The following is a 134,033-nucleotide window of genomic DNA, read 5'->3' as shown; positions in this document are numbered from 1 at the left end:
CCTGGTGTGGAGGAGGAGGGCAAGTCCAAGGATCTCTTTGTTGGTCTGCTCCTGGGCCTGGCCAAACTGGCCATAAACAGGTCCAGGCAGCGGGCTATGGAAGGGGTCGTCATAGCCGATTGCCTGCCCCTTCTCCGCGGTTATGTCAGAGCCTGGGTGTCACCAGAGAAGGGGCACACAGTGTACACTAACAACTCGAGGTTTTCAGGGAGAGGTAGGCAATACAGGGTGTGGAGTGATTTATTTTCCCTTCCGATTCTATTTTGATTTAGTCCCAGCCTTCCCCCTCACTCTTTTGATCACTCAACATTGCCCTTTGTTGAGAAGGACACTGCTTGTAACTGGCCAATTGGGTGTTTCCTTTCTTCCCGGTGGTGGGATAGAACTAAAGATTTCTAAGTACATTTCAACCTGTCTCTGGAATTGTATCAGGACTCCAATTCTGAGCATTCTGAACTCCTTTCACCTCATCATTGACATCCTTATATTTTACCAACCCAGATCCTGAGTTCTGCCTTTCCCTCCATAATACCCTCCTGTTTAGAAATGTATTGTTTTGACAAAGTGTTGAGTTTCTTTGGCTTGGTGTCAATTTTTGCCTCTTTAAAATGCTGGGACATTTAACTATGCTTAATCTTGCTATATAAATGCAGATTGTCCTAACAGTAGCTATTGCTTGTGGAATCAGTACAGGAAAACAGTTCAGACAAAGTTCACTGCATTGCCTTGGGCAGGTTGGGCCTGTATTTGCTAGAGTTTAGATAAATGAAAGCTGAATGTTTTGAAACATTTAAGATTATAAGGGGTCTTGACAGGATAGATACCTAGAAGTCTCCCACTGGATACGTAGGAAGAATTTCTCCTATCAAAGGGTCATTAGACTTTGGAATTCTGCAATGGAAGTTCGGCCGTTGAATATATTCAAGGCCGAATTGGAGAAAGTCAATTGGGGAAGGATGTGTGGGGAAACAGAACATGTGGTTAAAGCCAGAATCAGATCAACCATGATTTTATGAATGTTTACGATAATCTTGATCTCCAATGAAGCAGAGGTGCTGACCTTTTTAAAATAACTGCATTTCTGAAAAGGAGAACATATTCCCTAAGCTTTTTATATTGCATTCATCAGGGCAAAACACAGGAAGTCCAACTTGTGGCACAGCGGTAATGTACTTACCTCAGAGCCAAGTTCAAGTTCTAGTTCCACATGCTCCATAAAATATCAAAATAGCTTTGTTAAAATACCTACATATGTCAGTCTTGGTTATATTGCAATGAGTGACCACTGTTGATTATATTCTTCAGAAATTGATCAATTTGTTCAGTTGCAGAGTGGAAACACTCTTTTTAATGTTCCTTATACCTTAATTTCCAAGGTATGTTTCATTGACAGCTTTATATTTATCTGTCAAAATTCTTAAACTAAAATATTGTCTAATGGAGCTTTTAACTCTTTATCCAAACCATAACATTAGAGTTCATCATCACATTGTGGGCGGCACGGTGGCACAGTGGTTAGCACTGCTGCCTCACAGCACCAGAGACCCGGGTTCAATTCCCAATTCAGGCGACTGACTGTGTGGAGTTTGCACGTTCTCCCCGTGTCTGCGTGGGTTTCCTCCGGGTGCTCCGGTTTCCTCCCACACTCCAAAGATATGCAGGTCAGGTGAATTGGCCATGCTAAATTGCCCATAGTGTTAGGTAAGGGGTAGATGTAGGGGTATGGGTGGGTTGCGCTTCAGCGAGGCGGTGTGGACTTGTTGGGCCGAAGGGCCTGTTTCCACACTGTAAGTAATCTAATCTAATCTAACATTGTATTTAACTGTTCTCATTATCCTACACCCATTTCAGAATCTAGATTTCGGATCTTTATCCGCATGCACAACAAGATAGTTGAGAAGTAGCCCCTCAAATTACTGACTGATTACTGGTTATTGCACTGTGAATTAACGGCAGGGCTATCTGATAGAGCAGAGAAAAAAAGATGTAATTTCTTCCAGAGTTAATTTGTCCCCATCTTAAAAGAAGGAAAGCTCTGACATTATTAATTAGGCGATGTTTTGGTGTGAGCGTTACCATGAGTGGATTTGGAGATGCCGGTGTTGGACTGGGGTAGACAAAGTTAAAAATCACACAACACCAGGTTATAGTCCAACAGGTTTAATTGGAAGCACTGGCTTTTAAGGTGCTGCCTCTTTTTCAGGTAGTTGTGGAACATGACCATACGACACCGAATTTATAGCTAAAGGGTTAGTGTCATGGAGTTGTAATGATATATTAATCAACTTTAGTTAAAAATCACACAACATCAAGTTATAGTTCTTACACAAATTTAGATAAAATCTTTCATCTTTTAGAATGGGATATTGTGGTTTAGGTTCTTTAATATATAAATCCTAGAATTACATTCTCAAGGTGGAATCAGCTTATCTAATAATAGGTGTCATCTCAGCTCAGACAATGCATTAAATGTGAAGGTAAAGTCTGGACCAACGTTCAGTCAATTCTATTTCTAAAATGGGGCTAACAGAATCTTAATTGAATTTATGCAGTTCATTTATGAGCAAAGTAAAATGTAATTCTGCAAATATAGATTCACCCCATAAACTTATTTGTATGCTCGTGCAGGAGAGACAAAGTGGGTGCGTGCACGTGAATGTGTGTGTGTGGGTGTGAGTGCGTGTGAAAGAATGTGTGTTTGTGTGTGTATAAGCTTGGTCAAGTATGTGTGTGAGTGTGATTGGGTATAAGCCTGTGACAGGATTCGTGCGTAGGGATGCGAGTGGGGTGGGGGGTGTGGGGGGATCTGTGCATTTGTGTACGTATGAGAAGGAGCTTGTGTATGAGAGAGAGTCTGCACGAGTGCGTGAGTTTGTAGGAGTGTCTGTGTGCACATGCATGTGTGTGTGTCTGAGGGAGTGAATAGTGCAGCAGGGTCACCTGTAGTGTGACATGAGAAGACAATGAGGTCTGCAGATGCTGGAGATCAGAGTTGAGAGTGTGTTGCTGGAAACGCACAGCAGGTCTGGCAGCATCTGAGGAGCAGGAAAACCGATGTTTTGGCCCAGAGCCCTTCATCAGGAAATCCCTGTTCAGGTCCGAACTGGGTTGGTCTGAATGTGATCTGGAGTCCATGTGGAATCAGACAGTTCCATAAGCAGGTACTGAGGAAGGAGATGTGGCTGTGGTAGTGAGTCTGCTTGAGGACATGGCTGAAGAGCTTCAGGGCAGAGGAGATGACCTGGGGGTTACAGTGAGAGAAGGACTCACTGAAATCATTGTGGAGAGAGGAGGAGAATTTCTTCAAGGTAGGTATCCTTGGAAGAGGTTACACAGTAAGGTTGAAATCAACTAGGGGACAGTGAGGTCTGCAGATGCTGGAGATCAGAGTTGAGAGTGTGTTGCTGAAAAGCACAGCAGGTCAGGCAGCATCAGAGGAGCAGGAAAATTGACGTTTTGGGCTGGAGCCCTTCATCAGGAAATGGCCTGATGAAGGGCTCCGGCCTGAAACATCAATTTTCCTGCTCCTCGGATGCTGCCTGACCTGCTGTGCTTTTCCAGCAAGACACTCTCAATTGTAGTTTGACATGAACCCAAGGTCCTAGCTGAGGCTATCCCCATGGGTACCAAACTTGGCAATCAGCCTCTGCTCAGCCACTTTATGTTGTTTCTTGTCCTGAAATCTGCCTTGGAGGATGGTCACCTGAAGATCCGAGGCCGAATGTCCCAGACCGCTGAAGCGTTCCCCGATTGGGAGGGAACACTCCTGTCTGGTGATTGTTGCACGGTGTCCATTCATCCATTGTCATAGCATCTGTTCAGTCTCACCAATGTGCCAAGCCTCGGGTCATCCCTGCCTGCAGTGTATGAGATAGACAACATTGACTGAGTCACATGAGTACCTGCCGCGTATATGGTGGGAGGTATCCTCATAATGTCATGTCGACACTCTGACATGTCTTGCAGTGGTTGCCATGACAGCATTGTATGATGTTGCGGTCGATATTGCCTTGAAGGCTGGGCAGTTTGCTGAGAACAATGGTCTGTTTAAGGTTTGGCAATTGTTTAAAGGCGAAAAGTGGAGGCATAGGGAAAGGTGTTGGCCAGATGCTCGTTCTCATAAATAATGCATTACAGGCCACGAAGAACATGGCATAGTGTTTCAGCTCCTGGGAAATACTGGGCAATGAAGGACAATGAGGAAATGTGATTCCAGGATTTACATATTAACAAACCTAAACCGCCATATTCCATTCTAAAAGATGAAAGACTTAATCTAAATTTGTAAAAGAACTATAACCTGTTGTTGTGTGATTTTTGACTAAAGTTGTTTAATATATCATTACAACTCCATGACACTGTAACCCCTTTGTTGTAAGTTCTGTGCCATGTGGTCATGTTCCACAACCACCTGATGAAGAAGCAGCACCTCGAAAGCTAGTGCTTCCTAATAAACCTGTTGGACGATAACCAGGTGTTGTGTGATTTTTAATCATTAGGTGAGGCAATGAGTGTGATCACAATATCATGGGCAGCTGATGTGACCCGGCCCTGTTTGCACATTTGATCAGGAACTTTTGCATCTAGATGAAGGGGTGGATAAGGAGGAGCAGACAGAGGGTGTGGCTGACATCAAGGGGAAGTGAGTAATAGGCATGAGATGGCAGGGAGAGGGAGAGGGTGAGTGGGCAGAATCAGCACGTGCACCGCAGGCATGGCATCCCAACTCCAAGAAGGACAATCCAGGTTAATGCAATGGCTGGAGACGGGCAGGAGGTAAGGGAGCACGAGGCACGCTCTACTCACAGATCGGACTGTGGGAGGAGGGGTGAAGCTCAGCTTTATCAATCCGAGGCTCCACCTCCCTGGTCACTGCGCCCCTCTCCCCCCACTGCCCCGTACCTGGCTGGGTCACCTCAGCACCACATATAGATACCTCCTGCAGCCTGATAGCTAATCACTCAACATCCATTAATGTCATTTGTGCCAATTACCGTGGCTTTCAAAACACTCTGTGCACCAGTTAAGTTATATGTTTCACAAATTTCTCCATTTCAAAATAAGATCCCATGAATGTTCATTGGATATTGTGGCATTTTGAGGGCGGCATGTTGACTCAATGGTTAGCACTGCTACCTCACAGCACCAGGGACCCAGGTTCGATTCCAGCGACTGTCTGTGTTGAATTTGCACATGAGTTTCCTTTGGGTGCTCCAGTTTCCTCCCACAGTCCAAAGATGTGCAGGTTAGGTGGATCAGTCATGCGAAATTGCCTCATTGTGTGCAGGGTGGATGGATTAGCCATGCCAAAATACAGGGATAGGGTTGGGTGTGAGTCTGGGTGGGATGGTCTTCAGAGGACCGGTGTGGACTTAATGGGCCAAATGGCCTGTTTCCACACTGTCGGGATTCTATGGTTCTACTCCAGCAGTGTGGCAGCTTTGCATGATCCTTGGCTTAGTACAATTCCTTCTCATTGCTAACATAGAAATAGAAACTACTGTAGGCCATGCAGCTGTCTGACTTGCTCTGCCATTCATACTGATCATGCCTGATCATCCAACTCCATAATATGTGCTCGCTTTTCCCCTGAATCCTTTGACCTTCAGCCTCAAGTGCTATATCCAACTCCTTCTTGAAATCCTACAATGTTTTGGTCTCAACTATTTTCCTGAGGCAATGAATTCCATCGGTTTGTCACTCTCCGGGTGAAGAAAAGTCTTTTCATCTAAGTCCTCAATGGTTTACCCCATATCCTAAGAACATAATTCCTGGTGCTGGATTCCCATGCCATCAGGAACATCCTTACTGCATCTAACCCCTGATCTTCTCTGATAGAAAACATATTCTCTGCTGTTCTTTCAATTACCAATTTTTGCAATTGTACATTTTCCAAATATTAAGTTGCTGCTTTAATAGAATCCACAGGACCAATCAAGATAGCAAACTGCAGCCCAGTAAAACCGACCCTACCATAGCTTTTTTTTTCAAATTAATCCATGGTGTATGAGCATTGCTGTTCAGTCTGGTATTTCATACCCATCACTAGTTGGCTGAGATGGTTGGGAGGAGCTACCTGTGTGGTGAAGGGGCTCCCACAATCCTGTTAGGCAGGGAGTTTCTGGATTTTCCAGTGTCGATGGAAAAATGGTCAATGGCTTCAGGAGGCGGTGGGTCTTGGTACTGTCAATGTTCCCATGAACCTGCAAACATATGAATTTGGAGCAGGGGTAGGCCTTTTAACCCCCTTGAGCCTCTTGCATCACTGGCTCAGTGGTTAGCACTGCTGCCTCACAGCACCAGGATCCAAGGTTCAATTTCAGCCACGGGCGACTGTCTGTGTGGAGTTTGCACATTCTCCCCGCGTCTGCGTGGGTTTCCTCCAGGTGCTCCAGTTTCCTCCCACACTCCAAAGATGTGCAGGTCAGGCGAATTGGCCATGCTAAATTGTCTGCAGTGTTAGTTGCATCAGTCAGAGGGAAATGGGTCTGGGTGGGTTACTCTTCAGAGGGTTGGTGTGGACTGGTTGGGCTGGAGGACCTGTTTCCACACTGTAGGAAATCTAATCTAATCATTATGACTGAACTGACTGTAGCCTCAACATCACATTCCTGCCAACCTCTTGCCCTGCTGCCCCTGTCCTACGTGTTGTACATCACAGTTTTGGGAGGCACTGTCAAATGGGCAGGATCATGCATCATGTCAACACCTCCAGGTGTGTAGTGAGATTAACAGCAATAACTTTAAGACAGTCAAATATTTAACTGCAAAGTTAATGGAAGCAGATGAATATGCTCAGAATGGAGCAGTGATATGCTGGCCTGATGTCCTTGAATGCTAATGAAATGGAGACAGCACAGTGACTCAGTGGTTAGCACTGCTGCGTCACAGCATGAGGGACCTGCGTTCAATTCCACTCTTGGGTAACTGTCTGTGTTGAGTTTGCACATTCCCAACCAAACCCCCCCCCACCCCCGTCTGCATGGGTTTCCTTCCATTGTCTAAAGATGTGCAGGTTAGGTGGATTGGCCGTGGGACATGCAGGGTTAGAGGGATGAATCTGGATGGGATACTCTTTCGAGAGTCTGTGTGGACTCAGTGAGCTGAATGGCCTTTTCCCACATTGTAGGGCTTCAATCATTATTATAGGCCATGCAATCATGTCGTCTTATAGCCATCGTGACATTAAAGGAGGCCATTCAAACCATTGTACCCAATCTATCTCACTATAGAGAATCCAATCAATCAATTCCATGCTTCACCTATGCTAGCCTACAAGTTTATTTTCCTCTTTTTGCCATCAGTTAAATCAGCAATGCAAAACAAAAACTGCTTGTTCAAAGTTTGACTTTGAAGGCTGAAGTAACTTTTTCATTTATTATTTACTTGACTGTTTTTCAACTCTTTTATTGAAAAATGTGGTTTATAAACGTCATTGATGGGCACAGAACAAATATGAACCAGAAAAAGGATATCTGGTCAAACAGTCACAGTCTGCAAACCTCAGTGTTTACCTCCAAGGGCTTTTAACCTTTGTTCAAATATGCTTTTAACCAGTCTCACTTAGTTTTACAAAGCAAAAATTTAAAGCACTTAAATGAGTGGAGAAGTTTCAGTTTGATGGAAGGTCATGGTGAGAATGGAGGCCGTTCAGACATTGCAGAAGGTTTTAAAATTGATAAGGAGGAAGAATGGCATTAGCTGTCTTTACTTAAAGATGACAAGACATCTTTATGACTGGTTGAGATACATCCCAGAATACCGAAGAAGGTTGAACAAAACGTTACAGTGCTGGCCAGATATTTTGCAGGGTAGAATAGTTTATTTGCATAAGAATATTAGAACTCGGAGCAGGAGTGAGAAATTTAACCCATCGAGTCTTCTCCGCCATCTAATACGATCATGGCTGATCTCACATCAGCCTCAACTTCACTTGCCTGCCTATTCCCCATAAGTTTTTATCTATTTACTACTTAAACATCTGTTGATCTCTTCCTTGAGCTTATTCAGAATGTCAGTATCCACTGCACTCTGTGGTAGTGAATTCAACAAATTCACGACTCTTTGAGAAAAGTCATTCTTCCTCTCCCCTGTTTTAAATCTGCCCCTCCTTAGCCTAAAACTATGACCTCTCATTCTGGATTGCTCCATTAGAGGAAGCATCTGTTTTACGTCTACTTTGTCAATCCCTTTTCACATCTCATATACCTCAATTATATCTCCTGTCTTCCTTCTAAAGTCTTCTAGAAGAAAGTGAGGACTGCAGATGCTGGAGATCAGAGCTGAAAATGTGTTGCTGGAAAAGCACAGCAGGCCAGGCAGCATCCAAGGAGCAGGAGAACCAACGCCTCGGGCATGAGCCTGAAGAAGGGCTCATGCCCGAGGCGTCGGTTCTCCTGCTCCTTGGATGCTGCCTGGCCTGCTGTGCTTTAGCAACACATTTTCAGCATCCTTCTAAAGTCTGGTAAGTTCCTCCTCAACTGCTTATTGTCACTTCATAAAAACAAGCCTTTCATCTCTGGGATTAATCGAGTGAAGTTTCTCTGAAATGCCTCAGAAGCAGTTTCTAATTTGCTCTGAATTTTTATGTTCATCTATCCTTTTCTCATGGAGAATATTTGTCTGTGTATAAATATATTTCAGCTGCAGAAAATGAAAATGAGACTAAATATTTGAATAACAAATTAAATTAACTGTGAAACGCTGCCAACAGACAATGGTGGCATAGATGGTAATGAAAGTATTCTGCCGTTAGTCCAAAACATGCCCTGTCTGCCACAGAATTAAGCAATGTCTGTGTGATGCCAGCTATGTTGGCCATTCAGCCCTATATCACTGGCTGATTCAAATCAAGCAACATGTTCCTAAAACTATCTGTAACTGGAAAAGTAGTCTCTGCCAGTCCCCAATTACAGAACCCAAAACAAATTGCCCACCGTTGGATGCAATTCTGTAATTGTACAACACTTGCTGAATAACACCAATTGTGCCAAATGGGGTTGTTTCCAACAATCAACATTGGATTCATGGTCATCATTTAGACTCTTAAGTCCAGATTTATTCTTATAGAATTCAATTTCAACCATCTGCCATGGCAGGATTTGAACCCAGGTCCCCAGAACATGTCCAATGATAATACCACAAGGCTGTTACCTCCACTATAATTAAGCTGATGTAGTGCCAGTCAAGCAGGTTGCTTTGTGCTGTATAGTGTCAAACCTCTTGAGTGTTGTTGGAGCTGCACCCATTCAGACAAGTGGGGTATATTCCATCACTGAGCCGGGTAAACAGGCTTTGGAGAGTCTGGGGGTGAGTTACTCATTGTGATATTCCTAGCCTCTGACGTACCCTTGTCACTACAATATTTATATGGTGAGTCCAATTCACTTTCTGGTTTATGGTAGCCCCCAGAATGTTGATAGTGGGGATTCAGTGAGGGCAATGTCATTGAATGTCAAAGGATGGTGGTTAAATTGTCTCTAATTGCCTGGCACTTGTGTCGTGTGAATGTTACATTTCACCTCAGGCTGAGAGATTGTCCAGATCGTGTTGAACATGGACTGCATCAGTGTCTGAAGAATTGTAAATTGTGCTGAACATTACGCAATCATCAGTGAACATCCTCATTTAGAGTCATTGAGTCATTGTCATACAGCACGGAAACGGACTCTTCAGTCCAACTCGTCTGCTCCAACCAGACATCCTCATCTGACCTAGTCATATTTGCCAGCACTTGGCCCATATCTGGCTAAACTCTTCCTATTCAGGTGCCCATCCAGATGCCTTTTAAATATTATAATTTAACCGCCTCCACCACCTTATCTGGCAGCTTATTCCATACACACACAACCTTCTGTGTGAAAAGGTTACCCCTCAGGTCCCTTTTAAATCTTTCCCCCTCACCTATGCACTCTAGGGTTGGACTCCCCTAACCTGGGGAAAAGACCTGATCCACCCTCTCAATGCACTTCAGGTTATATAAATCTCTATAAGGTCATCCCTCAGCCTCTGATGCTCCAAGAAAAGCATGGTTTTGTGAAGGGCAGGTCGTGCCTCACAAACCTTATTGAATTCTTTGAGAAGGTGACTAAGGAGGTAGATGAGGGGAAAGCGGTAGATGTGGTATATATGGATTTTAGTAAGGCGTTTGATAAGGTCCCCCATGGTAGGCTACTGCAGAAAATACAGAGATATGGCATTGAGGGTGAGTTGGAGGTTTGGATTAGGAATTGGCTGGCTGGAAGAAGACAGAGGGTAGTAGTTGATGGCAAAGGTTCATCTTGGAGTGCCGTCACTAGCGGTGTTCCGCAAGGATCTGTTTTGGGACCATTGCTGTTTGTCATTTTTATAAATGACCTGGAGGAAGGGTTAGAAGGTTGGGTGAGCAAGTTTGCGGATGATACGAAAGTCGGAGGAGTTGTAGACAGTGAGGAAGAATGTGGCAGGTTACAGCGGGATATAGAGAAGCTGCAGAGCTGGGCAGAAAGGTGGCAAATGGAGTTCAATGTAGCTAAGTGTGAGGTGATTCACTTTGGTAAGAGTAACAAAAAGATGGGGTACTGGGCTAATGGTCAGATACTTGGTAGTGTGGAAGAGCAGAGGGATCTTGGTGTCCATGTACACAGATCTCTGAAAGTTGCCACCCAGGTAAATAGTGCAGTGAAGAAGGATATGGCGTACTGGCTTTTATTGGTAGAGGAATTGAGTTCCGGAGTCCTGAGGTCATGCTGCAGTTGTATAAGACTCTGGTGCGGCCGCATCTGGAATATTGTGTGCAGTTTTGGTCGCCATACTATAGGAAGGATGTGGAGGCACTGGAACGGGTGCAGAGGAAGTTTACCAGGATGTTGCCTGGTATGGTAGGAAGATCCTATGAGGAAAGGCTGAGGCACTTGGGGTTGTTTTCATTGGAGAAAAGAAGGTTTAGGGGTGACTTGATAGAGGTGTACAAGATGATTAGGGGGTTAGATAGGGTTGACAGTGAGAACCTTTTTCCACGTATGGAGTCAGCTATTACAAGGGGGCATAGCTTTAAATTAAGGGGTGGTAGATATAGGACTGATGTTAGGGGTAGGTTCTTCACTCAGCGAGTCGTAAGTTCATGGAATGCCCTGCCAGTAGCAGTGGTGGACTCTCCCTCTTTATGGGTATTTAAGCGGGCATTGGATAGGTATATGGAGGATAGTGGGTTAGTGTAGGTTAGGTGGGCTTGGATCGGCACAACATCGAGGGCCGAAGGGCCTGTACTGCGCTGTATTCTTCTATGTTCTATGTTCTAAAAGACCTACTCCATTCTTTGACAAATACATTGATAAGGAAGATTTAGAAGGCTATGGGCCTAGTAAAGGGAAATGGGGTTGGTGTGGATGGACATTTTGGTCAGCATGGACCAGTTTAGGCTGAAGGGCCTCTCTCCATGCTGTGGAATTGTACAACGCTTTTCAGCTTCTCCATATGACTCAAACCCTTCAGTTCCAGCAACATTTTTGTAAATCTTTTCTGCACTCTCTCAAATTTAACAATATCCTATGGGTGGAAAGTTAAAATCCCCTACTATTACAACCCTATTATTCTTACAGTCATATAGTCATAGAGATGTACAGCACGGAAACAGACCCTTCAGTCCAACTTGTCCATGCTGATCAGATATCCTAACCAAATCTAGTTCCACTTTCCAACACCCAGCCCATATCCCTCTAAACCCATCCTTTTCATATATCCATCCAGATGCCTTTTAAATGCTGCAATTGTACCAGCCTCCATCACTTCCCCTGGAGGCTCATTCCATACACGCACCACCCCCTGTGTGAAAAAGTTGCCCCTTAGCACTCTTTTACATATTTCCCCCTTACCCTAAACCTCTGCCCTCAAGTTCTGGACTTCCCCAATCCATGCCCGCTCATGATTTAAAATCCTCTATAAGGTCACCTCTCAGCCTCCAACGCTCCAGGGAAAACAGCCCCAGCCTGTTCAGCCTCTTCCTATATCTCAAATCCTCAAAACCTGGCAACATCCTTGGAGATCTTTTTTGAACTCTTTCATGTTTCACAACATCCTTCTGATAGGAAGGAGACCAGAATTGCACACAATATTCCAAAAGTGGCCTAACCAATGTCCTACACAGCTGCAAAATGACCTCCCAACTCCTGTACTCAATACTCTGACCAATAAAGGAGAGCATATCAAACGTCTTCTTCACTATTTTATCTACCTGCGTCTCTACTTTCAATGAACGATGAACTTGCACTCCAAGATCGCTTTGTTTAGCAACACTCCCTTGGACCTTACCATTAAGTGTATAAGTCCTGTTAAAATTTGCTTTCCCAAAATGCAGCACCTCGCATTTATCTAAATTCAACTCCATCTGCCATCTCTCAGCCCACTGGCCCATCCGGTCAAGATCTTATTGTACTCTGAGCTAACCTTCTTTTCTGTCCACTGCACCTCCAATTTTAGTGTCATCTGCAAACTTACTAACTATACCTTCTATGGTCACATCCAAGTCATTTATATAAATGACAAAATGTAGTGGACCCGCACCTATCCTTGTGGCACTCCACTGGTTACAGACATCCAGTCTGAAAAATAACCCTCCACCACCACCTTTAAACTAGCTCTGTATCCAAATGGCTAGTTCTCTGTGTATTCCATGAAATCTAACCTTGTTAACCAGCCTCCCAAGAGGAAACATGTCGAATGCCTTACTGAAGTCCATATAGATCACATCTACCATTCTGTCCTCATCAATCCTCTTTGTTACTTCTTCAAAAAACTCAATCAAATTCATGAGACATAATTTCCTACTCACAACAGTGCACCAACATGTTTGGGAGTGGGGATGGGACAGGGAGGAAGTGTTCAAAGGGAATCAGTCTCTATGCTTTTCAGCAGGGTCCATCTTTGCAGTGGCCACATCCTGTTTGTTCAAGGGAGGCAGGTGAACCATCATGGGACAGGTCATAAGTCCAGGACAGGTTCTCAAATAGGGCAGATGAAGATGTCTGATAGAAGGTCAGGGATTTTGCTGGGAGGTGTCAGGATGAAGGCAGGATTTTTATGGCTGGGAGTGGCCACATGGAGGGGGTGTGGGTTGAAGGTTAAAGGTAAAAGGTTGAAGATCATTAGCTCTGGGTCAAAGATTAATTGGCGGACGTTTCAAGATACTTGAGGCAAGTGATGGTGCATGCCAAGAGAGATAGGAGGTAACTTGACAGTGACAGGGGGAAGGTGAATATGGATGGATTCCAGACAAGAGCCAAGATTAATCAATAACATGGATCACATGGCCATTAACTGGCAGCAGGAAGAGGGTAATGAGGAAGGCCAGCTGGACAGATATCATGGGTGAAGACCATTTACACGAGAATGCATGTTCCAGCTGCTCAGCTGTCTCAGAGCCAATGTCAGATGAGGCTGGGGCTGAGGCTTTGCTGAAAGACTGTCACTGACATGTATTTGCTCCCCCAACAAAACTTACGGAATACAGAGGGGACCTCATGCCAGGTATCCTCAAGGTGACTGTGGCCATACATTTCTTTGGCAGCAGCTTATTCCAGGGCTCCAGAGCAAATTTGTGTGCCACCTCCCAGGCTACAGCTCATTGGCCTGTACAGAATGGCTAACTTGTTCATTGAATTCATGACAGAAAATATTAGTCAAGCTGCAAGAGCTCCTGTGATCATCAGAGCACAGGCCATCATTGACATCACTGACATGACCATAGTAGCTCCATGTGAGCAGCTGGTTGTATCAAAAATGGTTTTATAGTGTATTGAAAATTGCACTGAGCATTTTACCCATTTGTGGTTAACACTCACACATATACCAGCAGAGAGACATTGTGCGCTGCAGGAAAGTCACATTGGAGTCAACACGTTATTTCCCCCCACAGAGGCTGCCAAACTTTCTGACCTTCTCCAGCATTATTTTGTTTTTTATTATCAGCAGAGGGACTCTGTGTACAAGAGATAATAAAGGATCCATATTGAGCAGATCATGCAGTTCGAACTCTTACTTTCTCCAGCTGAACATTGTTATGACACAGGGTAAACCCCTCTGCTAATTTAAACCAGCAACACAGAAAAGATTCACCCTGTGCTGTAATCTGTTACAATACAAGACGCAAAGAGCTATCCTTCTTTTAAAGTAAAAATTAACAACTTCATTCTTTAAGTCCAACAGAGAATATTAAAACCAACAACTATTTACAACTAGTTTCTCTTAAACCTATCTTTTACCTCCCACTCTACAATTCTAATCCAATAAAAAAAATCCCAAATAAGATTTAGGAAAATAAATTCCACTTTCAAAACCAGTCAGGTGTCAAATCTTCTCTTTGTATCTTCCTCTGCAGATTTTCCTCTGTCACCTTTTCAATGTTCTGCTGTGCAAACTTCTTACAAGCAGGTACCTTTCAGAGAGCTGTTCTGCTGGCAGTCTGTACTTGTTGGTGGCTTGGCAGGTCTCTCCCTAACTGTTGAAAATGTCTGGTTTTATACCCTAAAACATCGGATTGTTTCATTGGGTTTAATATTATCAAAATACTAAATTTATATTTGATTGGATTTTGGTATCTTGGGGCATAATTTAACTGATTGGCTGAATTTGAATTTGTTTTTGTATCATGGCAACCCAATTGCTGCTATTTGTTTTGACCAAGTATTACATCGTTACCTTGTTCTGGACACTGTGTGATTTGTCCTTGCTCGGTTTTCAACTCTCTAAAAGGTACAGTACCGCTACACCTTCATAACAATACGTATCTGTTTCTGTCCTCATTCAGATAGTCTGTGATCTCAAGAAAAGAATCATGTAGATCTCTGCCCATTTTCTGGGAAACACTTGTGACTCCTGAATTTCCACAGCACCCAGCTATTATTGCTCTTTGGGGTTCCATCACAGAGTGACCCATGAATCACTTCTGACATTAGGTGCACCATCAGCCCTGGAAACAAGTATTACAATATAATGCTCAGAGATGAAGGAGAAGAAAATGACAGTCCATCCTTTGGGTGTTGTAGGTCTTCAATAGAAACTGAGGGTCTGTTTGCATTATTAGTGTTGGCCTTCCTGCGTTATGGTAATGACCTGAAGTGGATAACAACACGAAAGATATTAGAGGAAACTGAATCCAAGAATGTGCCCATATCTCAGAATCACAGACTTGTAAAGGTACGGTAGGAGGCTGTTCACAGATTCTATTACCTAGTACCAATCTCCTGTCTTTTTCCCTTTTCTCTGCATAGTAATTCCCCATTACCCTGCACAGAGGGTTTCTGTTTGTACCACCCATAGAGGCACTGAGCTCCAGATTCCCACCAGCCTCTGGGTCAAAGTATTTTTCCTCACGTCCTGTTCGAATTTCTTTCCCTTTTCCTTAAATGTATTCCCCCTGATCCTTGATCCCTCCACCAAGGGGAGATGTTTCTTCCTGTCTACACTATCTATGGCCCCATAACTGTACATATCTCAACATGTCCCTCCACAGTCTCCTCTGCTCCAAGGAAAATGATTTCAACATGTTCAGTCTCCCTTCATAACTGAAACGCTCCAATCCAGGCGATGTCCTGGTAAAATGCACTAAATGAATAATTTGTATCCGCATTTTTGAAAGAAAGAGATGCTGCCTGGACCATTGAGATAAAGAAGGAAACTCTGCTACAAGAAGGGTGAAAAATTGATAAAGAAGAAGTGTTGGATAAACGTTATGTTGGCACATAAAGGTGACAAGTCTCTGGGACTGGATGAGACCCATCCAAAAATGTTGATGGAAATGAGAATGGAGAACGTAGGGTCACTGGCCATAACCTTAGACTTGGGAAGATACAGAAGACGAGAGAATTCCAAATGTCATACCCCTGTGCAAGCAAAGGTAGTAAAGTTAAGCCCTGCAAGTTCAGACCTTTTGTGCTGGGAAACCTTCTAGAAACAATTATTTGGATAGAATTAACAGCTATATGGAAAAAGACAGGCTTGTTAGGAAAGAAAAACCAACATGGAGTTCTAAAGATGAAATTGTATTTAACTAACCTGCTAGAGTGTTTTGAAGAGTTTTCAGAAAGTATCAATGAGGGTAACACTGTTGATATGGTATTCGTGAACTTCCAGAAGATGTGTGATAGTGCGACACAACAGACAAATTAGACAGGTTACAGTTGATAGAGTACAAGGGCAATACAAAAACAATATGGATTTTTAGAAAACTGAGTTATAGGGAACAGAGAGTAATAGTCAATGGATGTTTTATAGTCTGAAGGAAGATTTGTAATGGACCTTCCAGAGAGAAAGTGAGGACTGCAGATGTTGGAGATCAGAGTCGAGAGTGTGGCGCTGGAAAAGCATAGCAGGACAGGCAGTATCTGAGGAGCAGGACAGTCGACGTTTCGGGTATAAGCCCTTCATCAGGAATGAGGCTTGTGGGCTGAGGGCCTGAGAGATAAATGGGAGGGGGGATGGGGCTGGGGATGAGGTAGCTGGGAATGCAATAGGCAGATGAAGTTTGGGGAGAAGGTGGTAGGTCAGAAAGGAGGGTGGAGCAGATAGACAGGAAAGACGATGGACAGGTCAAGAGGGCGGTGCCAAGTTGAAGGCTTGGGACTGGCATAATGTGGAGGAAGGGGAAATGAGGAAACTGGCGAAATCCACATTAATCCCATGTGGTTGCAGGGTCCCAAGGCAGAAGATGAGGCGTTCTTCCTTCAGGCGTTGGGTGGTTAGGGTTTGGCGATGGAGGAGGCCCAGGACCTGCATGTTCTTGGTGAAGTGGGAGGGAGATTGAAGTATTTAGCCACAACGCCATGGGGCTGTTTGCAGCGGGTGTCCCAGAGATGTTCTCTGAAATGATCCGCAAGTTGGCATCCTGTCTCCTCAATGTAGAGGAGACCAAATCAGGTTCAATGGATACAGTGGATGACACTTGTCAAGGTTCAGGTAAATTTTTGTCGGAGGTGGAAGAACACTTGCTGGAGTGGGCAGAAAGGTAACAAATGAAGTTCAAAGGAGAGAAGCATGAAATGATGCATTTTGGAAGGAGAAGAATAGTTAGACAATAGAAAACAGAGGTACTGTCCTAAAGGGGGTGCAACAGCAGAGAAATCTGGCTGTATATGTGCACAGATCATTTAAAGTGACAGGATAAGTCGAGTGGCCAGTGAGCAAAGCAAACAGTCTTCTGGACTGCATTAACAGAGGCAAAGAGTACAACAGCAAAGAGATAATGTTGAACTTGTATAGGACACAAGTCAGATCTCAGTGTAGAGTTTTGGGCAATGCATCATAGGCAGGACATGGACACGCACTGAAGAAAGTGAAGAGGAGATTTACAAGAAAGGGTCCAGGGATGAGAAACTTCAATTTTGAAGATAGTTTGGAGAGTTCAGACTGTTCTCCTTGGAGAGAAGAAGGCTAAGTGGAGAACTGATAGAAGTTTTCAAAACCTTTAGGGAGCTTGAAAGCATAGATAAGTAGAAACCGTTCCCACTAACAAAAGGATCAAGGGTGAAAGGATTGGGATATAAATTGATCTGCAAAAAAAGCAAGGGTGATATGAGAGAAGACTTCTGTGCTCGGTGAGCAGTTGGAGTATGGAATGCGCTGCCTAGAGGTGTGGTGGAGACACGTCAATTAATGCATTCAGGATGGCATTGGAAGTTTGTTTGAACATGGAGTTATTGGGAAAAGGCTGGAGAATGGCACTGAGTCACGATGCTTATTTGGAGATCTGGTGCAGACACAATGGGCCGAATGACCTCCTCTTATGCCATGATGCTTCTGCAATTCTGTGATTTCTGTCAGCAAGACAGACTTTGTGTTAATATTGTAACGCTCCATTGGAATGATCAAAGGTGCAGTGGATTCGGATGGAACTCTGCAGGCGAAGATGAACAATTGGTGATCTCCTCTGGAAGTCCATAAATAAATGGCTCAGGAGATCGATAGAACTGCAACAGAGAATGTTTCCATGAAATCAGACTGAAGTGTTGTTATTCGGATAGAGCTGGTCAAATGATTAATATTGTAAACATTTTCCATGCAAAAATATTGACTTTGGCCCATTGGCTGAACAAACCCTTGTGGTGTTCAAGGACACATCACATCTGTTTTCACTGTGAAACTTACCACATAGCTTTCAGCTTTTGCATAGAACTTTCACTTGCAAGGTTAATATATTTTTATATAAAGAGTTAACCCATCATGGCTATTTTTGTGCAGTAAACGTTAAGAGGAGCAAACTGAAGTCTAAAACAATCATCCCAACAGTGGTGGTCTGGTTTCAGGTTTTGGTTCAGAATCTGGTATAGGGTAGCATGGTGACTCAGTGGTTAGCACTGTTGCCTCACAGCACCAGGACCCGGTTTGATACCAGCCTTCGGTGACTAGCTGTATGGTGTTTGCACGTTCTCCCGCTGTCTGTGTGGGTTTCGTCTGGGTGCTCCTGTTTCTTCCCGTAGTCCAAAGATGGTTAGGTGAATAGCCATGGCGAATGCGGGATTATGAGATTAGGGTGGGTCTGTGAAATGCTCTTCAGAATGTCAGTCCAGACCCGATGGGCCAAATTACTTTTATCTACAGGAACTGCTTTGTTTGGTGTGGTGGAGGATAACCATTGGCTAGTCTAACAAAAAGAGACTCCTGCCTTAAACATGATGCAACTCATTGCATGTCAGCAACTAAGTATGAGAGAGAACAACAGCAACTAGAAAGTAAGCCTTTCAACCCTGCTCCACCATTCAATACCATCATGGCTGATCCTCAACACCATATTTCCACTTTTTCCTTATACTCCTTGCTGCCTTTAAAATCTAAACATGCATTGATCTCTGTCTTGAAGATACTCCGTTATTTGACCTCCACGATCTCCTGTGGCAGTGAATTCCACAATGTTGACCGTCCTCTGAGTGAAGAAATGTTTCCTCATCTCATTCCAAAATGGCTTATCTCATACTCTAGACACAACAACCAAGGACAATGTTCTCCCTGCATCTAGTGTTTCCAGCATTCTGAGAACTCTCTATGTTTCAGCCAGGGCTACATTGATATGACAGACAGTGTGCAGAAGCTTCCAGGCCTGCCCAGCAATTTTAGAAGAACAGGTGGGTGGGTGACCATAACTGGAGAGGAGGCAAAAATTTAGTTTCAAATGTAAGATTCGGGACTAACATTTTGCTACAAGCTTCTCACAACCTTTCAATTTGTCCAGGTCTCCCTGAATGTCAGATTTTGTGAATTCATTGGCTGGCCATGAAAACACATTCCAGAACCCTGGAATTACATTCACAGGCCCAACTTTGTTAGCCAAAAATGGGAAAGAGATGTTCGAAGATCCCACAAACATTTCAGATAAAGTGTGTAACCGGTGGGGTAGACTACTTCCTCCAAACTCTGCTGACTACAAAATTCCTCCAATACCGTTTCTTTGTGAAAATGTTGATAGCGTGAAGGGTGAAGCTGCTCCATTCAGCCAGGTTTTGAGAACTTGCAGTCTTGCTTGCAATTTTTAAATATTTACAGTGTAATGGGTGAAGGGAGACTGAGGTGAAAAGGGGTTTCTACGGAAAGAGGCCCTGAGCAGAAGAGTTCACAGGTCAGTGGATTGAGTGGTAAAGATTGCTAGGGTTGTTGTTGGGGGATCTCTCACGATCCTGTGCTACTACAGACCACAGCGGTATTGAATTTCTTTACCCTAACTCCACCCTCCCCAATCAGGGACATGCCTGGCATCTTCTGACATGCCAAGTGCACATGTGTTCACCAGTGCTCCTTACAGAAAAGTAATACAGTTTGTCAAGTTCACTATGGACCCAGATAGTCATGTTTCCTTAGATGCTAGATCCCTTGCCATTAGATTAGATTAGATTAGATTAGATTACTTACAGTGTGGGAACAGGCCCTTCGGCCCAACAAGTCCACACCGCCCCGCCGAAGCGCAACCCACCCATACCCCTACATCTACCCCTTACCTAACACTACGGGCAATTTAGCATGGCCAATTCACCTGACCTGCACACCTTTGGACTGTGGGAGGAAACCGGAGCACCCGGAGGAAACCCACGCAGACACGGGGAGAATGTGCAAACTCCACACAGTCAGTCGCCTGAGGTGGGAATTGAACCCGGGTCTCTGGTGCTGTGAGGCAGCAATGCTAACCACTGTGCCACTGTGCCACCGTGCCGCCCACACACCACCCACAGAGCATCCTGGCATCGTCCAGGCTAATTCCTGAACAGGAAAGGATTTCACTCCCTCAAAGCCCAGCTCCTTTGTGACCACAGACAATACTTCCTGCACATGGGCAACCACTATCCAGGAGCACACTGACACTCTCAGGACAGAATCTCCAATTAGTGACTGCTTGCTGTGCCCTGCATATCAACATCAAAGATGAGGCCAGACCATTTCTTCCAGTGAGTGAAAGGGTGTGATCATTGAGGTGGGACGTGGTCACTGAGGAAGGGGGTGTGGTCAGTGAGAGGGGTATGGTTTGTGAGGGAGGGGTGTGGTCTCTGAAAAAGGGGTGTGGTCTGTGAGGTAGGGTGTGGTCAGTGGCCAAGGGGGCACGGTTAGTGGGAGAGGGGTGTGTATGTGCAGGAGGGTGTGGTCAGTGAGAGAGGCGGTGTGGTCTGTCAGGAAGGGGTGTGGTCTGTGTGGTAGGGGTGTGGTCTGTGGGTGAGGTGTGTGGTCAATAAGCAAGAAGGTGTGGTCTGTGAGGGAGGGGTGTGGTCTGTGAGGGAGGCATGTGTTCTGTGATAGAGGAGTGTGGTCAGAGTGGGGGGGTGTGGTCTATGTTGGAGGGAATGTATGGTTTAGAGGTAATGGTGTTGGACTGGGGTGTACAAAGTTAAAAATCAGACAACATCAGATTATAGTCCAACAGGTTTATTTGGAAGGACTAGCTTTCGGAGCACTGCTCCTTCATCAGGTGACTGTGAAGAATAAGATCATGGTCACAAAAGTTATAGTCAAAAGAGTCCAGTGTCATTGAGATGTGATACATTAATCAATTTTAGATCAAATCTTTCATCTTTTAGAATGGGATATGCTGGTTTCAGTTCTTTGATACGTAAATCCCAAAACTTCTTTTAAATTACACTCTCAAGATAACTCAGCTTTTGTAACAATAGGTGTGAAGTCTGTCTGTGTCCCAATGTTGAGTCAGACTGACAAGCCCACTGCATAGTTTTACAGAGTTTTACATAGATTTATGCAGTTTTGAGCAAAATAAAATGTAATTCTGCAAAAACTAATACGTGTGCATGTATAAGAGCGACAGAGTGAGTATGTGCATGTGGTGTGAGTGCACGTGAAATAGTGTGTATGCATATGTATGTGTGCAGGTTTGGTTATGTGTTTGAGAGAGTGTTATTGGGTGTCTCTGAGAGGGTGTACATGGGGTGTGAGTTCAGGGAGTGTAAATGTGTGCATATGAGAGAGAGCTTATGTATGAGAGCGGGTCTGCGTGGGTGTGTGAGTATGTAGGAGTGTGTGTGTATGTATGTGAGAGAGTGTATCGTGCAGTGGGGTCACCTGTAGTGTGACGTGAACCCAAGATCCTGGTTGAGGCCATTCCCATGGGTCCCGTACTTTGCTATCAGCCTCTGCTCACCCACACTGCGTAGATCCCTGTCCCGATGTTCGCCTTGGAGGATGGTTACCCGAAGCTCCAAGGATGAATGTCCTGGACTGCTGAAGTGTTCACCGAATGGGTGGGAACACTCCTGCCTCGTGATTGTTGCATGGTGTCCCTTCATCTGTTGCCACAGCGTCTGTTTGGTCTCGCCAATGTACCATGCCTCAGGGCATCCTTGCCCGCAGTGTATGAAATAGACAACATTGGCCAAGTCACGAGTACTCACCGCTGACATGGTGGGAGGTGTCCCCATGTGTAATGGTGTTATCTGTATTGATACTCTGACATGTCTTGCAGCAGCTGCCATGACAGGGTTGGTATTGTGTTGCTGTGAACAATGATCTGTTAAAGGTTTGGTGTTTTTTTAAAAGGCAAAAAGTGGAGGTGCAGGAAAAGTCTCGGCAAGGCGCTCATCCTCACTGATAATGTGTTGTAGGCTGCAAAACAACATGGCGTAGTCATCAGCTTGCGGGAAGAACTGCACAACGCTGGGTACCTTGTTGGTTGCAGCTTATGTCTATCTCCCGAGTAGGCCATTAGAGTTTCTTGCTGTGGCATGTCAGAACTGGCGATTGATCATCGTACCCTGTTCTTGTGAGGGTATCTTTGAACACTTGCAGATGGTGGGAGTGTGAGTATATAGGAGTGTGTGTGTGTGTGTGTGTGTATGTATGTGAGAGAGTGTATCGTGCAGTGGGGTCACCTGTAGTGTGACATGAACCCAAGATCCTGGTTGAGGCCATTCCCATGGGTCCCGAACTTTGCTATCAGCCTCTGCTCACCCACACTGTGTTGTTCCCTGTCCTGATGTTTGCCTTGGAGGATGGTTACCCGAAGCTCCAAGGATAAATGTCCTGGACTGCTGAAGTGTTCACCGAATGGGTAGGAACACTCCTGCCTCGTGATTGTTGCATGGTGTCCCATCATCTGTTGCCACAGCGTCTGTTCGGTTTTCCCAATGTACCATGCCTCAGGGCATCCTTGCCTGCAGTGTATGAGATAGACAACATTTGCCAAGTCACAAGTACTCACCGCTTACATGGTAGGAGGTGTCCCCACATGTAATGGTCAGTGAGGGTGGGGTGTGGTCAGTGAGGGTGGGGTCTGATCAGTGAGGGTGAGCTGTGGTTAGTGAGGGTGGGGTCTGATCAGTGAAGGTGGGGTGTGGTCAGTGAGGGTGGGATCTGATCAGTGAGGGTGGGGTCTGATCAGTGAGGGAGGGGTGTGGTCAGTGTGGGAGGGTGTGGTCAGTGAGGGTGGGGTCTGATCATTGAGGATGAGGTGTGGTCAGTGAGGGTGGGGTCTGATCAGTGAGGGTAGGGTCTGATCAGTGGGGGAGGGGTGTGGTCAGTGTGGGAGGGTGTGGTCAGTGAGGGGGTGGGTGTGGTTTATGGGGAGGGGTGTGTGGTTTGTGAGGCAGGGGTGTGGTTTGTGAGGGAGGGGTGTTGTTTGTGATGGAGGAGTGTGGTTTGTGAGGGGGGTGTGGTTTGTGGGTGGGTGTGGTTTGTATGGGAGGGATGTGGTCAGTGGGGAAGGGGTGTGGTTTGTGAGGGTGGGGTGTTGTTTGTGTGTGTGGTTTGTGAGGGTGGGGTGTGGTTTGTGTGGGACGGATGTGGTCAGTGGGGAAGGGGTGTGGTTTGTGAGGGAGGGATATGGTTTGTGAGGGAGGGGTGTGGTTTGTGATGGAGTGGTGTGGTCTGTGAGGGAGGGATGTGGTTGGTAAGGGAGGGGTGCAGTTTGTGAGGGTGGGGTGTGGTCTGTGTGTGTGGGTGCAGTTTGTGAGGGAGTGGTGTGGTTTGTGTGTGGGTGGGTGTGGTCAGTGAGGATGGGGTGCTATTTGTGAGGGAGGGGTATGGTTTGTGAAGGAGGAGTGTGGTCAGTGGGGGAAGGGTGTGGATTGTGAGGAAGGGGTGTGGTTTGTGAGTGGGTGGGTGTGGTCAGTGAGGGGGTGCATGTGGTCAGTGAGGGGGTGGATGTGGTCAATGTGGGTGGTCAGTGAGAGGGTGGGTGTGGTCAGTGAAGGGGGTAGGTGTGGTCAGTGATTGGGTGGCAGTGGTCATTGAGGGGTGGGTGTGGGCAGTGAGTGGGTGGGGTGATCAGTGAGGGGGTGGGGTGGTCAGTGAGGGGATGGATGTGGTCAATGTGGGTGGTCAGTGAGAGGGTGGGTGTGGTCAGTGAAGGGGGTGGGTGAGTGTGGTCAGTGAGGGGGGGTGGGTGTGGTCTGTGTGGGGGTGGGGTGGTCAGTGAGGGGGTGGGGGTTGGTCAGTGAGGGGGTGGGGGTTGGTCAGTGCGGGAGGGTGTGCTTGTACCGGCGCCTCTGATTGGCTGAGAAAGTTATGGGGGGGGGAGTTCCGGAGAAGCTTTTATTTTGTCCCGCGGCTGGAAGTATTCCTTTTTGTTGTCGCTGAGCCTTGTTTCCGTGGGTGTGAAGCGTGTCCGAGCTCGGGGATATGGTGGACATCGTGTACCGGACCCGGTCACTCGGGGTGGCCGCGGTGGGCTTGCCAGACCAGTACGCGGACGGCAGAGCGGCCAAGGTCTGGCAGCTGTACATTGGCGATACGAGGAGCCGCACGGACGAGTACCGCAGCGCCGTAGTGCAACTGCTCCGACAGCATCAGTGTCAACGGGTCCTGGACGTGGCGTGTGGTACCGGGTAGGGGAACACTCAGCTTCATCCAGTCTGGCAAAATAAATTGCATTCATATTTAAAAAACACCCCCCGCTGGTTTTCCCCACAGAATCGACACGGGAACCTAAATCCTGCGCTTTATTTCAGCTCCCCTTTAAAGCAGCGTGTGTGTTAACACACAGAAGAGGTTGCTGGTACAACCAGAGCCAATTTCAAATCCTCAACCCAAAAAAAGTGAAGCTTGTCCAACTGGGCAAAGCTTCCACTGATTTGCGAGATCATCCACTCCAGTCCATGCCGTATTGGCTTTAATGGTTGGTTCACCATATGGAACCTGGTTTGGCCAAACCCCTCTGAGCAATGGGAAACAGCCTGCACACTTAGCGGGATGGATCTAACTGGTTTATTTTAAAGGAGTTGTATTGTGTTCAAACAGATACAGATGGATGCGTGACGGTTACCCCCTTTTTAATCTGTGTGTCCGTTCCTCCCTGTCCAAACACTGGCAGCCTGGAACAGATGCCTTGGTTGGTGGTGATAACCAACTGGGACCTGCACTCAACTAGCCCGTGATAAAGTTGCTGTTTAAGATTTTTATCCTGTAGGTATTTATTGCCAGATTTCCTTCGAATTTAGTCTGTATTGCATCTGAGCACATTCCAGGGAAATAAGGAGACATACAAAAAAATGATTTCATGGGTATGTGGACAACACTGGCTCATCCAGCATTGCCCATCTCGAATTGCTCAGAGGTCACCTGCTTTGCTGTGGGTTTGGAGTCACATATAGGCCAGACCGTGTAAGGATGCCAGATTTCCTTTCCTGATGGACATGAATGAACCAGATGTCTTTTTACAACAATTAGCAGTGGTTATGTGGTCAGCATCACAATAACTGTGTGTGTGTGCAGGTGTGTGTGTTGGAAGAAGAGCACTTTGTTGAGGAACTGTTCTGAGCTTTTCAAAGTGCTGTCACTGGCATGATGAGTCAAAGTGTCTCCTCCTGTGCCTTACATTTGCCGAGTGATCTTAAAACAGTGTCATCACTGAGTGAGAAGCTAGTAATTTTATAATGCTCTTTGAGATAGTTGGTCCAAACTACCAATAGCAGGAAACTGTTCAAAGAAGTGATTGTCTCCAGGAAAGTTCACAGATAATGAAAGTCAGTTCAGTTTCATAGACTTGGAATGTTCAGATCCATTCATGTGTGCTTTGTAGAATGCAATGGTTTTTTATATACAAGTAACTCTGAATCATTGAGAACTGGGCCAGTTCAAATGCAGAATCATTAAGCAGCTCTAACGCAGACTCGGTGTGCATTCAAGTGCAGAACATTAGATTAAGGTGCGTATGGACAGATGCATGACTAGGTGGGGAGCAGAGGGATACAAATGCTTGGGAACAGGTTTAGACAGTGGATTTGGATCGGCTCAGGCTTGGAGGGCTGAAGGGCCTGTTCCTGGGCTGTAAATTTTCTTTGTTCTTTCTTTGTTCTAGATTCGGAAACATCTGTGGAGGGAGAATGCAGAGTTAATGTCTGAATCCACTGCAACTTCTTCCAAACTGAAAGATATTCGAAAATGGTCTATAAAATTCTTCAGGCAAAATTCTTCAAATGGTGTGCAGGGTGTTCTAGCTAGGTGGATAAAGAACTGGTTGAACAACAGGAGACAGAGAGTAGTAGTTGAAGAGAATTTCTCAAAATGGAGAAAGGTGACCAGTGGTGTTCCACAGGGGTCAGTATTGGGGCCACTGTTGTTTGTAATATACATAAATGATCTGGAAGAGAGCACTGTTGGTATGATCAGCAAGTTTGCAGATGACACGAAGATTGGTGGAGTAGCAGAAAGCATAAGTGACTGTCAGAGAATATAGACAGCGTGGATAGAGAAAAGCTCTTTCCCATGAAGGATTCAATAATGTGATGTCACATTTTCAAGGTGAGAGGTGGAAAGTTTAAGGGGGATACATGCGGCAAGTACTTTACACAGAGGGTGGTGGGCATTTGGAACGCGTTGCCATCAGAAGTGGCAGAGGCAGGCACGGTAGATTCATTTAAGATGCAACTGGACAAATGCATGAGCAGGTGGGGAGCAGAGGGATACAGATGCTTAGGAATTGGGCGATAGGTTTAGACAGTCGATTTGGATCGGCTCAGGCTTGGAGGACCGAAGGGCCTGTTCCTGGGCTGTAAATTTTCTTTGTTTGTTTATTACATTTTAGTGTGTTTAAAAAGATAGAAACTGCAAAAGGTAAATGTCCCTGGCAGATAGATTAATAAAGTCAAAAGTGACCATTGAAATAATGTCAAGTGCTTATGACTAAGGGGTAAGTTAAGCTAGAAAAGGGACAGAAAAATTTACAATGATGTTGCTGGAACTGGAGGGTTTGCGTTATAAGGAGAGGCTGGTTAGGCTGGGACTTTTTCACCGGAGCGTCGGAGGCTGATGGGTGACCTTATAGAGGTTTATAAAATCATGAGGAGCATGAATCGGGTGAATAGCCAAGGTCTTCTTCTGAGGGTAGAGGAATCCAAAACTAGAGGGCATAGGTTTAAGGTGAGAAGGGAAGATTTAAAAGGGACCTGAGGGACAGCTTCTTCACACAGAGGATGGTGCATGTATGGAATGAGCTGCCAGAGGATGTGGTAGAGCTGGGTATAATTAGAACATTTAAAAGATGTTTGGACAGGTACATGAATAGGAAGGATTTAGAGGGATATAGGCAAAACAAAGGCAAATGGGACTAGTTCAGTTTAGGATACCTGATTGGTGTGGACAAGTTGGACCGAAGGGTCTGTTTCTATGCTGTGTGATTTTACGATCCTTCCCCTATGGAAGCAGTTTTGGCCTATCTTCTCTACAAAGACTCCTTAACATTCTGAATGCCTCTATTAAATCTCTGCTTAGCTTCCTCTGCTCATAAGTGAACAATTCCAGCATCTCTGGTGCCTCCAGATGTCCTAAGTTGCTCATCGTGGCTATTTTTCTATTGTGTTGCTACCATGCCCCCTCCGGGGTTTTGCACATGTTTAACAAGAATAAAAAAAACAAAATTAAACCAGGAGTATGATGGCTAGACTTGGCAATAATAATCCAGCTAAGGTCAACTAGTTATAGTATTACCATAACCCTGCTCTTGCACATGATCTGAAACCAGAGTTTAAAAATTGCACACAACCTACTGTTTCCTGCTTTGACAACTACCCCCATCACCACCCACCAAATAATTTAGTTCCCTCATAAGCTCTATCTTGAATTTGATCGCATTACCAAACTTTATTGGGTCCTTGGACGTTCTATGGGTTCCTGTGTACTCTGTGCAGTTAAATCTAAAGATTACCACTCCTCAGCTTGAGTTGTATCATCTTGCAGACCTTATTGCATCAAACAGCTTGGAAGAGTTCACCTATCTCCAAAGTGGACACTCTAGCCTCCAGGACTATGGTGGGACCCCCTTTCCCTGGCAATCTGACCACTCCCAGTTGACTTCATTCCTCTAATTCAGGCCTCCTGAGCAACCCCGATTTTAATCTCTCCACCACTCATGACTGCAATTTTAGTTGCTCAGGCTTAAAGCTCTGAAGCACCATTCAGGACTCGCTGTTCTTTAGAAATACAGAAAATAGAAGCAGGAGGAGGACATTTGGCCCTTCGAGCCTGCTCCACCATTCAGTATGATCATGGCTGATCATCCAACTCCATTCCCTGTTCCTGTTTCTCTCTGTTTGATCCCTTTGGCAATAAGAACTATACCTAACTCTGTATTGAAATTATTCAGTGTTTTGTCCTCAACCTCCTTCTGCGGCAGAGAATTCCACAGACTCAGCAGTCTCTGGTTGAGGAAATTCCTCCACATCTCAGCCCTAAATAGCCTAAACTGTCCTTAAGACTTTGACATGCACTTTCCTCTTTTGTGGCACTTCCTTACAACCTCCCATTTTTACAACCTCTCCTTCTGAGGTTCCGTGTGATATTTTGTTTGGCGATACTCCTGTGACGCACCTCGAGATGCTTTATTGCCTTATCGGTGCTACATAAATGTATAAATTCTCATTGTTGTGGTTCTAACTGTTTCTGCTGAAGATTGATTGTCAGAACATTGGATCAGAGGAGGCCATTTGAGCTCTTGAGCCTGTTCCATCCATTCGATGATATCTTGACTAAATTACAACATGACTCCATGTCCCACGTATAATCTCTGATGAAACTTATGCTTGAAATAAGTGCTAGGCGTCAAAATCATGAACCATCACAAGGAGTTGCTGAATGTAAACCCAAGGCTTGTCTGCACCAAGAGGGCTTATAGATCCCAGAATCCCTCCAAATGAACTGTGGGTCCACATGGAAAAACATCCCACTCAAACCGACCCTATCCCTGTTACCTTGTCATTTCCCAAGGCTAATCCACCTAGCCTGCACATCCCTAGACACTGTGGGCAATTTAGTATGGCCAATCCACCTAACCTGCAGATCTTTGGACCAAGCCTCAATACCGACCTGCAAGAAAACAACAGCATGCCAGGTTCTCTAGACAAGGAATATGGGCTGTTTATAATCCAAGTGGCACTCTTGGATTATAAACAGCCTATTCCCTCTTCTGAATCAAAAGGATAGACTTTCAAATTCCACTTCAGTATCTTAAGCAAAGAGCCTTAAGCTGTTGCTCCATTGTGGTACTGAGGGAGTGCCGCACTGTTGGAGGTAGCTGTCAGTTAGGTAAAGAATAGTCCCAGCAGTATTCTGAGAAGAAGCTAGTGTCTTGAGCAGTATTTTTCATTTAACTGATGTTACTGAAACAGATTATTGAATCTTTTATCCCATGACTATTTGTTGCAGCTTGCTGTGCACAAATTTACTGGCTTATTTCTAGTTTTGAAACAGTGAATACCTTTGGGATGTCCTGAGGTAGTAAAAGGTGCCGTAAAAAATGCAGAGTAGAGTAATTAAGAATAACCCTTATTTAAAATGTAATTTTTTTTTAGCCCAAAGTCGCTCAGCAGATTGTCACATTAAGGTGAATTTTACAAAGCCATCATGCTGCAGAAAATTGGGAACATCACATTCAGGCTGGCTCTCATTGTTTCAGTAGAACATGCTTGTCTGAAAGGTTCACTGATGGAAATGTGAATGATGGACTTGTTCACATGATAAATTCAACAGAAGTATCTGAAAGGGAATTGTGTATGACTTGGAAAGATAATTCAGGAGTGGAACTAATTGGAACCTTTTTACAAAAGCAATCCATACTGGCCCAATGAACCAAATGGCCACCATCCTTGGTTCCCTGGGATTTTTTTTAGCTGTTTTCATTTTCTGCAGCTGGAAGTTTCCAAAGCATTTCATGCTTTCTAGTATCTGCACAAATATAATATGACTTAGCTATCTCATTGACTGTCTGCATACACACAGGCATAAGTTCAGGGTTGCTGATGGTGTGGTGGGGGTGGGGTGCGAGCGGCGTAACAAAAACTCAGTCTGTCCAGCTCATGTGACCTAGCTTTTGTGTTTGAAGCTTTTGATTTGTGAATAAAACAAACTGGGACCCATGAAGGCTCATCCGAATGGCTGCACATAGGAGACATTTGTAGACAATTTGGGCATCCCCATTTGTTCACAGCTTAACAGAAAGCCAGATCTGAGGAAATGGATTGCTGGTGACTTCTAAAAGGCAAAAGGGATCAATAGCAATGTGGAAGGCAATCCCTAAAATCATCTCGTTGCAATGGAATTGGTTTCGCTCAGTCCACATTATCCAGTGATTGTGCCAAACGGCCGTTCATTTGGGTGTTACAATCAAGTCCATTGCTTTTCGGTTCTGATCAGCCAAAATCAAAGAGATGAATGGCCTCCTCCAGCTCCTATTTTCAATGTTGTTAGAAAGAAATACAGAATCATAAAACGCCTCAATCTCAAAATCAAAAGATACTTTTTTTTAACCCAAGAATTTCCAAAAAGTGCAGAATTGTCTGTGGAATGGAATTTTAACCACCTGCTGAAGTAGTGGGACCGTTTGGAGCCCGGTTTGATTCACTGGCTGGTTTTATGGTGCTCTTTTCCCAGCATTATCGTTCCAGTGGACCAATTTGGACTTGATTCCATTTTGGTGCTTTCACTTCCACAGAATGTGGGCACTGTCCCAGACACTTTCAGGGAGTTCCCCCTCTTGCCTTCCAGTGTGTCATGTTAAATCCAGAAAGAAGGGAAAATAAAAGCAGAATAATAGTCCAGATGCTGGTGGGGTTCTAGAATGAAAACTGAAAATGCTGGAGAAGCTTAGGAGATTTGGCAGTAGCTGTGGAGAAAGAAACAGAGTTAATGTTCTTGATACAAAGGTGCTGGATTCTCCACTCACTGTCACTGTTTGTAATTATAACCACTGCCCAGTCACACATCTCGCCTTGACAGATTAAATGTGCCACTTGCCAATGAAACACCATTGACTCTGGTTAAAAGGGTGACACAGTGGCTCAGTGGTTAGCATTGCTGCCTCACAGCACCAGGGACCTCAGTTTAATTCCAGCCTTGGGTGAAGTTTGCACATTCTCCCTGTGTCTGCATAGGTTTTCTCACACAGTCCAAAGATGTGCGGGTTAGGTGGATTGGCCATGCTAAATTGCCCATAGTGTTCTAAGATATGTAAGTTAGGTGGATTAGCCATGGGAAATGCGGGGTGACAGTGACAGGAATAGGGTAGTATGGGGAGCCTGCGTGGGATTCTCTTCAGAGGATCAGCATGGATTTGATGGGCTAAATGGCCTGTTTCCAAACTGTAGGGATTCTGTGAATCATTTAAGAACTATTGTCTTTGGATTATCAACTTGAAAAGATACTATTTTAAACCAAGGGACTGTGGAAGGAATAGTTCCATTTTAAAAATAAATGTTACTAGAACTCATTGTGTGTTGAATTTCAGTAATGTCATAATCAAGCAGTGTAGAGGATGCTATATACCTCTGCTCCTGTGGAGAGTGGGCGGTGTGTGTATGTGTTTGTATGTGTTCAGTGCAGCTTTGCCAATGACAGCCTTTGGATTGGTTTTTTGAGCAGGACCAGTTGTGTTTTCAGAAGTACTCAGCAATGTAACAGCATCTTGATTGGTTCTTGGGTGAGTGACCACAGCTTTGCGTTTGGACATTGCAGTTGAAACATTCAGCCTGTGAAGAAGAAAAGTTATCCTTCCCTCTCTGTTTTGTGTGCACTAAATCCCGAATAGCTAGCTGCACTCTCTCTCGGGTAAAACCACGTTCAGTGACATTGAATGGTCAAATTCTCAAGCAGTGAATGAAAGGTTGAAAATCACAGTGTCTACAACCTCATTTACTCCTCGAGGAGTTGATTGGAACTGAAGGAAAATAACTTAGTGTTTCCTGTAATCCAGACTGGTGCCAGAACTGTACTGGATGACTTTATCTTTGTTCTTTCTTCACCAGTAATATTTGTGTCTAGTCTGCATTTGTCTGCGTGTTTGCACGTGTACAGGGTTTTAATTAAAAAAGAGTAGAGTTTAAGTTGTAGGGAGCTATTACTTATCACTTATGTATATTTTTGCCATTGGTTAAAGCAATCTGTTCACGATCATTAGCTGTTTTCTTGTTAAGTACAGAAATTGTAAAACCATAAGATCTTAAGATAAGGAGCAAAATTAGACCATTTATCCATTGAGCCTGCTCCACCATTCAATCACTGCTTATTGATTTCTAAACCCCATTGTCCTGCCTTTTCCTGTAACCCTCGATCCCCTTGCCAATCAAGAATCTATCGTTGTTTTAAGTACACTCAGTGACTTGGCCTCCACAGTCATCTGCAGAGATGAGTTCCACAGTTTCATCACCCTCTGGTTGAAGACATTCCTCCACAGCTCAGTTCCAAAGGGTGGTCCCTTCATTTTAAAGCTGTATCCTCAGGTCCTAGTCTTTTCTACTGATGGAAATATCTTCTCTATGTCTCTAGGCCTCTGAGTGTTCTATAAGTTTCTGTCAGAATTTCCCTCATCCTTCTAAACACTGTTGAGTACAGACCCAGAGTCCTCAATCACTCCTCACATGAAAAGCCCTTTATTCCCCAGGTCATTCTTGTAAAACTCCTCTGGACACTCTCCTATACCAGCCTTAGATACGGGGGCTAAAATTACTCACAGTAATTCTAATGCAGTGTCTGCTCTTGTATTCTGGCCCACTTGAAATGAGTGCTGACATTGCCTTTGCCTTCCTAACTGCATGTTAATCCTAAGACAATCCTGATTCCCTTTGTGCTTCAGATTTCCAAAGCCTTTCCCCGCTTGGAAAATAGTCTACGCCTCTATTCATCCTACCAAAATGTATAACTTGCGCTTCCCAACACTGTATTCCACTTGCCACTTCTTTGAGCATACTCCTAGCCTGTCCTAGCCTTCCAGCAGCCTCCCTGTTTCCTCCACACGACCTGACCCTCTACCTATCTTTGTGACATCTTCAAACTTAGGATCAATATCTCCATGATGAGTGTTTACTTTTAACCAGGGTTCATTAGTCATTTAAATTTGGATGCAACCTTTTCATGTCAGAGCCCGCTGTGGTAATAGTGGAGCTGCATTTCCAGTACGTTATGGCAAAAATTCTTGGTAATCGATGCAGAGAAGATGGTCTTCTTATTAAAGGGTTCTAAAAATTTCTGGCATTCCTCATGGAATCTCCATGGTGTGCAAATCTGAATGGACAATGAGAACATTGTTCTGTGAAATTGAGACAACGTAGCAAGCTTACATTACTTCCCAATATTTTGCACTCGGCTATGTGTTCTACAGAATATTTCTCTCCTATAGACACCCCATCAAGGGCAACTTCTAATAAGATATAGTAAGTTGCAAAGGTTCTTCAACCACACCTACTAAACCTATGACCACGCCATCTCAAAGGACAAGGGCAAGGGAACATTATTAGCAGGAAATGCCCCACCAAGTCACACATTGTCCTTGCTTGGAACTTTAGTATTGTTTTTTCCACTGCCATCGGGTCAGAATCCTAGGGTTCCCTAGTTAGCAGCACTCTGTGTGTACCTATGTCCCAGGGACCACAACAGGTCTGCAGCTAACTGACCACCAGTTTGTTGAGGACAGCTCAGGATGGACTATAACCACTTGCTTTGACAGTGATGCCCAAATCCCATGGATAAGATTTTGAAAGTTCACGAAGGGTTTCAATAGAGGCTTGAATTTCTCAGAATATTGAGTAGATTGGTCAGAGTATTGAGTACAGGAATTGGGAGGTCATGTTGTGGCTGTTCAGGACATTGGTTAGGCCACTGTTGGAATATTATGTGGAATTCTGGACTCCTTCCTATCGGAAAGATGTTGTGAAACTTGAAAGGGTTCAGAAAAGATTTACAAGGATGTTGCTAGGGTTGGGGGATTTTAGCTATAGGGAGAGGATGAACAGGCTGGGGCTGTTTTCCCTGGAGCATCGGAGGCTGAGTGTTGACCTTATAGAGGTTTATAACATCATGAGGGACATGGATAGGATAAACAGACAAAGTTTTTTCCTTCGGGTGGAGGAGTCTAGAACTTGAGGGCATAGGTTTAGGGTGAGGGGGAAATATATAAAAGGGTGCTAAGGGGCAACCTTTTAACACAGAGGATGGTACATGTATGGAATGAGCTGCCTGAGGAAGTGGTGGAGGCTGGTACAATTGCAACATTTAAAAGGCATCTGAAAGAGTATATGAATAGGAAGAGTTTGGAGGGGTATGGGCCAGGTGCTGGCAGGTGAGACTCAATTGGGTTGGGATATCTGGACGGCATGGATGAGGTGGATGGATGGGTCTATTTCCGTGCTGTACATCTCTATGACTCAATGACTCTATAATATTTGCTAAATGGAGGTATATTGATATTGGGTCTTGATGAGAATTGCTTTTTGCAGAGTGAATGTATTGTGCTTCAGTCAATAGGTTGGAAAGGTGTCAAAACTAATTGCAATTGCTTCTCTTTTGAATGCACTAACGGTGCTGTCAGAGCCAGCACTTGGTACACATTATAAACATCAGGGACAGCCAGTACCAAGGTTACATTTGAATCCCTCTGCTGGCACAAGTGACTGTGGCAAAATATTACTTATATTTAAGAGCAGTTCTATGGTTACAGTTATGAATTGGAAATGCCGGTGTTGGACTGGGGTGTATAAAGTTAAAATGAAAAGTTAAAAGATTTTTAACATGGGTCACAGTTAGTTAGACACGAAGACGGATAAAGGCAGAGCTGAGATCTGTGCTGAAGAAAGCTGTTTGGCAACTAGATGTAGTTGGACGCTTCTGTGTTATTAAACTCAGGAGAAAGTTCTTGGAGTTAGTAGGCAGATATGTTGACTCTTTAGAGGTGTATGGGATACACCCAAGCTTGTCTGTTTCGTGTTTTTTTTATTTCCACCCATATGACCTCATTTAATGATCCTTCCTGGATATCATCTCTCCTCACTGCTATTATTGATTCCATGATCAGTACTGTTGCCCTTCCCTCCTCTTCTATCCTTTTCTCTGGGTCATTTGATTAATCTATAACCATGAATCTATAACCTGCCAATCGTGCCCATCTTTCAGCTGGTCGTAGCTATGATATTATACTCCCAAATGCCAGTCTGTGTTCCCAAACTCCTTGCATGTTCCGTTCAGCCCTGCTAACCTCACTTTGTCATCCAACCTAGGTTTCTTCTGCCTGGAATTGTTTTGGGAGGACAATTTTTAAATTTAGGGTAAAATCTGGGGATCATGTAACCTCTGCTGAAGTGTACCTGTCAAGCATCTTGGTGATGAAGGAAGGCCTAGATGCTTTTTGGCTGGTAAGGAGGTTCAAGGTGTTTATACTTGAAGGCAATTGCAGTAAGCCGTGTACTAACATGAACAGAATTAAGTGTCTGAAAAGCTTTCAGGATGTTGGGCTGTAAACAGTTGTGCTTTAAATTGTCTGTAACTTTGGTAATAGGTCTCTCGATGTGAGCTGACCACCATCTCTGTGGATACATGGGCCATGTGATGCATGTTACCATAGAAGTGTGCTTTGAGAGGTTAAGGATTGGAAGATGTCACTAAAAACTCTGATTCAGTCAGGATGCCAATGTGCAGTAGAAGTAAAGTCAAGGGTGTGGTGCTGGAAAAGCACAGCAGGTCAGGCAGCATTTGAGGAGCATGAGAATCAACATTTCGGGCATAAGCACTAACATTGATTCTCTTGCTCCTCGGACGCTGCCTGACCTGCTGTACTTTTCCAGCACCACACTCTTGATTCTAATCTCCAGCATCTGCAGTCCTCACTTTCTCCTAGTAGATGGGCGGCACGGTGGCACAGTGGTTAGCACTGCTGCCTCACAGCGCCAGAGACCCGGACTCTCTGTGTGGAGTTTGCACATTCTCCTCGTGTCTGCGTGGGTTTCCTCCCACAATCCAAAAATGTGCAGGTCAGGTGAATTGGCCATGCTAAATTGCCCATAGTGTTAGGTGAAGAAGTAAATGTAGGGGAATGGGTCTGGGTGGGTTGCGCTTCGGCGGGTCGGTGTGGACTTGTTGGGCCGAAGGGCCTGTTTCCACACTGTAAGTAATCTAATCTAATCTAATCACATGTAGAAAAGCTGTATGAAACAAGATACTTAGCCTCATCATATTGGACTGTTGGTGGGAGTTTGTGCATTCATTGGTAAGACTTAATGTGTGAAGAGATAAAATTAATCTGGAAGATTCATCCAGCAAACTCTTGGAAGCTAAGAGTCATATTGGACTGGTATCTGAAAACTGAATGATTACTTAAAGGACTGTGTGACCCAGAGTTTTAAAGTATTTTACATTGATTGTGCTATAAATAAAATGGGGCATTCCATTCTGTGAGTTAAAGTATAAGTTGCATATGTCATTGAGTTTTTACATTTGTGACAGTAAATGTCTTAAACGTTTTGTCATACTTTCACCTATTAAGTAGAAACTTGAGTTTCTTTTCCAATAGTATCCGAGGATACTGAAGCTGTCCATGTCAAATGCAACAAGTTCTGGACAATATCCAGGCTGATAAGTGACAAGTAACATTTATGCCACACAAATGTCAGGCTATGATCATCACCAATAAGAGACAATCCAACTACTGCCCCTTGACATTCAATGGTGTTACCATCACCGAATTCCCCACTATCAGCCTGGGAGTTATCATTGACCAAAATCTCAACTCGACTCACCACATAAACACAGTGGCTGCAAGAGTGGGTCAGAGGCAAGGAATACTGCAGTGAGTAACTCACCTTCTGACTCCCCAAGCCTGTCCACCATCTTGAAGGCACAAGTCAGGATGAAATACTGCCCACTTGCCTGGATGAGTACAGCTCCAACAACACTCGAGACGTTTGACACCATCCAGGACAAAGCATCTCGCTTAATTGGCACTACATCCACAAGCATCCACTGACGCTCAGTAGCAGCAGTGTGTACTACCTATACGTTACACTGCAGCAATTCACCAAAGATCCTTAGAGAGCACCTTCCAAACCCATGACCACTTCAATCTAGAAAGACAAGGACAGCAGATACATGGGAACACAATCACCTTCAGGTTCCCCTCCAAGCCACTCATCATCTTGACTGGGAAATGTGTCTCTGTTCCTTCACTGTTGCTGGGTCAAAAGCCTGGAACGCCCTCCCTAATGGCATTGTGGGTCAACCTACAGCAGATGAACTGCAGCAGTTCAAGAGGGTAGCTCACCATCACCTTCTTAAGGGCAACTAGGGCTGGGCAATAAATGCTGGCCCAGCCACTGATGCCCACATCCCACAAATTAATAAGTAATAAAAACATTATCAGCCCCTGCAGGGGTCATAACTGGTGGCAGAGCTATGATGGGCCAAATGGCCTAATTGTCTGCTGTATTCTGTTAATTTAGGCACTCCATACTATTAAGAATGCTTTCTGCAGTTGGTGGTGTAGTGACAGAGTCAGTGTTCGAGTAAACCAGAATCCCAAGTTAATGATCTGAGGACAGGCGTTTGAATCCCACCATGGCAGATAGTGAAATTTTGTTTCATGGTCTTTTACGCGTGTGTGACAGTGGATGGGTATCACTGGGTAGCTTGTGTTAGTTTGGTTTAGTTTCCCTGCGGAGTGGAAACAGGCCCTTCGGCCCAACCGACCCTCTGAAGAGCAACCCACCCAGATCCATTTCCCTCTGACTAATGCACCTAACACTATGGACAATTTAGCATGACCAATTCATCTGACCTGCACATTTTTGGACTGTGGGAGGAAACCCACGCAGACATGGGGAGAATGTGAAAACTCCACACAAACAGTCTCCCGAGGCTGGAATTGAACCTGGGACCCTGGTGCTGTGAGGCAGCAGTGCTAACCACTGAGCCACCATGTTACAAGCCAACATCCATCAGGAACAGCATTCAAATTGCCCTGAATTAACTACACGTAATCTTTTACATTTTGGAACTGGGATGATCACGTAGGCAGATGCCAAAGTTAACTATGTACTGGTGAGGACTGACTGTGACTCAACACAACTGGAGCTGGTACAGTGTGTAATAACAGTCATTAATTTACAACTGCTTTTGTCGTCTTGACATCTTGGCGTGGGGGCATGAAAGATGATGCAATCAGGGAAGATTCCTTTCAGTGCTGCCTCCTGCTGAAAATCCTCTTTCAAAGGAACTTAGTGTGCCACTCCCCTTTAGGAGAAAGTGAGGACTGCAGATCAGAGCTGAAAAACGTGTTGCTGGAAAAGCGCAGCAAGTCACACAGCATCCAAGGAGCAGGAGAATCGACGTTTTGGGCATAAGCCCTTCTTCAGGAATGAGGAAGGTGTGCCAAGCAGGCTAAGGTAAAAGGTAGGGAGGAGAAACTTGGGGGAGGGGCGTTGGGAATGCAGTAGGTGGAAGGAGGTTAAGGTGAGGGTGATAGGGGATTGGGGGGCGGAGAGGTGGGGAAGAAGATTGCAGATCAAGAAGGCGGTACTGAGTCCGAGGGTTGGGACTGAGATAAGGTGGGGGGAGGGGAAATGAGGAAGCTGGAGAAATCTGCATTCATCCATTGTGGTTGGAGGGTTCCTAGGCGGAAGATGAGGCGCTCTTCCTCCAGGCGTCATGTTGCCATGGTCTGGCGATGGAGGAGGCCAAGGACCTGCATGTCCTTGGCAGAGTGGGAGGGGGAGTTAAAGTGTTCAGCCACGGGGCAGTTGGGTTGGTTGGTGCGGGTGTCCCAGAGGTGTTCTCTGAATGTTCCGCAAGTAGGCGGCCTGTCTCCCCAATGTTGAGGAGGCCACATCGGGTGCAGTGGATGCAGTAAATGATGTGTGTGGAGGTGCAGGTGAATTTGTGATGGGTATAGAAGGATCCCTTGGGGCCTTGGAGGGAAGTGAGGGGGGAGGTTTGGGCGCAAGTTTTGCATTTCTTGCGGTTGCAGGGGAAGGTGTCGGGAATGAAGGTTGAGTTGGTGGGGGGTGTGGATCTGACGAAGGAGTCGCGGAGGGAGTGGTCTTTCCTTAACGCTGATAGGGGAGGGGAGGGGAGTATATCCTTGGTGGTGGGGTCTGTTTGGAGGTGGCGGAAATGACGACGGATGATATGTATCTGGAGGCTCGTGGTGATTGGAGGGGTGGGGTTCAAGGGCGGAGGAGTGGGAAGTGGAGGAGATGCGGTGGAGAGCATCGCCAACCATGTCTGAGGGGAAATTGCGGTCTTTGAAGAAGGAAGCCATCCAATACCGAACAACCCAGATGGCTGTCCAACCTCCAGATACATCGTATCATTCTTCATCATTTCCGCCACCTCCAAACAGACCCCACCACCAAGGATATGTTTCCCTCCCCTCCCCTATCAGTGTTCCAGAAAGACTACTCCCTCTGCGACTCCCTCGTCAGGTCCACACCCCCCACCAACCCAACCTCCACTCCCGGCACCTTCCCCTGCAACCGCAAGAAATACAAAACTTATGTCCACACCTCCCCTCTCGCTTCCCTCCAAGGCCCCAAGGGATCCTTCCATATCCGTCACAAATTCACCTGCACCTCCACACACATCATTTATTGCATCCGCTGCACCCGATGTGGCCTCCTCTACATTGGGGAGACAGGCTGCCTACTTGCGGAATGTTTCAGAGAACACCTCTGGGACACCCGCACTAACCAACCCAACCGCCCCGTGGCTGAACACTTTAGCTCCCCCTCCCACTCTGCCAAGGACATGCAGGTCCTTGTCTCCTCCATCGCCAGACCATGGCAACACGACGCCTGGAGGAAGAGCGCCTCATCTTCCACCTAGGAACCCTCCAACCACAAGGGATGAACCACAAGGCAGATTTCTCCAGCTTCCTCATTTCCCCTCCCCCCACCTTATCTCAGTCCCAACCCTCCGACTCAGCACCGCCTTCTTGACCTGCAATCTTCTTCCCCACCTCTCCGCCCCCACCCTCATCACCCTCACCTTAACCTCCTTCCACCTATTGCATTCCCAACGCCCCTCCCCCAAGTTCCTCCTCCCTACCTTTTATCTTAGCATGCTGGGCACACCTTCCTCATTCCTGAAGAAGGGCTTTTGCACGAAACGTCGATTCTCCTGCTCCTTGGATGCTGCCTGACCTGCTGCACTCCCCTTTAGGTCATTTGGTGATTTTATCAGAATATCGAGCTGCAGAGAGGGTGGATTAATGTTTCACCCTTTCATTTATCAGGCTAAGTCTCACCTTTCAAAAACAAAACCAAAGAACTGCGGGTGCTGGAAATCAGGAACAATAACTGAAATTGCTGGAAAAACTCAGCAGGTCTCAGCATCTGTGGAGAGAAAGCAGAGTTAATGTTCTGGGTCGTACTTGAGGATTGCAGCTAGGAAAAGGTTAGTGTACATATGCTGAAGAGGGGGGAGGAGTAGACTGTTATTGGAGGTAGAGCCCAAAGAGAGAAGAAACCACAATTGGATAGACAAAGGAGTGGGCGAAGGTCAGCCTGGGAGAATCAATAGCTGCTAATGGTGGCTGACAATGGGATGGGTGTGGCAGCAGCAAGCTAATGACAACGTTTGGTGTGTGTGCTGTTTAAGGTAGGGACATGGGAGAAGGTGCTCCAAACCTAAAATTATTGAACTTATGTTGAGTCCTGAAGGCGGCATGGTCCCCAAACAGAAAATATGAGGCCATTCTACCAGCTTGTGCTGACCTTCGTTGGAGCACTGTATTGAGCCTGAGACAGAGCTGTTGTCCAGGGTACACGGTGGGATGTTGAAATGGTAAACAACAGGAGGCACGAGGTCACTTTTTGTGGTCAGAACGTAGGTGTTCTGTGAAGCTGTCACCCTGTCTACGCTTTGTTTTCCCAATGTATTGGGGGGGGCAGGGCAAGGGAAAATGGCACAGGGAGTGAGGTGGGGGAGGTATTGGTGATGATGTGAGAACGCTGGGGGTGATGCCACTGAGATCAGACTTCTAAGGGCTTCAAGAGGTATGGAGGAACATCGGCGAGGGACACTGGGGAGTTGATGAGGAGAAACAGGAAAGGCGAGATGCATGACCTGAGGATGCCCCTATTCTAGGCCTAGGAGAACATTTTGGGAGCTTACCCTTCTCCCTCACCCCTGCATCCTCACCCCCACACCCTCACCCCCACCTCAAACTACCTTGTACAAACCCATGTTATGAAAGCTGCTGAGCTGAGTGCTTGGCCTGAGTGTCTCTCTCTACAATGTCAATCCCAACAGCGGTCAGACTCAGACTCTTAAGGCCACTTAATGGCTTGAATTGATCACAGGCTGGGTAGATGGCTACCCAATGGCTCATTTCCCACACACGCGCTCACACCCAGACATACGGATGCATGCGCTCGCGCACACACAGACACATGTGCACACATCCACAGATGCACACATGCATGCACACACACACGTGTGCACATACACATATGCACACATACAGACACACAAGCATACACACATCTGCATATACATACACACACATGCATAAGCGCACGCGCACACTGTTTGTGTCATATTACGGATGTCAGAATCCTCCTCTGGTGAGATTCATAAAATCCAGATCCAGGGATTTGTCCTAGGGTCGTCTCTGCACTGCTCCCAATATTTGAGCATCTCCCCATCTTCTTAATCACAGAAATGTATCACAGAAACAATGGAGCGTCCATCCTCTTCCAAGGTACAATCAGTTCTGGGCAGTCCTAACATGCAGGATCCAATCTATAATCCAGCCAGCTGGCTCAGGATTTTGTTTGAGCTATATTGTATGCAGGTGTTGTTTGCACTCTGAAACCTATCAGTACAAAAAACCAACCTCACATGGACGCAGAAGTTGTGAACAGAAGTCAGCCATTCGACCCCTCTAGGTCTTCTCACCCATTCAATATGTTCACGATTGATGTGTTGCGGTCTCACCTCCAAACCTGACCCTGATACCCTGTGCCTCGACATGAACATATAAATCAGGAGCAAGAACTTGTAGATATTTTCTGATCAACCTGTGATTCTGGGTAATTCAAGATGGAGGATGGGAAATATTCATGGCTGTAACAAGCTGAGGTATTTTGGGTGTTGGAGGTGATTTCCTCGAATTCCAGGAGCAGCAATTACTGTTTTATATGCTATTGCATTGTTTTGGAATTTTGGAGAAAAAGAAGTCAAAACAGTGGCACTTTTAAGAGGGAGAGGGACAGACAACAGGCAGCACATGGTGAGGTCACTGCAGGGGAGAGAGAGAGAGAGAGAGAGAGACACCCACCCACACTGCTGACACAGCAGTGAACCTGCACAGTTACTGCTTTTGCTGTTTAAATGCATATATCTCTGGACATTGAAGTGCATCCGGGAGAATTAACAAACAGTGAAATTCACAACTGACCTTGGAGGAACCTGTTTGGGAGAGGTCATAGCTCAGAAACAGTTAAGTAAATAGTTTTATGTATAGCCTTGTTGTAAATTCACAATACTGAGTAGAGTGGGTTCATTCTTGATTAAATGTTTTATTGAGATATGTCTCTTGATTAAACTTATAAATATAAATAAGCATTAAGCTAGCCTGGAGCAGTGTTTTGTAGAGGAACAAAATGGTGCTATTTTCTGGGTCTGTAGACTGGAAGGAGAAAAATGGCCTTTAGTAGAGTGAAATGCTCTTTGTGCCGGATGTGGGAGTTTAGGGAGAGTTGATGTGTTACTGAGGATTATATCTGCAATAAATGCTGTTGGTTGTGAATTCTAACAGATTAAATGGATTGGTTGGAGCGACAGTTAGAGGCAATGAGGAATCTACAAGAGCAAGTGGGTGTGATGTTTGGCAGTTATAGAAAGGGAGAAAAGTCACAGATACAGTCAAATAGATGGGTTAACTCCAGGAAAAGTAAGAGAGGTAGGCAGGTAGTGCAGGAGTCTTCTGTTTCAAACAAGTATGTTGTTTTGGAAATGTAGGGAGTGATGGACTCATAGGGGAATGTAACATGAACAGCCAAGTTTCTGGTATCGAGAAAGGCTCTAATGCAATGAGGGATACATTGGGTTCCAAGAGATCAATTGTGTTAGGGGACTCTCTAGTCTGAGGCACAGACAGACGTTTCTGTGGCCAGCAGCGAAAAGACAGAATGGTGTGTTGCCTCCCTGGTGCCAGGATCAAAGACGTGTCAGAGAGGGTGCAGAAATGTTCTGAAAGGAGAGAGGGCCCAGGGTCATTGTACACATAGGAAGGGAAAAAGAATGAGATTCTGAAGGGAGATTACAGAGAGTTAGGCAGGAATTTAAAAAGGAGGTCCTCGAGGGTAGTAATGTCTGGATTACTCCCGGTGCTACGATCTAGTGAGGGTAGGAATAGAAGGATAAAGCAGGTGATAGGAGCAGTTGGCTGAGGAGCTGGTGTATGAGAGAAGGATTCACATTTTTGGATCATTGGAATCTCTTCTGGGGTAGAAGTGACCTGTACAAGAAGGACGGAAATCACCTGAATTGAAAGGGGACTAATATATTAGCGGGAAGATTTGCTACAGGTGATTGGGAAGATTTAGAACATAGAATATTACAGCGCAGTACAGTCCCTTCGGCCCTCGACGTTGCGCCGACCTGTCATACCAATCTGAAGCCCATCTAACCTACACTATTCCATGTACATCCATATGCTTGTCCAATGATGACTTAAATGTACTTAAAGTTGGCGAATCTACTACCGTTGCAGGCAAAGCATTCCATACCCTTACTACTCTGAGTAAAGAAACTACCTCTGATATCTGTCCATTATGTATCACCCCTCAATTTAAAGCTATGCCCCCTCGTGCTCACCGTCACCATACTTGGAAAAAGACTCTCCCTGTCCACCCAATCTAACCCTCTGATTATCTTATATGTCTCTATTAAGTCACCTCTCAACCTCCTTCTCTCCAACAAAAACAGCCTCAAGTCCCTCAGCCTTTCCTCGTAAGACCTTCCCTCCATACCAGGCAACATCCAAGTAAATCTCCTCTGCACCCTTTCCAAAGCTTCCACATCCTCCTTATAATCTGGTGACCAGAACTGTACACAATACTCCAAGTGCGGCCGCACCAGAGTTTTGTACAGCTGTAGCATAACCTCATGGTTCCGGAACTCGATCCCTCTATTAATAAAAGCTAAACACTGTATGCCTTCTTAACAACCTGTCAACTTGGGTGGCAACTTTCAAGGATCTGTGTACCTGGACACCGAGATCTCTCTGCTCATCTACACTACCAAGAATCTTACCATTAGCCCAGTACTTTGCATTCAGGTTACTCCAACCAAAGTGAATCACCTCATACTTGTCCACATTAAACTCCATTTGCCAACTCTCAGCCTAGCTCTGCAGCTTATCTATGTCTCTCTGTAACCTACAATATCCTTTGTCACTATCCACAACTCCACTGACCTTAGTGTCATCTGCAAATTTACTAACCCATCCTTCTATGCCCTCATCCAGGTCATTTAGTGGACCCAACACCGACCCTTGTGGTATACCACTGGTAACTGGACTCCAGGATGAACATTTCCCATCAACCACCACCCTCTGTCTTCTTTCAGCAAGCCAATTACTGATCAAAACTGCTATATCTCCCACAATCCCATTCCTCCGCATTTTGTACAATAGCCTACTGTGGGGAACCTTATCGAATGCCTTGCTGAAATCCATATACATCACATCAACCAGTTTACTCTCATCTACCTTCTCAAAGAACTCAATAAGGTTTCTGAGGCACGACCTACCCTTCACAAAACCGTGCTGACTTTCCCTAATCAAATTATTATTTTTTAGATGATAATAAATCCTATCTCCATAACCTTTTCCATCACTTTACCAACAACTGGTCTATAATTACCAAGGTTGTGTCTACTCTCCTTCTTGAACAGGGGAACTACATTTGCTATCCTCCAGTCTTCTGGCACTATTCCTGTAGACAATGACGATTTAAAGATCAATACCAAAGGCTCGGCAACCTCCTCCCTGGCCTCCCAGAGGATCCTAGGATAAATCCCATCCGGCCCAGGGGACTTATCTATTTTCACACTCTGCAGGATTTCTAACACCTCTTCCTTGTGAACCTCAATCCCACCTAGTCTAGTAGCCTGTATCTCAGTATTCTCCTTGATAACATTGTCGTTTTCTAGAGTGAATACTGTCGAAAAATATTCATTTAATACTTCCCCTATCTCCTCTGACTCCACACACAACTTCCCACTACTATCCTTGATTGGCCCTAATCTTAATCTTACTCTTGATTTAAACTAGTGGGTTGGGACCCAGGGAGATAGTGAGGAAAGAGATGAATTTGAGACTGGTACAGTTGAGAAAAGAAGCAAGTCAAACAGTCAGGGTAGGCAGGAACAAAACAGAGAACAAGGTAGGACTGATAAATTAAACTGCATTTATTTCAATGCAAGAGGCCTAATAGGGAAGGCAGATGAACTCAGGGCATGGTTAGGAACATGGGACTGGGATATCATAGCAATTACAGAAACATGGCTCAGGGATGGACAGGACTGGCAGCTTAATGTTCCAGAATACAAATACTATAGGAAGAATAGAAAAGGAGGCAAGAGAGAAGGGAGAGTGAGTTTTTGATAAGGGATAGTATTAGAGCTGTACTTAGGGAGGATATTCCTGGAAATACATCCAGGGAAGTTATTTGGGTGGAACTGAGAAATAAGAGAGGGAAATCACCTTATTGGGATTGTATTATTGAACCCATAATAGTCAGTGGGAAATTGAGAAACAAATTTGTAAGAAGATTTCAGTTATCTGTAAGAATAATAAGGTGGTTATGGTTGGGGATTTTTACTTTCCAAATAGACTGGGACTGCCATAGTTAAATGTGCACAAGAAAATTGTTCTCTACCTTGTTCTCTGATTCAGTATGTGGATGTACCTACTAGAGAAGGTGCAAAACTTGACCTACTCTTGGGAAATAAGGTAGGGCAGGTGACTGAGGTGTCAGTGGTGGAGCACTTTGGGGCCAGCAACTATAATTCTATTAGTTTTAAAATAGTGATGGAAAAGGATAGACCAGATCTAACAGTTGAAGTTCTAATTAAGAGGAAGGCTAATTTTGATGGTATTAAGCAAGAACTTGCAAAATTTCCAGATTACAGAGGAGGATGTGCTGGATGTCTTGAAATGGTTAAAAGTGGATAAATCCCCAGGACCTGATCAGGTGTACCCAAGAACTCTATGGGAAGCTAGAGAAGTGATTGCTGGGCGTCTTGCTGAGATATTTGTATCATCGATAGTCACAGGTGAGGTGCCGGAAGACTGGAGGTTGGCAAACATAGTGCCACTGTTTAAGAAGGGCAGTAAAGACAAGCCAGGGAACTATAGACCAGTGAGCCTACCTTGGTGGTGGGCAAGTTGTTGGAATCCTGAGGGACAGGATGCACATGTATTTGGAAAGGCAAGGACTGATTCGGGATAGTCAACATGGCTTTGTGAGTGGGAAATCATGTCTCACAAACTTGATTGAGTTTTTTGAAGAAGTAACAAAGAAGATTGATGAGGGCAGAGCAGTAGATGTGATCTATATGGACTTCAGTAAGGCATTTGACAAGGTTCCCCATGGGAGACTGATTAGCAAGGTTAGATCTCATGGAATACAGGGAGAACTAGCCATTTGGATACAGAACTGGCTCAAAGGTAGAAGACAGAGGGTGGTGGTGGAGGGTTGTTTTTCAGACTGGAGGCCTGTGACCAGTGGAGTGCCACAAGGATCGGTGCTGGGCCCTCTATTTTTTGTCATTTACATAAATGATTTGCATGCGAGCGTAAGAGGTACAGTTGGTAAGTTCGCAGATGACACCAAAATTGGAGGTGTAGTGGACAGTGAAGAGGGTTGCCTCAGATTACAACAGGATCTGGACCAGATGGGCCAATGGGCTGAGAAGTGGCAGACGGAGTTTAATTCAGATAAATGCGAGCCGCTGCATTTTGGGAAAGCAAATCTTGCACGACTTATACACTTAATGGTAAGGGCTTTTGCCCGAAACATCAATTTCGAAGCTACTTGGATGCTGCCTGAACTGCTGTGCTCTTCCAGCACCGCTAATCCAGACACTTAATGGTAAGGTCCTAGGGAGTGTTGCTGAACAAAGAGACCTTGGAGTGCATGTTCATAGCTCCTTGAAAGTGGAGTCGCAGGTAGATAGGATAGTGAAGAAGGCGTTTGGTATGCTTTCCTTTATTGGTCAGAGTATTGAGTGCAGGAGTTGGGAGGTCATGTTGCGGCTGTACAGGACATTGGTTAGGCCACTTTTGGAATATTGCATGGAATTCTGGACTCCTTCCTATTGGAAAGATGTTGTGAAACTTGAAAGGGTTCAGAAAAGATTTACGTGGATGTTGCCAGGGTTGGAGGATCTGAGCTACAGGGAGAGGATGAACAGGTTGGGGCTGTTTTCCCTAGAGTGTCAGAGGCTGATGGGTGACCTTATAGAGATTTACAAAATCATGAGGGGCATGAATAGGATAAATAGACAAAGTCTTTTCCCTGGGGTGGGGGAGTCCAGAACTAGAGGGCATAGGTTTAGGGTGAGAGGGGAAAGGTATAAAAGAGACCTAAGGGGCAACTTTTTCACGCAGAGTGTGGTACATGTATGGAATGAGCTGCCAGAGGATATTGTGGAGGCTGGTACAATTGCAACATTTAAGAGGCATTTGGATGGGTATATGAATAGGAAGGGTTTGGAGGGATATGGGCCGGGTGCTGGCAGATGGGACTAGATTGGGTTGGGATAGCTGGTCGGCATGGACGGGTTGGACCGAAGGGTCTGTTTCCATGCTGTACATCTCTATGACTCTATAACTGTAACTTTCAAAAGCTGATTAGAGGCAGATGTTCACAGGTAAAGGGACGGCTGGAAAGTGGGAAGCCTTCAAAATTGAGTTAATGAGAGTCCAGAGACAGTATTTTCCTGTTCGGGTGAAAGGAAAGGTGGATAGTTGTGGGGAATGCTGGATGACTGGAGAAATTGAGGTTTTGATTAAGAAAGAGAAGGAAGCATATGTCAGATATAGACAGGATAGATGGAGTGAATCCTTAGAAGAGTATAAAGGCAATAGGAGTATACTTTAGAGGGAAATCAGAAGGGCAAAAAAGGGACATGAAATAGCTTTCGCAAATAGGGTTAAGGTGAATCCAAAGGGTTTTTACAAATACATTAAGGACAAAAGAGTAACCAGGCACAGAATTGGACCCCTCAAAGATCAGCAAGGTGGCCTTTGTGTGGAGCCACAGAAAATGGGCGAGTATTTTGTATTGGTGTTTACTGTGGAGAAGGACATGGAAGATATAGAATATAGGGAAATAGATGGCGACATCTTGAAAAATGTCCGTATTAGAGGGGACGAAATGCTGGATGTCTTGAAATGCATACAAGTGGATAATTTCCCAGGACCTGATCAGGTGTACCCTTGAACTCTGTAGGAAGCTAGAGAAGTGATTGCTGGGGCCTTTGCTGAAATATTTATATAATTGATCGTCATAGGTGAGATGCAGGAAGACTGGAGGTTGGCTAATGTTGTGCCACTATTTAAGAAGGGTGGTAAGGACAAGCCAGGGAACTATGGACTGGTGAGCCTGACGTCGGTGGTGGGCAAGTTAGAACATAGAACATAGAACATAGAAAAGTACAGCACAGAACAGCCCCTTTGGCCAACGATGTTGTGCCGAAGTTTAATTCTAATGTAAAATATAGTAACCTAACCTACACAACCCTCAACTCATTGCTATCCATGTGCATGTCCAGCAGTCACTTAAATATCCCCAATGACTCTGCTTCCACCACCACCGCTGGCAATACATTCCAGGCATTCACAACTCTCTGCGTAAAGAAAAGTTGTTGGAGGGAATTCTGAGTGACAGGATGTACATGTGATTGGAAAGGTAAGGGCTGATTAGGGGTAATCAACATGGCTTTGTGAGTGGGAAATCATGTCTCACAAACTTGATTGAGTTTTTTGAAGAAGTAACAAATAGGATTATTGTGGGCAGAGCGGTAGACGTGATCTGTATGGACTTCACAAAGGTGTTCGACAAGGTTCCCATGGGAGGCTGGTTAGCAAGGTTTGGTCTCATGGACTACAGGGAGAACTCGCCATATGGATCCAGAACTGGCTCAAAGCTACAAGACAGAGGGTGGTGGTGGAGGGTTGTTTTTCAGACTGGAGGCCTGTGACCAGTGGAGTGCCACATATATTGGTGCTGGATCCCCTACTTTTTGTCATTTATATAAATGATTTAGATGTAAGCATAAGAGGTACAGTTATTAAGTTTGAAGATGACACCAAAATTGGAGGTGTGGTGGACAGCGAAGAAGGTTACCTCCGTTTATAATTGGATCTTGACCAGATGGGCCAATGGGTTGAGAAATGACACATGGAGTTTAATTTAGATAAATGCGAGGTGCTGCATTTTGGGAAAGCAAATGTTAGTAGGACTTATACATTTAATGTCCAGGTCCTAGGGAGTGTTGCTGAACAAAGAGACCTTGGAGTGCAGGTTCATAGTTCATTGAAAGTGGAGTCGCAGGTCGATAGGATAGTGAAGAAGGCATTTGGTATGCTTTCCTTTATTGGTCAGAATATTGAGTATAGGAGTTAGGAGGTCATTTTGCAGCCATACGGGTCATTGGTTAGACCAGTTTTGGAATATTGCATGCAATTCCGGTTTCCTTCCTATCAGAAGGATGTTGTAAAACTTGTACTGGTTCAGAAAAGATTTACAAGGATGTTACCAGGATTGAAGGATTTGAGCTCTCGGGAGCTGTTGAATAGACTGGGGCTGTTTTCCCAGGAGCATCAGAGGCTGAGGGATGACCTTATGGAGGTTTATAAAATCATGAGGGATATGGATATAATAAATTGGCAAGGTCTTTTTCCTGTGGTCAGGGAGCCCATAACTGGAGGGCATAGGTTTAGAGTGAGAGGGGAAAGATATAAAAGAGACCTAAGAAGCAACTTGTTCATGCAGAGGGTGGTACATGTCTGGAATGAGCTGCCAGAGGAAGTGATGGAGGCTGGTACAATTGTAACATTTAAATGTCATCTGGATGGGAATATGAAAAGATAGGGTTTAGAGGGATATGGGCCAGGTGCTGGCAGGTGGGACCAGATTAGGTTGGAATATCTTGTTGGCATGGACGAGATGGACCGAAGGGTCTGTTTCCATGCTGTACATCTCTATGACTCTGACTGTGGAGCAGTAAGGTCTTGAACTTGAACCTCCTGGCTCCGAGCTACCATTGAGTTATAAGAACCCTGAGCTTAAACATGTATCCTGAATTTCTGCAGCTCCTACCATCACCTTACCTTTAGCTCTTTCTGACTTAGTAATGCAGGATTGTTGCTTGGAATTGGCTTCACCCAGCTTCCACCTGTTCCCCCCCCTCCCCTCCCTCCCCCCCCCCCCCCTCCCCTCCCTCCCCCCCCCCCCCCTCCCTCCCCTCCCTCCCCCCCCCCCCCCCCTCCCCTCCCCTCCCTCCCCCCCCCCCCTCCCCTCCCCTCCCTCCCCTCCCCCCCCCCCCTCCCCCCCCCCTCCCCTCCCTCCCCCCCCCCCCCTCCCCTCCCTCCCCCCCCCCCTCCCCTCCCTCCCCCCCCCCCCTCCCCTCCCTCCCCCCCCCCCCCCTCCCCTCCTCCCCCCCCCCCCCTCCCTCCCTCCCCCCCCTCCGCTCCCTCCCCCCCCTCCCCTCCCTCCCCCCCCCCCCCTCCCCTCCCTCCCTCCCCCCCCCTCCCCCCCCCCCCCTCCCCTCCCCTCCCCTCCCTCCCCTCCCCCTCCCCTCCCTCCCCTCCCCCCTCCCTCCCTCCCCTCCCCCCCCCTCCCTCCCTCCCCTCCCCCCCCCCCTCCCTCCCTCCTCCCCTTCCCCTCCCCCCCTCCCCCTCCCCTCCCCCCCCCCCTCCCCCTCCCCTCCCCTCCCCCCCCCCCTCCCCCTCCCCCTCCCCTCCCCCCCTCCCCTCCCCTCCCCCCCCCCCTCCCCCTCCCCTCCCCCCCCCCCCCCCCTCCCCTCCCCCCCCCCTCCCCCTCCCCCCCTCCCCCCCTCCCCCCCCCCCCCCTCCCTCCCTCCCCCCCCCCCCCTCCCCTCCCCTCCCCCTCCCCCCCCCCCCTCCCCTCCCCTCCCCCTCCCCCCCCCCCCCCCTTCCCCTCCCTCCCCCCCCCCCCCTCCCCTCCCCCCCCCTCCCCCCCCCTCCCCCCCCCCCCCCCCCTCCCCTCCCCTCCCCTCCCCTCCCCTCCCCTCCCCTCCCCTCCCCCCCCCCCCCCCCCCCCCCCCCCCCCCCTCCCCTCCCCTCCCCTCCCCTCCCCTCCCCTCCCCTCCCCCCCCCCCCCCCCCATGTGTGGGATGTCAAATGCAGCCTGATTCCTCTTTTTATATCCTGAAGTGCTCTTACACACAAATGAAATTGGTTTGCTCCCTCTTGCCAAATCGCCTGTAAATGTATTTTTAAATCGATTCACCATCAGCAATCAACCTGTTCCCATGTCCTGCATGCAGTGCTGTGCCCCACCCATAATCAGTCCAACCTGTTGCTATTCAGCCTAATTACATAAATTGCCCAATTCGTTGAGTAACTTACCTTGAGCCCACAGTTACTTAATCAACACTGCAGAATTTGCCAGTGAAGCAAGCATTGCACAACTATTAAACAATTCAAATTCCCTTGGTTTGTTTGGAACTGATGAAATGTTTGAGGAGCTGTGTTGTACTCCGTAATCCCCATTCACCTTTTTGACAGGAGAATAGAGGTGGGAATGCTGCCAGTGCACTTTGTAAGTGGTAGGCAGGGTTGGTTAGGCTGGTCCGAGACATAAATAGGCCGAGTTCTAGAGCAGTAAACAAATCACAATGAGTGGGATTTTCCTCTCTTAAGAATAAGCGTGAAGGTGGCCATCAAAGCAGGGTGGATTTCTGATCAGAGGCAGATCGGATTTTCAAATTTGTTCTTGGAATATGAGCACTGTCAGCAAGACCTGTATTTATTGCCCGTTTCTAATTGCCTGGGTGATCTTCCGCCTTCAACCACTGTAGTCCATTTAGTAAGCCATACCCACAGTGCGAGTGGGTTGGACATTCCAAGATCCTGAGCCAGTGAGATTGAGAAATGGCCATATGTTTCCAAGTCAGGATGGAATGTGTCTTGGAAGGGGTGTCCCCATGCATCTGCTGCCCTTGTTCCAGGTGGTAGAATTGGCAGGTTTGGAAGATGGCCAGCTGAAGGAGCCTTGGTGAGCTACTGTAGTGTATCTTGTAGATGTGTTGCCAGTGAAGGATGTCAAGGATCGGGCATGAGACTAAGTGATTGTGCACCTCGCAGCTCATTACATTTGCACGGGTAAAAGAGCAGGGGTTTATGGTAGGAAGTCCTGCCCTATCCCAGCTAGGACCTTCAGGCTCCAGCTGGGTGCCTGTTGAAAAGGCTCCCAGACAACTGCAGCCAGGGGCATTAACCTCTGTCCACCATCCCCCCAACCTCCCCTGGAGATGTCAGAGACTAGGCAAAATGAGGCATTACATATTGGCAGTCCTTCCCATGTCATTCTACTGAGAGAGGGAAGGGCAGATTTCTTCCCTATGGGGACAAAGGCATCCTGGTGACTGCAGTATTCAGAAAGCGTTTGAACAATTTGCTATGTTCCTTCAGTGTATGAGCCAATATCTCCTTAATGCTTCATGTCCCTGTGAGTGTGTGTTGGCAGTGCAGAGACCATGACAACATAAGAACTCTGAGCAGGAGTAGGCCATCTGGCCCTTCGAGCCTGCTCCACCATGCAGTAAGATCATGGCTGATCTATTCGTGACCCCAACTCCACTTACTCGCCCCCTCATCATAGCACTTAATACCTTTACTGTTCAAAAAATTACCTATCTTAGCTTTAAAACCATTTAATATGGAAGCCTCAATTACTTCACTGGGCAGGGAATTCCACAGACTCTCAATCCTCTGGTGACGAGGTTCAGTCTGAAATCTACTCCCCCTTATTTTTGAGGCTATGCCCTCTTCTCCTAGTTTCACCCACCAATGGAAACATCCTCTTTGGTTCTATCTTGTCTATTCCCTTCATAATTTTATATGTTTCTTTCAGATCCCACCTCATTCTTCCAAATTCCAATGACTATAATTCCAGTCTACTCATTCTCTCCTCAAAGGCCAACTCCCTCAAGTCCAGAATCAACCTAGTGACCCTCCTCTGCACCCCCTCCACTGCCAGTACATCCTTTCTCAGATAAGGAGACCAAAACTGCATGCAGTACTCCAGGTGTGGTCTCACCAGCACCCTGTGCAGCTGCAGCATGACCTCCCTGCTTTTAAAGTCAATTCCTCTCACAATGAAGGACAAATTCCTTCAGAGGACTGCCACACAGGAGGTTGCGTGATTGGTATCACCATCAGAGGCTTCATGTTCATTTTGTATTTGTCACTTCATCGTAGCTACTGACGTATCTCCAAACAGATCTTCCTTTCACTTCTGACATGGTTCAGCAGGATATCAAACTTGGGACTTCCTGTGCCCACATGATCAAAGGATGGGGAAGCGAAATGGGTCAGAGGTAGGTTAGTGATTTGTTCGGTAGGTATTAATCAAAGAACTGCAGATGCTGAAGATCTGAAACGAAAGCAGAAAATGCTAAGAGAAACCTGACAGGTCTGGCAACATCTGTGGAGAGGGATCAGCATTAATGTTTCGAGTCCAGAGTTCACTCTTCAACACCACATCCCATGGGGGAAAAAAAAAATCAGGTCACTGACACTCTGCGAGAACATGGAAATCTGAGAGCTTTTCACCGCAGGCTTGTGTGTGCGGCAAGGGCACAACCACAAAAGGTAGTCTGTTGAGTTCAGTCCCAGTTGTCTGACCCGATCAGAGTTGCTGCTGTCAGCTGGTGTAACTACCATGCTTGGTTAGGCTTAGAGGCCTAGTTGGCTTTAACCCTAATGCTGCTAAAGCATTTAACTCCAACCACTCAGACCGCATACGACTGAGACTGGAGACGCTTCACCACTTACACTGTAAGTGTTCGTGCAAAGAAATGCATTGGTTTTGAGCAGCCAAGTAACTAAAGAAATTTGTACTCTCTGAAGTTTGAGCGATGAAGCTTACCTGGCTGGGAACACACCTTATATATCGTCAAGTTTGTGAACGCATGTTTTTGGCTAACAAGATTGCGCCAGTGAATGGAATCGCGGTGGGCTGGGGGGAATGAGTATTCAAGACAAAGGCACAGTAAGTTCTCAATTGTAGAGGTAAAAACAATGACTGCAGATGCTGGAAACTAGCTTCTGGATTAGTGGTGCTGGAAGAGCACAGCAGTTCAGGCAGCATCAGGAATGAGGGCTTTTGCCCGAAACGTCGATTTCGAAGCTACTTGGATGCTGCCTGAACTGCTGTGCTCTTCCAGCACCACTAATCCAGTTCTCAATTGTAGCTGATCCACCTGAAAAGTTCGGAGAACTTAATAACAAAATGTTAACTTACCCAACCACCCCCCACCACCAACAACTTTCCATTAAACTTCACCCATCCGTATGGGCACTGCTGCCATCTCTCTGTCACTTACTATTACTGCATGCAACTTGTTTCCTCTCAATTGTTTTCAGTCCACTTTAAGTCTCTGAATCCCGATGTCCAATTGAGTATGCTGTTTGATTTCTTTCCCCCCTTAGAATAGTGAACGTTTCAAAAGCGCCATACAGCACTTTGGAGCATCCTGCAGCAATTCATAAACACATGCTTTTTTTCTTTATTATGGCTGATATCAGTTTCAGTCAAAGACCTATTTGCCCAGTTGATCAGTTTGACTTCTGTCGTTTAGGCTGGGTGGAGGATTCGAACAGGTTAGGTCTGGTTTTGTCGTCATGAGCTGTCTTGGGTAAGCAGTGTTATTCAGGGAGTTGCTGGAAGCGGGCCCAAGTGCTCAGCTGTACGTAAACATGTTTGTCTAGTGTTCACATGAACACGTGTACAGGGGCAGAATGAGATTGGGGGTCAGCTCCAACAGAATGTCAAACAGTCAGAGCCCCGGGGGCCATTGCATGGTCACCGTAACTGCAAACCCAGCATGTAAACCAGGCAAGCACTACACAAACCAATCTCTGTGACAACAACGCTGCAGACTGCTGCTTCAGTGAAGAGGTCTGGATCGAGGAAAGTTTGCATTTTTACAGAACACCTTTTCACATAAAGAAACATTCTAAGGTGTTTCCCAGAAGTCTTATAATCAAAATATAACACTGGGGCATAAAATAAAATATCAAATGCAAAATACTACAGATGAATGCTGGAGAAACTCAGCACGTCTAGCAGCATCTGTGGAGAGAGAGAGAGAAACAGAGTTCATGCTTAGAGTCCAGTGACCCTACTCCAGGAGGGACGATGTAGTGGCTCAGTGGTTAGCACCACTGTCTCATAGCACCAGGCTCCCGGGGTCGATTCCACCCTTGAGCAACTGTCTGTGTGGAGTTTGCATGTCCTTCCCATGTCTGCTCCAGTTTTCTCCCACAGTCCAAAGGTGTGCAGATTGAGTGGATGGCCATGTTAAATTGCCCGAAGTGTTCAGGAATATGCAGGATAGGTGGATCAGCCATGGGAAACTGCAAGGTTACAGTAATGCTCTTCAGAGGGCCAGTGTAGACTTGATGGGCCAAATGGTCTGTTTTCACACTGCGGGGATTCTATGACCTGAGTTCCAAGTAGAACTCAATTCTGAAGAACAGTCATACCAGTCATAACAGTCTGCTTCTCAATGCACAGCTGCTACTGTGCTATTTTTCAGCGTTCTCTGTATTGGTTAAGTAATTACATCAAATGATTAAAACTTTGTCAAAGAGGTAGGTTGTAATGAGTGTGTGAAAGGGGGTAATGAGATAAAAAGGTGTAGGGAGGGAAGACCAGAGCATAAGGCCGCCTGAGGTAGAACAATTAAAACCAGCAATTACTGGGGTGGTAGAATTGTTGAGCTGGAGTAGACTGTAGCTATTAGCAGGAATGCAGCTATGGAGAGATTTCCAAACAAGGAGGTGGATCTCGAGCATCCAAGTCTAAGCTGCTCAAAGGCAATGTGAGCATTTGACTTGGATTTTAAAAACAAGTCACGAACAAAAAAACCGATCGAGATGCTATGGGATTGTCACAAAATCCCGGCTGTTCCTTGCCCTGTCCCACGATAATCCAACTGAGTATAACTCGCCTGTGAAGATGACTGTAGTCATTCAGTTTTGCCAGGAATGGGCAATCAATGTCAGGTTTGTCAATAATGCACCAACTGTGAGAATGAATGGACAGGTTTGCTGATGGACGCAATTTTAACAGCATGCCTGATTAGCAAAGTTCTGAAAAAGGATCACTGCACTGAAAACTTTAATTCTGTTTCACTCTCCATAGATGCTGAATTCCTCCAACAACTTCTGTTTTTCTTTTTGTTTTCCAGCATCCATAGTCTTTGTTTTACTTCAGCAAGTTTCACTCGCGCTCACAGTCATTTATTTCTGTCAAATAACGCTCAGTAGCAGCAGTATGCACCATCCACAAGATGCATGCAGGAATTCACCAAAGATCTTCAGACAACACCTTCCAAACCCACAACCACTTTTATCTAGACTGACAAGGGCAGCAGATACAAGGGAACAGCACCACCTGCAAGTTGCCTTCCAAGCCACTCGCAATCTAACTTGGAAATGTATCGCCATTCCTTCATTGTTGCTGGGTCAAACTCCTGGAACTCCTTACCCAATAGCATTCTGGGTCAGACTACAGCACATGGACTGCAGCGGTTCAAGAAGGCAGTTCACCATAACCTGCTCAAGGGTAACTAGGGACGGGCAATAAATGCTGACCAGTCAGCAAAATGCATCCTCCAAGACAGAATAAAATATACAGTGAAGATAAATTCCTTCTTGTTGTATTTGTTCTGCAGACACCAGGATTCATGATGCACCTTGGTGGAGCTCACCTCCTGGAGAAAGTCACGATGTGTGGGACAGGGCAGACAAGCCTTGGGCATGATCTTGTACATTATATGAAACCTGAAATTCCCTTGCCCTTCGTCCTCCCTCAAAAAGTGTCTGCTGACTTTACTCATCACACAATTACAACAGAATTCAAGATCAATTTCAGTGAGATAAATAATGGATTGTTTATGTCCCTGAAGTAACTCGATACAACTGGATATCTTTAATATACACAGCCAGTGCTTGATGCATTGCTCAGTAGGGTTGTCACGAGCATCAGGCTAGATAAATGTACAATGTTGTTACTGCTCTACAGCAAAATGCCAAAGGAAAATGCCAAGGTAGATTCATTTAAGATGTGTCTGAACAGATGCATGAGTAGGTGGGGAGAAGAGGGATACGGATGCTTAGGAATGGGCGATAGGCTTAGACAGTGGATTTGGATCGGCTCAGGCTTGGAGGGCCAAATGGCCTGTTCCTGGGCTGTAAATTTTCTTTGTTCTTTGAAACATTGCAGTGTTTAAATTCAGACTGTGTATGCATACAGGCTGAACCACAATGGAGGATCATGAAACCAAAATTCATAGCTGTCACCCCCATTTCCCAGTGTTAACCATCGCTATGTGATTTGAAACAGGAGCCGAGAGCATTCATTTTACTTTTCAAGTTTCGATGTGACAAAGTTGTCAGAAATGTTAAAGCTGTTAGAAGAAATTTTTAGTAATTAATAAAAGTAAAGGAAAATATTAAGTTCTTTAAACATTAAAATATTTAAAACTATATAAGAGGATAATGTTCGAGGATAGAAAATGTTAGTGTAAAAGCAAAGTTGAAAAAATCAAAAATTAATTAGAAGGCTAAATAGTATACAATGACAAACACATGTGGGTCCATGAAAATGAGTAGGGGCATAGTATACAAAGCAGGGAGTTTATGCTGAACTTACATAAGAGACTGATAGACCTCAGCTAGTGTACCATACCTGATGGAGGATTTAATCTGAACAGAGAGGACAGTTGAGGGTTTCAAGAATGAGACAGAAATTGAACAGTGACAGGAACATTGGGAGGGAGATTGATCAGTGACAGGAACATTGGGAGGGAGATTGATCAGTGACAGGAACAGGGGACAGAGGAGATTGATCAGGGACAGGAACAGGGGGCAGGGGAGATTGATCAGTGACAGGAACAGGGGATGGGGGAGACTGAGCAGTGATAGGAACAGGGGACAGGGGAGATTGATCAGCGATAGGAACATGGGCTGGGGGAGATGCAGCAGCGATAGGAACACGGGCTGGGGGAGACTGAACAGCGATAAGAACACGGGCTGGGTTAGACTGAGCAGCGATAGGAACAGGATAGGAACAGGAGTTGGGGGAGACTGAGCAACGATAGGAACACTGGCTGGGGGAGACTGAGCAGCGATAGGAACAGGAGTTGGGGGAGACTGAGCAGCGATAGGAACAGGAGTTGGGGGAGACTGAGCAACGATAGGAACAGGAGTTGGGGGAGACTGAGCAACGATAGGAACACGGGCTGGGGGAGACTGAGCAGCGATAGGAACACGGACTGGGGGAGACTGAGCAGCGATAGGAACACTGGCTGGGGGAGACTGAGCAGTGATAGGAACACGGGCTGGGGGAGACTGAGCAACGATAGGAACACTGGCTGGGGGAGACTGAGCAGCGATAGGAACACGGACTGGGGGAGACTGAGCAGTGATAGGAACACGGACTGAGGGAGACTGAGCAGCGAATGGAACACGGGCTGGGGGAGACTGAGTAGCGATAGGAACATGGGCTGGGGGAGACTGAGCAACGATAGGAACACGGGCTGCAGGAGACTGAGCAGCGAATGGAACACGGGCTGGGGGAGACTGAGCAGCGATAGGAACAGGGGTTGGGGGAGACTGAGCAGCGATAGGAACACGGGCTGGGGGATACTGAGCAGCGATAGGAACATGGGCTGGGGGAGATTGAACAGTGACAGGAACAGAGAAAGTTTGGTTGAATCTGAAAGTCTCATTGCACTTAAGTAGTAATGAACTATTAACTTGCATTGCCATAGCCTCTAGGGCTATGATCGAAAAGCTTGGAAAAGGGGTTAGTGTCACTGGATTGTTGTGGGCACAAAAGGCTGAATGGCCTCCTATTGTGCTGTAGGTATTTGAGTAAAATTTATGCATTTCATTTTATCTTATGATAATATTAAGATTACCTTCTCTGTGTCATTTCTGGCTTGGTTTCTCACCTCTTTATTAAAATACACTTAGGCAATGATGCCCACATAATTTGCTGGAAAAATATAGCAGCATTATTTCTTTGAAATAAGTGAGTACGATCCTGCTTTGAGCTGCCTTTTTCTTAATTTACAACACACGACTTTGTTGCTGCATTATTTCAAGGTAGCTTGAACTTTAATATGACAATATGAAGCCAACACATTCTTACGCTAATCTGTGATGAGGAATGAGCTTGCACTGCAAAGCGCTTTTCTCTTGTGCTGCCACTGTATAAACATTACGCTGTGTCCTTGTCAGGGATGATGTTGTCATTGGTGAAGACCTTTTGTTGCAGCTCAGCCAGCCTCCTCTAATAACACTGTCTGCTTTCCTCAACAGAGTGGATTCCATAATGTTAGTGGAAGAAGGCTTCACCATGGTGAGTGCAGATGCCAGTGACAAAATGCTGAAATATGCGTTAAAAGAGAGATGGAACCGAAGGAAAGAAGAGGCGTTTGATAAATGGGGTAAATATTGGGCCTTGAGAGAGAGCATAAAAAGGAATTCTTTATCAAACAGAACCAGACATTGCTGGAGAAACTCAGCAGGTCTGGCCGCATCTGTGGAGAGAGAAACAGAGCTAACTTTTCAAGTCCTGTGACCCTTCTTCAGAGGTTCCTTATGGGAGACTGTTTAGCAAGGTTAGATCTCATGGAATACAGGGAGAACTAGCCATTTGGATACAGAACTGGCTCAAAGGTAGAAGACAGAGGGTGGTGGTGGAGGGTTATTTTTCAGACTGGAGGCCTGTGACCAGTGGAGTGCCACAAGGATCGGTGCTGGGTCCACAACTTTTCATCATTTATATAAATGATTTGAATGTGAATAAAGGAGGAATGGTTAGTAAGTTTGCAGCTGACACCAAAATTGGTGGTACTGTGGACAGCGAAGAAAGTTACCACAGAGTTCAATGGGACTTTGATCAGATTGGCCAATGGATTGAGGAGGGGCAGATGGAGTTTCATTTAGATAAATGTGAGTTGCTGCATTTTGGAATGGCAAATCAGGGCAAGACTTATACACCTTAATGGTAAGGTCCTAGGGAGTGTTTCTGAACAAAGAGACCTTGGAATGCAGGTTCATTTTCCTTCGTCGTGGATTAGGAGTGGAGTCCCATTTCTTACATTACCATTAATGGTCTGTCTAGGCGTTAAGCTCAGAGATTTCCCCATAATCTACCTTTCATTTTTGCTTCAAGCTGCTCTTTAAAGGCTACCTCTATGGCCAAACTTTGGGTCATCTGACCTCCCATTGCCTTATGTGGTTTAGTGTCAATGTTGGCTTTGTCATGCTTCTGTGAGCACCTTTGGATGTTTTGTTATGCTAAAGGCACTATCAAAATGCACAATGTTGATATTTGAAGAGTTATTTCTCATTCAACATTGGAACGGACTCTTGGGGAGGTTCTGTTTACTTCTGCAGTTTGCTGAGTCCTTGTCCCAGCCAATGGGTAGCTCTATGATATGGTCTCTTCATCAATATTTGTCCCTCAGCTAACAGCATTAGATAAAAGTATTTGCTCCCGCTGTAGTACTGTACATTTCTTAGCTGCTGCTTTTCCTATTCTGTAAGAGTAACTGCATTTACATTGGCTGTCAAGCTATATTATAAATCTGGATGGTGTGAAACAGCTATGCAGAAGAGAAGGAGTGTGTTTGATTCATGATGCCAGCATTGGCTCTTTTAAGGAGCTATCCAATTATTCCCACTATTTTTCTCTATGAGCGGCACATTGGCTCAGCCGTTAGTACGGCTACCTCACAGTGCTAGAGACCCAGGGTCGATTCCAGTCTCTGCTGACTGACTGTGTGAACTCCACACACACACACATTCTCCCTGTATCTGCTTGAGGTTTCTTTGATTCCTCTGGTTTCCTCCCACACTCCAAAGATGTGTAGGTTAGGTGGATTGGCTGTGCTAAATTGACCATAGTATCCAGGGACGTGTAGATGGAGTAGCCATGGGGGTATTGTGGATTGGGTCTGATTGGGATACCTTTTGAAGGGACAGTGTGGACTCGATGGGCTGAATGGCCTGCTTCCTGCACTGTGAGGATTTTATGATTTTTCTGATAGTTCCCAAAGTTTCCCTTTTCAAGTGTAATCCCATTTTCTATTGAGAGTTACGATTGGATCAGCTTTAGCAACATTTCAGATTGTAAAAGTTTTCTGTAGTTTAATGCTCCCTACCTCTTCTTTGGTTCTTCTGGCAATTCTCTTAAGAATGTGTTCTCTAAATACCAACCCTCCTGAAGTGAAATGGAGTTGCCTCATTTATTCTGTCAAAATCTTTTCAAACAATTAAATTTCCATACATCCTTCTCTTCCTTAAGCAGAGCAGTCCCAGTTTATTTCATCTACATAGACCCACACAAGGATCGACTTGTTAATGTGAATGGATTTTGAATAGTTTGCAACCTTTGTCTACAGAGTTTGCAGCACAGAAACTCTTGACCTTCTCCTCATTCACTTTATAACAAACTGTTCATTGAACTCCAAATATGATTAAGTACACATTCCGTATGAGTTTGTAAAGGTGTGTAGCATCCTATGCTTTATTAATAGGGGGACACAGTACAAAAACAAAATGGTAGGATGATGGTGACTTTACCTGATGACAATAAGGCTGTTCTCTTTGTAGATCTACATTGTCACAAAAGCAGTTTGGTTCAATACAGTTGCATATCAAGTAAATAAAGAAAACGTTGGACTTTGACTGTATCCAAAAAAACCTCTTGGTGTTCCCCAGGACTGTTTCCCACCCAATCCAATGGAGACTCAAAGGGGGGGATTTACAGTTCTCCAACCTGTGTAATCCCTTTTGAGCTCCTTAATGTTTTCTGGAGTCAACCATTTAATGTTCAGCTTCCACGTTCCCTTGCTGGCCTGTTGCTCCTCCTGTCGGTGACAGTCAGCCAGCAGGAGGCAGTGGTCAGAGAAGAATGCCGGTTCGACATTGGTGGATCTGACTGAGAACATGCGGGATGCAAACGGGAAGTCTATCCTTCAGCGTATAGACCCATCTGGCCATGACCAGAGGCATCTGTCTGCAGGGTTGCTTAGCAAACTGAACCATTTCCATTGGGAATCTGAACGTGGTGTCCAGTTTGCTGTCAGCCCCTCTGGATTGTTGATCTGCATCAACAATGTGATTGAAGTCTCTGGCAAGAATGACTGGTAGTGGGAGCTGCTTCAGGTCAGCCAGCCACTCACTATGTACCCCCGGGACATACATGGTAATTAATCTCAAGGGAGCCTTTCTGTATGTAACACCTGCTACGAGAAGGCACCCACCCACCACTTCCTTAACCTCAGAGATGGTGAAATCTCCTCCTTGCACCATAATACCCAGGCTGGGGGAATGACTATCGCTTCCCCCCCGACCAAGTTGAAGGCTCGACCCTCTCCTGTGGCTGCTGGGGTGCAGTATTCCACACTTCTGCAGAAACACGAGGTCTCCCGCAATGGCATTGACCAGATAAGTCAATGTGGAGACACCTCGCGTAGTAGATTTAATGCTGCATGCACATTAATACTGACAATTTTAACATCCATTTGTGGGAACAAACCAACAGGGTCCATCTCAGAGTCTGACAGAGGGACTGTCAGAGCGTCACTACTCCTGGTTGCCTGCGACTGTCGTGCAGAGGGTACCTGTGGGTCCGAATGGCTGGATGTTAGTCTTCACCGGGCCCCACCCGGGGAGTCCAGCATTTCTGGGTTAGAGGGTGCTTCTCTCCTTCGCCCCTGCTCTGCCCCTTTTTTATGTGGATGGCCATCCCTCTGCACATCTTCAACCTCACAGAAGTTGTTGGTGTGTCCATTATGCCTCTTTCTGTTTTGTTGTGAGGCTTTGGGGACCTGACTGTTCCAGTTGTTTCTCACTGCAATCCATTCCCCCACCTCCTTGGTTTCCTCCTCCTTCTTCTCCATTGACTCCATCTGTTCATGTGGGAGTTGGGTCAGTTATTATGTCTCTGCACTGACTACGTCTTCCTCCTCTCCGGCCTGTCCCTCCCTCTGAGTGTCCCTCGTCTCAGTTTTCTGCTGGGAGGTGGCATTTTCCTGACCTTTGGGAGCCATCTGAGGGTAAGTGGAACCCCCCCACCCCCACAAGTTTGGACAACCCGAATTGGCGGTAGGCTGAAGCCAACATTAAGGTCCGCCAGCGTCCAATTACTATCTCGATCTAGCAATGATCTCGATAGTTTTGATGTCTTGTAACCCATCACTGGTGCAGTCCCTGTGATCAATGTGTCCCCCCTGCCAGGGCCTTTATACAGTAGCTTTATTGAACATTGATTCAGCCCCAGTTGGAGCATTGTGTCCCATTCTGGGTTCTGCACTTTTGGAAAGATGTGCAGGCTCTTGAGATAATGCAGAAAGGATTAATGTGAATGGTTCCAGGAATTCGGATAAGACCATAAGACATAGGAGCAGAAGTTAGGCCATTCAGCCCCTTGAGTCTGCTCTGCCATTCATTCATGGCTGATAGGTTTCTCAACCCTATTCTCCTCATTTCTTCCTGTAACTCTTGATCCCTTTGATATTAAAGAACTTATCTATCTCCATTTTAAGTATACTCACTGACCTAGCCCTCACAGTCTTCTATGGCAGTGAATTCCATAGACTCATCACTCTGTGGCTGAAGAAGTTTATCCTTATCTCCGTTCTGAAAGGTCTTCCCTTTATTCTAAGACTGTGACCTCGTGTCCTGTCTTTCCCACCAATGGAAACATCTTCCCAACGTCCTCTTTGTCCAGACCATTCACTGCCCTGTAAGTTTCAATTAGATCCTCCCTCATTCCTCTAAACTCCATCGAGTATACATCCAGAGACCTCAAACGTTATGAATTTAGATTGGAAAAGTTGGGACTGTTTTCGCTGGAGAAGGCAAGGTTGAGAGGAGATTTGATGGGTTATGTAAAAACATGAGAGGTCTGGGCAGAGAGGATTGGGAAAATCTGCTCCCATTGGTGGAAGAATTGAAAACAGAAGTACCAAGATTTCAAATAATTTGCAAAGAGAGCAATAACGATATGAGCACAAGAGCAAGTGGTTTGTGTCTGGAATGCACTACCTGAGTGTGTGTAGGAAGTAGGTTTAATCAAGGTACTCAAGGAGGAATTGATTTACAATCTGAATTGTGCAGGATTTGAAGAGAATATTAAGTACAAGGTGCATCATTTCCATAGGGGGCCTGCACAGAGATGGTGGGATGAATGGCTTCCTGAGCTTTAATAATTCCATGATTCTGAGAAACTTAACATAACCCTCTGCTTTTAATTTCTCCCCTGCTAGAAGTGAACCTCATTGCTTTTCTGTGTTGTTGCTTGTCATGTTTTGTGTTGCTGTCTCTCTGCTCCAAGTATCCATGCTGTTTTTCAAGAAATGTGCAGCCTCTTTATTCTTTCCACCAAATAAACCGTATGTCTATCGCCAATTATGTGCCTGTTCTGCAATCCCATATATCGGCCCAGAGTTTGCAAGACACTGGCCATGAAACTATTGGCAATTGCCATCATTATTCTCCTGAGACCGGTGGCCACTTTCGGTGTCCACACCTACCCAGGAATGAGTGGCTTAAAGAGAAACTAAGGTTGCCAAAGCTGGGATTAGAGAAAAGAAAATGGAGAGGAGGTTTGAGCGCTGTGTACAAGATTATGACAGATGTAAATAAGGTGGACAGAGAAAAGTTCATTGGTCATGCAATAGTGAGGGAACATAGTTTTAAGGCATTGGGCAAGAGATGCATGGAGAACCAGAGAAGGCATACTATTTATGCAACAATGGCAAGGATCTGGACCTGGGCTTTATGGTTAGCACTGCTGCCTCACAGCACCAGGGACCTGGATCCGATTCCAGCCTCGGGTGACTGTCTGTGTGCAGTTTGCACATTCTCCCCCTGTCTGTGTGGGTTTCCCCCTGTTTCGTCCCACAGTCCAAAGATGTCCAGGTCTGCTGGATTGGCAATGCTAAACTTTGAGGGAAGCACAGGCAAGGTGGATTAGTCATGGCAAATGCAGGGTTACAGGGATAGGATGAGGATGGCTGTGTCTGGGTGGGATGCTCTTTGGAGGATCAGTGCAGACTAGATGGGGTGAATGGCCTCTTTCCACACTGTAGCAATGCTGTGACCTCAAACCTGCAGTCTAAGAGGGTGTGATTGCAATGAGGTCAGCCAGGTGGACTTCCTAGAATATGTGTTTTCTGTTTGTTAATCTGATCTAATCAGGGAGCCATGGCTGACAGATAAGAACAGGAGTGTCAGACATCCTGTTCACTCTGAGAGCTGGCTCTGAGGGAGCTGGGTCAGTGTCAAGGCCTCTCCACATGTAAGTAAAGGGTGACTTGGTGGACGGGATACTATCCTCTGTGGAGTTATTTCAGTGGTAACGAGAATGGGATTAATGACGTAACCACGCAAAAGTGCTGACTAGCTGAAGTCGAACTGGACTTCAGACCGTCACTACAACTGGCTTTGTCACCGGAAAATGCAGCAAGTATAGCATATGATTTACTGGGTATGCTGAAGGATGTGGACACCCTCGCTAGTCTGACTAAGCTTTGGGAACACCACTTGAGTGAAAGTAATGGCATAGACCCACTCAGGACATTTCCTGAACAGAGGGACTCTCAGTCGACGTACAGCAAAACCCCAAAACAAAGCCAACCCTCGGCCAAACAGTCACCATTTTCTTCATGATCTGGACTGACAGGCCATTGCAGTGGCTGCCAGTATGTAGACTCAAGGCAGCAAAAGAGTCCCACTAGACCTAGAGTGAGTAAGTTAACTCACAGACCGGTATCCAGGAGAGTGCACACCCTGGAAAGCCCACCTACATCTGGCTTGAGGCAGATAAATTGCTAAGCAATGTCCAAATCAGAGCCATTCAAAATAAATGTCTGGTTAGATGTTTACCTGGTTCTGTTGGAGCTTGATACTAGCGCAGCTGTATCAGTGATTGCAGAATCAGTCTTCAATGACATTCTCTCTGGACTCCAATCCTTAAGTTTGTGAAAGACCTTGGCGAGACTGAGACCCTTCACTGGGGAATCTTTAGAGATTAAGGGAACAACTTTGGTTCCAATCTGATGAAAAACAGCTGGCTCAGTTCCCTTTGATTGGGGTCAAAAGCTCAGGCCCAAGCCAGATGGGGCAAAATTGGTTGAGGAAGCTCAACCTTTTTCGATTAGAGAATGGCTGCCTGAGTGACATCCTAATTAAGTACCTGGATGTTTTTCTAGAGACTATCAAAGGAGCTAAGATTACCTTACATGTTGAGTGGGAAGCAGTTCCGTGATTCTGTGAGGGTCACCCAGTGCCATCTGCCTTACGGGCAAAACTGGAGGCAGAAATCAGGAGGCTGTCAAGTGAAGGGATCATCAAACCAGTCCAGCTTGTGAATGGGCAGCCTCGGGACAGTACAAGCCTGCCTTTTGGGGTGTCATCAGCCTGTGCCATTTTTCAGCAGACCATGGCGAGCATTTTACAAGGTCTACTCCCAGGTCAGCATTTATCTGGATGATGTGCTAACAACAAGGAAGATCAATGAAGCATACTGAGAACTTGGACATAGTGCTTCAATGTTTCTCCTTAGAGGGCCTTAGAAGAGAAAGTGTTTGTTTAAGGCACTGCAAGTGACCTACCTGAGTTACAGAATTGACAAGACCAGGTTACACTCGATGGAAGATAAAGTAAGGGCAATCAAAGGTGCCCCAGCTTCTAGGTCTATACTGGAGCTTTGGTGTTTCCTTGGATTGGAAAATGATTACAGTAAGTTCAAACCTAACCTGGCCTCCATCCTGACACTGTTACATCTGCTATTAAGAAAGGGTCATCCTCTGAAATGGTCTAGTACCCAAGCTGTAGTCTTTAGTGAAATGAAGAAGCAGCTATCATCATGCAAGGTGACTCTGAGTTCAGGCAAGATCTGGTGCTGACAGGCGATGCCTCCCCATATAGTATCAGGGTAGTGTTAGCTCACAGATTGCCCAATGGAGAGGAACACCCGATAGTCTAAGTTTCCAGGACTCTGGCTGATGCAGAGTGCAAATACTCCCAGATAGAGAAGGAAGGTTTAGGGGTCATGTTTGGTGTGAGAAAGCTCCACCAATACCTTTTACAGACATAAATTTGTAATAATAACAAATCACATATCCTTGGTAGGGTTACAAAAAGCGCAGAAGACCGTGCCACCCACAGTTTCAGTCGAATTCAGCAGTGGGCTCTCATTCTAAGTGTGTACAATTACAATTTAAAACACTGTCTGGGAGGCCGAGTGGCAAATATGGATACCTTGAGCCACCTCCCATTGGCAGATACACCACTGGTGGTGCCACGCCTGGAAGAGTCCGTTCTGGTTTTAAACTTTTAGGACAGCCCGTCAGTCACCACTGACAATATGGACACAAAAATGATCAAGTCTTAGCCAAACTAAAACAGTTGGGGGAAACAAAAGGGCCTTTTCTCGCAACCAGAATCGAGAACATTCTGAACCCGGTGAGACCAATCAAGAGTGATTGTCCTGAGCAAAGGTCACTGCCAGAGACTGGCTGAACTCCACCCAGGTCATCCAGGAGTCTCCAACACGCAGATGCTGGCGAGACGTTATGTCTGGTGGCCAGGATTGGATGCTGACAAAGCAGCGTTGGTGGGTCAGTGCCAACAGGACAAAAGTTACAGTCAGCAGCTCCCCCACATTCATGGGAATGGCCGGGTAAACCTTGGACTCGGTTACATGTCAACAGTGCTGGCTGGCCTCATGAGCTGAATGTTCTTAGTCATTGTGGATGCCCACTCAAAGTGGTTGAATGTGCACAGAGTTCATTCATCAAACACAGGGACAATGATACAAAAGCTACTGGCATCTGCTGCAAAACATGGACTCCCAGAAGTTTTGGTCACAGACAACAGGCCATCGTTTGCCAGCAGGGAATTTGAATTTTTCCGAAAGTCAAATGGCATTCGTCATGTTCGGACAGCTCCATACCATCCATCATCCAATGGCCTGACAAAAAGTATAGTCCAAATTTGAAGGTAGACTTATAGAAACAGCCTACAGCCTACCTCATTATCAAACTGTCTCAGTTTCTATTTGATTATGGGACCACCCCTCATGCAACTAATTTGTAAAGTTGGATCAGATGTGATTCAGGGTGAGCTTGCCAATTGAATGTCAAATTAGTTTAGTTTAATGGCAGGAGATAGAGACTGATGGTGGAGGGTTGTTCTTCAGACTGGAGGGCTGAAACCAGCAGTGTTCCATGAAGATCAGTGCTGGGTCCACTTTTGTTGGTCATTTACATAAGTGATTTAGATGAGAATATAGAAAAAGCACGATTCGTAAGTTTGTGGATGGCACCAAGATTGATGGTGAAGTGGATAGTGAAGAAGGTTATGTAAGATTACAAAGAGATCTTGATCGATTGGGTCAGTGGGCTGAGGAGAGGCAGATGGAGTTTAATTGGGATAAATGTAAGTTATTACGTTTTTGTGAAACAAACAAATGCAGGGTTTATACAATTAAAAATAGAGCCTTGGGTATTGTTGTAGAACAGACAGACCTTGGAGTTCAGGTACATAACTCTTTGAAATTTGCATTACAGCTAGACAGGGTGGTTATTGAAGGCATTTAGTATGAGAGTTGGAATGTTCTGTTGAAAATGTACAAGACGTTGGTGAGGCCTCTTCTGGAATACTGTGTGTAGTTCTGGTCATCCTGTTATAGGAAGGTTATTATTAAGCTGGAGAGGGTTCAGAAGAGATTTACCAAGATGTTCCTGGGTATGGAGGGTTTAAGTTATAAGGGGAGGCTGGATAGGCTGGGACTTTCTTCACTGGAGCATAGGAGGCTGAGAGGTGACATTTATAGAGGTTCCCTCAAGGAGGTGATTTCAAGACTAGGGGGCAGATTTTTAAGATGAGACGAGCAAGATTTTCAAAAAAGATATGAGGAACAACTTTTTTTATACAGAGAATTGATAGATGTCGACGCAGTTGCAATGTTCAAAAGACATTTGGATAAGTGCAAGAATAGGAAAGGTTTGGAGGAAAAAGGGGCAGGAGCAGGCAGGTGGGGCTAGTTTAATTTGGGATTATGGTCAGCATGGACAGATTGGACTGAAGTGTCTGTTTCCATGCTGTCTGATGATAACTACAGGGGTAGCTCCAGCAAAGTTGCTAATGCTAATGCCAGGCACAAGTCTCCACTAAACAAGAGAGCCAGTTTACTTCACGGGATGAAGTTTGATCCAAAACCAGGAAAATGGCCCTGCATGGATAACGGGCATGGTCACATCCTGTGACGTGCAAAGTTCAGGTAGGTGGGGCCTGCACGTGGACCAAATGAAACCTACAAACTCACAACTGGGGCGGGAGCAAAACATACCCAGCTCCTCAGAACAGCTGCTCAGGCTGTCAGAACCTGTGGGTTTGTCCCCTCCCCCTGGCGTGGATGAAAGCTCGGAGTCTGCGACAGACACAGCAGACGTTGCAGCCTCAGTGCCTTTACCACCTGAAGAAGACAATGAATTTCTTCCTAGACTCTCTGGGACCCAAGAGGCAGGCTACAGTCCGATACACGCTGCACGTATCTGAGGCTGAGTTGGAGGAAGAAGAGGTTGAATAAGCTGGGGCTGTTGTCCTTGGGGGTGACCTGTGTAGAAGTTTATAAAATCATGAGGAGCATGGATAGGGTAAATAGACAAGGTCTTTTCCCTGGCGTGGAGGAGTCCAGAACTGGAGGGCATATGTTTAGGGTGAGAGGGGAAAGATATAAAAGGGACCTAAAGGGCAACAATTTCACACAGAGGGTAGTGCATGTATGGAATGAGCTGCCAGAGACATTGATAGATGCAGATGCAGTTACAATGTTTAAAAGACATTTGGATAAGTCCAAGAATAGGAAAGGTTTGGAAGAAAAAGGTTTGGTGGAGGCTAGTACAATTATAGCATTTAAAAGGTATCTAGATGGGTATATGAATAGGAAGGGTTTAGAGGAATATGGGCCAAGTGCTGGAAATGGGATGAGATTAGTTTAGGATATCTGGTTGGCATCAACAAGTTGGACTAAAGGGTCTGTTCCCGTGCTGTATATCTCTATGACTCTATGAACTGGATCCAGTGCAAAAGTGCCCCAGGAGAGGCTACAAGAGAAAGAATAGGCCGATGTTTCCAGACTTAGAGGGGGAGGGATATAGTGACTGTAACGAGGTCAGTCAGGTTGACTTCATAGAATATGATTTCCCTGATTGGCGCTGTTAAATTTGGTCCCATCAGGGAGCGTTGGCTGACAGCTATAAACTGGAGTGTCAGAGATTCTGTTCAATCTGAGAGCTGGCTCTGTGGGAGCTGGACCAGCATCAAGTACTGTGCATGTGTAAATAAAGGGTGACTTGGTAACAGAATGACCGTCTTTGTGGAGTTATTTCACAGATGATGAATGGTTTAAAAATAATTTGTATTGGAATTTAAGTGAAATAAGCTTGCGCAGAGGAGATTGTGTGAATGTGTGAATAGATCTTGATTGATCTATGGAAGCTAGCATGGGCATGATGGACAAATGGCCTCATTTTTGTGGCATGACCCCATTCTGGCTCTGTTTTTAATGCTAGGTCGAGTTGCATCAGAAGGAGTTTTTAAGTGTGAGTCTTTAACAGGAGCTGTAAACTTGCTCACTTTCCTTCACAGTGATCGAGGAAGCTAATTGGTTGACCTTACCCAACGACATCCAGAAGCCCGGTGATGGATTCGATGCTGTAATTTGTTTAGGAAATTCATTTGCGCACTTACCAGACTTCAAAGGTAAAAGAAAAAAGAGCTTACTTCCTGTTTTTCACTGGCAAAACCTAGAGAGAGTTCCTGGTTTGACATCAGCGGGGCATTTGATACCCGTGATGTAGAAGATGCTGTTTTGGTCAATCGATCAGGAGCTGTTTGTGCCAAGGCTTTATTTGCAGGGGTGGGGAGGTAGGGATTTGCTATCAGAGGGGTTGATGGAGGGTCAGGGCGGGCCTTTCAGTACTGATGGGTTGACCAGAGATATCGATGGAGGGTGTGGTTTCAAGGTTAGCTTGTTGGCCTTAGGGAAAATACTCCTGGTCCTCTTGCCGCACTTGTAGTGCTGCAAAAACACTGAACCTACCAATCTGCATTCCTTCCCGATTCCCATAGAGTACGAACGCTGTGCGTAAAAATAGGTACACTTAAAATGGAGGCCGCTGCTTCGTGGATCATAAGACCAGAAAGGACATGGGAGTGAACATGGATAGGCCATGGAGCCCATTAAGTCTGTGCCAGCATTCAAGAGATGATCTTATAATTCTCAACTCCGCTTTCCTGCCTTTTCCCTATAACCCTTAATCCGTTTACTGATTAAAAATCTGTCCACCTCAGCCATGAATATATTTAACACCCATCCTTGACACCCCTCTGCTGTCTACAGAGTCACTAACCTCGGAGAGAAGAAATTCCTCCTCACCTCTGTCTTAAATGCGTGACCCCCTCTTTCTGAGATTATGCCCTCTGGTTCTCGACTCTTCCCACAAGCAGCATCTACCCTGTCAAGTTCCCAAAGAATTCTGTATGTGAAAGATTTGATCCTAATTCATGGGACTGGATTGGTGGCACTCTACCCCTCTGTTAAAACTGGGAAACATGTGGGATTCTTGTCTCAGATTTTTTTTCCTGGACTAAGTTCGCACCTGGGTGAAATCAGCTCCTTCCTAATCAGTGAACGGCCAGTTGGAATTGTTTTAAATTTTGTTTCTCTAGGTGACCAGAGTGACCAGAAGCTAGCCCTGAGAAATATTGCCAGCATGGTAAAACCAGGTGGGATTTTAATCATTGACCACAGGAACTATGATGCCATCTTAGATACTGGCGAAGCACCGAAAGGCAAAAATATTTATTACAAGGTAATTCGTGCCGATAGGCATGGAGCTGTCTGAGAGTGTTCTGCATTTTGGGTGCCTTGGTGGCTCAGTGTTAGTACTGCTATCTCATAGCGGCAGAGATCCAGGTTCAATTCCAGCCTTGGTGACTGTGTGGAATTTGCACATTCTCCCTGTGTCTGTGTGGATTTCCTCCCATAGTCCAAAGATGTGCAGGTTAAGTGCATTAGTCAGGGGGAAATGGAGAGAAATAGGGTAAAGGAAAGGGTCTGGGTGGGATACTCTTCACAGGGTCTGTACGGTCTTGTTGGGCCAAATGTCCTGTTTCCACACTGCAGGGATTCTGTGATTTGTTTTAAGGCACCAAAATGTCGCTACATTTATCATCTTTAATATATCTATGCTCCCCTGTTCTAGATTCAGACCAATCCCCAGAGATATTCTGTTTTGATTTAACTAACCAATCGCTTCCTAATTTTGAGCTCTATTAAATTAACCCTGAATCTCCTCAGTGTTGGAAACTGTAGCCACAATTTTCAATCCTCTCTTTTTATATTCACATACCAAGCATAATCTTGTTATCATATGTTTCATTGCCTCGCCATCCTACCTATATGATAGCCATTTCATTCTCAATTTGAAGATACATGTTTTAGTCCTTAATTCTTTATGTCTACCCTTCTAACCATCTTTTGATCCAAACTTCTGCTCTTCCTCTGAAAACCATACCCACTATTTTTCTCCAGTAGTCTCCTTTATTGTACCTATCTAAAGTATTCTTGAAAATGAATGTAAGTTTGCTCGCTGAGCTGGAAGGTTCATTTTCAGACGTTTTATCACCATACTAGGTAATATCATCAGTGACCCTTTGGTGAAGCACTGGTGTTATGACCTGCTTTCTATTTATTTGCTTATTGGGTGGCTTTCCTTGGGCAGGTGATATCATTTCTGATGGTGATGTCACTTCCTGTGTTGGTGATGTCATTTCCTGTTATTTTTCTTAGACGCTGATAGATGGGATCCGAATCGATATGTTAGTTGATTGAGTTCTGATCGGAATGCCATAATTCTATGAATTCTCGTGCATGTCTCTGTGCGGCTTGTCCTAGGATGAATGTTACATGCACAAGGACATGTATCCATCCTAGGACAAGCCAAACAGAAACACACATGAGAATTCCTAGAAACATGGCATTCCAACTGGAACTCTATCAACAAACACATCGATTTGGATGCCATCTATCACCCTCTGAGAAAAAGAACAGGGAATGGCATCACTGACACAGGAAATGACATCACTAGCTCAAGGAAACCTAAACACATAAATAGAAAGCAGGCCATAACACCAGTCCTTCACCGGAGGCTCACTGATGATGTTACCTAGTATGGTGACGAGACATCTGAAAATGAGCTTTCCAGTTCAGCGAGCAAACTTGCGTTCAGAACCTCAACCTGAGCTACAAATCTTCTCCACACTCACTATTCTTGAAAATCCATGCACATGACACGTATATTTTATTCATTCACCATGTTTGTCTCTCCCATCTCAAATCTGTATTGGATTAGGTGACGATTACTCATCTTTCCTTCATCTGGATAGTAACTTTACCTTTGGTTAAAAATTCAGAATGATGCTTTAGCACAGACATTAGATGTATTTACCTGAGTTCACTTTGAGCAAATTACACTCTTGGGACTTCTCCTCCAGTCCTCCACAACACAATCGCTCTCAATAGGGCCCTGAAATATAATTGACCAAAGAACTAAAAGTATAACATGGAAACAGTATTTTTTTTCCACACAGCAGGTTGTTCTGATCTGTAATGTATTTTCTAAATCATTTTTGAATTAGAATCAATCACAGAAATTGGAATATACTTGAAAAGGAAGATGTGCAGGGCTCTGAGATGGATACAGGAATTGGGTCTAATTTCAAATAGATGACACAAACATTTTGGGTCAAATGGATTTCTTCAATACTATGTCATTCTATGATACCTCATGTGGTCTCAGCACATTGCCTTCCTTTAGTTGAAAATTGTTATTGTCATTTGCAAGTACGCACTGCTAAAGCCATGCACCTCCAGGTCAGATACAGAGATGCAAAATCAAACTCCGATAAACGCAAAATACTGCAGATCTGGAAATCTGAAGCAAGCACAGAGAATGCTGGGAAAACTTAGCAGGCATGTCAGCATCATAGAGTCTAGAATGGTGCAGCACAGGAATAGGATCTTAAGTTCACCATGTCTGAACCAACCATGATACTATTCCAAACTACTTTCGAATCATGTATGAGTCTTCTTCAGAACCGAAGATGTACTTGAAATGTTAACTCTATTTCTCTTTCTCCATAGATGTTGCATTGCTGTAGCATTGTCTGTTTGTTGTAAGGCAAAACTCCCTGAGCCGTACAATAACAGTTTCTTACTGCATCAGCACAAACCATGTAGCTCCTGTGACAGACAGTAGCAATTCAGAGTCTTGTCTACTCAGTAATATGTGCTTAGCTTTAACCAAGCTGCTAGAGGGGAGAGGTCAATTATTTCCCTCACAGTTCAGCACATTTGTTACACTCTTTTGACGTTGTGTTAAGTGAGAGACATACACCCAGTGTGTTTGTTGGAGAATGGCTTACATGATTTTTATTTCAGTTACTTATTAAAATAATATTTGTAAGTCATCATATCATCAGAGAGGAGTAACGTATTTGCAATTTTTGCCTTCCAGAGTGACCTCACCAAGGATATAAATACTTCTGTGCTGTATGTAAACAACAGACCTCACATGGTGACACTGGATTATACTATTCAGGTTCCAAACATGGACAGCAATGAACAACCAGATGTGAGGTAGGATTGTGCCCAAGAACAGAAAACTAATTCAGAAAATGCTGAATATGTACAGCCCAATGAGAGCAAACAGTGCTAAGGGGAGAGCCCACCATTCGTGGTTAACTATAACAAAAGAAAAAAACATGCAATTTTACAAAGATGTGTGGCAGCTCAGAAGGTTAAATAAGTTTATAAGAGCAACACGATAGGATTAGTAAGGGGGGAAATGTTACAGTACGAAAGACAACTAGTTGGAATTATAAAAAGGACCTAGCAATATTAAAACATGTAAATATATAAATATTTGCTAGAGATATAAAAAACTGTTTCTATTGATATCTGAAAAAGAAAAGAACTAACAAAATGAGCATTTGCCCTATACAAAGTTGATGGATTGGTCCTAATTTTCCAAAGTTCCTTAGATTTAAAGTAGGTTCCATTAGATGAGAAAATAATGATTTTTTTTAAGCAGAGAGACCGACAGAATTGAGGAAGTTACAGGGCAGTTGGTTTCAGATTTGTCTTAGGGAAAATGTCAGAATTTATTATTAAACATGTTATAGTCAGACTTGTAGACAAATTCAAATTAATCAGGCAGAGTCAGTATGGTTTTGCAAAAGTGAAATCTTGCTTAACAAATTTGTTGAAGTTCTTTGCAGAAACTGCTAAAGGAAAGACCTTGTGAAACTTGAAAGAGTTCAAAAAGGATTTACAAAGATGTTGCTAGGGTTGGAGGGTTTGAGCTACAGGGCGAGGATGAATAGGCTGAGGCTGTGGGGTGACCTTACAGAAATTTATGAAATCATGAGGAGCATGGATAGGGGGAATAGCCAAGGTCTTTTTCCCAGGGTAATGGAGCCAAAAAGTAGAGGTGAGAGGAGAAAGGTTTCAAAGGGACCCCAAGGAACAACTTTTTCACACAGAAGGTGGTACGTGTATGGAATGAGCTGCAGGGGAAGGGGTGGAGGCTGGTAGAATTGCAACATTGAAAAAGCATCTGGATGAGTATAGGAATAGGAAGGGTTTTAGAGGGATGTGGGCCAAATGCTGGAAAATGGGACTAGATTAATTTTGGATGTGTGATTGGCATGGATGAATTGGACGGAAGGGTCTATTTCCATGCTGTACATGTCTATGACTCTATGTAGTATTTGCTCTGGATAAAGGAATGCTGTAGGGATTTCAGGACAATGGAACAGGAGTAGGTCATTCAGCCTGCTCTGACATTCAGTACAATCTTGGCTTAAATTCATTTTCCTTACATTTTCCCCATATCCCTTTGCATCATTGGTGTTTAGAGATCTGTTACCTTTTGTACATTCAAGGTCTGAGCTTCCACAGCCCTGACAGGTATATAGTTCCAAAGGTTTACAGCCATCTGAAATTTTTTTTAAAAGTCCTCATCTCAGTATTGAGTGCCTTTCCCTTTAGTTTTGAAATTGTGTCCTAATTATGGCATAATTCTCTTATTCCTCTGGATCTCATGCTATAAAAAAAGATTCTATTGTAAATTTAGTGGTTTGGTCTGAGATCATTTTCTGTTTAATAGAGGTTCATTGCACATCACTATACCTCATACAACATTTTTTGAATTAAAAAATTATTGTTCCATTGTCTCGCATGCACATCGGAAATTTGGTGCCTTTAGGACTTTAGCAGGCACTTCAGTGAAACGTGAAGTTGGTAGCATTGTTACCTCTGAGTCAGAACATGATATGTTCAAGTCCCGCTCCAAGATAATCAAGGCTGACGCTCCAGTGTGATTCTCAAGAACTGCTGCACTATAGGCAGCATCATCCCTGAGGGGAGATGTTAAATCAAGGTGCTATTTGCCCTGACATTCAGTAGCAGATGATCATTTGGAGAGTTGGCACATCATGTAATAACTCTGACATATTGTTTCGAAAAAGAGAGTGGAAAGTATTCCCAGTGCCTTGGCTAAGACCTTTCCTTTTCTCAACATCCACAAAAAAAAACTCAGATTGTTTTGTTTCCTTTCACGTTGGTATTTGAGGAGTTTGCTGTGTACAAATTGAATTGTTTCATTTCCTAAAATCATGAAAGGCGTCATATAAATGGGTTTCTTGCTCTGTTTTTGCAACAAGCCAATCTGATTTCTGTGTTCAGTGTCCTGCAATTTTATCACTGAAATAAACAAAATTCACTGGAGATTTGCATTGACACAACAACCTACCCTTGGCATTTCTATAGTCTTGTCATCCTCCCTATATCTTCTCTTTATCAAATGGAAATATTCTTCTATGTTAATACTGTTACTCCTCATCCTTTTCAAAACACACAAGTATTTAAAGACCTTATAACCTGGACTATTTATCTGTCAGTCAGGCCCAGCTCTGAGTGATCACACTGCAATATAATGGGTAAGTGAGAGATAGAATGACTTCCTCCTCCTATTAATTCATATGTTTGTATAAAGTATCCTGGAAACCGTCCAGTTGAGTTTGCATGCCTAATTCACTTGTGTTGCTACTTGCTTTGGGTTGGGAACGTGAAACTTTACTCTGTAACATTTACATTGAAAAGCACAAAGGCTGCCATTCCTTGTTAATGATTGTATGACAACCCAATGAAAACCCTTTGCCTCCTTCTCTGCTCCTCAGCACCTTCCGCCTGTCCTACTATCCTCACCGCGTGGATGCCTTCACAGAGTTGTTGAAGAATGCTTTCCAAGGGAAATGTCAGCACAGCCTGTACAGTGACTTCAAACCCCACACGCCAGGCCAGGATTACGTTCCATGCTATTTCATCCACGTGGTGAAGAAGACTGCCTGAACAACCCCTTCTCAGGAGAGATGAAGACTTTGTCACTGGGGATGATGGGGTTAGGCAATATGCAATTACAAGAGCAATGACAAAAAGGAAATGCATGGAGGGAAAGAAGAAGATCGAAATAGGAGGTGCAAATCATCATTGTTAGCAGATTGTAGGTTCATGTCTTCTATTTAGCAATTGGTGTGGATCATGGATGGGAACAATAATCTGTATAATTACATTGTAATTTGGAAAAGTCTGGCTGAATGTGTCAACTGTTGTCCCTGTATCAGATCCAGACCCAGACCCAAAGCTGTCAACATTGACCAAATATTAGGAATGGCATTCGTGTTCAGGAAGAGTGACTGGTCCCTGTCTCCTGAAAATGGCCCACGGCAGGTGAGTGGGCACCACAAGCCTCTAAAGCCCCCCCCCCCAGCACTGTGTCCAGGGGCATTAATCTGTAAGGCCAGGAAGCAAATGTAGGTGTGCACACATCCATTGAGTCCAGTGCGATCAGCCTGTTTACTCAAGGACCTTCCGTGTTTTACTTGGTTAAAGCAGCACATGACAAGAGTGTCACAGCAATTCTGTGGTTCTGCTTTAGTTGTCCTGTAAGTCGAGGGAAAAGTTTCAAGCCAGAAACTATTAACAACCAGAAAACCTCACCTTTGACCTCCAGTCCACTCAGAAAAGCAGGAGCCATATTCCTTAATAAGTGGAGCTGTTTTGAAGGTGATGGTTGATTGGCTGTTGTAAGAAATAAAAATATACACAGCCGTAAACTTTACCAGTTCTAATTGTGGGAGAGATACAAATGAGCAAAAGCCTGATAACCCATCTTCGTTCATCCATTCAGCAAATAATTCCACACATCACCCATTCAATTGCTTCTTGACTGTTCCTGTGAATGCTGACCCAACTATCTCATCTGATAATTCATTCTAAATGTTAGTCAGTCTTTATATGATTAATTTCATAATTTTAATGTTAGTTTATCATTTATTCCCCAATCACTACCTTAACTGTTTCTAAGGTACCCCCTTTTCCAGTGAGGAAGCCAAGGTTTCTATTGGATTTTGTAGAATCCCTACTGTGTGCAAAGAGTCCATTCGGTCCAATGAGTCTGCACCAATCCTCTGAAGAGCACCCACCTAGACTCAGCCCCAGCACCCCCAACCCTTGGCTAATCCACCTAGCCTGCACATCCCTGGACACTGACTAATTCAGCATGGCCAATCCATCTCACCTGCATATCTTTGGACTGTGGGAGAAAACTGGAGCACCTGCATGAAACCCACTCAGAGGGAGAACATGCAAACTCCACACAGTCATCTGAGACCGGAATTGAACCTGAGTCTCTGGTGCCGTGAGGTGGCAATGCTAACCACTGAGCCACTGTGTTGCCTGGATTTACTTATAATTCGGTCCTTTGTCCCTTGTGTATCCTTGAACTAAAAACCTCCCTTTTGTCTTTGTGGTAAAGACCGTGTTTACGGTTTGGCGTGGTCACCATAGACAAAGGCAGTGCAGCATGGTAGCTTCCAGTTGACTGTATGGGTTTTGCTGATCTGTCGACAGTAACATTTCAGCACCCTTCCTATTGTAGGGGAATGTTTAAAAATATAAGATTGCTGAGGCTTGCAGGGTCTGAATGACATTATGCACTTTTTAAGTCTTTGACCATGATTATTATTAATATTATTACTGTTTGTGGCTAACAAAAAGCACAGTGACATCTCTCAGGCATATACTCTAATGTGATTCATTGTTCACAAGTGAATATATGTGCTATATATATATATATATCGGAGTTGTTCTTTCTGAGTACTGTTAATACCAGCTGTGATTAATGTCTGGTTATTTAAAAGCAGATCCTTTATCGTTTAATCTCCATTCCTCCAGCACACTGCAGAGCATCAGATGTATCATGTAACTGTTTCTTCCCTCACCTTCTCCTCCTGGCTTAACCAGAGCCTTTGGACATTGGTGCTTCCCGGTCAGTGAGTGATCTAGTGTTAACAGGAACACAAACACCTCGCTGACTGCATTGCCATAAGGCTTGAACCCCAAAACTGGTTTGCATCTCCTGTTTCGGGTATTCAGGGGATCCATCCACTATCAACTTCACTCTCAATTTGAGCATTTTGCATAATGTGCTGTGTTCTATTTAGTTAACAGACTGAGTCTGATGTACTTATTAGCAGTTGCACTGTGTGTGAACATTTATCTAGTCGTGCTCATAATGTGATGAAGTGCAATTGAAGCACTTGAAACATAAGGTCGCCGTAGTCCCAGAGGACCACTTTGTCATCAGAGAACGACAGCTGGTGATGTGTTTAACCTGAGGGTCACCACACCTCAAATGAAGGCCAATGTTGAGAACACAAAACCTGATGGTAATTTCAGCCTGTGGGAATTGAGCCCATGCTAGTGGTGTCCCTCTGCATCACAAACCTGCCATCCAGCTAAAGGAGCGAAGAAGGAAATGCAAAACAGCTCTTCATTTTAATAGTTGAATTCAATGCCACCAGGTGGAAAGAGGAAACTGAGCAAATCTGCTAATGGGTAAAATAATGTGAGGTCAGAAAAAGATGGTGAGAAAGAAAATAATTTTATGTGATGTAACTTTTAATTCTAAAGGGCAAGATGTCTAGTTGCCAGCTATGAAGCGTAAGAGGTAACAGAATAAGTAAAGAAAAGGATGTGAAAAATAGCACACATCCTGACAACAAAGAAATCAAAGCACCAAAGAGTGAGACGTACAGAAAGGAAGTAGGAAACTAAACTTACCAGGGAGAGTAAAATCAGTTAAAAAGCCCACCCACAGCTATATTTGGGAAAATAGAAGAGTCACTGCCAATAGGGGTCCTGGAAAACAGATCGCAGTGATCTTAGCAATGAAGAAAGTTGCAGATAGATGCTATAATGTCTTTGGATCAGTGTTTATAGTGGATGCAGTGCTGAACATCACTAAGAAACAACGATAGAATCGGGGACAGGAGCTCACTCAAATCAGTAAATTAATGATACTGCAGAAAATAATGGCACTGAAAAGCGACCTGTTCCGGAATAGATGGACTCCAGGATTTTGAAGAAGGTAAGTGGGAAAATTGCAGGTGACCTCACTGTTAGTTTTCCAAAGTTCTCTTAACTCCATAACTATTTAGTAGAACGTTTTTTTTAAATCATCGGTGGGGTGAGGGCATCACTGGCTGGGTCAGTATTTATTGCCCATTCCTGATTGCCCACATAGCAGCAGAGAATCAACCATCTTGCTGTGGGTCTGGAGTCACATGTAGGCCAAACAAGGGGAGGACGGCAGATTTCCTTCCCTGATCGACATTAGTGAACCAGATGGGTTTTCCTAATAATTGACCATAATTGCATAGACATCATATTAGACTCTTCGTTCCAGATGTTTATTGATTCAGATTCCACCATCTACCATGGTGGGATTTGAACTCAGTCCCCAGCACATTACCTGGGTCTCTGAATCAATAATTTGGTGATAACCGTTTCAGAAAAGTGAGAGAGGGAAACCAGGGAATTGTAAAACAGGGAGCCTAGAAGTTGCTTTTGGAAAACTATCAATGTCTACAATAGAGCAAAGGCTGCCTGAACACCTTAGAAAATTCAACTGGGACATATATGGTAAAGCTGCCATTCACTCACCAGATTATAGGACTGCTCTCAGATTAGTGAGAGATGACTGGTGGTGGTTTGATCGGAGGATTAACTTACCTCAGGTAAGGGGAAAGGAGAAAGAGAGTCTTTCATCGTGGCCTCAGCCAGTGCAGAATTGACCCCAAGTTGTTGGTGTCACTGCATTGCAAACCCAACCAACCCCCATCACTGAGTATGGGCACTGGTGGCAATGCCAACACTGAATTACTTGGTAATTGCACTTGAGCAGGTGTTGATGAGCTACGTTCTTAGAAAGGGGAGGGTTGAAATGAGCACAAAGGAGATGGGAAAGCAAACAGGCTGCAAGGAGGTGGCTAAATGGAGGCTGGCTATTTGCATTGACACTGCAATGGTCTTGGAAGAGGGACTTCTGTGCCTGGCATGCCCCACATTCAGATTTTCAAAGAATCAGAAGGCACAAGGCTGCATAAGGGCTGCTTCTAGTGGCCCCACACAGACTTGCCATCACATTCCTGATGAAGGGCTTATGCCCGAAACATTGACTCTCCTGCTCCTTGGATGCTGCCTGACCTGCTGTGGTTTTCCAGTGCCACACTCTTTGACTCTGATCTCCAGCATCTGCAGTCCTCACTTTCTCTTTGCCTTCATTGTAGGTAAAGGGAGCTGCTGCTGCCTGCCTCTGTCATGCTTTAGTGGGATAGGATCAATGGAATGGCCCATGCTGCTCAGGAGCCAAGTGCCCAGCCCCCTCACAGAGAGATCTCAATAAGCCGACAACTTGCACCAGTATCACATAGGCCAACAAGACTGTCGGTGCACTTTCCTATTTACTCTGGCATCAATAAGAAATATGTGCACTGTCCTGGAGCTATTTAGAAGTTCATTCAACACATCACACCCAGAAGTGCTTTTAAAATCATGTGATTCTTATGCTGCAGAAAGAGGCCCTTTTGGTCCATCAAGTCTGAACCAAAGAGCATCCCAGCCTATCTCCACAATCTCACATTTACCAAGGCTCATCTACCTAGCCTGCGCAGCACAGATAATCTAGCATGGCCAATCCACCTAACCTGCACATCTCTGGAATGTGGGAAGAAACTCTCACAGACTCAAGAAGAATGTGCAAATGCCATACAGGCAGCCACTCAAGGCTAGAATTGAACCTGGTTGCCTGATGCTGTGAGGCATCAGTGATAACCACTGAACGACCATGATGGCCACATCTGGGTGACTGACCTGCATTCGATTGACTTATACTGAGATTAAACTTAAGAACCATTGTCATGATTTGCTGGAGGATCCTGAAGGCTTTTCACATCTGGACAGTGGCTGGTAAATATTGAAGCGATCTTTTGATGTCAACGAGTACACACTTCTGTTTCAATATGTTGAACACTGACTGTACAGAGGTCAAAACTTCATTGAAATAAAACAAAGAATTGCGGATGCTGCAGGTTGCAAACAAGAAATAGAAATGTTGGAGAAAACTCAGTGGGTCAGGCAACATCTGTGGAGAGAAAAACAGTTAACATTTCGAGTCAAGATTAAAGTGGTGCTAGAAAAGCACAGCAGGTCAGGCAGCATCCGAGGAGCAGGAAAATCTACGTTTTGGGCAAAAGCCCTTCATCATTCCTTGGTTACTGCCTGACCTGCTGTACTTTTCCAGCACCACTCTAATCTTGACTCTAATCTCCAGCATCTGCCGTACCCACTTCTGCCTGGTTAACATTTCAAGTCCAGTGACCCTTCATCAGAACTAAAAGCAGCTGATGATTGAGATTGTAGGTGGTGGGGTAAAGGAGTGAGCCAAATAAATGGAGACAGAGGGAGGGAGTGAAAAAGCAGCAGAGGTGAGATTGCTGGGAGAGGGATAAGTATTGAATGGCTGCTAATGGGATGTGTGAATTGTTGTAAGATAGATTGGCTACATTGGGAACAAGGAGAAAGTGAGGACTGCAGATGCTGGAGATCAGAGCTGAAAATGTGTTGCTGGAAAAGCGCAGCAGGTCAGGCAGCATCCAAGGAACAGGAGAATCGACGTTTCGGGCATAAGCCCTTCAAGAATGAGGAAAGTGTGTCCAGCAGGCTAAGGTAAAAGGTAGGGAGGAGGGACTTGGGGGAGGGGCGTCGGAAATGCGATAGGTGGAAGGAGGTCAAGGTGAGGGTGATGGGCTGGAGTGGGGTGGGGGGCGGAGAGGTCAGGAAGAAGATTGCAGGTTAGGAAGGCGGTGCTGAGTTTGAGGGTTGGGACTGAGACAAGGTGGGGGGAGGGGAAATGAGGAAATGGAGAAATCTGAGTTCATCCCTTGTGGTTGGAGGGTTCCTAGGCAGAAGGTGAGGTGCTCTTCCTCCAACTGTCGTGTTGCTGTGGTCTGGCGATGGAGGAGTTCAAGGACCTGCATGTCCTTGGTGGAGTGGGAGGAGGAGTTGAAGTGTTGAGCCAAGGGGTGGTTGGGTTGGTTGGTCCGGGTGTCCCAGAGGTGTTCTCTGAAACGTTCCGCAAGTAGGCGGCCTGTCTCCCCAATATAGAGGAGGCCACATCGGGTTCAGCGGATCCAATAAATGATGTGTGTGGAGGTGCAGGTGAATTTGTGGTGGATATAGAAGGATCCCTTGGGGCCTTGGAGGGAAGTAAGGGGGGAGGTTTTTTTTTAGATTAGATTAGACTTACAGTGTGGAAACAGGCCCTTCGGCCCAACAAGTCCACACCGACCCGCCAAAGCGCAGCCCACCCATTCCCCTACATTTACCCCTTACCTAACACTACGGGCAATTTAGCATGGCCAATTCACCTGACCCTGCACATCTTTGGACTGTGGGAGGAAACCGGAGCACCCAGAGGAAACCCACGCAGACACGGGGAGAACGTGCAAACTCCACACAGTCAGTCGCCCGAGGTGGGAATTGAACCCGGGTCTCTGGCGCTGTGAGGCAGCAGTGCTAACCACTGTGCCACCGTGCCGCCGTGTGGGCATAAGTTTTGCATTTTTGCGGTTGCAGGGGAAGGTGCCGGGAGTGGAGGTTGGGTTGGTGGGGGGTGTGGACCTGACGAGGGAGTCACAGCAGCAGTGGCCTTTTCGGAACGCTGATAGGGGAGGGGACGGAAATATGTCCCTGGTGGTGGGGTCCGTTTGGAGGTGGCGGAAATGACGGTGGATGATACGCTGTATATGGAGGTTGGTGGGGTGGTAGGTGAGGACCAGTGGGGTTCTGTCCTGGTGGCGATTGGAGGGGCGGGGCTCAAGGGCAGAGGAGCGGGAAGTGGAGGAGATGCTGTGGAGGGCATCGTCAACCGCGTCTGGGGGGAAATTGCGGTCTTTGAAGAAGGAGGCCATCTGGGTTGTACGGTATTGGAACTGGTCCTCCTGGGAGCAGATGCGGCGGAGACGAAGGAATTGGGAATATGGGATGGCGTTTTTACAGGGGGCAGGGTGGGAGGAGGTGTAGTCTAGGTAGCTGTGGGAATCGGTCGGTTTATAGTAAATGTCTGTGTTGATTCGGTCGCCCGAGATAGAAATGGAAAGGTCTGGGAAGGGGAGGGAGGAGTCTGAGACGGTCCAGGTGAATTTGAGGTTGGGGTGGAAAGTGTTGGTAAAGTGGATGAACTGTTCAACCTCCTCGCGGGAGCACATGGCAGCGCTGATACAGTCATCAATGTAGCAGAGGAAAAGGTGGGGGGTGGGGCCAGTGTAGCTGCGGAAGATGGACTGTTCCACATATCCTACAAAAAGGCAGGCATAGCTGGGGCCCATATGGGTGCCCACGGCTACTCCTTTGGTTTGGAGGAAGTGGGAGGATTGGAAAAAGAAGTTGTTCAGGGTGAGGACGAGTTCAGTCAGTCAAAGGAGGGTGTCAGTGGAAGGGTACTGGTTGGTACGGTGGGAAAGGAAGAAGCGGAGGGCTTTGAGTCCTTCGTGATGGGGGATGGAGGTGTACAGGGACTGGATGTCCATGGTGAAGATAAGGCGTTGGGGACCGGGGAAGCGAAAATCATGGAGGAGGTGGAGGGCGTGGGTGGTGTCCCGAACGTAGGTGGGGAGTTCTTGATCTAAGGGGGACAGGACCGTGTCGAGATATGCAGAGATGAGTTCGGTGGGGCAGGAGCAGGCTGAGACAATGGGTCGGCCCGGGCAGTCAGGTTTGTGGATTTTGGGCAGGAGGTAGACTCCTCCCTCCCCTTCCTAGACCTTTCCATTTCTATCTCGGGCGGCTGAATCAACACGGACATTTACTATAAACCGACCGATTCCCACAGCGACCTAGATTACACCTCCTCCCACCCTGCCCCCTGTAAAAACGCCATCCCATATTCCCAATTCCTTCGTCTCCGCCGCATCTGCTCCCAGGAGGACCAGTTCCAATACCGTACAACCCAGATGGCTTCCTTCTTCAAAGACCACAATTTCCCCCCAGACGTGGTTGACGATACCCTCCACTGCATTTCCTCTACTTCCCGCTCCTTTGCCCTTGAGCCCAACCCCTCCAACCACCACCAGGACAGAACCCCACTGGTCCTCACCTACCACCCCACCAACCTCCATATACAGCGTATCATCTGCCAAACGGACCCCACCACCAGGGATATATTTCCGTCCCCTCCCCTATCAGTGTTCCGAAAAGACCACTCCCTCCGTGACTCCCTCGTCAGGTCCACACCCCCCACCAACCCAACTTCCACACCCGGCACCTTCCCCTGCAACCGCAAGAAATACAAAACTTGCACCCATACCTCCTCCATTACCTCTATCCAAGGCCCCAAGGGACACTTCCACATCCGCCAAAAATTCACCTGCACCTCCACACACATCATTTATTGCATCCGCTGAACCCGATGTGGCCTCCTCTATATTGGGGAGACAGGCCGCCTACTTGCGGAACGTTTCAGAGAACACCTCTGGGACACCCAGACCAACCAACCCAACCACCCCTTGGCTCAACACTTCAACTCCCCCTCCCACCCCACCAAGGACATGCAGGTCCTTGGACTGCTCCATCGCCAGACCATAGCAACACGACAGTTGGAGGAAGAGCGCCTCATCTTCCGCCTAGGAACCCTCCAACCACAAGGGATGAACTCAGATTTCTCCAGTTTCCTCATTTCCCCTCCCCCCACCTTGTCTCAGTCAAATCCCTCGAACTCAGCACCGCCTTCCTAAGCTGCAATCTTCTTCCTGACCTCTCCGCCCCCCACCCCACTCCAGCCCATCACCCTCACCTTGACCTCCTTCCATGTATCACATTTCCAATGCCCGTCCCCCAAGTCCGTCCTCCCTACCTTTTACCTTAGCCTGATGGACACACTTTCCTCATTCCTGAAGAAGGGCTTATGCCCGAAACGTCGATTCTCCTGTTCCTTGGATGCTGCCTGACCTGCTGCGCTTTTCCAGCAACACATTTTCAGCTCTGCTTTGGGAACAACCCATACAGAACAGAATAGGAGCTGGGAGTGTGGGGGTGGGTAACAAACATGGAGGAGGGTGTTCCCGCTGTGAAATTGTTAAACTCAGTACTGAATCCTGAGGGCTGGAACACGTCCAGGCAGAAGACGAGGTTTTGTTCCTCCAGTTAAAGCTTCACTGGAGCACCGCGGCAGCTCTTAGACAGACATGTTGGTACAAGAACACAATGGTCAAAACCTCAGCTCTGCTGCAAGGCGACGAGAGCGAACTATCTCCAAATCATTATCCAATGTTATGTCATTACCCAATGATGCTGCAAACAATTTTATTTAGCTATTCACATTAACTCTTTAGACTACATCTTCCCCAAATTTCTACTTCTGAGATCAGGTCTCACATCTCCTCATCTCAACGAAGCCTACAGCAAATTACTGTCATTCCAGATGACCATAACATGATTGTTATCTAAACTAATCCCATCTGCTGGCACGTGGCCCATACCTCCGATGCCCTGCCTATTCACGGGTCTGTCTAAATGTCTCCTAAGAAGGTGCTAAAGAAAGCATACAGCATGCTCGCCCTCATTGGTCAGGACATTGAGTAGGAAAGTTGGCAAATCATGTGGCAGCTGTATAAAACTTTAGTTCATCTGCATTTGGAGTACTGTGTGCAGTTCAGGCTGCCACACTGTAGGAAGGATGTGGAGGCTTTGGAAAAGGTACAAAGGAAATTTACCGGGATGTTGCCTGGATTGAACTGTATTAGCAAGAGTTTGAACAAACATGGACAAACTAAAACTGCACTTAGAGAAGAATTGCTGGGGAAACTCAAGACTCTCCAATCTGATCTGACCCCCTGGCCTTGATGGGATATATCCTCAGATTCTGAAGGATGTAACTACAGAGATAGTGGCTCCCCTGGTAGTAATCTTCCAAACTTTAGATGGAGGCAGATGGGAGATAGATTAGAATGACCTCATGTTCAGCACAGATGTAGTGGGCTGAAGGGCCTGTTTGTATGCTGCATTGTTCTATATTCTAAACATTCAGTGGTATATGACTTTTCAAAAGGACAAGATGTAAAGGGTGGATGGTATCATATTGGTATTATAGGATGGAATAAGTACGATGGCAAGAAATGGACATCTGTCATAAGATATAGAATCCCAATGTGTGGAGGTAGGAAGTAGAAAGGGGGAAGGAGACATTGCTAGGAGTCATCTACGGGTCTCCTAACAGTAATTGTATGGTGGAACAGAGAATAAATCAGGAGATAATGAGAGCATGTAACAAAAGCAGTACATTAATCATAGGTGACTTTAATCTTCATGTACATTGGAAAAGTTAAATTGTCAGAGGTAATAATTCAGAGAGTATATTTGGGACAAATTCCAAGAGCAATACACTGTGGATCCAAACCCAGACCAGGTAATTTTGGAGCTGGTAAAAGAATAATTCATTTCTTTGTTTGATCATTGGCACCAAATTTCCTTTGACAGCACCTTCCAAATCTGTGGCCTCTACCATCTAGAAGGACAAGGACAGTAGACACATGGGAACAGCACCACTTTAAAGTTCCCCTTCAAGCCTCATACCATCCTAACATTGAACTGGATCGCTGTATCTTCACTGACTCTGTACTATGATCCCAAACCATGTTACTGCTCAATAAGTCAGATCCAAGAACGAAATCTGGTTCGATCAAAGCAAATGTTAATGGTGGTGGTCATTCACTGAAACATGGGTGCATGAGGCTGCCGATTTTCTTTATCAATAATACATACATTTATTACACAAAGGAATGAAAAATTGAAATGAGTGAAGCTATCTAAATAAACAACACAGTTTGAAAGTTCTCAAAACACATTGAGAAACAAAGTCTGATCTATTTCCCAGATTTGCAGAGATCAAAACCCAGAAGAATGGTCCCTCTATGTCAGATATTTCAGTTTGAATTAGCCTTGCCCTTCTATCCAATTCTGCAAATTGAATTCTGAAATCTTCAGTCATGAACACTCACAAAATCGAAATCTTAGAGTTTGTCAATCTTTCAATAACTCTCCGATTTTTAACCAAATACTCCTGGTTTGGAAGTTTTACAAGCTAGATATTTATACGAGGGTAACTGTGTTGTTGTGAAACTGTCCTGTACTCCCTTCAAAGACAGAAACTATCATTTTCTGGACCCCTGTCAGGTCTCCTCCAAAAATTGTCTTAAAATTTTTAAATTTCTGCATTTTTCTGAGCTAAAACAAATCTCATGTCATATATTCTCCCAAGCTTCTACAAACTAATGCCTTTCAATGTTTACTCCCTGTCATAAACCCCACAGTATAAACAAAGAGTTTTCCATTAACACTCCAGGGGACTTCAATCAGCTTCTCTTTGACACATATTGAATGAAGTCATGATTCTGGAAGGACTGTCTGACCTTGTTTTTGTTTTCTTAAACCCACTTACACAATTAATGAATACCTAAATGCCATTAGTTCGAAATCCAAACTTTAAAGATGATATATATAGATATTTATATTCACTACAAGACATGGGTGTTGTTACCTGTGTCCTAGTTACCTTTGTAAAGGTGGTAATGAGCTGCCTTCATGAACCACTGCAGTCCATGTACTCTGCGTTGACCCACAATGCTGTTGGGGAAGGAGTTCCAGGATTTTGACCCAGTGAGGCAGAAGGAACGGCAATACGTTTCCAAGTTATGATGGTGAGTGATTTGGAGGGGGACTTGCAGATGGTATCATTCCCATGTATCTGCTGCTCTTGACCTTCTAGTTGGAAGTGTTTGTGGGTTTGTGAGGTGTTATCTAAGGATCCAGTGAATTTCTGCAGTGCATCTTATAGATAGTACACCCTGTTGCTATTGAGTGGAGGGAGTGGATGTTTGTGGATGTAGCGCCAATCAAGTGAGCTGCTTTGTCCTAGATGGTGTCAAGCTTCTTGATTGTTGTTGGAGCAGCACCCATCCAGGCAAGTGGGGACTATCCCATCACACTCTTGACTTGTGCCTTGTCGATGATGGACAGGCTTTGGATAGTCAGGAGGTGAGTTACTCACTGCAATATTCCCAGCTTCTCCCAGGAGGACATCCAACATCCTGAGGACAAGGTCTCAGGCAAGAGCTGCTTGAGGATATTTGTGGCAGTCTTTCTGGAGTTAGGGCAAAATGAGAGAGGGGGCAGGGTGACAGAGGCAAGGGCAGGAGCATTGGCTCTCAGAGCTCACCTCCCTGAACTATGTCCAGTCTCTCGATTGTGTCCAAATTAGTGAAGATCTGGGGATCCTGCCTCCACAACAGACAGACTGCACTGGGTTAAAGTCAGGGGGATCTGACACTTGAATTTGTGGAAAGACTGTTTGTTCTAACCTTTGCATTACCGCTTCTGCTATGAGTCCAAAGATGGGTGAGCCCATGGGTGTGCTGTTGATTTGTTCATATATTTGGTTGTTGAATGTGAAATGTGTTGTGAGGCACAGGTCCAGTAGTTTGAGTATGCAGTTTTTGTTGATAGTTTGCCATCTCTGGACTAATAGCAGAAGCGGTAATGCAAAGGTTAGAACAAACCGTCTTACTGCAAATTCAACCCAATCTCTGGGTCAGATATGTGGATGACACCTTTGTAATCATTAAAAACACAGAAATAGTGAACACACACCGGATCATCAACGCCACACTCACAGGAATCTGATTCACTAGAGAGGAAGAAAAGGACAACCAACTCCCATTCCTAGATGTGATGGTACAGAGAACACCTAACAGAGAATTCACCACAAAGGTTTACAGGAAAGCCACACACACAGACCAAGTCCTGAACTACAAAAGCAACCACCCCAACACACAAACGAAGTTGCATCAGGACACTATTCAAAAGGGCCACAACACACTGCAGCACACCAGAACTACAAAAGGAGGAAGAAGAACACCTATGCAATGTATACACCAAAAACGGATGCCCCTGCAATTTCATTAACAGATGCCTAAGGGAGAGACAACGGAACGAGGACATGCCGCAACCCAAAGGACTAGCCGCACTACCATACATCAAGAGCATTTCCGAACTGACAGCCAGACTACTGCGACCACTAGGACTCATAACAGCACACAGACCAATAGCCACTCTCAGACAACAACTCACCAGAATGAAGGACCCGATACCCAGCATGAGCAAAACCAATGTAGTGTACAAAATCCCATGCAAGGACTGCAGAAAACACTACATCGGACAAACAGGAAGACAGCTAACGATCCACATCCATGAACACCAACTAACCACGAAACGACTTGACCAACACGCAGATGACAAGCAATATGAGTTCGACTGGGACAACACTACTATTATAGGACAAGCCAAACAGAGAACAGCCAGGGAATTCCTAGAGGCATGGCACTCATCCACAGATTCAATCAATAAGCACATCGGTATAGTGGACCCAATATACCGGCCACTGCAACGGACAGCTTGAACTGACAACCGGAAGCGGCAGATTCAAACCACTACAAATGCCGGAGGAAAGATCACAGAAGCGCCTCACAGGAGGCTCCCAAGCCCTGAGGATGTCACCTAGACAGGGGACGAAACGTCTGCAACACAAATTCCCAGCTCGGCCAACAGAGCCACAACAACGAGCACCCAAGCTACAAATCTTCTCCCAAACTTTGAACTCTATTATAGAGAACAGGGACAAAACAAATCATGCACAGGAGTTCTTCCAGACGATGTGACGAAAAACTCAACTTATACAAGTGGTGAACACAGTCTGTTCAAACATTTCCAACTAATTAACTAATTTAACCAATAATTCTTTCAGAGTGAGAGAGTTCAAGTATGATCCCACATCTGACCATTGCGTGATTTCACATGTGGCAGCTTCAATGTGCTCTGCAGCACCTTCAATTTTCAATGTGCTTCTCTCATAAACTTTGAACATTCTTGTCAGAGTGATTGAGCTGAACATAAATACAATACGTCAACAGAACCGTATCAATCTCAATCAATTCATTTAAAGCAACAAGTAAGTTTTTTACAACAAAGAGACATTTGCTGCAGTGAATAATTTGTTTCCCAACAAAGGAGCCAACTCCACAACTCCAATTGAATTTAACCCTCTGTACGTGCTGGAAGAAGTCTTTAAACTGATGTCACCAATGCCCAAATGAATCTGAAACACTGAGCAATAATTTAGTTTTGAAGAGAAATCCTCACTATAAAGGATATTAAAAGGAACACGAGCATCCAGGACAGCTCTGTCAGGGACAGTCAGAGCAACCAGAGCTGGAACCTGATGCCTGGTTAATGTGTGGCTGGAAGACCACATGGTTCCTCCATATGGGGATGAGGGAGTGGGCAGGAACTGGGCAGATGGGATAGAATTTGGGGAAATGTGATGGTAGCCAAATGTGGAAAAAATATCCCAGGGGAATGTTTTGTATTGATGAGTGACTGGAAAATGGTGGCATTCAGAGTGACCTGGACGTCCTTCTACATGAACCATAGAACAATAGGGTGCAGGTTCAGCAAGCTATTAGGGAAATACTAGCTTTATCTTAGATTTTATTAGAAAGGAAGTGAAAGTACAAAATTCTTACTTCAAATATCGAAGTGAAACCACAGTCTTGACCAGATTCTTTTACCTGGGAAAGAATATTCTTGCTTTAATGGGAGTGTAACCAGTGTTCATTAGACAGATTGTGCACTGTAAGTAAGTAGAAGCCATCCAGCTGTACAAACCTGCTTGGCTAATCTATAAGATCATGGTTGGCCTGTTTGTTTTTGAATTTCATATTCCCATCTATCCCCATTGACTTTTTATGTCAAGGAATACCCTGAGAAGTGAAGTTCAGCCGTGATTGGCTGAATACTGAAACAGGCTTGAAGAGCATCTCTCTTGTTCAACCTGAGGAAAGACAAAATGGTCCAGTGCCAAATAACAACCAAGGTCTTTCCATCACAGCACAACGTGTTGACCCATTGAATTGGGCAGTCTGAACAGTGCCATTGATTATAATTGTTGAACTAAATTAATGGGATCAGTGAGCCTAAATGTGGAAGAAAGCCTCGCTCATGATATTAATGTCGCTGAATAATTTTGGGTAAAGAATTGATCTAAGAGACCAATACTGCTAACTACCAGTAGAGGGCAGTACTTACAAACAAATCAAAAGTCTTTGGTGATGATGGAAGCTTTCAATGTCTACATCCAGGCTCATTTCGTTCGGCTGTTTTAGGGGGTCAGTCAGCTCAGTTGGTTTGTTCCAACAACACAGGTTCAATTCCCACACCGCATGGTGACTGTTAGGTTAAACCACCATCGATTATCTATCTCTGATGAGAGAGTTGCCCTGTAGTTCTCTGGGAGTATGTACGCTGTCTTAATGAATACAGTTAAAAATCACACAGCACCAGGTTATAGTCCAACAGGTTTAATTGGAAGCACACTCGATTGAGCCCTCCACTATCACCTGATGAAGGAGTGTCGCTCCGAAAGCTAGTGTGCTTCCAATTAAACCTGTTGGACTATAACCTGGTGTTGTGTGATTTTTAACTTTGTACACCCCAGTCCAACACCGGCATCTCCCAATTAATGAACACACGTTGCATTTCCTTCAAGTTTTGGGCAGCACATTGGGTCAGTGGTTGGCACTGCTGCCTCACAGCACCAGGGTCCCAGGTTCGATTCCAGCCTCAGGTGACTGTGTGGAGTTTGCACACATTCTCCCCATGTCTGCGTGGGTTTCCTCCAGGTGCTCTGGTTTCTTCCCAAAGTCCAAAGATGTGCAGTTTAGGTGAATTGGCCATGCTAAATTGTCCATAGTGCTAAGTGCATTAGTCAGAGGGAAATAGATCTGGGTGGTTATTCTTTGGAGAGTCGGTGTGGAGGGGTTGGGCTGAAGGGCCTGCTTCTGCACTGTAGGGAATCTAATCTTAATGTAAGAGCGAATTACTGCACATGCTGGAATCTGTACTGAAAACAATAAATGTTGGAGATCACAACAGGCCAGGCAGCATCCATGGAGAGCGTGCAAGCTAACAGTTTGAGTCTAGCTGACTCTTCATCAGAGCTGGAGGGGACAGACTTCACGTCAGCTCAGAGTCATCTAGATTTGAAATGTTGCCTTGCAATCTCTCTACGGATGTTCCCTGACCTGCTGTGATCTCCAGCATTTGTTGTTTTCCTCCAAGTTAATGTCAGAATTCTCTTCACTGACGCATTTGTATAATTAATCAGTGTTAAATTACCATATTGTCCTTTACAAAACATAGTGATGGAAAGCCTTAATTTCTATGTATTATTGAGATGTAAATTGGTGGTGATGTTGGTATCTTTTCGAGCGTTAAATGCAGTCATGTAGTTTAACGGAGGGAAAATTAAACACAGAATACATTTCCATATTTGGGTTTCAGTGTGTGTGTTATTAGCTGTGAACAAAACTGGTTAGAATGGACGGATGGCAAGAATTAGCTGAAAAAGATATAAGTTTCAGTTGTTGTAGGAAGCTGAAACTACTTCTCCCATTTATTTAAGACTTGGAAGAATTGGGTGGAAGCTTCAGTTAAGTTGCCGCAGGGAAACCATAAGTGCCCTTCCCAATGGCTAGAGTAGAGCATGAACGGAGTGGTGTTAGTTTTGTGAGTTGAGTTTTGTTACATTTAACAGCTAAGATTTCACTGAAGCGTGCCTTTGAATTTAAGGGCCAAAACAGAGGAATTCAAACTATTTACTGGGGAACAACTGTAATCAGTTACTTAAGGAAGCTAATCTAACATGTTTTATTTATAATGGGGATTCAGCTCCAACATAGAGTCATAGAGTTATAGAGATGTACAGCATGGAAACAGACCCTTCGGTCCAACTCGTACATGCCGACCAGATATCCCAACTCAATCTATCCCACCTCCCAGTACTTGGCCCATATCCCTCCAAATCCTTCCTATTCATATACCCATCCAGATGCCTTTTAAATGTTGCAATTGTACCAGCCTCTGCCACTTCCTCTGGCAGCTCATTCCACACATGCACCACCCTCTGCATGAAAATGTTGCCCTTAAGTCTCTTTTATAGCTTTCCCCTCTCACCCTAAACCTATGCCCTCTAGTTCTGGACTCCCTCACCCCAGGGAAAAGACTTTGTCTATTTATCCTATCCATGCCCCTCATGATTTTATAAACCTCTATAAGGTCACCCCTCAGCCTCCAAGTCTCCATGAAAAACAACCCTAGCCCATTCAACCTCTCCCTATAGCTCAAACCCTCCAACCCTGGCAAATCTCTTCTGAACTGAAAATGTGTTGCTGGAAAAGCGCAGCAGGTCAGGCAGCATCCAAGGGGCAGGAGAATTGATGTTTCGGGCATGAGCCTTCTTCAGGAAGAAGGGGTCATGCCCAAAACATCGATTCTCCTGCTCCTTGGATGCTGCCTGACCTGCTGTACTTTTCCAGCAACACATTTTCAGCTCTGATCTCCAGCATCTGCAGTCCTCACTTTCTCCTCGAAAATCTCTTCTGAACCCTTTCAAGTTTCACAACATCCTTCCAATAGGAAGGAGACCAGAATTGCATGCAATATTCTAAAAGTAGCCTAACCAATGTCCTGTATAGCCGCAACATGTTCTCCCAACTCCTGTACTCAATACTCTGTCGAAATATAGCATCTCAACATGACTTAGCGTGGCATGCAACTTGACTGGTTAGTTGGGGGAGTAAAGGGAAGGAACTGCCCTTTTAATTTTATAGTTTAAATTTCTCACCCTTTAGGAATTGGTCCTGTCTCTCACCATTAAGTGTCTAATGTATAGGTACAGGAGAAAGGGCTAACTGATGCGAAAGGATGAGTATCTCAACTTTCTACTGTTTAATAAAGCTTATCTGAAAGTCAGTTTGAAGTGTGGCAGACATGTGGAACGTCTGTCCAGGGGCAAGTGAGGAGATGTCAAAACTTCACATGACCTCGGTGAACACATCTGCAGAAATGTCACCAGCTGCAGAAACAGAAGTTCTGGCTTGTGGAACTCAAACAGCAGTTGCTGTCACTGAGGTCATTTGCAAGGTACAGCACATTTCTGGAGGGAATCAGAGAGATGTACAGCACAGAAACAGACCCTTCAGTCCTAGTTGTCCATGCTGACCAGGTATCCTAAATTAACCCAGTCCCATTTTCCAGCACCCGGCCCATATCCCTCTAAACCCTTCCTATTCATATACCCATCCAGGTGCCTTTTAAATGCTGTAATTATACCAGCCTTCACCACTTCCTCTGGCAGCTCATTCTATACACACACCATCCTCGGCATGAAAATTTTGCCCCTTAGGTCCCTTTTAAATCTTTCTCCTCTCACCCTAAACCTATGCCCTCTAGTTTTGGACTCCCCTGCCCCATGGAAAAGGCTTTGACTATTCACCCTATTCATGCCTCTCATGATTTTATAAACTTCCATAATGTCAACCCTCAGCCTGCAACTCTCCAGATAAAATAGCCTAATCAGCCTCTCCTTGTAGCTCAAACCCTCCAACCCTGGCAACATCTTTGTAAGTCTCTTCTGAATCCGTTCAAGCTTCACAACATCTTTCCGATAGCAAGGAGACCAGAATTGAATGCAGTATTCCAAAAATGGCCGAACCAATGTCTTCTACAGCTGGAATATGACTTCCCAACTCCTGTACTCAGTGCACTGATCAACGAAGGCAAGCATACCAAGCACCTTCTTCACTATCCTGTCTACCTGCGACTGCACCTTCAAGGAACTGTGAACCTACACCCCAAGGTCTCTTTTGTCATGCAGTAGGATAGAGCCATGCAGTAGGTAGGTAGGTATTGCATGACTGCCCACCATTCCAAGAGAAATCGGCAGGCAGTGCAGGAATCCTTTGAGACAATTTTGCTCACTAACTGCTTTCTGTTCTGGATACTAGGCAAGGCACAGTTCCTCAGCGAAGTGTAACAAGGGCCAAGCCTGTAGCACTGTGGGAGGTAAGGAAAAAGAACAGAAGAGTAATATGGTGGGGGATTCGTTGTTTAGGGGAGCGGACAGTCATATCAGGAGCTGTGGATGTGACTCCATGTTGGCACATTGCCTCTTTGGGACCTGGTAAAGGATGTTACAGAGCTGGGTTCCCTCCCCACCCCTTTCCGCCTTTCACAAAGACCGTTCCCTCCGCGACTACCTGGTCAGGTCCACACCCCCCTACGACCCACCCTCCCATTCTGGCACTTTCCCCTGCCACCACAGGAACTGTAAAACTTGCGCCCACACCTCCTCCCTCACCTCTATCCAAGGCCCTAAAGGAGCCTTCCACATCCATCAAAGTTTTACCTGCACATCCACCAATATCATTTATTGTATCCATTGCTCCCGATGTGGTCTCCTCTACATTGGGGAGACTGGACGCCTCCTAGCAGAGCGCTTTAGGGAACATCTCCCGGATACCCGCACCAAGCAAACACACCGCCCCGTGGCCCAACATTTCAACTCCCCCTCCCACTCTGCCGAGGACATGGAAGTCCTGGACCTCCTTCACCGCCGCTCCCTCACCACCAGACGCCTGGAGGAAGAACGCCTCATCTTCCACCTCGGAACACTTCAACCCCAGGGCATCAATGTGGACTTCAACAGTTTCCTCATTTCCCCTTCCCCCACCTCATCCTAGTTCTAAACTTCCAGCTCAGTAACTGTCCCCTTGACTTGTTCGGACTTGTCCTACCTGCCTATCTTCTTTTCCACCTATCCACTCCACCCTCTCGTCCTTGATCTATCACCTTCATCTCCTCCCCCACTCACCCATTGTACTCTATGCTACTTTCTCCCCGCCCCCACCCTCCTCTAGCTTATCTCTCCACGCTTCAGGCTCACTGCCTTTATTCCTGAAATGTCGATTTCGCTGCTCCTTGGATGCTGCCTGAACTGCTGTGCTCTTCCAGCACCACTAATCCAGAATCTGGTTTCCAGCATCTGCAGTCATTGTTTTTACCTCTGGGAGGACCGAGCCTTTTCAATCAGATCTGCTTTCATTCTTGTAAATACAGGCCACGGTCAATCCAATACCTCCTCAGACCTGCCATCCCAGGAAGCCGTTTGGTGAACCTTAGCTGTACGCCCCTCTATGGTAAGCGCACCTTTTCAGAGATAAAGAAACCAAAAAACACTACAAGGTACTCCAGGTGTGGTGCCACCATCGCAATATACGGCAACTGTAAGACTTTCCTTTGCTCTAACCCTCTTGCAAAGCTGGCTGGTACACCATTTGGCTTCCCGAACGCTTTCTGCAATCCCCTCTCCCCCCGCTCACTTTCAACGACAAGTATACAATACAGAGCACATCAGGATTTGTGCATTGTCATGACTCCTGTGTGAATACATTCAACTTGTGTAAAGGCCGCTTTCATATTTTTGGGTTGTGGACTTAAAGTTGGGAAGTTTTGCTGCTTTTGACTAAGGCACTGTGGAAGAAGATGTTACAGATTCAAGAAAAGGTTACCGCGGTGCACTGTGAGCTGTATCAGTTGTGTTACCTGATTTGAGCGGTGGTGAGGCTTGGGGAGGATGTTAGACACCTCCACTCTGTGGCTGTGTGTTCAGAGAAGTTTTGCTTGGGTGTTTGAACCAGGACCAGCTGTGTATATTTCAGAGTGCTCAGCACAATGGCCACTTTCTCATTAGTTCCTGGACAAGGGAATCCAGGTTTCTTATTTGGGCCATCCAGCAGGAAGATCCAACCTGTGAGAAAGAAAGCACTGAAGTCCCTCCCCATGCACCTGCCACCTCTCCGCCTCCACCCCCTCCCCACCAGGCACCCCACCCCCCCAACCAATCCCACCTTCCCAAGCAGTTGGCTACTCTCTATCTCTCTCTCTCTCTCTCTCTCTCTCCCTTTTGAAATGGACAAGAGGGAAAACACTTTCAGAGACATTGAATCCTTAACTGGTGAATGAAAGATTGAGAATCAACATGTCCACAAACCCTTGTCCTCTAAGGGTAAAATGGAATTCAGAGGGAACCGAAGGGCAACATCTCAGCAATGCCTGTAATCTGGACTGGTGCCAGGACTGTGCTCCACTGTCTTCATCTCTGCTCTTTCATCACCGGCAATATTTCTATCATGTCTCTTTCTGTGTAAAATAAATTAAAAATAAATGGTTGTCCATTTGAAAACGAGGTGAGGAAACATGTTTTTCTCCCAGAGGATTGAGAATCTTTGGAATTCCCTTATTCAAAAGGCAGAATCTTTGGATTTTTTTTAAGACAGAGGCAGATGGATTCTTGATTACTAAAGAGATGAAAGATTATTGGGGGACTGCAGGATTGAGGTTAAAATCAGGTCAGCCACAATCTTATTGAATGGTGGAGTATTCTTGAAGGACCAAGTGGCCTAGTCTTTTCACTGTTGATATGTTTGCAGATGGGTGGGAATTTCTTAGAGGGGTAAAATTAAAGTTAAAGAGTTATAAGTTAGCATTTCATATTTCTCTTCTGTCATTAGATACAATCCCTTTACGATGAATAGTATTTTTTTTAAGTTCAGAAATCTAACGGGTGTCCTTCAATCAGATCGATTAGAGGAATTCGGATTGTTTGATTAAATCACTTTCTATTTATAATGACTTCAGGAATAGTAGGGCTTGATTTCCTGTGCCCTGCCCCAGTGACGTGTGACATTGGTAATTACAAAATGTATTTTTTTAAAAAATGGCATTTTTGTATGAATGCATTTGTGAATTATGTTGTTCTCTGTGTGTGAGTGAGAGAGAGAGAGAGAGAGAGACAGAGAGACCTGTAGATGTCTCATCTACAGATACAAAGGGAACTTCTAACAAAAGCCCTTCAAAGTGACACGGAGACGCAAGTCTAAAGAGACTGGTGGTATTGTAGGGCAGCCTTTTCGGGAATGATACCCAGAATTAGACAGGAAAGGATAAAAGGTTCAAATGTGAGAGAAAAAAATATATGGATGAAAGGGAGAAAATGGTAGAAAGGCAAAATGAATGGTTCTTTATTTAAATGCATGCTGCATTCAGAACAAAATAATGGATATGAACTTATAAGCGATTATGGAGACATGATTACAAGGAAGTCAAAACTAGAAACTAAATATTCAGAGATATGCGACTTTTCAAAAGGACGGAGAGGAAGGAAAAGCTTGAAGAATCGTTTTCTTAGTGTGGGATGGAATAAGTAGCATATGATCTTGAATTGGAAGTTGTAGAGTCCATGTGGGTGGAGGTCAGAAGTAACAAAGGGAAAGTGACACTATTAAGAATTGTCTGTAGTCTCTGACAGTAGCTATATTGAAGGGCACATAATAAATCAGGAGATAAAAAGGGCATGGAGAAAAAGCAGTACATTAATTGGAGGTGAATTTTATCTTCATGCAGACTGGGAAAATCAAATTTCTAAAGGTAGCCACAGGGAAGAATTCATACAGTATTATTCAGGACATTTTCCTAGAACAATATGTTGTAGGTCCAATGAGGAATCGGGCTGTTTTGGATCTGGTATTATGTAGTGATGCAGGTTTCACAAAATATGTTGGATTATAAGTGATCATGACATCATAGAATTTAGTATTCAGTTTGAGAATGAGAAACATGGGTTGGAGACAACTGAAAGAATCAACGAATGGAAAGTTTAGTATTAACCTTAACCTTGATTGTAAAATCATTCGTTTTTGGCTTACATTTCGTGCTGTCCTTCTTACGAGTAAGATTATTTCCTGACAAGAACTTTCTCATTCTGGAATTTTGTATAGAGTCTGAATCTCAACATTAAGTATTTCTGTCCTTAGATAAGGAGACCATAGTTAGGCACGTTACTTCAGGTTCAATCCAGCATGTACTTTGTATTGTTTGGAATAATAGGTTTACACATTTCACTGTTTGATGTCTATTTTTGTTTCTTCATGAAAGTTATTTCCATTAGCCCATGTTTGTTAAACAAACTGCTGTAAAAAAATGTTTTATTAAATTGTTGGTTGTCCTGTTCCAAGTCCTTCATAAACGTAATCACATGTTCTTCATATTGCTGTCCTTCAAATTTCTTGTTAAAAGTCCTGCAGCAGAATTAAGAATGCAGAACGTTAATGTTCTGGACCAAAGTGGATTAGCAGGACAATAGGAACAGGAAATGTTCATTCAGCCCTTTGAGCAGCCTCTGCTCAGTTTGCTCAATGATAATGGAGAACAAAATGGGCAGATATGAGACAGATGAGAAGGGGGAAGTGAAGTAATTTGCAGAAAGTTTAAGGGGAGGCCGGCAAAACTTAACAGCAGTCCAAACATGTGTGCAGAAAGAAGGCAGCACTTATCGAAAGAATGGTTGGCAAAGTACTTGGGCCCTTGAAGTTCATAAACGGTGATACTGAGTACAATGAAGGGAAGATATGCTGAATCTTCATAAAGTTCTGGATAAGACATGACTTGAGTTTTGTGTTCACTTGTAATTATCACATTTTAGGAAAGTTATGAAGGGACTTCCGAGGGTGATGAGAGACTTACTGGAATGGTTCAAGGAAGGAGGGTTTTAGCAAGAGGTTTAAGTTGGAGAGTCTTGAGTTGTTCTTCTTTGAGTAAAGGAGTTTGAAGGACAATTGATTGGAGGCTGTATGAGGTTATAACAGCAGGGTTATTAATGGTACAGAAATGAGAGAGCACAGATTTAAGGCTTTGAGCAAATGATGTAAGGGAGATATGAAGATTTTTTTTCTTTGCTTATGAGATGTTGGTGTTACTGGGCCATCCCTAGTTGTCCTTGAGATGGTGGTCGTGGGCTATGTTCTTGAACCACTGCAGCTATTTACTGTAGTAGTCCCACAACACTGTCAGGGAGGGAATTTTGACCAAGCCACACTGAGGAACAATAATATATTCCCAAATCGGTATGGTGAGTGGCTCAGAGGGAATTTACACATTGTTCTTCCAGATGGGAGTGGTCATGGGTTTGGAACTTGCTGTCTAAGATGAATTCTGCATTGCATCTTGTAGTTGGCACACGACTGAGCATTGTCATTATAGGGAGTAGGTGTTTGGTGATATGGTGTAATTCGAGGAGGCAGCTTTGACCTGGATGGTGTCAAGCTTCTTGAGTGTTGTTGGAGCTGCACTCATCCAAGCAAGTGGGGAGTATTCCACCCCATTCCTGATTTGGGCCTTGCAGATGGTGGGAGAGAGTGAAGGCTGCAGATGCTGGAGATCAGAGTCAAGAGTGTGCTACTGGAAAAGCTCAGCTGGTCAGGAAGCATCAGAGGAGCAGGAGAGTCGATGTTTCCGGCATAAACCCATCATCAGGAACGAGGCTTGTGAGCCAAGGGGTTGGAGAGATAAATCGGAGGGGAGTTGGGCTGGGGGGAAGGTAGCTGAGAGTGCAATAGGTGGATGGAGGTGGGGGTAATGGTAATAGTTGGAGAGGTGGGTGGAGCGGATAGGTGGGAAGGCAGATGGACAGGTAGGACAGGTCATGAGGGTGGTGCCAAGTTAGAAGGTTGGCTCTGGGATTAGGTGGGGGTGGGGTAAATGAGGAAACTCGTGAAATCTATATTAATCCCGTGTGATTACAGAGTGCCAAGATCTTCCTCCAGGTGTCAGGTGGTTGAGGTTTGACGATGGAGGGCGCCCAGCATCTCCATGTCCATGGTGGAGTGGGAGGGGGTGTGAAAGTTTTTGGCCACGGGGAGATGGGGTTGTTTCGTGCGTGTGTCCTGGAGATGTTCTCTGAAGTGTTCTGCGAGTAGGTGTCCTGTCTTCCCAGTGTAAAGGAGATTGCATCGAATACAGTATGTGACATTTGTGGAAGTGTAGGTAAAACATTAATGGATGTGGAAGGTCCCTTTGGGGTCTTGGATGGAGGTCAGGGAGGGAGGTGTGGGCAATTCCTGTGGTGGCAGAGGAAGGTGGGATGGTGGGGGCATTAATCTGACAAGGGAGTCACGGAGGGAACGGTCTTTCCAGAAGGCGAATAGAGGTGGGAGGGAAATAGATCTCTGATGGTGGGGTCCGTTTGTAGGTGGTGGAAATGGTAGAGAATAATACGATGTATCCAGACATTGGTGGGGTGGAATGTGAGGACTGGGGGATTCTGTCCTTGTTGCAGTTAGAGGGGAGGGGTGTTTAAGAGACTTTTAGATAAACACATGAATATGGAAGGGCTGGAGGGATGTGGACAAAGGGCAGGCAGAAGGGATGAGTTTAATTTGGTGTCATGTTCGGTGCAACATCATGTGCCGAAGGACCTGTCCCTGTGTGCTGTCATGTTCTGTGTTCTATGTTCTAATTTTCAATCTAAAGTCTAGTCATTTCGCAATTAACTAAATGTTACACTTTTGATTTGGTACAGTATAATTGTAACTGCAAGACAAGAATTAACCAGCTGAAGCTGGTTTGATCCAGTTTCAGAAACCTTTAAATTTGGGCTCATGACTTTGATTCATGCTGCCTTGTCTCACAGGTTTATTATGGTGCAGATGGAGGCCATTTGGCCCATCATGTTTGCAGAGGCTAATTGAGCATTTGAGGTTTTTTTTTTGCCAATCTCCTGCCTTTTCCCTGTGACCCTATGACCCTGCACGCTGTTTCCATCCAAATAATCATCCAATGCCCTCTACAATGCCTCACTTTGAACCTGCCACCATCATATTTCCAGGCAGTGCATTCCAGACCCTAATCATTCGTGTGAAAAATATTTTTCTCATTTTGCGTTTGCTTCTTTTGCAAAACACCTCAATACTTTGCCCTCTGGTTCTTGAATCTTTTTACATCTGTGAATCGTTTTTGTTGATCTACTCTGTCCAAACACCTCAAGCTTTTGGAAACATCTACCAAATCTCCTCTTAGCCTTCCCGTCTTCAAGGAGAACAGACCCAAGTTCTCCAGGCTTTCCTCAAAACTGAATGGTCTCATTCCTAGAACCAATTTCCTAAATCTCTTCTGCATTCTCTGCAATGCATTCAGACCCTTCCTAAAGCCTGATGTCCAAAACTGTACACATAGTACACTGTGTGATTGAGAGTTATTGAGTACATGAGACAATAAAGCTAATTCAATTCAGCTGAGTGTCCTACATGGGTTCATTACAACCTCTTTGCTTTTGTACTCGATGTCCTGTTTACAAAGCCTCGAATACGGTGTACTCTACAGCTCTCTCAACCAGCTGTCACTTTAAATTACTTATTCCAAATAACCTGTTGGACTATAACCTGGTGTCGTGTGATTTTTAACTTTGTCCACCCCAATCTAACACCAGTGCATCCAGAATAATGACTTATGTACACGTCCACCCAGGTCTCTTTGATTCTGTGCACTCTTACGAAGATTACCTTTAATTCTAAAGTCCTTTAGGGAGGACACCATTGTCATTACCAGGTCTGGCCTACGTGTGACTCCAAACCCACAGCAATGTGATTGACTCTTAAACTCAGAGGAGGCAGGACCTAAATGGGCAGGATTTACACCTTTGACGGTTGCAGGAGAAGATGCCTTGGGGCTGTGGGGATGTGTTGAGAGTGAAAGAGAAGTGGACCAGAGTGTCCTAGCAGAAGGCTGACAAGGGAGGAGAGGGGAATATGTGTCTGCTGGTGGGACCCAACTAGAGGTGGTGGCAGCTAATGGTCCTTTGAATGCTGGTGGGATGGTGGGTGAGGACAATAGGAACCCTTCCACTGTTGAGGGCAGGAAGACAAAGTGTCAGGGCTGAAGTGCAGGAGATGGGTCAGACCTGGGCTGAGGACCCTGCTGGGGAATCCGCGGTTGGACATTTTGGGGGTTCATCATCGGGACATAATGTGACGGAGATGGAGAAACTGGGAGAATGGAATGTAGTCTTCACAGAAAGCAGGCTGTGAGGATGGATAGTCAAGAGAACTGTGGGAGTCAGTGGGTTGGTAGTGGATATTAGTGGATTAGTGGTGCTGGAAGAGCACAGCAGTTCAGGCAGCATCCAACGAGCAGCGAAATCGACGTTTCGGGCAAAAGCCCTTCATCAGGAATAAAGCATTTCTCTCTATTTCAATAAAACCTATTTGTGCATTTGGGCCATGTGATCACATACATTCCACTCAGTCACAGCACATCAGAATTGTTAATTTTAAAGGTTCAACCCGTTTTACATAAAAGGACAGTAGTTTTAATTCATTATGTTATTACAACAGTCACTATTGGAAAGTTTGGGTCTCGCCTTTTTTCACTATCAATCCTGTCAAAGTGCCTCATTTGGAAGTATATCCTTGACCTTCCGTTCTGCAGCTCCACCATCTCCAGTTCACCCCTCATCCCCGAAATCATTCAAGCCTATGATTCCTGTTAAAATCACTGAAGATGTCTGAACACGGTTATCGGACAGCCAAGAAAGAAAACAGGATCTTGGTTTTATAAATAGAGGCAGAGAATACAAAAAGAAAGTGTGTGGTTGAAACATTTACCAGCGATTTTAACGAAGAGAATACGTTGGTACTAGAAGAGATATTCTATGTATTCATATAAATATGAACAGTGAGTAAACCTCATTTAAATCTGACAGAAATCATCACCTTGGGAATCCAGGTCTCAGGAAAAAGATACAATCCTGATCAGCTTGTTCTGAAGAAGGGTCACTGGACCCGAAACATTGACTCTGTTTCTCTGTTCTACAGATGTTGTCAGACCTGCTGAGATTTTCCAGCAATTTCTAGTTTTGTTTCTGATTGGCTTAAGGTGGGGATATTATTCAAAGGATTATTCTCTCAGTCTCAATGGAAAAGAGTATTCAATGTTTAGCTTAGAAGCCTGATTGGTACTAAGGAACTGTTCTTGCTAAAGAGAGCAAAACCTTTGAAGAGATAATTACCCAGAGATTAGATAAAGGCAGCAAGTTTGTTGCTATGTTTGTGCCAGTTCATTTTACTTGCATTGCTAAGAGATGGAAAGATGTCTTTGTCAGCTTGTCAGTCGCCCCTTGGCATTTGACTTTTCGTTTTAGTTTTCAGTTTGGAAATGATCAGGATTAAATTTTGTCCATTTGAAATTTGCCTGATTGGATAATGAGGTGGAAAACTGATTTAGACATGCTGCACTTGGACATTTGGGCTATTGGCCCTAATTCAATGTGAAAGATTAATTCACGTTCTTCACAGTTTTGATAATCACAGGAAAGCAGTTAATATAACAGGATAAAAAGTGGCGTGGATAATGACATTGATTTTCTTTAAAGTGATACTTTTGGGAATTGAAGTGGATAAAAGATTTCAATAAATATCCAGAAGGAAAAAAAAACAGTATATGTATGTGCAAACATAGCAGGGAATAAGGAAGGTGTAGTGATTGGAACCAGGTGGATCTCATTGACTCCAAGGTCATTGGTAGGGTTGTTAACCTGGGCTGCCAATCAGGAAGCCCTGACTGATCAACATTAACAGGAGATTAGAATCTCCTCTGTTCAGAGAACTGACTCCAAGCTGGCTGGCCATGGCCAATGTACTGTGCACAAGGAAATAAAGGGTGTCTTGGTGACAGGATACTGGCCTCTGTGCAGTTACTTCAGTGGTGATGAGAGAAAGCAGGATGTGCCTGAAGAACATTTGCTTGCAACTGTCATCTTAGAGTTGGGGAAAGCACTTCTGGCATCATGCCTTTATTTGGGAAGCTTGACTCATTTGATCCTGCTGTTAAAGACTGAGCCCAGTATGTGGAAATAATGTGATTTTTTTTTACAGGCAAATGACACTGGGACAGATGAAAACTAATCAGTAACCTTTCTGAATGCTTGCAGACCTGCAGCATTTTCAGCTATAAGGGCCTTAACTTTCTCAAAGGCACCAGACACTAAAACCTTCCAAGGGTTGACAGAGTTGTTTAAGGAATATTACGACCCCAAACCTCCTCTAATAATGAGGTGCGATCAGTTTTATTAGGCTGTTAGAGAACCAGGGGAATCAGTTTTAGGACTTTTGGCAAGGTTGAGATGCTGAGAGACCGTTTGGTATGTAGGATTAATGAAATAACAATGCAACAACATCTACTAAGTGAAGCCCAACTGCACTTCAAACAAGCTTCAACCTGGTTTGTCATTAGAAGATGTGGCAAGTGGACCATGGGACCTGCAGGGCGTCCCAATGGAAGTGGACTCCCTCACCTGTCCCACTGAGCTTGGGAAACACCACTCAAGTGTAGGCAATTGCAGAACCTTATGCAGGGCATAGACTGAGCAGACGGACCCCAGGCCATCCCACTGCAAAGCCACAGAACAAAGCCGAGCCTTGGTCAAGTGTTCCTCGGTCATCTGGACTGGCAAGCCATTGTAGTTACTGCCGGTATGTGGACTTGAGACAGCAAAGGAGTCCTACAAGGCCTGACCTGAGGAGGAAAACTCGTAGGCCGGTACCGAGGAGAGTGCACACCCTGGAAAGTCCCCCTACATGTGGGTTGGAACAATTAAATTGCTTAGCAACATCTAAATCAGAACAAATTAAAATTAATGTTCGGTTAAATGATCACCTAGTTCCCATGGAGGTCGATACTGGCGCAGAATCTGTTTTCAACAAGACTCATTTGGGACTCCAACTATTATGTTTGCACAAGACCTCAGCCACGCTGAGAATGTACACTGGGGAACTATTGCAGAATGAGGGTATGACTTCTGTTCTGGTCTCCTAGAGAAGCAGCTAGTTGAGTTACCTCTGATGGTAGTAAAAGGCTTGGGCCCAAACCTGATGGGGTGAAGTTGGTTGAAAAAAATTCACTTTGATTAGCTCAACATTTTTCGACTAGAAAATGGCTGCCTCAGTGAAGTCCTTGTGAAATACCCTGGAGTATTTCAGGAAGGGCTTGGGTCTACCAAAAGGGGACAAAGCCACTTTCCATGTTGACCAGGAGGCAATTCTGAGATGTTGCAAGGCCCCGCCCAATGCCATTGGCCTTTTGGGCAAAAGTAGAGGCAGAAATCAGGAGAGCGAAGGGATCATCGAACCAATACAGCTTGTGGAATGGGCCATCAAACTGATTGTGAAGCCTGACTGCTCAGTTCACCTTTTATGGGGATATTAAGCAAATGGTGAACTGCTTCACGCAGCCGGATAAATACCCGATCCCTCACATAGAGGACTTGTGCACAAAGTTGCCAGCGGGGGGTAGTGCTGTCCATTAGGAAAATGGGCATGAACCAGGCCCACCTGCAATTGTAACTGAATGAGAACTCCCAGAAGTACACTCCAATTAATACCAATAAGGATTTATACCAATACACAAGACTACCATTTGGAGTATCACCAGCTTGTGCCCTTTTCCAGTGGACCATGGAGAACATTTTCCAAGGGCTTGTGATGAAGCTGCCCCTTTATGGTGTCCTCGGTTTTGTTTGAGAGAAATAGTTAAAAACACAGGCTTTGAAAAGTCTGTGGCTTAAAGGGTTTTGGGGCCAATTTGCTTATAGCTAGCAGGTGCTGCCTCCAGCAAAAGGCTTTTAAGTCTTTAAAAAAAGCACTTGTACAATGAAAGGAGAATGGTCAGTTCTTCCCAGCTCAGACTATCTCTGGTTTGTGTGGTCTGGCTATTCACTGAAAACAGTCAGGCAGTTGGAAAAGCTGCTGGACCCACTCTTTTGTGCCAAAGGGGTGTTCATGGGGATTGCTGCAGGTATTTGGAACAGCATCATTAAATTGGGATGATCTGTTGGGTTTTCTGATAAGTTATTCTGTATTCTGTTCTCTTTTGTTTGTGTTTCATTCAGCAACCTTATAAATAAATTCTGTTTTGTTTAAAACTAAGAGGTTTGACTAGCTGCATCACTCCTGAAATATCCACTATACACCTGCTTATAAAATGAACAACGTTAGGGTCTAGGATACTTTTCTGAAATGTTTTTAGGGGGTCTGATCCATAACAGGCTACCTCAGGTTGTCATTTATCTGAGTGATGTAATCATAACAGGGAAGACCAATAAAGAGCATTTGGAGAACTTGGACATGGTGCATAAACATTTCTCCCAGGCTCCTTAGATGGGGACAATATGTGTTCCAACAATATGTGACCTACTTGGGTTACAGAGTCAGCAAGACCGATTACACCCCTTCGAGGATAAGTGAGGGTGATCAAAAGAGTCCCAGCTCCCACATACCCGAGCTTTGGTCTGTCCTTGTGTTAGTGAATTATTACAGAAAATTCATACATAACCTAGACTCCACCTTGGCACCCTTACACCTGTCAGCCCTGGGAATGGTCGTGTAGCCAAGAAGTCACCTTTCGGGACGTGAAGAAACAGCTATTGTCATTGAACATATTGGTACACTACGATCCGAAGCAAAAGGTAGTGCTAACATGCGATACCTCTCCGTACAGAATCGGGGTAGTGTCAGCTCACCGATGGCCCAATGGAGAAGAACGCCCAATCGTGTATGGTTCCTCGACTCTGGCTGATGCCGAATGCAAGTATGCCTGGATAGAGATGGAAGGTTTGGCGGATATCTTTGACGTGAAGAAGTTCAACCAATACCTTTACAGATGGAAATTTGTCACAATTACAGATCACAAACCCCTGCTATGGCTACTGAAGGAAGGCAAGGCAGTGCCACCCATAGCTTCCGGTAGAATTCAGCGTTGGGCACTTATTCTCAGCACGAAGAGTACAAGTTGGAATACCATCCAGGAAGCCAAGTGGCTAGTGCAGATGCCTTGAGCTGCCTCCCACTGGAAGAGTCCATTTTGGTTTTAAAATTCCTGGACACCTTTCCAGTCATTGCTGACAATATCCAACTGTGGACACAAAGCTCCTGTCCTAGCAAAACCGAAACAGCTTTTGGTAATGGGGGAAACAGAAGGGTCATCGTCACCCAGGTGGAAACTTTTCTGGATCCAGTGAGACCAGATCACTATAGAGGACTCCATATTATTACAGGGGTGCAAGGGTGATTGTCCAGAGTAAAGGTCATCACCAGATACTGGCTGAGCTCCACCAGGGTCATCCAGGGGTCTCCAAGAAGCCAAGTGTGTTGGCCAGGGTTTAATGCCAACATAGCTGCATTGGTGGGATAGTGCCCAGAGTGTCAACAAGGACAAACATTGGCACCAACAGCGCCCCCGCATTTGTGAGATTGGCAGGGTTGCATGTGACTATGCTAATCTTTTCATGGGCTTAATGTTCATTGTGGACACCCATTTGAAGTGGTTTGGGTGTGCATAAAGTTTGGTTGGCAAACTCAGGGTTAACGATTGTGAAGCTGCAAGCATTGCTCATGATACAGTCCCATCCATACATAGCTAGGAGGGCAGCGGTAGACGTCCGGTATGTGGCCACCGCCATCCGACACCTTAAAACGGCGGTGCTCGGACCCGACGTAGTGCACCAGTTGGAGGACGCTCAGGTGTGCGGTGGGATCCCGTCCGCACTCACCCCAGCCCGGACGGAATTTCACATTGGCCCCAAGGTCCCGTACTTCCCGCGGGAGCCTGTGCCCCACAACCTGAGCTGCCTCCGAAATTTTAATTTTGTTCCCTTCAAAGATGTAAAAAGGAAGGCCCTGTATAGACTGCTGCTGCACACCGTCCACCTCTTCTCCCTCATCCACCGTCCGGACACGCCTTGGCGTGCCCATTTGCCATCGGGCGGTGGGGATCCCCAGTGGAGGGCTCTCTACGCGGAAGTCCTCCTCCTTTCTCTCGGGGATCTGGGGTGGAGGGTGCTGCACGCAGCAGTCCCCTGCAACCGCAGGTTGCGGTGGTTCACGGACTCCCAGCCCAACTGCTTGTTCTGTGGCGCTGTGGAGTCCGTGGACCATGTATATATTGGGTGTGGGCGTTTGCACTCCCTTTTTGATTTTCTTAAAAACCTTCTCCTCTGTTTCTGGCTGCACTTCAGTCCCACGCTCCTGATCTTCGGGCACCCGGTACGGAGGAGGGAGGGCAGGTCCGAGGACCTCCTCGTGGGTCTGCTCCTGGGCCTGGCCAAACTGGCCATCAACAGGTCCAGGCAGCGGGCCGTGGAGGGGGTCGTTAGGGCCGACTGCCTGCCCCTCTTCCGGGGTTACGTTAGAGCCCGGGTGTCCTTGGAGAAGGAGCACGCGGTGTCCACCGACACCCTGGAGTCGTTCAGGGAGAGGTGGGCGCCGCAGGGAGTGGAGTGCATCATTTCCCCCTCCAACTCTATTTTGATTTAGTCCCTACCCTCCCCTTCACTGTTTTGATCACACAGCATTGCCCTGTGGTTTGAAGGGCAGTGCTTGTCACTGGCCACTCGGGTGTTTTTCATATCTTCCTGGTGGTGGAAATTGAATAAAGATTCGTGCACTTTGTGTCTTTTCACTGTGTCTCACACCTGCACACACACACACTATGGGTGCTGGGGAATAAAAATAAGCACTACCGCACTTAGGCGGTAGTGTGGGGGTTAAATATAAGAAAAAGGAAAAAAAAAAAAAGGAGGGCAGCGGTAGACGTCCGGTATGTGGCCACCGCCATCCGACACCTTAAAACGGCGGTGCTCGGACCCGACGTAGTGCACCGATTGGAGGACGCTCAGGTGTGCGGTGGGATCCCGTCCGCACTCACCCCAGCCCGGACGGAATTTCACATTGGCCCCAAGGTCCCGTACTTCCCGCGGGAGCCTGTGCCCCACAACCTGAGCTGCCTCCGAAATTTTAATTTTGTTCCCTTCAAAGATGTAAAAAGGAGGGCCCTGTATCGACTGCTGCTGCACACCGTCCACCTCTTCTCCCTCATCCACCGTCCGGACACGCCTTGGCGTGCCCATTTGCCATCGGGCGGTGGGGATCCCCAGTGGAGGGCTCTCTACGCGGAAGTCCTCCCCCTTTCTCTCGGGGATCTGGGGTGGAGGGTGCTGCACGCAGCAGTCCCCTGCAACCGCAGGTTGCGGTGGTTCACGGACTCCCAGCCCAACTGCTTGTTCTGTGGCGCTGTGGAGTCCGTGGACCATGTATATATTGGGTGTGGATGTTTGCACTCCCTTTTTGATTTTCTTAAAAACCTCCTCCTCTGCTTTTGGCTGCACTTCAGTCCCATGCTCCTGATCTTCGGGCACCCGGTACGGAGGAGGGAGGGTAGGTCCGAAGACCTCCTCGTGGGTCTGCTCCTGGGCCTGGCCAAACTGGCCATCAACAGGTCCAGGCAGCGGGCCGTGGAGGGAGTCGTTAGGGCCGATTGCCTACCCCTCTTCCGGGGTTACGTTAGAGCCCGGGTGTCCTTGGAGAAGAAGCACGCGGTGTCCACCAACACCCTGGAGTCGTTCAGGGAGAGGTGGGTGCCGCAGGGAGTGGAGTGCATTATTTCTCCCTCCAACTCTATTTTGATTTAGTCCCTACCCTCCCCTTCACTGTTCTGATCACACAGCATTGCCCTGTGGTTTGAAGGGCAGTGCTTGTCACTGGCCACTCGGGTGTTTTTCATATCTTCCTGGTGGTGGCAATTGAATAAAGATTCGTACACTTTGTGTCTTTCACTGTGTTTCACACCTGCACACACATACCATGGGTGCTGGGGAAAAAATAAGCACTAAAAAAAAACATCCATTGCACAGACCAACCATCATACAGACCAACCATCGCCCAGATCAGTCATCGCACAGACCAACTATCAAACAGACCCAACCAACGCACAGACCAAACATTGCACTGTCTGGCCATCGTACAGACCAACCATCGTACAGACCAACCATCGTACAGACTAACCATCATACAAACCATCACGCAGGTCAACCATCACACAGTCCAACCACTGCACAGACCAACCGTCGCACAGATCAACCGTCACACAGACCAACCATCGTATAGACCAAACATTACACAGACCAACCATCATGCAGACCAACCATCACACAATCCAAACATTGCACAGACCAATCATCACACAGACCTAATCATCACACAGACCATCTTCACTACACAGACCAACCATCGTGCAGACGCAACCATCGCACAGACCAACTATCGTGCAGATGCAACCATCGCACAGACCAACCATCTCAGAGACCAACCATCACACAGTCCAACCACTGCACAGACCAACCGTCGCTCAGACCAACCATCACACAGAACATCCACCACACAGTCCCAACCATCACACAGACCTACCATCGCACGTACCAAACATTGCACAGACCGACCATTGCACAGACCATCCACCACACTTTCCCAAATATTGTACAGACCAACCATCGCACAGACTAGCCATCACACAAACCATCCATTGCACAGACCTACTATCATGCAGACCAACCATCACACAGATCAAACATCACACAGATCAACCATCGTACAGGCCAACCAAGTACAGAACAACCATCAAAATGACCAACCATCACACAGTTCAAGCATTGCACACATCCAGCCATCTCACAGACCAACCATCGCCCAGATCAATCATCGCACAGACCGACCATCACACAGACCAACCATCGCACAGACTAACCATTGCACAGACCAACCATCACTGAGACCAACCATTGTACGGTCCAACCACTGCACCGACCAACCATTGCACAGACTAACCATCACACAGACCATCCACCACACAGACCCAACCATCGCACACTCCAACCATTGAACAGTCCAACCATCACACAGACCAACCATTGCACAGACCAACCATTACACAGACCAACCATTGAACAGTACAACATCACACAGACCAACCATCCCACAGACCAACCATCACACAGACCAACCCTCTCACTCACCAATCATTGCACAGACCGACCATCGTGTAGACGAACCATCGCACAGACCAACCATTGCAGAGACCAACCATCGCACAATCCAACCACTGCTCAGACCAACCGTCGCACAGACCAACCATCACACAGACAATCCACCACACAGACCCAACCATTGAACAGTATAACCATCACACAGACCAACCATCCCACAGACCAACCATCACACAGACCAACCCTCTCACTCACCAATCATTGCACAGACCGACCATCGCACAGACCAAATATTGTACAGACCAACCATTGCACAGACCAACCATCACACAAACCATTCATAGCACAGACCAACCAACATGCAGACCAACCATCACACAGACCAAACATCTCACAGATCAACCATCATACAGACCAACCATCGTACAGACCAAACATCAAAATGACCAACCATCACACAGTTCAAGCATTGCACACATCCAGCCATCCACACACTAACCATCAGCCTGATCAATCTTCACATAGACCAACCATCACACAGACCCAACCATCGTACAGACCCAATCATCGCAAAGACCAACCATCACACAGACCCAACCATCGCAAAGACTAACCATTGCACGGACCAACCATCACAGAGACCAACCATTGTACAGTACCACTGCACCGACTAACCATTGCACAGACCAACCATCACACAGACCATCCACCACACAGACCCAACCATCACACAGACCATCGTACAGTCCCAACCATTGCACACACCAACCACTGAACAGTCTAACCATCACACAGTCCAACCATCACACAGACCAACCATCGCACAGACCAACCATCACACATTGAACTGTCCCAACCATTGAACAGTCCAACCCATCACACAGACCAACCCACCCACAGACCAACCATCGCACAGACCAACCATCTCATGCACCAATCATTGCACAGACCGACCATTGCACAGAACAAATATTGTACAGACCAACCATCGCACAGAGGAACCATCGCACAGACCAACCATCGCACAGACCAAACGTCGCACAGACCAACCAGCGCACAGACCAACCAGCGCACAGACCAACCATCATACAGACTAATCATTGCATAGACCACCCATCACACAGACCCAACTATCACACAGACCAACCATCGCATAGACCAACCATCGCACAGATCAACCATCGCACAGTCCAACTATTGCACAGACCAAGCCTGACACAGACCAACCATCACACAGATGAATCATTGCACAGTCCAACTATTGCACAGACCAACCATCGGACAGACCAGCCATTGCACAGACCAACTATCGCACGGAACAACTATCACACAGATCAACCATCGCACAGCCCAACCATCACACAGATCAACCATCGCATGGACCCAACCATCGCACAGACCAATCATCACACAGACTAACCATCACACAGACTAACGATCAGACAAACCCAACCATCTCCCAGACCAACCATCATATAGACCAACCATCGTACAGACCAACCATTGAACTGTCCCAACCATCACACTGACCAACCATTGAACAGTCCAACCCATCACACAGACCGACCAACCCAACCCACAGACCAACCATCGCACAGACCAATCATCTCATGCACCAACCATTGCACAGACCAACCATCACTGAGACCAACCATTGTATGGTCCAACCACTGCACTCACCAACCATCGCACAGACCAACCATTGAACAGTCCAACCATCACACAGACCAACCATCCCACAGACCAACCATCTCATTCACCAATCATTGCACAGACCGACCATCGCACAGAACAAATATTGTACAGACCAACCATCGCACAGACCAACCATCGCACAGACCAACCATCACACAGACCAACCATCGCACAGACCAACCATCGCACAGACCAAACGTCGCACAGACCAACCATCGCGCAGACCAACCATTGCATGGAACCAACCATCGCACAGACCAACCATCACACAGACCAAACATCACATGGAACCAACCATCGCACAGACCAACCATCACACAGACCAAACATCACATGGAACCAACCATCGCACAGACCAACCATCACACAGACTAACTGTCACACAGGCCAACCGTCACATAGGCCAACCATCGCACAGATCAACCATCGTACAGACTAATCATCGCACAGACAAACCATCGCACAGACCCAATCATCACACACACCAACCATCAGATAGACCCAGCCATCGCACAGACCAACCAGCACAGAGACCAAACATCACACAGTCCAACCACTGCACTGACCAACCATTGCACAGACCAATCATCGCTCAGACCAACCATCATACTGACCAATCATCGCATCGACCACCCATCATACAGACCAATCAGCGCACAGACCAACGTATAACATAGACCATCCATCGCACAGATCTGTGGTGATTTGGAGGGGGACGTGCAGGTGGCGGTAATCCCATCTACCTGCTGTCCTTATCCTTTGTGATGGAACTTGGTGAGGGATTAGAAGATTCTGTCTGAGGAGCTTTATGGAGCATATCCAGGGGAATATTCCACCCACATCGGGCTGGGGTAATGTATTAGCATGGATTGAGTCTTGATGAACCAACAGAAAGCAGGGAGTTGGGATAAATGTTTCTAGTTGGCAAGATGCAACTGCTGGCTTATTACAGTGTTCAGAACATAGCATCAAATTAATTACAAATGGTATTAATGCAGGGATAGAAATGATTAAAAACCACTTTGGAGTTGACACTAAAATAGGTGGGAAAATAAGTTGTAATGAAATTTATAAGTGAACAGCCTAAATTAGGCAGCTATGAGTTTAAAGTGGATAGGTGTGCGGTTACTCACCTTGTGAGGAGGAACAGAAAGGCAACTGATGCTGTAAATGGAGAGAAACTTCAGAGCACTTTGATGCCGGGGGTCTGGGTGTCTTCATGTCGGAATTGCAGGAAGCTAGCGTGCAGGTACAGGAAAAGGCATTTTGGCATTTATTATGGAAGGATTGCAGGATAAAAGGTGCTGAAGAGGTGCTGAAACTGTACAAGGCATTCGTGAGACTGCACCTGGGCCACTGCGAAACTGAAAGCCATTCCACACACACACCAACCTTTGAGCCACACATGTAACTCCTTGACTTTATATCCCCAGTGTCAGTTTGCCCAGGCTCATGTACACAGTGCTGGATTAGTGGTGCTGGAAGAGCACAGCAGTTCAGGCAGCATCCAACGAGCAGCGAAATCAACGTTTCGGGCAAAAGCCCATCCTGGTGAAGGGCTTTTGCCCGAAACGTTGATTTCGCTGCTCGTTGGATGCTGCCTGAACTGCTGTGCTCTTCCCGCACCACTAATCCAGTATTTGATTTTCAGCATCTGCAGTCATTGTTTTTACCTTCATGTACACAGTGGGCTAAATATCCACTATTGCAGGATCATTGTCTGAAATAGGAGAAGTATTACTTTTAATCTTCAATACATCGACACATACACTTCACTGAAACGTGGAAGGCTGTACATAATGTTAAAATTGTGATGTGAGCAGTGAGAGAATTGAACAGGAGACCAAGTGTTGTGATGCATCACCCTCTTTATTTCACAGTGAGAATACATTCCCAGCAGTTAGAAAAACACAGACAAACACAAACTCAAAGACAATGGCTTCTTCATTGCACACAAGAAGCCTGTGAATGAATGGCCTGTTAACAGGAATCATATTGGAATAGATCATTTCTTCAATCACACATTCAGTCGGTCTTTATGTGAGTGGGAGCTCTCAGTGTGGGTGGGAGATCTGAAGCTGAATTTTATTCTATCATCAGACTCTGGATTCTGATTTCACGTTGGGAATCTTTCTCCATTTTAGGGACCAGTTTGAAGCTGCTTCATTCCTGATTCCCAAAATCTTCCACTTGTCCTTCCTCACCTGGATCCAGCTGTTTTCTGAACCTGCACTGACCTGAGTAAAACTGAACTGGATTGAGAAACAACCTTTCTCCTCATTCCCAGCACAATGTCCAGTGTCTGATCATCAGGAATGGCAGGAAAAGGGAATATTCTACTGTCCACATAAAGGGTGGAATTTTCACCCTGGCCTGGTGTTCCTGACAGTGTCCCCCACTTCCACTCTCTTCCTTCTTGTTGGTTCCAGTACAAATGTAAATTCCTCCAGTGAGACTGGGAACACATTATTCACGTATTTAGAATTCTCTGTGTGTCTGGAAGTTTCTGGTTCCAACTGCAAGACCCTCACCCTCCTCCAGGCTCCAGTCCACATCCCACTTCCTCCTCTCACTGACCCCTCCTGGTCCTGAGCCTCAATGTAAGCTCCCACTCTCCTGCCCCCTCCCCTTATGCTGCAGAGTTCCACAAGTGAAACCTCTGACCCCAGACACCACAGCACAAAGCTGACTGATTCTCATGTGTCACTGACTTTCAGATGAAGGTGGGGCATCATTTCAAAAAGGTCACCACAATGAGTATTGATGGGATACAAATCCATTCCATGTAGGAATACTCCACAGGGCAGGTCCAGCACCGACCCACCTCAGACCCACCCCAGGCTCTGTAATCCCTCCCACTGTCAATGAGCTCTGACCACATCAATGTGAAACATTCTGACCCAACATGACTGAGATTAAACAGAAATATAATCCATCACCAGGACCATCCCTGTCTCAGGCTGTACATGATTCATTCATTTCAAACAAGATTAGAGAAAGTAACATTTAATCCCTGTTTCCCAGTGAAGGACCCAGCTCCCCATCTACAATTGAATTTAACCCTGTGTATGTGTTGGAAGAAGACTTTCAACTGATGTCACCAATGCCCAACAGAGGTGGTTGGTCAGAAATGAATCTGAAACACTGGGCAATAACTTAGATTTGAACAGAAATCCTCACTATAAAGGATATTAAAAGGAACATGATCATCCAGGACAGCTCTGTCAGGGACAGTCAAAGCGACCAGAGCTGGAACCTGATGTCTGGTTAATGTGTGGCTGGAAGACCACATGGTTCCTCCATATGGGGATGAGGGAGTGGGCAGGAACTGGGCAGATGGGATAGAATTTGGGGAAATTTGATGGGAACCAAATGTGGAAAAAATATCCCAGGGCAATGTTTAGAATTGGTGAGTGACTGGAAAATGGTGGCATTCAGAGTGACCTGGATGTCCTTCTATATCAAATACAGAGCGTTAATGGACAGGTTCAGCAAGCTACAGGAGAAAGAAACAGTATCTTATCCTTTATTACAAAGGGAGTGAAGAGCACAAAAATCTCACGTCAGTTGGAGCAGTGGATGACATCAGTAGTTTTACTCTCCGTAACCAAGAGTGAATTACAGTGAGTGCAATGACATCATTGGACAGATGACCCTATCGAGGGACAGTGTGGGAAAGTGGATTTGAAGGAGAAGATCAGCAATGATCTCATTGAATGGTGGATCTTCTTTTTTATGACCCGGGGAAAGACAAGACGGTACAGCCCCCAGGACAGCTGAAAACCATCGTGTGGAGGTGAGAGTGGAGGGAAGTGTGGAGGGTGAATGATGGGCAGGAGGGGGAGGGGCTGTAGTTGGTGGGAGGGTGGGAAGGAGGATGGTCAGAGTGGCAGGTGGGTGAGGGGTTTCAATGGAATGTGTGTGAGGGTGTAGCATGGAGGTGGGTGAGGAAGGTAGAGGACCAGGGGATGGGAGAGGATGGGGCTTGGGGTGGAGGGGTATATTGTCAGGTAAGTGAGAGAAAGCTTGGGGTGTGTAAGGGCTGGGATGGAGTGAGGGAGCAGTTCAGTTCTGCTGACACCATGTCGGAGAGGAATGGGACTGATGGATATGCTGGGGTTGTGAGGTGGATGAGGTGAAGGGGAGGTGTCAGGCCCAGAGTGTTGAGGGATGGGGTGCGGGGCTACCAGATTGGGACGGAGGGTCAGTACCACCTGGGTCACTTTGGGTGGGGTTTCAGGTTAGTGAGGCAGGGGCAGGGTGAGTATTGGGTGGTGATGGGGGAATGCAGTTGGCTGTTAGTCCTAATCCCATTGTCAGGAGCAGGGGGTGTCTGTTCAGGGTCAGCTTTTCAGTCTAGTGGGGTTGGGTTGAATGGGGTGTGAAGGCTGGTGAAAGGGAGGGGCTGTTGTTTTGCTGGTAATGGGGTGGGGGGGAAGGTGTCCCATTCCAACGGGGCTGTGGTCGGGGTGAAGGGGAGTAGTGGGTCAGTGATGAGGGATCTGTAGACTCCTGGGGTTGGTGAGGCTGTGATGGAGTTTCGGCACCAGCTGGGTCATGGGTGTCAGGTGGAGGGGGTTTGTCCAGTCTGACACGGTCATGTCGGGGGTGTTGTCAGGTCGGGGGAATGGGGGAAGTGTATCGTTGACAACGACTGAACCTGATCAGAATTCCAGTGCCAATGAAGTGTAACTTGGATAATTCCATTGATTGGAATCATTGGACTAAACAACCAGTGGGAACAGTGAGTGGAAATGGAGAACTAAATACTCCCTGTTGATGCTATTGTATCTGAATAATTTTGATTGAAGAATAAGTGCTTGTAAAATTACTGACTGCGAGTAAAGGGCAGTGTTTATAAACAGGATACAGGGATTTCTGAGATAGGACATTGGGAATTTGACCAATTCCACCAATGTGGGCACATGTCTGTAATATGTCTAAGGAACAGTCACTGCATTCACTGGAAGTGAGGGAAAAGGGTATATCTTTCTTTAGGTACGGAGACCAGAGTTATGCACAGTAGTCTAGGTTAATGCAACATGTAGTTTGGGGAAGACAAAACAGTTTCAGAATTAAGCACATCTCACTGTTCAAAATGTATAAAGGTAACAGAACCTTATAGAAAGGTTTCATTCCAATTCCTTTTCTAAAGCTATTTGTGTTAGTCCATTTTTCTTATACCAAACGATAATAAATTTCCCATTAAATATTTTCTTGTCTTCTTCTAAGTCTTTCACGAAATCAAGGATAAGTTTTTCATATTGTTTCCCATCAGTTATGTTGGGAATAGTCCTGCAACAGAATTAAGAATATAGACATTTAATTCTCATTCCTCGTGACAAAACCTGTCTGAATCAGAGTAGGTTAGAGGGCAACAGCAACAGGAGTCAGTCTCTCAGCCCATTGAGAACCCTCCATCATTCCGTTCCATCATGATTACAGGAACAGAATCGAAAAGCTCTCAGAATGGACAGTCCCGAGGCCGATAAGGGGATACAGTTTTGGTGAGGAATTCTGAGAGGCGACATAAACTTAATGGCACTGTTCAAAACATTGCATGGCAGAGGGACAGGGAAATCTTGGTGCACTGATCTTTATTGAGAGAGTGAATAGCAAAGCAAACAGGGTCTTGGCTTTATAACAAGATGATTGATTCCTCAATCGAGGAAGTTTTGCTGAACCTCTATGAAATTCTGTTATGACCATTGTGGCCATTGATGATCACATTTTAGGGAATACATGAGTCTCCTTAAGAGGTTGCAGAGCGTTCTCACTAGAATGGTTCCACAAAGGAGGACCATGAAACTTGTAAGGAACAGCAGAAATGAATATGAATGCAATCCGTAACAAACAGAGAAATGTACTGCAAAAGTTCCCACTGGTACAGTAAATATTTGGATAAAACGGCTGTGAGTCCATTACAGACAGCGTTGGATGAATGTATTTTCAGGAATAGAGAAGTGGTCGAGGAGCTGAATGAATATGTTGTGTCTGTTTTCACTGAAGTGGTGGATCCAGTGACTGTGATGCCATTGAATGTCAGTGGGTGATGTTTACCTTCTCTCTTGTTGGAGATGGTCATTGCCTGACAGTTATGTGGTGCAAACCAAATTGGTGCAGTTATGGACAGTGAGGAAGGTTGTCAATGGATACAGCAACAAATGGAGATCACGTGGAAAGATGGGCAATGAAATGGCATGTGGAGGTTAATCCAGACAATTGTGAGATAATGCACTTTGGAAGGTCAAATGGAAGAATTCAAAATAATACAATAAATGGCAAGAATTGATCTGCAGACGGATCTTGGGTCAAGTCCATAGCTCCCTGAAAGTGGCAATGCAAGTAGATAAGTTTGGAGAGAAGGAATAACGGCATGTTATGGTCGCTATTATGGTCGAGTCGTAGAGTCACACAGCATGGGAACAGACTGTTCGGTCCAACCAGTCCATGGTGACCATAATCCCACACTAAACTAGTTCCACCTGCTTGGGCTTGGCCCATGCCCCTCCAAACATTTCTTATTCATGTCCTTATCCAAATCTCAAACACTAGTGGGCATAGGTTTATGGTGAGGGGAGAATGTGCGAGGAGAGGTTTTTATATACAGTGTGGTTGGTGTATAAAATGGAAGATGTAGATACGGGAGTAAAGTTTAGGACGCATTTAAGGGAGCAGAGGGATATAGACCTTGTGCAGGTAGTTCGGAATGGTGTAGAGTTGCATCACGGTCAGCACAGATATGTTGGGCTGAAGGGCCTGTTTCTGTGCTGTACTCTTGTATGTTCTATGTTCTCCATTCTAAATGTCACATCCCACCTGTCAGCCCAATCCCAGATATTGTCCAGGTCTTGCTGAATCTCTGGAGACAGAGGCAGAGTTAGTGATTCATGTTCAGTGTGACTCTTCTTCAGAGATTTATTTGGGCTGGTGTTCCTTAACACCCGAAAGGGACAGAAAAGATATCTCGGGGGGGGGGGGGGGGGGGGGGTCAATTGAGATGAAGAATGAAATGAAACTGGTAACAGAGACAGCTTCGAGACGTCTTCAGTCAGTCCCATTGAAGATGGAGGTGGTTAGTGAGCATGTGCAGGTATGACTCCAACCAGTGGAAATTCTTCCCGGTTCCCATTGATTCCAGGTTTACTGGAACTCCTTAATATCACATTTGTTCAGACACAGCCTCGATGACAAGGGCGGTCTCTCTCACCTCAGCCCTGGAAATCAGCTCCTTTGGAAATGTCTCCTCCCACGATCAACACACAAAGTTAACAACGTGTTCCATCTACAAGATACACTGCAGTATCTCACTGAACCCGGTCCACCATCGACAAGGCACGGGTCAGGAGTGGGATAGACTACACACCACTTGCCTGTATAGGGAAGGCTGGAAAATCCCTCAGATTGTATTGCAACCAATCAGCTTGCTTCTTTGACATCAACATCCAAATCTGTGCTCTCTACTCTCTGGAAGGACTGAGGGCAATGATTACATGAGTACACCACCTCCTGCAAGATCCCCTCCAAACCACACACAACCCTGACTTGAAAATATATCACCGTTCCTTCAGTATCACTGGATCAAAAACCTGGAACTCCCTTTCTGACAGCATTGTGGATGTCCAAGTACCCAAAGGATGGCAGCAGTTCGTGAACTCAGCTCTCCGTTGCCATCTCCAGGGCAGTTTAATTTGGATAAGTCTTCAAGAAGAAAGTGAGGACTGCAGATGCTGGAGATCAGAGCTGAAAATGTGTTGCTGGAAAAGCGCAGCAGGTCAGGCAGTATCCAAGGAACAGGAGAATCGACGTTTCGGGCATAAGCCCTTCTTCAGGAATGAGGAAAGTGTGTCCAGCAGGCTAAGATAAAAGGTAGGGAGGAGGGACTTGGGGGAGGGGTGTTGGGAATGCGATAGGTGGAGGGAGGTCAAAGTGAGGGTGATAGGTCGGAGTGGGGTGGAGGCGGAGAGGTCAGGAAGAAGATTGCAGGTTAGGAAGGTGGTGCTGAGTTCGAGGAATTTGACTGAGACAAGGTGGGGGGAGGGGAAATGAGGAAACTGGAGAAATCTGAGTTCATCCCTTGTGGTTGGAGGGTTCCCAGGCGGAAGATGAGGCGCTCTTCCTCCAACCGTCGTGTTGCCATGGTCTGGCGATGGAGGAGTCCAAGGACCTGCATGTCCTTGGTGGATTGGGAGGGGGAGTTGAAGTGTTGGGCTACGGGGTGGTTGGGTTGGTTGGTCCGGGTGTCCCAGAGGTGTTCTCTGAAACGTTCCGCAAGTAGGCGGCCTGTCTCCCCAATATAGAGGAGGCCACATCAGGTGCAGCGGATGAAATAAATGATGTGTGTGGAGGTGCAGGTGAATTTTTGGCGGATGTGGAAGTGTCCCTTGGGGCCTTGGAGGGAAGTAAGGGGGGAGGTATGGGCGCATGTTTTGCATTTCTTGCGGTTGCAGGGGAAGGTGCCGGGAGTGGATGTTGGGTTGGTGGGGGGTGTGGAACTGACGAGGGAGTCACGGAGGGAGTGGTCTTTTCAGAACGCTGATAGGGGAGGGGAGGGAAATATGTCCCTGGTGGTGGGGTCCGTTTGGAGGTGGCGGAAATGACGGCGGATGATATGCTGTATATGGAGGTTGGTGGGGTGGTAGGTGAGGACCAGTGGGGTTCTGTGCTGGTGGCGGTTGGAGGGGCGGGGCTCAAGGGTGGAGGAGCGGCAAGTGGAAGAGATGCGATGGAGGGCATCGTCGACCACGTCTGGGGGGAAATTGCGGTCCTTAAAGAAGGAGGGCATCTAGGTTGTACGGTTTTGGAACTGGTCCTCCTGGGAGCAGATGCGGCGGAGATGAAGGAATTGGGAATATGGGATGGCGTTTTTACAGGGGGCAGGGTGGGAGGAGGTGTAGTCTAGGTAGCTGTGGGAGTCGGTCGGTTTATAATAAATGTCCGTGTCGATTCGGTCACCCGAGATGGAAATGAAAAGGTCTATGAAGGGGAGGGAGGAGTCTGAGACGGTCCAGGTGAATTTGAGGTTGGGGTGGAAAGTGTTGGTAAAGTGGATGAAATGTTCAAACTTCTCATGGGAGCATGAGGCAGCGCTGATACAGTCATTGATGTAGCGGAGGAAAAGGTGGGGTGTGGTGCCAGTGTAGCTGCAGAAGATGGATTGTTCCACATATCCTACAAAGAGGCAGGCATAACTGGGGCCCATAAGAGTGCCCATGGCTACTCCTTTGGTTTAGAGGAAGTGGGAGGATTGGAAAGAGAAGTTGTTCAGGGTGAGGACCAGTTCAGTCAGTTGAAGGAGGGTGTCGGTGGAAGGGTACTGGTTGGTACGGCGGGAAAGGAAGAAGCGGAGGGCTTTGAGTCCTTCGTGATGGGGGATGGAGGTGTACAGGGACTGGATGTCCATGGTGAAGATAAGGCGTTGGGCCCGGGGAAGCGAAAATCATGGAGGAGGTGGAGGGCATGGGTGGTGTCCCGAACGTAGGTGAGGAGTTCTTGGACTAAGGGGGACAGGACCGTGTTGAGGTATGCAGAGATGAGTTTGGTGGGGCAGGAGCAGGCTGAGACAATGGGTCGACCGGGGCAGTCGGGTTTGTGGATTTTGGGGAGGAGGTAGAAACGGGCGGTGCGGGGTTTTGGGACTATGAGGTTGGAGGCAGTGGATGGGAGATCCCCTGAGGTGATGAGGTTATGGATGGTCTGGGAGATGATGGTTTGGTGGTGGGAGGTTGAACAGTTCATCCACTTTACCAACACTTTCCACCCCGACCTCAAATTCACCTGGACCATCTCAGACTTCTCCCTCCCCTTCTTAGACCTTTCCATTTCTATCTCGGGTGACTGAATCGACACGGACATTTACTATAAACCGACCGACTCCCACAGCTACCTAGACTACACCTCCTTCCACCCTGCCCCCTGTAAAAGTGCCATCCCATTTTCCCAATTCCTTCGTCTCCGCCGCATCTGCTCCCAGGAGGACCAGTTCCAAAACCGTACAACCCAGATGGCCTCCTTCTTCAAGGACCACAATTTCCACCCAGACGTAGTCGACGATGCCCTCCACAGCATCTCTTCCACTTCCCGCTCCACCACCCTTGAGCCCTGCCCCTCCAACCGCCACCAGGACAGAACCCCACTGGTCCTCACCTACCACCCCACCAACCTCCATGTACAGCATATCATCCGCCGTCATTTCCGCCACCTCCAAACGGACCCCACCACCAGGGACATATTTCCCTCTCCTCCCCAATCAGCGTTCCGAAAAGAACACTCCCTTGTCAGGTCCACACCCCCCACCAACCCAACTTTCACTCCCGGCACCTTCCCCTGCAACCGCAAGAAATGCAAAACTTGTGCCCATACCTCCCCCCTTACTTCCCTCCAAGGCCCCAAGGGACACTTCCATATCCGACACAAATTCACCTGCACCTCCACACACATCATCTATTGCATCCGCTGCACCCGATGTGGCCTCCTCTATACTGGGGAGACAGGCTGCCTACTTGCGGAACATTTCAGAGAACAACTCTGGGACACCCGGACCAACCAACCCACCCACCCCGTAGCCCATACTTCAACTCCCCCTCCCAATCCACCAAGGACATGCAGGTCCTTGGACTCCTCCATCGCCAAACCATAGCAACACGACGGCTGGAGGAAGAGCGCCTCATCTTCCGCCTAGGAACCCTCCAACCACAAGGGATGAACTCAGATTTCTCCAGTTTCCTCATTTCCCCTCCCCCCACCTTGTCTCAGTCGAATCCCTCGAACTCAGCACCGCCTTCCCAACCTGCAATCTTCTTCCTGACCTCTCCGCGCCACCCCACTCCGGCCTATCACCCTCACCTTGACCTCCCTCCACCTATCACATTCCCAACGCCCCACCCCAAGTCCCTCCTCCCTACCTTTTATCTTAGCCTGCTGGACACACTTTCCTCATTCCTGAAGATGTGCTTATGCCCGAAACGTCGATTCTCATGTTCCTTGGATGCTGCCTGACCTGCTGTGCTTTTCCAGCAACACATTTTCAGCTAATTTGGATAAGTGCAAAGTATTGCATTTTGGTAAAACAAGCAAAAGCAAGACTTATGCAATTAAAAGTAGGGTCTTTCATGATGTTGGAGAACAGGGAGACCCAATGGTTCAGATACATAATTCTTTGAAGTTTGCATCAAATGTAGTCAGAGTGGTTAAGAAGGCGTTGAGCACACTTGCCTTCATTGCTCAGATGTTTGAGTATCAGAGTTGGGACACTGTGTTGAGGTTTTACAGGAGATTGGTGAGGCCTCTTCTGGAGTAATGTGTCCAGTTCTGGTCACTCTGTTATTGGCTGGATATTATTAAAGCTGGAGAGAAGTTTCAGAAGAGATTTCCGAGGATGTTTCCAGGAATGAAGGGTTTGAGCAAAAAGGAGAGGTTGGACGGGCTGGGACGTCTTTCACTGGAGCAGAGGAGGTTGAATGGTGACCTTACAGAGGTTTATAAAATCGTGAGGGATATAAATATGGTGAATGGCAGGTGTCTCTTCCCTTGATTGGGGAATTAAGACAAGGGGGAAATATATTGAAGGTGAAAGGAGAAAGATTTTAAAAAGACATGAGGAGCAACTTTTCTGCTCAGATGAGTTTGTGTGTGGAATAAACATCCAAAGAAAGTGGTGAATATGGGTACAGGCACAATGTTTAAGGGGCATTTGGATAAGGACATGAATAAGAAATGTTTGGAGGGATATGGGCCAAGCCCAAGCAGGTGGAACGAGTTCAGTGTGGGATTATGGTCAGTATGGACTGGTTGGACCGAACAGTCTGTTCCCGTGCTGTGTGACTCTATGACTCAACCATAATAGCGTCAATAGGAATGGGAACATTGTGGGAAAATTTCATTGAAGTGGATAATCTGCCATTACCTAGAAGGGTGAAGCTGACTAAAGGGACTGTTCAAAGACCCTTTGTTCAAATGAAGTGTAAGTGTTCTGTGAAAAATGTGAACCATCCTGCAGATGAAAATTTCAGAATCCAGGAGCCAGCTCTGTGTGAACTGGAGTAATGTGAATGTGGAGGACTGGCTCTGTTCTCAGGAGGTGGAGCTGCAGATTGTGAGATATGAGCCACTCCACAACACCATTCATATTGACCAATGTCCCAGTGTGACTGGATGGACCTGTTAATCTCAGTCTTACCCAGACTGGAATGATGGTGACATAAAGAAACATCAATCACAATATTTCAGCATCAAAACTCACCTCACAAAGAACCGACCCAAAGAGAACGATCTTTGTTTAATTGTTTGATCTGTAGGTGTGGGCGGACTGTTAATTTCAGGAACGGTGGTCACACCTACATTAAATCTCTGTGGAAATGTTCCATTTACCAAGCGTCCAACAAGAAACCAAGGTGCAGTGATAGGAACTATTGTTTCTGTAGATAGAGAAAAACCCTGTTCACTGCATTTTACTCGGTGATCATTTGTGGTGTCACTGACAGTGAGTCAGAGGTTACAGGTGAGGGGTCAGGGTGACATTGCTGAAGTGGGGCAGACACTGATGTGACAGATTGAATAATAGCCTCACAGAGTGACACAGCGCTGGGGGAGGGGACTCCTGTGCTGGCTGTTTGGTTGATGTAGCCAACTCATTACACTGACCTGCTCTCTTTCCAAACATCCACATCTTTTCCCTCATTATGTAGATGTTCATCTTTGAATGCTGTGATTGAAGTTGCTTCCTGCACTATTCCAGGCAGTGAATTCCACATCATACAGGAACACACGTGGACACAAACATACAAACAGAGAGCAGGAGAAGGCCATTCAACCTCTCACACCTGAACCACTGAACCCACAGCATTTCCTTCTCTTTTGCAAATTTTTAATTGGGTTTCTTCCTTGCGATCCTAAATGTTAATTGAGAAGCTTCAGGCACAATCTCCTAAATATTGAGCACTGTGTCTTTGACTGTGTTGTACTCTGCAGTTCTACTCCGCTTGTCCCTCTGACAATCTGACACACACAGTCAGAGCTGTACCTGCCAAAACACACTGTCCTGTTCAGGTCCAGACCTCTCGAAGCCACATCCTCTGTTCAACAACCTTTTCAGATGAGGCACAAGACCTTTTGACTCCATTGTCAGTAAATGTAAGGATTCTGTGTAGATTCTTGGTTTAAGGAAATCCCTGATTGGAACCAGAATCATCCTCCAAGCTCCTCCCTCCTTCTTTCTTCATTTTCCCACTGAAGCTTTTCTTTCCCTCCTCCAGTTCTCAGAGTTCCCGGGTTCCTTAGAATTCAAGTTTTCTTTCTTTCAGATTCCTTGGTTTCACCTTGCCTCCATTTTAATTTTTCTGACCTTTTCCTCCCATTCTATTTCAACTTTCTCTGAATTCTCTTTCCCTTATTTCTGTTCTTCTCCAAACTGAAGGCCTGTCATTTCTATCTCTAGCTGTGTTACTTTCACCTGTGACATCATGCTTTCATTTTCCTTTCTTCAACTGGGGGACGTCATGCTCCCATGGTATTATTGCTCAGGTATTAATCCAGAGAGCTCGGTAATGTCCTGGGGACGTCAGTTCAGATCCTGTCAGGGTAGAATTTGAGTTCAAAGGTGAACAAAAATCTGGAATTAAGTATCCGCTGATAGCCATGTAACCATTGTTGGGGATAAAACACCATTCTGGTTCAGTAACACCCCTTTGGAGACAGAAACTGCTGCCTTTGCCTGGACTGGTCTATATGGGACACCAAACCCACAGAAAAGTGGTTGACTTTTAACAGCCGTCGAGATAGGGAGGGATGGGTAATAAAGACTGGCATAGCCAGCAATGCCAACACCCCAGGAATGAATGAAACGCATTCTCATTGTTGGATTATTACTTGAACAATCTCATCTGCATGAGATTCTACTTTGCATTGTACCTTCCATTTATCTGATAATTCCCTAGTTTTAATTTTGATCAAATAACCCACTGTTATTACTTTAACTCCCACAAAGCTGTCAGCAACATTAATATGTGCAACAAACATCACCACAATGCTGCTGTTTTAGGTCCCGAACCACTGCCAAGTTGTGACTTTAAAACGAAAGATACAGATCTTTCTTAAATGCAGTAATTTAAAACATTCTGCCCAGAAATCCAAATATGATGATCCCAGCTGATGGTAATACTGCCCAAATCAGATCCCAGATGGGACTGTGGCTGGATCGATCATATTGTGAATTGTTCTTAGTTCAGAGAGAGACCAGTCACAAAAACCACAAGCACTCAAACTTGCAGATTGCTTTGAACAATAAAGCAGACAATGTTTATAAGAAGTGAAAATAAAACAGATTGAAGTTAATTATTTTCATAGATCGTACATTTAAAGATTTCAAAACATACCCCAAAAGTATTTCTATTACAAAAACACCTTTGTCATTCTCTATCATCCCCTACAGAGCTTCAGCAAACTTTAGTTTCTCTTTCTGTCTTGAGCAACTGTTTTACACATCTGCCATCAGTGAAGAACACTGCAGAAAATCCCCAAATAGAAGCTAAATCATAAGACCATAAACCAATCCCATTTTTTCCCAAATGACAGGGGTTTTGGCCCATCAACAAAATCCATCCTTGATCTTCCAAACGAGAGCACAATACACATCTGTTTCCCCTGTTCACTCATAAATGTTTCCCAATGTGACCAAACACCCATTTGTGCAGAAATTGAATTCGATGCTGAAAGGGGAGAATGTGCTGAGCTATGAGGAGAAAGTGGAGAAGTGGCATTTTGTGAATGGCCCTTCAGAGAGCTGGCACAGGCATGGTGGGCTGAATGGCCTCTTACAATGCAGTAAACAGGATTTCCCTCTGCTCGATTTCCCCAGAGTGAAATAGATCACATTGTGAGAAGCAGAACAAAGACACTACGTTTTAAACTCTGGTTCACAACAGTTGTTTCAAGAAAGAATTAGACCTTCCCGAAATAATCGATTTGGAGTGTTCACAATGCTGAGATTATTTTCGTCATCTTTAGAAGGAGAGCCCAGAGACCACAAGGAGACTGTTCACAAGACAAATACCGTACCAACAGGACAGCAGTATAGGTTTGGACAGTGTCCAAGCCATCAGAGCTGGAAAGAGGACTTCAGCTGTTTTAATTGCCTTAAAATATTCAACGTTAAAGAGAAGTCAGTGAGTGAGGCTGTTTGTGGGTCTTTGGGAGAGATGGAGGGAATCGCAGATGGTGAATGTGCAGTATGTCACCTTCCACAAGGACTCCAACAGTGGGCTTCATGTCTGGCAGGGAGCCTTCATTTGTGTGAGGACAATTCAGCAATCATGGCTGAAGTCAGACAGTGAGATTGAAATCCCACTCCCACCACAAGAGGGAAACCTTCCCAGATTCTGGGACCATAAAGCCAAGTATCAAAAGAGGGTGACACTTTGACTAAATAGCAGCATGTGACCAAGGGATCCCCAGGGATTGACAATTGCGGAATGTTTTGTCAATGTGTTGTCAATGTAGAAAGTATTAAGCAAGAAATGTGAAAGAGTAAACAGTCACTATATTCTGTTGTGACTATGATGGGATATCAGATATACCTTCAGCATTGCCAAAACGTGAATACTTGAACAGTTTGTCCAGACCGAGCTCCAATACTTGCTCCAAATCCGTTCCATGAACCTCTGTCTCAACCCATTGTACGTTTACATATGTCACCTCATCATAATTCTGAAATGAGAGTAAAACATGTCACTGTATGGTATAAACTGAACTCCCACCAAAGTACATCAATGCTGAGAGAACTGTCCCAAGTGTCCAGGTGTGGAAGAGCCTTCATGTTCTGGACAGACTGAGTCTGAAACAGAGTTTGGAGTTTTTAATGGGATTCCTGACAGCAGCACTTCCTGATTCATTCCCTTTCTCGCTCACTCTCTCATATTTCGTGTTGTCCTGTATGACTCACCTTGCTCCTTCCCTTTGGGTTATCAATAGCAACATTGAGATAATGTTATTGAAATGCTTCTACATTGAGCCAATGTTAATGCCCACATGTCCTGGTATTGTACATCTCTCTGTATGTTTTAACGCATTATTTAAACAGAGAAATTCTTTGAGGTATGAGGAATGATCACCAAATGGGATTTATCACAAGGATATTAATCCAGAGACCCAGGTCATGTTCTGGGGACCTGGAGTGAACCCCACCAGGGCAGATGATAGAATTTGAATTCATTGAAACAAATATGTGGAATTAAGGGGCTATCCAGGGTTGGAGTTGAGGAGATTCCACTCACAACCAGCCTTGGCCTCTTCCACATTGAACACAGAGACCTTCAGCCTGTGATCAGCTGCCTTTCAGAAACAGGGTTAGATTGAGTGAAGACAGGAGCAGTAGGAGAGCTCCCTGACTCTACAGTCCTTGTGTTGTCCCCCACCATCCCCCTGTCTGTGAGCAGACTGACCCCTCCCTTCACCTGCTGCTGGAGATGGAAGCCCTGATATTCTTCTTACTGCACAAGCTGGCAGTGGGAGCCAGGCAGGGGATGGCAGCTCATGTAGAAAGTGTTAATGAGGCCCGAGGAGTAATTTCAGTCCAGTCTCATGGTTCAGGGTTGGGATGTGCACTGTCGATGCACTGCAGGTTAGGGACGAAAAACAACATGGAATAATTTCCACTGGTACAAACATGACAGAACAGAGGAAACTCTCAGCTATACTGACCGTGTCCTGGATGACTTGATCTGGCCCGACACAATCAATACCCTCACAGAGTTCGATCACCTCCAGCTCTGGGTCCTGTGCAGCAATTTGATGCCCAAAGAGGACAGACACAGTTAAGAAGATTCTCAGCATCTTGGTGTTCTCTCAGATCACTGGTGAACGCACTGACTGACTCTCAGCACCTTCAGGTGGATCTGCAGTTTGAGCACAGAGTTACACTCGTTATATACTCTTTGATGAAGATGGTTTTGAATACAGCTTATCCTTAGGTAGGAACGTCATGGTGGAGGAACATTCCAGCTGATTTTTTATGGAAATTTCCCTTAGCTCTGACATTACAATGGATTCAGAAATCCTTAACTCTCTGTGTGCTGGCTCCTAGGAACACTGAACACTTGGGAAAGCTGTTTTTGTAATTGCTACCAGCTCACATGGTCAGGGTTGTCATTCTTCCTGGTTTGGGAATCCACTGGATTGGAAGATTGATTTCCCAGTCACTGGTGATGAGGAGAAAACAATTTCCCCTTTGGGGTTCAGTTTTGTACATCTTCATTTCCTGGGTTTCCTGCAGCTTTCCCTGCAGTCAGTTTGAACACGGGGGCTATTCTGCTCCCTGACCATGGACAGACCACCGTTTACTCACAGTAGCAGGGTAAGGCCGGTGGGATGTTCACTGTCCAATGATTGGAGCATCTCATAAAGATCCTGTTTGTGTCTTTCCCTCCTTCCCTGAGATATCCTGAGACTGGCTGAATGATTCCCACCCCCCCCCCCCCCCCCCTTCAAAACTACTCCCACTGATATCCAACTCCTGACACAGCCTGTCACTGGGGTACACTTCCCCTGGCACTGTTTATCACTGCATTAGTGTTCACATGGCAATGACTCTGGTGGGGTCACTCTTTCACTGACTCTGTCTCTCACTGGATCAGCATTTTCCTGGTACTGGCTCGCATTGGATCACCATTTCCCTGATATGGAATGTCACTGGATCACTGTTGTCCTGGCACTGACTGTCACTGGGTCACCACTGCCTTGGTATTTACTCTCCACTGTTTCCTGATTCGGGCAAATGGCCTAATTATGATCTTAATTCATATGTTTGTAAAACATTGTTTACAAGTAATCAAGGGCTACAGGGAAAAGGCAGGAGGATGGTGTTGAGAAACTTATCAGCCTGATGGAATAGCAGAGTATACTCAATGGGCCGAATGGCCAAATTCTGCTCCAATGCATCATGGACTTACAATTTAATTCCTTGGAAGAAGGGGTAGAATGTGTTGTATCTGTACTGGCTGGTGACCCGAAAGATAGTTGGAAAAGCAAATGAGGTGGAAGTCATGGCCACGTGAATGCAGCTGGAAAATTCAGTGATGGAGAAACAGAACTTGCTCAATTTCCTCCAATATCTCACTTTTCAAATATCGATAAAACCAGCTGCTTTCAGCAACTTGAGGATATGCAGTAAAGCCCTCTGTATTCCTGAACAGCTCCTGAGGTGATCAGAACGCTGCTCACAGACTAGCTCACTGAACTGCTTCTTAAACATCATGTAATTTCACCATTGAGTGCCTAAAATATCTCTGATTATCAATGCATTTATCAATTTATTCCAGAAGAGGTTTACCAGGATGTTCCCAGGAATGGAGGATTCAGATTATATTGAAATGCTGGACAGGCTGAGAATGTTTTCATTGGGGTGTCGGAGGGTGAGAGATGACCTTATAGAAGTTTATAAAATCATGAGGGGTGTAGACAAGGTGAATGGCAGGTACCTGTTCCTTTGGGTGGGAGATTTCAAGACAAGAGGGTATATTTTTAGGATGAGAGGAGAAAAATTTAATAATGACATGAGATGCAAGTTTTTTACACAGAATGGTTCATCGGTGGAATGAGCTTCCAAAGGAAGTGGTGGGTGCAGCTCCAGTTACAACATTTAAAAGACGTTGCGATAACCACATGAATACGAATTGTTTGGAGGGATATGGGCCAAGCGCAGGCAGGTGGGATGAGTTTAGTTTGGGATGATGGTCAGCGTGAACTGGTTTGACCAAAGGATCTGTTTCCGTGCTGCATGACTTGGTGACTCTCATCCCAATCTCAGAAACAACTCTCCAGGTTTGGTGGTGTGAAACAGTTTTCTTCAAGATCAGACACCCAAGAGATTGGAGTCAGTTTCAGGTTCTCCCATTTACAAACACTTTGTCTCAGAAGATAACACATGTCTTGGCTGGTCAAGGCCAAGTCTCTAACAGGCAAATCCCAATGGGATGTCTGTAAATTTCCATTCATACACATTTAGAGATATGGAAGGTGTCTGGGGGAATTGAAAGGAAGCTGCCAGCAGAAAGAGTTAACTCAGTGTGGGTCTGAGACGGGGGTTGGGGGGGGGGGGGGGGGCAACTCACTGAGTGATGTTGTTGTAAATATACTTTGTTCAGGAAAACTGCTGCAATCTGCTGATCATTAACTTTTTCAAAAGCTGAGTTCAGTTTGATATTTACCAAACAATAGTTTATCGA

General features: G+C 45.6%; 2 protein-coding genes across 2 annotated transcripts; one reads left to right on the top strand and one right to left on the bottom strand.

The window, feature by feature from the left end:
- The first annotated feature begins 24,009 nt into the window (after positions 1 to 24,009).
- Positions 24,010 to 79,265, top strand: gnmt (glycine N-methyltransferase). Its single transcript, XM_072551006.1, has 6 exons — positions 24,010 to 24,281; positions 59,300 to 59,427; positions 70,652 to 70,765; positions 71,735 to 71,877; positions 74,584 to 74,705; positions 77,309 to 79,265. Exons 1-6 carry the CDS (start codon positions 24,076 to 24,078, stop codon positions 77,478 to 77,480), a joined length of 885 nt encoding a protein of 294 aa, XP_072407107.1. The 5' UTR covers positions 24,010 to 24,075; the 3' UTR covers positions 77,481 to 79,265.
- Positions 79,266 to 100,389: 21,124 nt separating this feature from the next.
- On the bottom strand, positions 100,390 to 131,717 carry LOC140454059 (uncharacterized). The gene is made up of 6 exons (XM_072549020.1): positions 131,512 to 131,717; positions 130,389 to 130,518; positions 127,058 to 127,232; positions 120,001 to 120,111; positions 108,826 to 108,957; positions 100,390 to 100,555 (listed from the first exon to the last, which is right to left on the bottom strand). Exons 1-6 carry the CDS (start codon positions 131,641 to 131,643, stop codon positions 100,390 to 100,392), a joined length of 846 nt encoding a protein of 281 aa, XP_072405121.1. The 5' UTR covers positions 131,644 to 131,717.
- Between the last annotated feature and the right edge of the window lie 2,316 nt (positions 131,718 to 134,033).

The sequence above is a fragment of the Chiloscyllium punctatum genome, chromosome 3 (assembly GCF_047496795.1).
Source record: "Chiloscyllium punctatum isolate Juve2018m chromosome 3, sChiPun1.3, whole genome shotgun sequence".
NCBI lineage: Eukaryota > Metazoa > Chordata > Chondrichthyes > Orectolobiformes > Hemiscylliidae > Chiloscyllium > Chiloscyllium punctatum.
This window is presented reverse-complemented; position numbering and strand designations above follow the sequence as displayed.

Bases quoted from the DNA above. Each gene is read 5' to 3' on its own strand.
- gnmt (XM_072551006.1), top strand. From the start codon at position 24,076: ATGGTGGACATCGTGTACCGGACCCGGTCACTCGGGGTGGCCGCGGTG. The intron at 24,282-59,299 runs GTAGGGGAACAC...TTTCCTCAACAG, and splicing joins GACGTGGCGTGTGGTACCGG to AGTGGATTCCATAATGTTAG. The intron at 70,766-71,734 runs GTAAAAGAAAAA...TTGTTTCTCTAG, and splicing joins GCACTTACCAGACTTCAAAG to GTGACCAGAGTGACCAGAAG.
- LOC140454059 (XM_072549020.1), bottom strand. From the start codon at position 131,643: ATGCTGAGAATCTTCTTAACTGTGTCTGTCCTCTTTGGGCATCAAATT. The intron at 127,233-130,388 runs GTATATCTGATA...CTCTATCTACAG, and splicing joins ACGTTTTGGCAATGCTGAAG to AAACAATAGTTCCTATCACT. The intron at 100,556-108,825 runs GTGAGCTGACAC...ATTCTGCTGCAG, and splicing joins TCTTCTCCATTGGGCCATCG to GACTTTTAACAAGAAATTTG.